Genomic DNA, 141,565 nt, shown 5'->3' on the forward strand with positions numbered 1-141,565 from the left:
TACTATGTTGAATAGCAGTGGTGATAGTGGACATCCCTGCCGCATTCCTGACCTTAGGGGGAAAGCTCTCAGTTTTTCCCCATTGAGAATGATATTTGCTGTAGGTTTTTCATAGATGGTTTTTATGATATTGAGGTATGTACCCTCTATGCCTATACTCTGAAGAGTTTTGATCAAGAAAGGATGCTGTACTTTGTCAAATGCTTTTTCTGCATCTATTGAGAGGATCATATGGTTCTTGTTCTTTCTTTTGTTAAGGTATTGTATCACGTTGATTGATTTGCGGATGTTGAACCAACCTTGCAGCCCAGGGATAAATCCCACTTGGTCGTGGTGAATAATCCTTTTAATGTACTGTTGGATCCTATTGGCTAGTATTTTGGTGAGAATTTTTGCAACCATGTTCATCAGGGATATTGGTCTGTAATTCTCCTTTTTGATGGGGTCTTTGTCTGGTTTGGGGATCAAGGTAATGGTGGCCTCATAAAATGAGTTTGGAAGTTTTCTTTCCATTTCTATTTTTTGGAACAGTTTCAGAAGAATAGGTATTAATTCTTCTTGAAATGTTTGGTAGAATTCCCCTGGGAAGCCATCTGACCCAGGGCTTTTGTTTGTTGGGAGATTTTTGATGACTGCTTCAATTTCCTTAGTGGCTATAGGTCTGTTCAGGTTTTCTATTTCTTCCTGGTTCAGTTTTGGTAGTTGATACATCTCTAGGAATGCATCCATTTCTCCCAGGTTATCTAATTTGCTGGCATAGAGTTGCTCATAGTATGTTCTTATAATTGTTTGTATTTCTTTGGTGTTGGTTGTGATCTCTCCTCTTTCATTCATGATTTTGTTGATTTGGGTCCTCTCTCTTTTCTTTTTGATAAGTTTGGCCAGGGGTTTATCCATCTTGTTAATTCTTTAAAAGAACCAGCTCCTAGTTTCGTTGATCTGTTCTACTGTTCTTTTAGTTTCTATTTCATTGATTTCTGCTCTGATCTTTATTATTTCTCTTCTCCTGCTGGGTTTAGGCTTTATTTGCTGTTCTTTCTCCAGCTCCTTTAGGTGTAGGGTTAGGTTGTGTACTTGAGACCTTTCTTGTTTCTTGAGAAAGGCTTGTATTGCTATATACTTTCCTCTTAGGACTGCCTTTGCTGCATCCCAAAGATTTTGAATAGTTGTGTTTTCATTTTCATTGGTTTCCATGAATTTTTTAAATTCTTCTTTAATTTCCTGGTTGACCCATTCATTCTTTAGTAGGATGCTCTTTAGCCTCCATGTATTTGAGTTCTTTCCAACTTTCCTCTTGTCATTGAGTTCTAGTTTCAAAGCACTGTGGTCTGAAAATAGGCACGGAATGATCCCAATCTTTTGGTACCAGTTGAGACCTGATTTATGACCTAGGATGTGATCAATTCTGGAGAATGTTCCATGGGCACTAGAGAAGAATGTGTATTCCATTGCTTTGGGATGGAATGTTCTGAATATGTCTGTGAAGTCCATTTGGTCCAGTGTGTCATTTAAAGTCTTTATTTCCTTGTTGATCTTTTGCTTAGATGATCTGTGCATTTCAGTGAGGGGGGTGTTAAAGTCCCCCACTATTATTGTATTGTTGTCGATGTGTTTCTTTGCTTTTGTTATTAATTGCCTTATATAATTGGCTGCTCCCATGTTAGGGGCATAGATACTTACAATTGTTAGATCTTCTTGTTGGATAGACCCTTTAAGTAGGATATAGTGTCCTTCCTCATCTCTTATTACAGTCTTTGGTTTAAAACCTAATTTGTCTGATATAAGGATTGCCACCCCAGCTTTCTTTTGGTGTCCATTAGCATGGTAAATGGTTTTCCACCCCCTCACTTTCAATCTGGGGCTGTCTTTGGGTCTAAAATGAGTCTCTTGCAGGCAGCATATCGATGGGTCTTGTTTTTTAATCCAATCTGATATCCTGTGTCTTTTGATTGGGGCATTTAGCCCATTTACATTCAGGGTAACTATTGAAAGATAGGAGTTTAGTGCCATTGTATTGCCTGTAAGGTGACTGTTACTGTATATTGTCTGTGTTCCTTTCTGGTCTATGTTGCTTTTAGGCTCTCTCTTTGCTTAGAGGACCCCTTTCAATATTTCTTGTAGGGCTGGTTTCGTGTTTGCAAATTCCTTTAGTTTTTGTTTGTCCTGGAAGCTTTTTCTCTCTCCTTCTATTTTCAGTGACAGCCTAGCTGGATATAGTATTCTTGGCTGCATATTTTTCTCATTTAGTGCTCTGAATATATCCTGCCAGTCCTTTCTGGCCTGCCAGGTCTCTGTGGATAAGTCTGTTGCCAATCTAATGTTTCTACCATTGTAGGTTACATATCTCTTCTCCTGAGCTGCTTTCAGGATTTTCTCTTTGTTTCTGAGACTCATAAGTTTTACTATTAGATGTCGGGGTGTTGACCTATTTTTATTGATTTTGAGAGGGGTTCTCTGTGCCTCCTGGATTTTGATGCCTGTTTCCTTCCCCAAATTAGGGAAGTTCTTTGCTATAATTTGCTCCAGTATACCTTCTGCCCCTCTCTCTCTTTCTTCTTCTTCTGGGATCCCAATTATTCTAATGTTGTTCCGTCTTATGGTATCGCTTATCTCTCGAATTCTGCCCTCGTGATCCAGTAGTTGTTTATCTCTCTTTTCTCAGCTTCTTTATTTTCCATCATTTGGTCTTCTATATCACTGATTCTCTCTTCTGCCTCATTTATCCTAGCAGTTAGCACCCCCATATTTGATTGCACCTCATTAATAGCCTTTTTGATTTCAACTTGGTTAGATTTTAGTTCTTTTACTTCTCCAGAAAGGGTTTCTCTAATAACTTCCATGCTTTCTTCAAGCCCAGCTAGTATTAAAGTGATGATTCTGAACTCTAGATCCGACATCGTACTAATGTCTGTATTGAGTAGGTCCCTGGCTGTCGGTACTACCTCTTGTTCTTTTTGTTGAGGTGATTTTTTCCGTCTTGTCATTTTGTCCACAGGAGAATAGATTAATGAGAGAACAAAATGCTAACAGGGTAACAGCGTCCCCAGAAAATATACTCTAAACAAATCAGAAAAGACCTGAAGCAGGGGGAAAAGAAAGAGAAAGAAAGAAGAAAGACTAGTCTTGATCACAAACTAAGGTTGGTCTTGTTAGATTGGATCTGATTATTTATATAGATGCAACAAGAGTGGTAATTTACCATACAGTCTTCTTAAGTTTGCTTTGCTGGAGGTTTTTTGGAGGAATCTCAGATTTGATTTTTAAAATACTTGTTAATTAACTGGACTGTTTAGTTCATCTGTTTTCAACCTGATTGGATTTTTAAATTTTGAGGTTTATGAGTGTGTGTCTTAAACTTCATTTAGGTGCAATAAATAGATACAACTTGAAGAACTTGATAAGGCAACACACAAATTCTTGAAAGAAACCAATGAATTTTCTGGGTTTTTTGTTTTTAGTTTTTTTCTTGAGAGGCCTAGGAATATCACCCTCTCTCTGGCTGAAGCTCTGTCATTATAGACTAAGAAGAACCTGTCCAAGTTCATTGTTAGGAAGGGGAAAACAAGGTTTCAGAAACAGTGCTCAGTAAATAGAAATGATTAGAGCCTACCTTGGCATACAGTGAACATATAGATGATACTGATTCTAGAGAAGGGAAGGTTTGGGACTGAGAATATGAGTTTCTCAGAAGGCAGGTCTAGGATTAGGACTCTTTGTCCCAGGAATTTCAGTCTTGGACTTGGTTGCTGCATCTTGCAGCCTGTCTGTCCTTCATGTATTTTATAAGGCCTGCCAGTAGGAACTAGGAGCCCGGGATCTGAGGCCAGTACTCAAGAGTTTTGTGGAGAAATTCTAGGGTGAATGTATTGCTGGGCCAAAGGAGATTTAAGAGAGTTTTTCCAGACCTGGGGCCTGCCTTGGCTGCCACAGACATCTAGGAGTAGCAGGAATATCTTCAGTCTTTATTGTGTGGTACTGGTTTGTTTACTCAGGCCTTTTAAAATCTTGCTAGGAAAACTTCCCTTGAAGACCTTCCAGTCCTTGCCTGTGAAAAGTATCATGGTTCTTTGAAGTCACATGCTTCTGAACCATATTTCCACTTCTTTTTTTTTTTATTTTTATTTTTTTTATTTTTTATATTTCCACTTCTTATTTGTCCAACCTGTTCTCCCTGTTTCATTCCTCTTGCTTCACAGTATTACAATAAAAATGTGTTCCTAATTGTAGACCTAAGAGAATGGCAGTGTAAGTGGGGAGGCATTCCCACACTTTCCCCAGGTGCTAGGAGGGAATTTGATTTTACGTATGCTGTGGTCCTTGGGAAGAGATGGTAGCTCATCTTTCTATCACCGTCACTGCGTGAATCGGGCATGCCAGTTCTCTATAAGCTTAAATCTCCTTGTCTGGGGAATGGGGAGGAGCATTATCTCCTGGCTATCCAGTGGTGCAGAGGAAGGCGTGAGGTAAGAACTAAGAACTTGGAATCTAAGGAACAGTCCTGAAATCTTGCCTGACATTAACCTGAGTTAACACTGATGGCTGATCCTGCCACTCCATAGCATATTCTCAAAAAGAAAGATTTATATTTACAAGGTAAATTTCTTATTTCTTCTATCTCCTGTTTCTAGAATTAGCACGCTGAGACCTACTAGAAGGAACTTAAAAGTTAATGAAAGACTGCCTTTTTTTTCTTTGCTTTTTTTTTTTTTTTTTTTTAAGATTTTATATATTTGACAGAGAGAGACACAGTGAGAGAAGGATCACAAGCAGGGGGAGTGGGAGAGGGAGAAGCAGGCCCGTGGCTGAGCAGAGAGCCCGATGCGGGGCTCGATCCCAGAAGGCAGATGCTTAACGACTGAGCCACCCAGGTGCCCCTTTTCTTTGCTTTTTATAAAACTTCTTACAAAATCATTTTAGATATACAGAAAGTTGCAAAAGTATACGTCCTGTGTAGGCTCCATCCAGTTTCCCCCAATGGTTATATTTTATGTAACTATAGTATAATATCAAAACCAGAAAATTGGCATTTGTACACTATGTATGTATAGTTTTGTATATGCCATTTCCACATGCTGATTTGGGCGAATACCACAATCGAGATACAAAGCTCATCTGCCTTTTTCTTTCTACTTTTTCAGAGTCTTCTTATGTTGCTATATATACATATATCGCCAGGGTTTTTAGTATTTAGTGAGAATACTAAATACTAGGGAGAAGTGGGTCTATTCCATCTTGATCCAGAACCAGAAACCTGACAAAGGGCTTTTAAATGGCCATTTCTCCTCTAATAACGTAAATCTGATCATGTCTCAACTCTCCTTAAAAACCTCTTCTTTGGGGCACCTGGGTAGCTCAGTTCGTTAAGCATCTGACTCTCGATTTCAGCTCAGGTCATGATCTCAGGGTCGTGAGAGCAGGCCCTGCATCAGGCTCTGCACTGAGCTTGGATCCTCCTTAGGATTCTCTCTCTCCCTTTCCCTCTTCCCCCCACCTCAAAAACAAACAAACATAAAACCTCCTTGTCATATCCTGTCCAAAGGATAAAATCCCAAGCCCTTAACATGGACTTTTTAAGGCTCTTTCGGTATCTTAAAACCAGTAATAAGAGTCCTATGTCTGCAACTCTACACTTAGAGCATGCATTTTCCAGCTACATGGATTTCACATGCACCACTTCTTAAATATACCTTGCTTTGTCAGGCTCCTTGTTGAGCACACACTAGGGCGTGTGCACTCCGCTGCTCCCGTCTCCTCCTCTCTACTTGGCAGGCACCGAGCTATATACTTCAGTTCTGCTTCTTATATTACCTACTGTGAAGCCTTTCAAGACTTTCCCAGTTATCTGATCCCTTCTCGGTGCCACCATAGCAGAATGAACATAATTCTACAAGCTATTTCTTGCTTGAATTCATTTATTCTACTGGAGCTCTTTGAGGTGGAATTATGTCCCTGTGCATCTGTCCCATTCCACTGTACATTCTTTGAGGTTCGGGCCGGCACCTGTCGTATTTCTCAATGTATCCCTAGCACCTAATGCTGTGCCTGGCATACAGTTGACACTTAACACGTGTTTATGAAATGAATAGATGAATGAATTGTTACTTTCAGATACTAGAGCAACTGAAAATTGTCCTCAGCTGGTACAACGAGGCTGCCTGAGGCTAGCGCACTTTTTTCATTACCGTATCTTCTTTTTTATTTCTGCCCAGAACCAACAAAATGACTTCAGGAGACTAATAATTTAACCACTTCCCCAATCTGCTCTCAGGTTATCCTCATAGATATTTGCTGCCATCACTGGTTGACTGTTTGAGAGCAGGGCTGCCTCCTTGCTTGGCTGATAGTGGTCTCCAAAGCCCATTCTTCAGGCCAGTATGAACCATCAGTCCTGCCTTGAACAGATTGAAGCCCTTACTTTTGACCAGTTATATCAAGACTAGGACTTTCTTTGTCTTTCATTGAAACAAAATCCTTTGGGATACATGGTCACTTTGCTTATCTATCTTTTGACTGTTGGCTGGAAGCAGTTTAGTAGCAATTCTTAGGGAAATGTCAGCATCTGACATATTTGAAATAATAATAGATTCTTTCATTTTTTTAGACACTTTACTCAACCCATACATCCATCCTTGTCAACCCCAAATTATTCAACATGTGTTATCATGATGTTTACAATAACTTCAGTGAGTAAAGTCATATATACATAGATACCCACATACAAACATTCACACACATACATGTATACACATGCAGGATATTAAGGATATACAGGTCAAACCTATTCTGCTATATTCATTGGCACTTTTTAAGGACCCTGATCTTGACCCCTATATTTTATTACCATTTATAATGGCCATTGGTGTCCATCCATTGTAGTCAGTATCTCGTGCATATATAATAATTGCTCCACTTACAAAATCTACTTAATATGGCCAAGCACTTTTAAAAAAAAAAGATTGATTGATTGATTGATTTTAGAGAAAGAGAGCACGAGCAGAAGGGGCAGAGGGAGAGGGAGAAAGAATCTCCAAGCAGACTCCATGCCCAGGGCAGAGCCCAAACAGGCAGCAGGCGGTGGGGGGGGCTGGATCTCACCATCCTGAGCCGAAACCAAGAGTTGGGCACTTAACCGGCTGTGTCACCCAGGCTCCCCCCGCTTTTTTAGAGAGGGTTGGGGGAGGGGCAAAGGGAGAGGGAGAGAGAGAATCTGACGCAGGCTGTACGCCTGGCACGACCTGAGCCGAAATCGAGAGTCAGGCACTTAACTGACTGAGCCACCTCACGTGCCCCTGGCCAGGCACTTTTTATATGCATTATTTTTTATTCTTATAGCTACCCTGCAAGGGCAGATGTTATTACCCACATTTTACAGACAGAGGACCTGAGATTCAGAGAAGTAGTAGTATCTGAGCCAGGATTCACTCTGCCTCAAAGCCCATGTTCTTTTCACTACGACACTCAGCATCTTAATAAAAAAGCCTAATATGAAATCGAATCTTTAAAAAGTTGAAGAATCTCTATTTCCTCTAAGATCCCAACTCCTCCCCCATTAATCGAGGGTCGGGTTCTTGATTCTGTCACAAAAAATATGCCAACCTCTGTTCAGTAAGACGGAAGTGGGAGGAGGGAGAGGTGTTCAGAGAATATTGCTTGTGTGTGTGGTGGGATTTTGGAGTTCTGTTGCCTAATGGCTTATTCTCATGGCACTTGTTCTCTAGCCTTTGGGTCCCTGGGTCCCTTGGAAAAAAATAGGGAGGACACTGTTACCATATCTAAAGGGGTCTATACAGATCACTGGCTACCCAGAAAGTCCTGTGGGTGATCAGTGAACCAGTAGGAACTAGGAACTCCTACCTAGCAGTAGGAACTGGCATTTGATAGGCAAAAAGGTCATTAACCTTCAGCTCCTGTCCCACAAGTGTCTGATACTAAAACATAGCCAGCATTTTTGACAAATGATAGGGCTATCCACAGCAAGAACTGAAGATGTTTTCCTTTAGTCTTAGATTCAGTAACTCGTCCCTTCCCTCCTTATTTCCTTTGGATACTACTGTCCACACCCTGCAGGGTCAGAGGAGTGTATATAAGGGGTGCCGGATAACAGGAAGGTGAGTCAAGAGTCAAGAGCTTGTGTAGGTGAGTGAAAGGAGTATCTGAGCCATAACATCCTCTTTGTCACTCTCCCAAGCTGCAGGAAGCAAAGAGATTGCCCAGCTCACCCCCAGGAGCAAGTAAGGAATGTTGGTAAGAGTGTTCCGGTTGCCATCCTGGCCCCTGAACAGGGATATATGGCTGGAATTCACAGGAAGTAACTGGAACAAGTCAAAGACTATGTCAGGACTGGCCCTGCTCCCAGCTGCTTGTTGGCACTCCACAAATAATTGCCATACCACCAGGAGGGCGTACTGTTAAGGTCTCTCTGAGAGTTCCAGCCCCGGACAAGCAGGGTCCCCTAAGAGGCACAAACGCAATGTCTCCAGAGGGACATGTGAAACGAGCAGTCATAGGTCTTATTCCTCGACTTCTTGCTGTCAGAAATAGACAGACAGATGTCTCACGCTACTGAAGTCTGGGTAGCCCCTCTGGAGCCCTGGAGATGGCTCCTTCCATTCCTCCAGTACTGTCCATGTCCCCCTCCCCGCTAGCACCAAGTAACATCAGTGGCTTTCTTGGTTCATTGGTATTTCAACTTTATCCTTCCCTTTAGCACCTGAGAAACAAGTAGCTGTCTTCCTGGGGATATCAGCTGATTATTCTAGTTTGTTTTCTATTCCTTCACCTGCTGACTTTCAGGCTTCCTGTCTATTGGGTGTTACTGACCCGGAACTGGTCCATCATACATTCTGGGACAGCAGGTATCTCCTGGGATTGTCCCAAGTAAACCAGGACATAGACTCACTCTTCCCAGACGGGTTATGCCCATCTCACTGACTTGTAAGAATGAAATGAATGGACATCTCGGCACAGTGAGTGGTCGAATTGAGGATTAAGCTAGCTGCTGTTTGCTGGGCTCTTCCTTCGGCATGTGACCTCCCTGTACCGCACCTAATCCAGCCCTGGCTCCGTCCTTCCATCTCTTTCCTTCTTTCCTCTCTCCCTTTACCTCCTGTCCCCTGCTTGTTGTTGTCTTCATCTCTGCCACCAGACCTCTGCCCCCTGACTGCCCGGCGTTTACGGGGTTTCACAACTCTGCTTATCCTCCTTATGCTTGATTCCAGGCCTGGGAACAGCCAAGCCCATTATTCTGGGCCCCGACCTGTTTGGCGGAGTTGTTGCTCCATTTCTCTGACCTTGCACGGAGGCCCTGAGCACTCCTAGGAGTTAGGGGCAGGGTGGTGGTAGGGCTGAAACCAATTTGCACAGGCACATTCCTATTTTATGTTCTATTCACAGCTTTATTCTCCAGGTGAATGCTTCTTGTCTAGCCCTGTCTAGTTCACCCTTGGGTTCATATCCAAAGATCTCACAATATCTTCTTTTTATAGGAGGAAACACCCTGGAAGTCTTCAGGCTCGAGGCCTGAGGAATACTTTTTTTTTTTTTTTAAAGATTTTATTTATTTATTTGAGAGAGAGAGAATGAGAGACAAAGAGCATGAGAGGGAGGAGGGTCAGAGGGAGAAGCAGACTCCCTGCCGAGCAGGGAGCCCGATGCGGGACTCGATCCCGGGACTCCAGGATCATGACCTGAGCCGAAGGCAGTCGCTTAACCAACTGAGCCACCCAGGTGCCCCCTGAGGAATACTTTTAAGGGCACAGACTTCTGTGCTCCTTCCCTGCTGCCTGGCTGCTCGCCTCCAGAAGGGAGAGCAGGATTGGCTGTAAGATTGTCCCGCAAGAGTAGATGGGGGGCCAGTCTCCCTGGGGAGGGGGAGTGGTAGAGTCCTGTCTGGCTCAATACATAGCCTGGAATCGGATTGGGACAGGAAGCCGCAGGTGGGCCTGAGAGATATGTTTGGGTCAATACTGTAATGCCCTGAAAAACCTCCTGTGCTCTGAGGGTGCACCTGCACTCAGATCAGTGTAATGGGGGGACCACCAGGTGTCATGTCAGTACTGCCCCCCCCCCCCGCGTGCCTCAGTTTCCCGGTGTGTCTACCAGGAGCCACTCCTTCTCGGGACAGAGGGGCGCTGCAGGAACCAGCTGCGGGGCCGACGGAAGGTCACAGAGAGCTGACAGTCTGGGCTCGCAGCTTTCGGTACCCAGGCGGGAAGTGAGCAAAAGTGCAAAGCGGGAGGAGCCCCTAGAAGCTCCGAGGGCCGCCAGTCCCTAGCGGCGAGGCCGAGCCCAAGAAAATGCAAGTGCCAGAGGTTGGCGGGTCGGTTTGCGACAGGTCCGACCCTGAGGGCCTTCAGATGCAAGGGGGCGGGGGCTCCTGGCGACTGGCCGCCGAGCCGGGGCGGGCCGGGCCGCGGGGCATTTAAACCTGGCGGACTGCCAGAGAGGGACACGCGCCCGGCTCCGCGCCCTCCGTCGGCCACCGGCTCCGCGCCCTCCGTCGGCCACCCTCTCCGCTTCGGATACGGGCCGGGCGCGATGCGGTCTTCCTTGGCTCCGGGTGTTTGCTTCCTGCTCGCCTTCTCCAGGGACAGCTGGTGAGCGGGGCTGGGGAAGGGGGGCGCTCGGGGCTCCGGAGCAGCTCCCCCCGGGCCCCGGAGCGCCGGGGGCAGGGAGCGCCGGCGGCCGGGCCGGGGTGGGGGGTGGGGCAGCGGAGCGGGGGGGGAGGGGGACGAGCCGGGTGCCGCTGGACAGGCCGCCTCACGCGCCCCACCGAACCCGGGCTTGCATGCTGGGCAACCGGTGGGGTGGCGGAGTGTCCCTTTTGTTCCCTCCTACTCCTTGGATAAGACAGAGGCCAGAACTCAGGGGTCCTGGGACCTCACCTAGAGGGGGTCCGGGGCCCCGAGGGCCATACCTCTCAGATCAGAGCCGCAGCTGCTCGTCGGCTGAACCGTCCCCCCACCAAGGAGTGCCCGGGCTCCTGCAGTAGCCTTCCTCCTGACCACGCTGGGCTGTGCGGTGCGGTGGAGGGCTTTCAGCTCCCTCTCCATCACAGGCCACACACTGGAGCAGTTTGCTTGGTCTACACAGTGTTTTTTGAACATTGTGTTAGTTGCCATCATTTACAAACTGTAAAATTTAACGTAAATAGCCAGATCCCTGGCTTCTCTTGAAAAACAGTTTAGCAACACCAGGCCTAAATTCCCAAATTATATTACTAGGGGTTGAGGATCACCTTTAGATAGGGTGGGTGCTCCTAAGATGACCAACTTATTGGTTTTAAGACAGAAAATCCTACATACCCAACCCCCTCCGTGCTGGGCAAATTGGAATGGTTGATCACCCACAGTGCTTGCCAATTGGTGACCGCCCTCACTCGCTTCCAGCCTTCTTCACTCATTTACATTACTTATTTGATCCTTCTTGAGTTTAGGCCTGTTAAAATGTTTTTCATTAAAAGATGAAATCATGACTCTGATAGGATATAAAAACGAACATGTGTTAAAGATTTTATTTTACTTATAATGAGAGAGGCAGAAAATGTTATGATCAGTTAAAAAGTCCAGGAAGGGGGGAAGAGGGAGTTACTTTTTAATGGGCACAGGGTTTCAGCTTGGGAAGATGGAAAGTTCTGGGGATGGATGGTGGGGATGGTTGCACGACAACGCAAAGGTACTTCATGCCACTTCAAAATGGTAAATTTTATGTTATGTATATTTTACCACAATTAAAAAAGAATCTGAAGAACTTGCCCATTTGTAAATCAGGAATATTGAGACAAAACTGGTTTTTCCACAGGTTGGGAGGAAAGACTATTAACTTGAGACTGTCATTTCATACACATAGTTTGTATGACTTATCAGTTACCTACCACTTCAAAGAATTATAAAAGCCCAAAGTCAAGGAAAGGCTAAAATCTGATAAGTGGAGGGGTGTCCTCTAGACAATGCACAGTTTCCCAGGGAAACATTTTTTTCCCTAAAGTCTCCCCTGCTTTGATCAAAAATAGTTGCAAAGATTATTCTTGATCACAAAATAAGGCCGGTCTCATTAGATTTGATCTGATTCTGGGCGCCTGGGTGGCTCAGTTGGTTAAGCGACTGCTTTCGGCTCAGGTCATGATCCTGGAGTCCCTGGATCGAGTCCCGCATCGGGCTCCCGGCTCGGCAGGGAGCCTGCTTCTCCCTCTGACCCTCCCCCCTCTCATGTGCTCTCTCTCTCTCATTCTCTCTGTCTCAAATGAATAAATAAAATCTTTAAAAAAAAAAAAAGATTTGATCTGATTCTGTATATAGGTACAGCAAGAGTGTCAATCTACAGTACAGGCCTTGCTGAGTTGCTTTGCTGGAAGTTTTCATAAGAAATCTTAGATTGGACTTTTAAAAGCCTTTATTTATTATTATTTATTATTTACTGTTTTGAGATTAGGAAGCCACGACACTGGTTTTCACACTAGGTTTTACGGCTGTACCTATAAATGTGGACAAATTCCTCTTTTCTTGAAGTCCCCCAAATATCCTAATTATCCTGGGCCTGTCGGGGAATGACCTTCCTATTTGCCTATAAGGGAGCACAGTGAGCCAGTTTTCTTGGGAGGGTTTTATTAGTATTGGCTCCACGCAGTCACCTTAGTTCCTTAAAAGGGGCTGGCTATATCTGATTAAAGGATCATCAATGTCAAATATGACATTCCACATAAGGCCTTGGTTATATAATCAATTTTTCTAATTACATCCGTGTTTAAAAAAAAAAAAAAGGACAGGACACCTGGGTGGCTTAGTCGGTTGAGCATCTGACTCTTGATTTCAGCTCAGGTCTTGATCTCAGGGACGTGAGATGGAGCCCCACACTGGGCTCCACACTGGGCATGGAGCCTACTTCAAAAACAACAACGAAAGGACAGTTTCTTATTGAACTTTTACTAATAGCCATATTGTTATGAAAAGCGGGAAGACTCAACAAAAGTTTCTGAATTTGGGGGGTGGGGCTGTCTGGTAGGGAGAATAAGATATTTGTTAAGTGTTTCGTTTTAGTTTACAAAAACAGAGTCTACTAAATCCTTATGGATTATTCACCGCTGAAGAAGAAATGGAAAGGGCTTCCTTATTTCCAGAAAACCGAACACTATAATATCAACAATACTCCAAACATAAATGACAGCCATCCCTCATCAGTTCACTTAGGCCTATGTGATTCTTATTCCCCTGAATCTTGGGTTAGCAATCTCATAAATCTGTCTGCTTCTTCACTAGAGTTCTGGAAATCCTGACTCAATGCACTGGTATGTTCTTAAAGATGTGTAAGCAATGCCATGGGAAGCCTGTCCCCAAGACTGAATGCCTGGTACAGTGCTTTTCTGAGATAGTTCTCGATTGGTAAAGATAAAACCTTTGGTCTATAGCTGACTGCAGAGCCTTTAGGAAGCATCAGAATGAAAAAACTGTAAGTGACAGAGATACTTTTCCAAAGTGAACAACCTGATGAGAATTCATGACAAGAATAATGTGGCTAACCAGGAAATGTGGTTGTTCCTGAGCTATGCAAAACAAAATCAAGCCAATTAAAAATCTAGACAACATCTACAAACATAGTAAGGTAAATGCAAAGAAGATGGTGAACATTACATCTTGATTTATAAAAATGGATGAACACAATTTGTAAGGAGAAAAAAATCTTGAGATATTTAAAAATCCTGAGGTATAATTTATATAATATACCAAGGACATACCAAGAATATCAACTCAGGAGATTCAGTAAGTCTGGAGTATGTCCTACACATGTGTATTTTATGTATTTAAGTAACCTCCACACCCAGCGTGGGGCTCAAACTCCCAACCTCGAGATCAAGAGTCACACACTCTTCCTACTGAGCCAGCCAGGTGCCCCTACACCTCTGTATTTTAATAAAACTCCCTAGGAAATCTGATGTACATCACGAGTTGAAAACCACTGACCTAGAAGGTGTTCGATTCAAATTAAAGAAGTAAGGTACCTGCAGCCCAGGTAACATTTTAAATCAGAACTGAAATTGTGACTGGTCGCCCTGTATTGTTATCATCAGACAGAGCACCTCCGGGGCGCTGATTCCTGGGAGCAGATCATGGACCCAGAGGGCACTGAGAAATCTGGAGGAACTGCTCATGTAGCATACAATTTGTGAAATATTTATGTAAATAATAACATTTTACCTTTAGAAATTTAACCTAGACGAGGCTGAGTGTCTCTTCTGATTTCACAATTATTTCCATGCAGTTGGTCAATAGCAACATATCAAATAAAACTAATTATTTGCAGCACCTCTCTTTTTAAAAAGTGAAAAAACAAATTTTCCAGGGGCCCTCTTGGACATCTCATTGATAATTCTAGGTATAAAAGATGTCCAGAAAGTTTTATTTTATTTTGCATTTAGGACTTGATTTTGGGAAGGCAAAAATTCAAAAGTTATTAGGACATTTGTATGCTTATCATGCGTGCCTAAGAAACTGTTCTTGTCTACCCATTTGAAAGTGACGATAGTTCATTAAAAAATAAACATGGAAGGTAACATTGTAAAGAAACTTAGCTGTTTCCTAAAAATGTTTGTTTTAAAAAGTATGGAAAATTTTTCTGTAAGACACCAGATTTTTGCGATCTAGGCAGATTACCCACGAGGTAAAAGAATAACATTTTACAAGCTCTCTTTAGGAGCAGACCAATAACCAACATTCAAGAAAATTTTGTCACTTTTACAGAGAGAAAACCAAACTCTACTCTCACATCGATATATTTGATACTAAAGGAACCACAGCCTCTTTTTGAAAATAATATGAATAAATGAAAACTGAACCAGATTTGGACAAAACTTTAACATAATTATTTATTTTCAGACTCATTATTTGCACATACTATCATCCAAAGCAAATCAAATTCTCTTTTCACAAGCCTTTTATAAATTTATCCATTCAGGTTTTGTCCTTTATTGTCCTCTTTCTTATTCTGGAATGACCAGTCATTTTACTTTAGGATAAAACTTCTCTTTTTCTCTTCTTAATAATAATAAAAAAATCTCATCACTGTGTATGCCAAATTGTACGTGTCTGCCACTATTATTCCTAATAGAGTTTCATTCATATATATTAATTGTACCCTTTAACCAGAGTAACTTCTCTTTTAGAGAAAATAGGGTTGGGGAGGGTAGGTAATTAGAAACAGCCTGTCCCATACCAGCATTTTAGAAGAGCTCATGGATACACCTGACACAGCTTTCCACAACCACACATGTCATTTAAAGGATGACGCACACTTTTTTTTTTTAAACATTTTATTTATTTGACAGAGAGAGAGAGACAGCCAGAGGGAACATAAGCAGGGGGAGCGGGAGAGGGAGAAGCAGGCTCCCCGCTGAGCAGGGAGCCCAATGTGGGCCTCCATCCCAGGACCCCGGGATCATGACCTGAGCTGAAGGCAGACACTTAACGACTGAGCCACCCAGGCGCCCCTGACGCATACTTTTTAAAGTATCACTCCAATTATGTACTGTGTTCTCCAACATCTCTCAGATTTAAGACAGATCTGGATTGAAACCCTCTCACCACTGTATGCCTTGTGCAGTTAACTTCTCTAAGCTTCGGTTTCCCCATCGGTGAAAATTAGGTGGGTTCTGGAGGATAAACACGATATGAGAACATTCTTGACTTCCCGTGGCTGATGAAGGGCCCTCAGTAAGTGTCCTTTTCCTTCTTTCCTGCTGGGTGTAGGTCTGGACTCCTATCAAACACTAAACATTTAATGTGGTGCCTACTGTAGGCACATTATTATTTTGAACTCTGGGCTCATAGTAATGATTAAGACCTGGTCCTACCTTCTTGGAGCTAAGGATCAATCTCTTCTCAAACTTACTGCTTCCATGTGTCCCCAAGGAGGGTATTTAAGCAGAATTGAAGAAAGCAGATCTAGCTAGACCTTCCTGGGCTAGGACACCGGAGGCTGGATTCCTTGTGTGGCGAGCGGGGGATACTAGGGATGCCTACCTCACAAGATTGCGTGAGCCTTACGTGAGGTACAACGTGTAAAGTACTTTGACCAGGGCCAGGCTCATACTAAGCACTGACTAGACCTGAATTATTGACTATCCTTCTCCTCGCTGTTTCTACTACTCTGTGCCAGACATTGTGGATTAGTCATGATTTGTTTCCCCGCCTCACAAATGGGTGTAATGAGGCACAGAGAAGTTTCGTGGCTTGTCCAGCCCTGCCTAGTTAGTGCACGGCTGAGCCGGAATTTGCATCCAGATTAGTCCGACTCCCAGGCCCGGGGGTCTTGCTGCTCTCCTCCTGCTGAGAGTGTGGGAGGGGAGAGATCACGGGGCCGGCTGGCCTCACACAAGTCCCTCGATCCCTTTGAGGCTTCAGATGGAAGTAACGGTGTGCCTACACCACAGGGTTATGGTGAAATTAAATGAGAAGCTGTGGGACGCACTTGGCCCAGTGCCTAGCTTAGTCAGTCCTTGGTCACCACTAAGCGCTTGTGCATTTCCATGGTCGGAGGGATGGATCCAACCTCGAGAGGAGGAAAAGGCCGCCTTAGCTCGGTGGCTCTGCTCTGCTGGGGACTGACACCATGTAGCTGCAGCTGGCAGGGGCCCAGGGTGTGGAAGGAGCGGTCCCTGGAGACCAGCCTGAGAGAGACAGGCGGCCGGGAGTGTGCGAACGAAAGTCAGAGCCCCAGAGGTTTCTGCCCAGGCAGGTGTTTGTCCTGCCCCTCCTCCTCTGTGTCGGGATGGGGTGGGGAGCTCCTTCATGGCCTGAGAGTGCCCCAAGCCCGGGCCCAGGCCGGTGCCTGCCTTCTGGCCTCGCGTCTGCGAGGGCACGTCTGGGGGCAGCTGGGAACGTGGGCCCCTGGCCAGAGATGACTGTGGCCGGTGCTTACGGGGCTGGGGCCGTTTCCTGGGGCCCCGTGAGGGAGAGGCGCTCAGGACAAGGAGGAGAGGAGCCTGTGGGAGGAGGGACCAGCTGGATGAGCAGGAATCCGGGGGGAGGAAGGCTTTGGGCAGGCAGAAAGGCGGGGGCTGTGATCTCCCACATCACTGTTGGTTCCCCATGCCCTAATCTTCCCCTGTGAGGTGGAAAGGCCAAGGCTGCCGACTGGCTGCCACCAGAACAAATGGCTCTCGTTCCAGAGTTTCCAAGGGCTCCCACTGCCAGATCCGAGCGCCCACCCTCAGCAGACACAGAAGACCTTCAAATGCAGCCCCAGACCCTGCCATTCGCCCGATGCTTCCTCACCCACTCCATCTCACTCAACCCTCTCACACTCTTGCGTGCAGGACCTGATTATTTATTTATTCTTTCTTTATTTAAAAGAACATCAAACTGAGGCTCAGAGAGTTCAACAACTTGCCCAAGGCCATGGTCAGCGGCAGGACTCAGCCTCTTTTGGTCTCAGTCTGACGTTATTTTCCCTGTTCTGCGGGGGCCTCCGATGCCGCCTGAGTAGCTTTGTGTTGTCTGGCTTTCCTGGTAACTGCGAAGAAGTGCTTGGTAAGGGCCACAGAAAGGGCTCCTTACCGTGAGCTGTGGCCGTGAGGGGCTGCTCTGGGAAGGACTGGAGATCCGGGAGGAGAAACTGGGGGACACGTTATTGTCCCTGCCCCCACCCCCCAGGGTCAGAGCTGGTCACAGAGCACATGACCCTGTGGCGTCCCCTCCCCCGCCCTCATGATTGATGCCCTCGCCCCAGCCACCTTCTGCTTCCTCTTCCTCCCTGCCGTTTCCTCTTTCCCTTCTTGCAGAGCAGACTCAGACATCCTTTGGCTTTGCGGAGGGTATCTGACTTAGGGCCCGGGGTGGGTCTGGAATGATCGATGTGGTTGGCCAAGGCCTTACTTCTTCCATTCAAACTGTACCGACTGAGTGCTGAGGTCAGAGTGGAACCACCCCAAAGTAACAACAGGATGGAGGTCAGACACCAGGGGCAGAGTCTCTGAAGGCCACGATCCCCCACGTGACTGTCCCTGAGTTGGTGTGTGTGTTGGGGGCGGGGGGCAGTGCAGCTGCTGTCCTCTGGGCCTCCGGCTCATGCCTCGTACCCCGGATCCTTCACGCTCAGGGGCAGGGGTGCATGAGGGCGAGGCATGGGGCTAGGCCTCGCGAGGCTCTCGAGAGGAGTCTCAGAGAGACTCTCTGCCATCCTCAGCGCATTTCCATCTGTGCTGTTTGCATAGCGTCGACCACCCCTTCCAAACCCTTCCAACTCTCAGACTCTTCCAGAGGTTTCCAATTGCCTAAACAAAACATCACGCTGTAGCTGAAAGCCATGTCTTTCCATTCTGTCTGAGCACTCGGGGTTCCCTTACAGAGCTTCCTTCTCCAAGCTCTCCTCTTTCCTAAAAGTGATCATGATCTTCTCTACTCATTTCTCCTATAAAGTCCTGGGCTTCTTGTGCCTACCGGCCAATCACTCCCTTTGCTGGAAAGGATCTTGGGACCAAGCTCTGAGTCAAGCTGATCTCTCTGAGCAAGCTCCTGAGTCCCAGCTGGAGGAAAGGGAACAAGTAGAGGATTGCTTGGGCTGACTTTCTGCCCCAGGAGGGCTTTGGGCCCTCCCAGACGTGGCCTGCCCCTGCCCCATCCTGATGCTGAAGGCCTGGCTCCAGGCTCAGCCCTGTGGCGTCCGTTCCAGGCTGGCCGCTCCCCGACCGGGGTGTCTCCCAGGGGCAGTGGAGGGTTTGGGAGGGGCTGGGGTGGTGGCACTCTCGCCATTGGCCTGGTTCTTACTGTTCCCAGCCTCCATCCTTTACAATCTGCGGAGTCCCAGAATAGGCACGTCCGAGGACAGGCCACCAAGTCCCATTTCCTCAGGGCAAGCGCCCAGCTCACGGGCAGCCACAGCCAGTCTGCCACCTGGCTACCTGAGCAGCCTAGGCATCTACCAGCAGCCCCTGACTGAGGCCCGGGGACGTAGGGGATGGCTGATGAGGGCGCTTAAGTCCCCGCTGGCCTGACCGGGGGTGGGGAGGGTCGCAGTGTGGCTACAAAGCAAGGAAGCAGGCCCTGGGGCTGACTGGGTAGCTGCCGGGGCTCGGGGGCTGCTCTCCACCTCCTCAGGCCGAAGCCCCGCTCCTGTGCTGTTTCTTGTGGTTTGGGGTTGTTGTGCTGGCTGTAGTAGGTCCTGAGGGGTTTTTGTTTGTTTTTAACCTGTCGCTGCTTTGGGACACACTGATCCTTGTCCTTACCTCCGAAGAAGTCCCAGTGCCGAGTCTGGACGGCCTGCTAGCAGTTAAGAGATAGCTAGTTCGCCTCTATCTAACTTGGTTACTGGGCTGGGGGAGGGGAGGATTCTAAGAAGTGCCACTGTCTGCTAACAAAGATTTGGAGGGTCACGGGGCAGCCGGCCTCACCTGGAGCCGTCGGGGGGCCTCATCGTCCCTGGCCTGCCAGCCCAGCCTGGCCCAGCACCCCGGCAGCCATGCCTCCCCACACAGCCCCCCGGGGCCCGCTGTGTAGATGGTCCCTACTCCCTTCCTGGGGCCTCTTGATTCTGAAGAAAGGGCTCATGAGAAAGGAAGTGAAACCTGTGGTTCCACACGCCCAGGAGCCCCTCAGCTGTCTTTCCTGCGAGAGACTCTGAGTCTGGCAGCCCTTGATCAGCTTAGCTCAGCCCTCCACCTGATCAGTGGCCCCAGGCCCCTTTGAACGGTGGCACCTTGGCCGCCTTCTCAGAATAGCTGCCGAGGTGGAATGGGATGGAAAGAGGACTGCAGAATGGGAAGTGGATCGGACCAACAGGAGGCCTGGCTCCGAGGATGCTCTGCCCAGCGAGCCATGGGACTCTGAGCTCCTCCCTGAGCCTCCCTGGAGTCCAGGGAGGAAGTCCGTGAGCGCACTGATGCCAGGCCTGACATGTTTGAGGACCTCCTGCCCCCCCTACACCCCACTCCCCCCAGAATCATGACTCTTCTGTTCTCTTGGGTGTCAGGTTTTCTACTGGAGGTTGGGGTCAGAGCTGGGGGAAAGGGCAGGCCGGGCCCCTGGAGGAGGGCAGGGCTGGAATCTCACAGGTCAGGATATTAGTGTGGGCCCCTGCTGATCCTCCTTATCTGCTCTCCAGGGAGCATCTGGGCAGGCCACAGCAGGCCAGAGTCTCTGCTCCATCCCACTGCAGGCTCAGCAATGGAATCGAGGTGGGGAGTGCGTGTGGGAGGAGCAGGGTGGCTGGGAACAGGGTTAGACTGCTGGTTGCGGAGAGAGGGGAGTCAGAGAACCCAGGTAGGAGGCTCAAGTCCAGGGTGAAGGAAGAAGCGGCCGGGGAGCCCAACCTAAATCCAGGCTCTTCTGAAATCCCCCTGTATTTCACAAGCGGTAACCTTCATGGCACATTTGGGGGAAGTGAGTTTGGGGTTTGGAGGCAGATCCCTAAAGAGGGCAGAGTGAGCTCCCATGCCTGTCCCTTAGGTTCATGGAGCTGAGGGATAGAAAGGGCTTCAGGGCCCCTCCTACCCTTCCCCATCCTTCTCTATGAGATCTCGAATAACCCAAGGCTCTGGATCTTTCCTAATGCCTTCCCCTTTCTCCTGGGTTGTGGGTCCATTCTGAGGTCTGTCGTCCATGTACTTCCTGGCTGCTGGCTGCTGACTCAGCTCAGCTGATGCTCTGCTGGGGAAGCAAACACTGACTCAGGAGGACATCGAGCCCCATCCCCCAGATCCTCGGAGAAGGGCAGGGGCCGGGCGTGGGGTAGACACTTGCGTGGTGCCTCGCTGAACTGTTCTTTCCATCCCAGACCGGTCCTTGGGATGAGAAGCGGGGGAAGGAGAGGGCACATGTGATGTGTGAGCCACAGATGGAAAGAATGATCCTTCTGTCCGGTGGGATGGACCAGACTGGGCCCGGGGACGAGGATGTGGATTCTGGTACGGGCTTTTCCACCGTTGCTACATTCCCAACGCTGTCTGGGCTCTGCTCCCCGCTAGGCTGCAGCAGCTGCTATACCGGGTGTGTTCAAGGCTTAAGAGGAGCAGTGCGCTCCCTCTAGAGACAGACCCGTCCGCCACGGCAGCCTCCCACCTGCTCCCACCATTTCTGGAAGTTTAAAAACAATTCTACTTGGCTGCTACCCTGTCTCAGCAGTATACACAGGCACACACAGGGGTGTCCTGACCTTCGTGAGGTCATAGGACAGTAGAGGTGACGGGAGGTGACAAGAGTGGTCGGGGGGACAGAGGGCGGGCATAATTTGTGTTGTCTAGGGGGCTGGTGCTGGGCCAGCTCTGCTGGAAGGCCTCAGGCGTTGGGGACCAGAGAGAGAGGGCTCTCTGCACCCTGGCCTCTGGGCATCTGTTCCCACACTCCCCTTGGCCTCTGTCCCAAGGAACTTGTGTCTGGTGGGGACCCTGAGCTGGAGCGTCGGTGGTGCTGAGGCCCTGGGGTTGCCAGAGAGGGCCCCGTGGGATACTTTGCCTGAGCTTCCAGCTGAGGCCCGCTTCCTGCTAACCCAGACAGCTGCCTCTCCCTGCAGGTTCCGAGGCTTCATCCTGCTGCTGACCTTCTTCATCTATACCTGTTATCACATGTCCAGGAAGCCCATCAGTGTCGTCAAGGTGAGGCTGGCCTGGCGGTAAGGAAGAATGCAGGAGATGCTGGGCCCCCCCCAGAAATAAACTCTAGTAGAATGGTCTGGAACTTAATCCCTAACCGTAGTCACGGAGACAACGTCTTCACATGGCCGACTTCAGTAGTTGTTCTTTTAGTAGTTGTTCTTCCTAGAGAGCTTTCCCTGGGTGCTCCTTTTGACAGCAATGTTGCTGGCTGTGGGTGGAACAGGAGGGCAGGGACCCTGGGCCCTACGGGCTCTGCTCAGACTCTCCTTGGCCTTCACCGAGGGTCTGACGCGGCCACTCGCCCCATAGCCAGTTCCTGCAGGGGGAGATGCCAGAGGAAGGAGCGGGGTGGTGCTGGTGTGGCTGGGGAGGGAGACTGTCTGCTCGTCTCTGGGCTGAGTGGGCTCTGGCTCTGGGAGGTGACCCCTGACCTGTGCACCCTCTTGCCTCTTCAGAGCCGTCTGCACCAGAACTGCTCGGAGCTGGTCAAGCCCATCAACGACAGCTACAGCCTCAACGACACGACGTGGTGTGACTGGGCTCCATTTGGTAGGAACGGCGCAAGATGCTCTTCCCCACTGGCCATCTTCCCGCCCCGGGAAGAGGCTGTCCGGGGCCAGAAAGGGCTTCTTGCGGGGCAGCCAAGCACCAGCTCTCTGTCTCTCCCATCTGTTGTCAGATAAGAACAACTACAAGGAGTTACTGGGGGCCGTGGACAACGCCTTCCTTGTGGCCTACGCCATCGGCATGTTCATCAGGTAAGGGACAGGCCGAGCCTGCGACTGCCCCAGAGTGGGGGGGTCCAGAGCTGATGGCTCCCCCAGGCGGATAGGAGGCCAAGACGTGGGCACACACCACCAGCCCCTGGCCATTCTCCTTTCCTTCCCACGGTCACCCGGCCTACTCCTTCACCTGGCAGATCCCGTTTTTAGTAGCTTCTTTTCCTGGAAAGCCTTTCCCTGGATGCTCCCTCTGAGGTTATTCTCGCAGATGGCAGTGGCCGTGGTATGGCTGGAGTATGGGTTTTTTTCTGAACTGGGATCCTTCATGGGTGGCCCTGGACACAGACATGGCTAGGAAAAGCCCCATTCTCTCCTGGGCCTAAATTAGCCCAGCAAACATGGCTTTGACGCAGCAAGCCTGCTGTCTTTGCCAGGAACCAAAGGTGAAGAAGGTAGGGGACTTCCTTCCAGCGGCTCACAGCCTAGCGGAGGTGCCCGATTCATCAACAGCTGCTTCCGCACCAGTGTGGTAGCTCAGGGACAGAGGATGGCAGTGCCACACTCACTCAGCCGAGGGGCACGCCAAGGGACCGAGGGGGGAAGAAGGAGGGAGAGTTCAGTCTCAGAGTGCTGAGCTGCATGCGTTTGGGGGGCATCCAAGTTAAGATGTCCAGAAGGCATCTGGGTGTGATCCCGCAGGGGGAGAGATGGCGGGGGGGGGGAAGATGCCGGGTTGGAGCTACGTAACATGTAGGTGGTGGTTGAAGCCATAGAATTGATGCCAGGGACCGCGCCCCAGGGAAAGTCAGTGAGAAGGAGCGGTCAGCCAAGGGCAGGGGGTGAGGAGGCCAAGGAGAGAACATTTCAAGGAGCATGTTCATCAGTGGCAACTAAGGCAGGGAGGTCCAGTGAGTGGGGACCCAAGGGCCCCCCCGGCAGGTGGCAGACAGCACAGGGGTCATCGGTGGTCCCCGGGGCCAGGGCTGGCTCAGTGGTGTGGTCGGGGAGGAAGCAGGTGGCCGAGCTGAGGAGCGCAGCTGGTGATTAACCACAGGTCCAACTCTCTTCTCCAGCGGGATTTTTGGGGAGCGGCTCCCCCTCCGTTACTACCTTTCAGCTGGAATGCTGCTCAGTGGCCTTTTCACCTCGCTCTTTGGCCTAGGATATTTCTGGAACATCCACATGCTCTGGTACTTTGTGCTCATCCAGGTACGAGAGGTCTTGCACTCAGATCGCTGCTCCGTCATGGGAAGGATTGCGGAGGCCCCTAGTCCTTCCCAGCTACCCCCTGGTCATGGCAGATTTGGGTGGTGAATAACAGATTTGGGCGGTGAATAACCCCTTCCCAGCCCAGTGCTCCTCTCTTAAGCTTTGGGGTCCTTCTTCCCACTTCTCACCATCATGCAGATCACACATTTGTTTGTTCGGTAAGTTTGCCCGAGAGCCTCGGTCTCCGCAGGAAAGGGTCTTGGGCCAGAGGAGAAATCCACCTGTGGCAGTGTGTGTGTGTGTGTGTGTGTGTGTGTGTGTGAAGGGGGTGCTCGTAGTGTGGGCTGTGGAGGGCCCCACAGCCCGGGAGGGGGCAGAGGGAGTTTGCGGCATGGCCCAGGGCTGTCCCATTTACGTCCAGTCTCCCTACAGATCTGTAACGGACTTGTCCAGACCACAGGCTGGCCCTCCGTGGTGACCTGCGTTGGCAACTGGTTCGGGAAGGGAAAGTGAGTGTGGGGAGGGAGGAGGAGCGGGAGGTACCCCAGGAGGGCTGCTGTGGGGAGTGAGGAGGTCACTCATGGCCCCTAGTGTGATTTCAGGGTGAAAGGTTAGAAACTTGTGTCCGTCTTGCCGACTTTCACGTTTAGTTAAATGTTTTAGTAACTGAAAAGCATTACTGATTTTCTCATGGATAAGGTTTTAGTCCACAAAACAGCCCACCTTAGTTACACTTTCTCCTCATAATCGACGCATTTCCATTTTGCATGAAGGCAAAAATGAAGCCTCTAAAACTGTATTATTATTATTATTATTTTATACTTGACTGGCTTTTGGGTAAAAAGAAAAAAAAGTTGCTTTTGAGCAGGGTTTCTCCAGCTCAGCCCTACTGGACATTTGGGGCCGGATCATTCTTTGCTGTGGGGCAATCTTACCCATGGCAGGATGTTTAGCAGCATCTACCCTCTAGATGCTGGTAGGGTACCCGGAGCTGGGACAGTTAAAAATCTCCAGGCACTACCCATGTCCCGTGGAGGCAGGGTGGCCATGGTTGAGGACCAGCAAGTGCTGTAGAGTAGCAGCCATGGGAAAAGAGGGAGGAGAGGGGTGGGGGCTGGATGTCCCCGGGGTGGGGAGAGCTCCATCTGGAAGGCCTCTGTGAGCTGGCTCCAGTTGCTGGACTGGGGGCACAGGGCCCCAGGCCTTGCAGTCACTTGCTTGGCACCAGGCAAGCCCTCCCCCACCTCCCTGACTGGTTGTCTTTGGGCTTTGCAGGCTGGAGGCAGCCAGCTTTTTGCACTTGGCCAGCGTGGTTGTGATGAACCCTGTGCTTCTCTTTTGACTTTCTTTTACTCTTCTCCCCTTTCCTTCCCTGTCCTGCCTCCCTCCCCTCCAGGCGGGGGCTCATCATGGGCATCTGGAACTCACACACATCCGTGGGCAACATCCTGGGCTCCCTGATCGCTGGCGTGTGGGTGAACGAGCAGTGGGGCCTGTCGTTTGTGGTCCCAGGCGTCCTCACTGCTGCCATGGGTGTCTTCACTTTCCTCTTTCTCATCGAATGTGAGTGGCCCCCTCCCTCCCCACAGGGCTCAGCACTGAGCCTGCCCCTCTCCTCTCGGGGCCTGGGAGAAGGCAGCTGGTTCTAGCAGAGGATTACCGGTGTGGGTGGCCTGGCACAAAGAGCCCCTCTGGGCCTCAGTTGTCTCGTCTGTGAAAGAAGAACAGCCTCTACTTGCTAGGGTGGGTTAAGCGCCCGGGGAGCTGTGCACTTGGCCCCTGGTTGCCTGGCCCGTGGTGTGCTCAGCAAGTGCTGGTTCTGAAGTGTGAGCCGGGGATGGGGCGGGTGACAGGACGCTCCTCCCCCGCTGTCCTCTTCGCGTTCCCTGAGGGCCTTGGGACACAGCTCAGCCCGCTAGTGTGGCCACTTGGGAGCCAGAGAATGAAGGTCCGCAAGGCAGTTAGTGACACCGGGCCTAGAACCTTCTTAGGAGTTTGGTTTTTTTGCAGACCCAGAAGATGTGGACTGCACGACTCCTCAGCACCACACAAGTGTGAGCCCCCCCAGCCCGCCCCCTGCCCTGCTCCTCCATCCGCAGGGGCAGGTCCCAGAGAGGACTAGGGAGTTGGGGGAGGGGCCCGTGCGCCCACAGTTACCCCACAGGCTCAATGCCAGGCCGTTGGGTTGGCTCCCCGATTGCCTGATCGGGCCTGGCAGGACGTTCGTTCGGTCCCGGAGCGGGGCGCGTACCTCCCCCAGCTTAGGAGCCTCTACCTCCCACGTGGGTTATCCCCCAGCTGGTGGGCGGTGTACTTGGCTGTGCCCACAGCCAGGGCTCCTCTCTGTCCAGGATGGGCTGGACGAGAACCAGGACAGCCCTGCGGACCGTGGGAACGGTCCCTGCATTAACAAGGAGAGCAGTCCGGAGAGTGCGGCCAGGCACTCCAAGGAGCCAAGGGCTCAGCCTGCCGCCATCAGCTTCCTCGGGGCGCTCCGGATCCCGGTGAGAAGGAATGGAGGGGAGCGAGAGGCTCTCTAGATGTCCCTGATGGATGTCAGGAGATGCTCAGGGGGATCTGTGGCTTCCAGAATTTCTTTATACGAGGTGCTTAGGGTGAGTTGCCAACCTGGGGAGGGTAGCATGGGAGGCTTGTCCTGACGCAGCATTGCTTTGACTGAGATGGAGATGTACTTGAGGTGGCTTTGCACGGTAGGTGGTGGTGGTGCTGGGGCGGCCGAGCCAGTCCCGGGGCTAGCCCTGGCCAAGCATGTCTTGTGTGCCTCTCGTCACACCCTCTGTCGTGCTCTCCAGGGTGTGGTCGAGTTCTCCTTGTGCCTGCTCTTTGCCAAGCTGGTCAGCTACACCTTCCTTTACTGGCTGCCCCTCTACATCTTCAATGTGGGTAAGAGCAAGGGGCAGAAGAGGGGGGACGGGGTCTCAGAGGAGGCCAAGGCCCTCTCTGATGGGGAGAGGAAATCTGTCATGTGATGCGCGTGACTCCAGAACATAGTCAGGATGTCTGCGGAACCTCTCCTAGGGCAAAGGGAGACTTTATTTATTTATTTAGTTTCAGTCGGAAGGTAGACCTTGTACACCACCTCATAGACCCTGAGTCCAGCCACCTTTCTTCCCTTGGACCAGAGCTGGGGGTTAGGAACCCAAAGTTGTGTTCTGTCATCCTTCCTAACTTCTTCTCCAGCCCTGAGTGTAGGAGCACCCACCCCCACCTGCTTGGCTCATCGTAGATGGGAGGGACTGGATGGTGCAGGGACAGATTTGCCTTTGAAAGCCTCCCGCACCCCCAGGAAGAGGGCCTGGTGAGGTACCCCCCTGCCTGAAGCCTGGTGGTGAACACCGCTCTCATCTCCCCAGGGGCTGCCAGGAGCCTCCTGGGATTGATGCCTGGTGCCTGGGTCAGCGGCAGCACCCTCCTTCTGGGCCCACTCTCCCCGCCTCTGCCCTCAGAGCTCTGCCGGGGCCCAGGGCCTCCACCCCCCAGGGTGGCAAGGCCAAATCCCAGCCCATAACTTGCCCAACAGCCTCGTCACAGGGCCTCTCTAAAGATAGAGGGAGTGCACCAGAGCAGCTCTGTGGACACTGGGACTCTGTTTTGTGGCCTTGGTGCCGACTTCACAGTGAGTCAACCTTGAGGGTTAGGCTACAGGTCCAGCTTCTGGACCCTCCTTTATCCAATCCTGAGGTCCCCACTTGCCTGTGAGTCTCCTTCCTGGCTCTGTTTATTAGCGGAGACATCACACGGGTGTGGAGGCTCCTGGGGGAGGCGGGCCAGGAGCTCAGGAGCAGAGCACGAAGGGGGCTGGCTGAGCTGCGGCTCAGCAAGGGCAGTGGTGCCCCCGGGGCCAAAGTGGCCCAGTGGGACAGGGTTCTCCCGGGCCAGACCCCAGTGCTTTCAGGGGAAGCCTTTTCTGAGAGGTCAGAGCCAACCTGCAAGGGGAGAAGGATGGGGTGGAGGGGCAGAAAGGGTGTCCTGCCTCAGACTGCTGCAAATTTACTTGTGACCCTGGCCAATGACTTCCCATGGGTCCGCACTCCTTCCTCTGACACTGGAGGCAGTGGGACTGGGTCAGGTGCTCCGCAGGGCTTTTTCTGGCCGTGGCACTCCACGACGTTTGCTCCGAGCCCTCAGGTCTGACCACATGTTTGTGTTTTCCACAGCTCACTTTAGTGCCAAACAGGCCGGGGACCTGTCTACCCTCTTCGATGTTGGTGGCATCATGGGTGAGGCCCTGCCGTATTCTGCCCTGGGCAGTATTCCCCCTTTCTCTTGTGGGGGTGCAGAAGGAAGGGACGGGTCCAATGTGACATGACCTGGGTAGGTGGCATCAGAGAAAAAAGGGCTCCTGCCCAACTAAGAAAGTTGACCGTCCTGTTTGATCTTCCCATAAAGCAGTGGGTGCGGGGAGGGCTTCACAGGGAGAAGCTCTGCTGGTTCCGGATGCCCATGCCTGGGTGAGTGGGGTGGGGGGCAAAGTTTGGGGTGCCGCGCTAGCGGGAGGCCATGGTCACACCTGGAGCAGCTGGGTTGTGTTCCAGGCGGCATCATGGCAGGGCTCATCTCGGACTACACCAACGGCAGGGCCACCACCTGCTGCGTCATGCTGATCTTGGCCGCCCCCATGGTGCGTATAACCTCAGGAGCGAAGCGCGCATGCTCGCACGTACCTGCTGAAATGTGTGCGCACCTGGGCGTTTATGCACACGCCTGTCTCTCTGTGTGCGTGTACATCCGTGGGCACGCTGGGGGAGGAGAAGCCTGGGGCGGCACAGGAAAGAGATTCAGACCGAGAATTTTGGAAAGGGGTTAGCAAGGATTTGGTCTTGGTGGAGAAGGGGGAGGCCAGCTGCTAAACTTTCTGGCCCAGGAAAGAATAAAAAATTAAGGTTAGATAGGACAGAAGCCTTTTTGAGAAATAGGAAACAATAGCTTCCCACATCTTAGACCCTCCATCCCATCCCGGGGAATATTAAAGACCAAGAGGTCTGGGTTTGAGAAGGAAAAGGAGTAAGGTGGCCTCTGGGGTTCCTTGGCAGGAGAGGGTGTGCCAGACTTCTGGGCTCCAGTCTAACCCAGGCAGCCCATGGGGAGGCCTGGGTGTGACTCTGCCTCTCTGTTTTCCTCTCTCAGATGTTCCTGTATAACTACATTGGCCAGAACGGGATTACCAACTCCGTAGGTGAGGGGGTGGCCGCAGGTCCGGCCAGCATACAGGAAGAGCGTTGCCTTGGGGGCCCCAGGAAGCTGGCTTGGGGGCGTTGGTGGGAGGCACAGGGAAGTGGAGTCTCTCAGCCTCACGCCTGGGGCTCTCACCTGCTTTGGGGCTGGGGCTCTCACCTGCTTTGGGGCTGGGGCTGGAGGTGGCCCCCTCATCCCTAACCAGCTGTCTCTGTCACTGCCTCAGTAATGCTGATCGTCTGTGGGGCCCTGGTCAACGGCCCTTACGCGCTCATCACCACTGCGGTCTCTGCTGACCTGGTAAGCGGGCTGCCTCCCTGGGGCTGGGCATGACTCTGGGGGCTTGGTCAGGGCCTGGGGTCTCCAGGTCCAATACCCCACATTCCTACCCCCTCCCTGGTGCACAGAGATCCTGGTATAGGAGATCCTCAAAGTCCTTCAGAATCCGCCATCGCCCCCCACCCCCTTTCCTCTCAACTCCAAGGCCCAGTTGCTGCCTTGCCCCGAGTTAGTCCCACTCCCAGTCCTGGTGCTACCTCTGCAGTTGGCCTCTCCACCCCGTTCTCTCTCCCCAGGGAACTCACAAGAGCCTGAAGGGCAACTCAAAGGCACTCTCCACTGTCACGGCCATCATCGACGGCACTGGGTCCATAGGTCTGTGACTCTAGCTTCTGGCCCCTGGCAGCTGAGCCCTGAGCCTTGTCTTGAGCACACTTCTCGGAATGCCGCCCTCGGGTGGGCAGGGAGCTTAGGGCCCCTTGTCGGGTGCCCTTCTCTGACATTGTGTTCTGCGCAGGTGCTGCTCTGGGGCCTCTGCTAGCCGGGCTGATTTCCCCCACAGGCTGGAACAATGTCTTCTACATGCTCATCTCTGCCGACATTCTGGCCTGCTTGGTATGAGTTCTTGGGGGTACACAGATGGGTATTGGTGGGGGTGAATGTCCTGTCCTGCCAGGCTGGAAACTTGGAGGTCCAAAGCATTGGCCATGAGGGTATATGGGACAATGAGATCAGCTGCCCGACACTCAGAATCCCTTTCCTCCCATGGGTCACCCCCTGCCACATGAAACTGTGTGCCCACGACCTTCCTTCCTGCCAGCCCCCCCACCCCCAGTCACCTAGCACTGGGGACTAACCGTGTGGTCAAGGCTAATGTCGCCCTCCCCTCCCTCTGTGCCTCGGACACAGCTCCTCTGCCGGTTGGTGTACAAAGAGCTCCTAGCCTGGAAGTCATCCCTGAGCAGAGACAGAGGGTGAGTCCAGTCCTCCAGACAGCTGTGGCCTCATCTCCCCAACCTCACCTCTTATGGAGTGAAAAACAGTGCTCACTTCTCCGCACTCAGTCTGAGCCCACCTGCAGCCCGGACTGGGGCCAGACCCTGGAGGTGCTCCCTGCACCCCTACCCCCAGCCCCACTAATGTGTCCTCTGTTGTCCCCGTGTGTCTCCGTAGCTCTAGTCTGGCCCTAACCCACCCGCGGTAGTATTTTCCTCAAGTCCCATGACTTTGTGAGTATTTTCTTCAAGTTGGTGGCTAATGTGCCCTTAGAGTGGGGCCTGCATGCAAATCCTCTCACCTCCAGTGTGATTTTTTCCAACTTCCTCTTGTTCCTTGGGGGCCAGCTCCGAAGACTCTCCACCTGAGCAGAGCATGGTGCTTGGGAAGTGTTTCCTAAGGAGCCTGAGCTGCCACAGAGCTTGGCAGACTCTTCTCCTTAGGGGGAGTGGTAGGGCTTTGGCTGTACCCCTAGGATGGAGGCAGGATCCAGGGAAATCGTTTTCCCTCTGAACTCAGACTCTGAGCCCTACGTGCCTCCTAAAGTTCAGAAGCCAAGATCATCTGGCCCTTCTGCCTGGGGTGTACAGAAAAAAGCAACAACCAATCAAAGCCTCTGGGATAAAACTCAAATCAAGCCTCGGTGGCTGGCCTGGTGTGTTCTCTGTCTGTTGCCCAGCGGTGGTGGGTATGGGAGCTGCACAGATATAGGGTCATGGCCGAGGCAGAGCCAGCAAGAGGCTGGGCTGTGTGCTGGTGCTGAGGGGAATGTTCTCTCTGGCCGTTCTGGCTCTCCTTCTGAGCAGGAGGTTCTGGCTAATGAGGAGCTGGCCGGAGCCGTGGACCTGGTCCTGGATGGCGAATGTGTGGAAAGAGCCCCTGGGGTCATGGTGACCAGCACAACATCCGGGGAAGCTCTTCCCCTGAAGGATGGCGTCTTCCAGGTTCAGGGGCAGCAACACTGAGAGCAGGAGGCATGAGCAGCGTCTATCATGCCTGCCCTGGAGGAGGGAGCAGGGGGACTGGTGCTGCCCACCTGCCTTCCTGGGCCCGGCCTGAGGGGACGCTGGGAGGGGGAGAAAAGCAGCAGGAAGTGGTGGTGGGGGGAATATTTAGTCAGCATCTGCTCCGTGCCTGGAATTGAGTCTGCCTTCAGACGCTGCCTCTTACCTCTCAGCAACCATGAGAGGTCAGTTCTGTCATCTAGAGATGACAGAACAGAGGCTCAGAACTCAGGGAATGTGCCTAAGGCCTCCAGCAGAGCCTAAATTTGAACCCAGGTGTGTGGGGGCTTGCTTTTCTCTGGAATCCTGCCACCCTGAGCTGGGCTGCCTCTGAGGAAGGCCGGTGTGTGGGGAGCGGAGGAATTTGCTAGCGCAGGGGGAGCGCTGGGCCTAGAACCCGAAATCCCCGGCCGATCCTGACTTCTTGGCTCGCTTTCATTAATAAGACCGTGGGCATATCCTCTGAGCCCCGACATGCTTATGTGTATAACATGGGGGTGCTCATCCCTAAGCACCCGACAAGGTGATCTGAGGCTGAGGACGGGATGGGATCTGTGATCCCACTTGGTCAGACTATCAGATGGGGCACCAACATTGCAAGGTTTTCATTATCATCCTGGCTTACTATTTGCTGCTGATGGGGAAGAAGGGAGCCCTAATGACAAAGACCAGGGATGAGAGGCAATTAGTAAGGGACCCTACGAACCTGCCTTGCCTATTCCTCCACTGGGGCAGGAGCTTATGAACCTGTCTGTGTCTGACTTTCTCTTTGCTTGCCTCTCTCCCCTCCTGCAGGTATAAAGAGATATGAAGTCCTGATTCGAAGAGAAGCATGGAGGGCCCCAGCTGATGCCCAAAGTGCTCCCTCCTGCCCCCTCACTGGGGGCAAGACAATGGAACCGGCCACAGACGGGCTGACAGGACCGCAGAGGGGCTGGGAGGTTCTCAGCGGGAAGGGGCCTGCCAGCATGAGGGATGCAGGACTCACGGCCCTGAGCTCTGGAAGTGCAAGCAGAAGGGTTGGGGATCAGAGCTGAGTGGTGTCTCCAGCTTGGTAAGGGAAGGATATGCTCAGACTCTTGCTTGTTCAGATTCCAAGACAGAAGGCAGGGGCCTGACATGGGCCAAGGCCCGGCAAAGGTGTGTCTCTCCTTCCCATGTGGAAAGTGAACCTCAGTGATCGGCCTGTCCCTGTCCATGGATTTCTGACCCTGTTTCAGAGCCGCCCATCCTCGCTTCCTTCCTTTGTCCACGAGCCAGTTCTCTCGTGTATTTCCCCATGTTGGAACCCCTTCTACCCTGCATTGGATCCTCTTTCTGACTCCTGACCCGAGCCAATTAAAGTGTTGTTGCTGAATCCTCCGGGGCCAGGGAGAGGCAAGGGAGGTGCCGAGGGGCGGGTAGTTAGGGAGGTATGGCTCTTGGGCCTGGGGCTGGGCCTCCCCGGAGCGTGAGGGCCTCCCTGGCCCCAGTCTCGTCGTCCCAGTCCTCCGTGTCCCCAGGGAAGGAGCACATGTCCGGACAGTGCCGGGAGTGGGGCAGGCCTGACTGAAGCCACTGGTGCCGGTGACGACCGAGGGCTCCCCGCACGCGAGCCCTGCTCTGGGAACGGAGTGGACGGCGGGCCCGGAAGAAGCACAGGGCCCAGGGTGATGAGACTAGCACGAAGGCGGGCTGCTGGTTCGTTCAGGCCCGTGTGACCCGGGCAGTGGCCCGAGCTCTCTGCGGCCCCCCGCCCCCTCGCGCGCGTGTTCCGGCCGTCCCGCTCCCGGCCCCCCGGCGCCCGCACTGCGGCACGCCGGGCCAGCTCTTGGCTTTGCTCGCGGACCTCCGACGCCGCCCGTCGGCGCAGTACAGATGCCTTCGGCCCGCCGCGCCCGCGCTCGTCCTCGTCGGGGCTTGGCGGGCCGCCCGGGTTGTCGGGGTGTCGGGGTCCCTGAGCAATGCTCGCGACCCCGCGGGCGGTACAGCTGTGGCGTTGGCCAGGGCAACACTGACACAGTGCACACTGCCCTGTGACAAACTGGGACGCCTCCAACTGCCTGACGCTCACTCCCTGGGGCTCTGAAAGCAGGAGACGGTCCGGGACCTCTAGGTCCTCAGCCCCCCGCCCCGGGCCGGTGCTACAGGGCAAGGCCTCACAGACCGCTTTCTCCGAGGCTTCTTTCAGAGCAGAGGCGTCGGCGCGCCTGGCGGAGGGAAGCCACTAGGTGGCGCCATCACCCCCCGGCCGAGCCCGGCGTGGGCCCGCGCACTCCTCCCGCGTCCCGGCGGGGACACGCGAGCAGAGGGCGCTCCGTTGTTCACCAACTTTCCGTTTCGGGCCAGGGTGGGAAGCCTGGGAGACTCCGTCGCCTCCCCGCTGGCGACCGCGGAGCCTGGTGCTCGCCTAGAAGCCGGTCCTGACGCGAGCCCGGAGGACGGGCGCGAAGGGACACGCGTCAGGGTCCAGCACGCTGCCCGCGCCTGCGGCGCTTGTCTGGGAAAGGCGGAAGATGGGCAGACGGACACCCTTCGGAACAGTTCGGGGCAACACTGGAGACGGTGACTGGAGCCGAGAGGCTTCCCCGTGCGCCGGTCCCGCCTGAAGGGCGAGGGGCGGCCAGGAGGGCGGTCCCAGGGCCGCGGGGGGAGGAAGGACGAATGGGACTCGGGCAGGCGGCTAGTTTGATAAGGTAGGAGGGCGCCTGCGAGCGGGAGGACGTTGAAAGGAAGGCTGAGCGAGCCCCTCCAAGGGCAGCGTGGGGCCCGGAGGAGCGGCGGGCCGTGCCGCTCGCGCCCGGCGCGGGGGGTCAGTGGGCCCTGGGTGCGCAGAAGGCGTGCGGAGCTCGGCGCCTGGTCTCGGCAACGAGGAGGGGGGCTGTGGGCGGGAGTGCGGGGGAGATGGCAAAGGCGGAGGAACCCCGGCCCCGAGATGTGCCCCGCCGCAAGGCCTCCCAGGCCCCAGGTTCCCTGCCCGACCTCGGCTCTGGGCACCGACTGTTCCCCGGAAGCCTGCTACCTGCCTTCTCTCTGGGCCTCAGCACTCACTTGGGGCTAATGCAGGAGCATTACGTTAATTAGTTATTCATTTAATTTAACTTCACATTTGGTCTCAATTAAGCTTTAAGTGTTCTTCCTTATAGATGTTACAATAGCACTTGTAATTAAAAAGCAGTAACTCTTTGCATTTCTCCTTTAGAAAGCCATTGGGAGGCTGGGGTGGTGTGCGGTTGGGGGGGGGGTAGAAGGGGCGCAGGGAGGAAAGAGGTAATGAAAAGATAGGGAACTCTTGGCACTCTGAGGCTTTCAGCGAGACTGAAGTTGAGGGGAAGGAGGCTCAGCACAGCATGGGCACCGGAGAGTGCTCCTGGAGATAGAGGGGCAGGCCTCCTATAGAAAGCCAGGAGGTGGGAGAGGACAGAAACTGGAGGGTGGAAGGAAGCAAGCCTTAGACCCGGAGGGTGGGGCCGTAGATTCTATGGGGGGCAGAGTAACACTCCCTCCCCCCAAAGATGCCCACATTCGAATTCCCAGGACCCGTGAATATGCTACCTGCAGATGTGATGAAGGACCATGAGATGGGGAGACTATCCTGGACGGTCAGTGTGAGCCCAGTGTGTCCACAAGGCCCCTTATAAATCAAAGAGGGCAGCAAGAGTGTCAGTGGTCAGATTAGAAGGTGGGGCTCTGAAGACAGAAGGGTACACTGGCCCAGGATTGTGGACAGTCCCTGGAAACTAGAAAAAGAAAGGAAATGCGATTCTCCCCTAGAGCCTCCAAAACCTGTATATGAGCCTCGTGAAACCTACTGCAGATTTCTCACCTCCAAAACTGTAAGATAAGAAATCCCTATTATTCTAAACCACTGAGTTGGTGGTACTTTGTTACTACAGCAATAGGAAGTCATAACCTGTTCCCCAGTGTCAACCTGAGGCAACATCAATATGAAGACAGAAAAACCAAAGAAATCCCCAAAGATTAAAAGAAAACATGGAGGGAATGGCTATGTAGCATTTAGGTTTGGGGTTAACGCTGCCTCTATGACTACCCCAAGTTCTCTGAGGACACTGCCTGGCACATCCTTTACAGTACCCAACATGGTGTGATGAAAACCAGAAAAAGAAACTTTCTCATTCTGTTTGTGGCGTTGGTCCCTGATTTTGATCCCTACTGTCCTTTCTTAGGTCCCAGAAACTGAGATGTGAGGGTTTGTGTTGGGGTGGGGCTGGGCACTGGAAACTTTTTTTTTTTTGAGTAAACAGCGACCACCAATAATGATTTGTTAGAAACAGAGACCAAGAAACAAATACATTCTTGGTCTGTGACTTTGGTTCTTCCATTGGCACCTCTGAAAAACGAACCCAAGTATCAAACATTCCAGGTGGACGGCGCTTAAGAGAGAGACAGCTGGGTATGTCCTTGAAAACTCAGCTATGGGCTCCTCCACACTCTCAGCCAGCGAGGAGCCAAAGTCCAACAGGCCAAGACCCACCAAAAGCACAGGGTGGATGAGTGCAGTTGTCTCTGAGGTCCCATGTGGCTTTTAACTGCTTTGTCTCAGACTCTTGCCCAATCCCGATTCTGGGTTTTCCACTAGACTCAGCTGCTGCTTTTTGGTATTTCTATCAACTGGATTTGTGTTGCTTGACCTTGGTCCCTCGTTTTTCTTTCTTTTTATTTTATGGAGCAACAATATAATATAAAGTACATAAAAGCTTAGACTGGAGCCAAACCACCTGACTTCAAACACTGACTCCTATTTAACCCTGAGCTAAGTGACTTCAAGCAAATCACCTCGCCACTCTGTACCCCTCCCCCATCCATGAAGTGGGGATACTCAGAGCACCCACTTCATAGGGTTGCTTATGAGGATTACTTAATATTTACAAAGCATTTAGAAAAATGCTTAGAACATGTTTGGTAAATATAAAAACTGTGATTTCAGCCTGTGAGGAATAGAATAGTTCCAAATATTGGGGTGGAAATAGAGATTAAAGATTGGACCCTATGAACTACAAAATCCCTTCCAACCCTGAGTTCCTGTGAGGATGATTCCCACATCTGGAAACTTGTTCCTATGTAACAACAGCCAAATACTTGAAGGTTTAAGCCAAGAAGTTATGATAAAATATTGGTTATTTGTACTCTAGATGCCAATCAAAAATTCGGTAATGAAAGTTTTACCTTTTTAAAGACATGGGTTAGGGAAAGGACGGGGACCAATAGCTACAAAATAGTATTAACCAATATAGAAATAAGGAGTTGTTTGCGAGCCAAACATGATCTTTAAATTATCTGAGGAGTGAGAGGTCAGGAATCCTGATGTCAGGTTTGAGCCCCACTATTAACGCGGGGAAACTTCTAAAATCCCTTCCGCTCTCTCTCTGCCTGTTTCTCTTCCATAAAATAATTGCAGCAGGTTTCTTTACACTTTGAAAAAAAAAACAAAGTAAAATAAAAATGCTGCAACTGCAGCAGCAGTGGGATAGAGTTGATAGAAGAGTTGATGTCTTAGAGAGCAGAACGAGAAATGGCTTGCCGTCTGTTAGGGTGACATGAACGGCTGCACATGCAGTACAAAGCACGAACGAATGGTTAGGCATTTCCTAGGACCTGAACGTTGGTACAATAATTTTGATGAATTTTTAGATTAAATAGCTGATACTGCGTATCAGTAAAGAATGTCAGCTTTACTTCCATTTTTATAAATGAGAAATTCAAGGAACTTGTCAAAAAATTACCTAGTTAAGTGTGTTTTGCGGGCTTGAGGGACTGACTGAAATAGAACACGCAGTGCCACCTAGTGAACTGGACCAATGTCTGCGTCGTGGGGTAGTGGTGTCCTGCTAATTTAGCTTTCGTCAGGATACAATTTTAAGAGGCTCTGAAATCACCTGTTTTTCATGTAGAACTCCTGATTTACTCTCCCTCTCCACCTTATAAACGGTGGGGATCACCAGTCTCTCTGCTACAGGATCCCCCCTGGGTAAGGTACAATGAAGCACCCCCTGCTTGAAGGACATTGACCAAAGAATGATGAATGGGACACTCAGATGACCTCTAAGCCCTCTCTCCAGGAAGGCGGTGAGCCCAAGGGGTGCCAATTCAGTCACTGTAGGCGGGCCCCATGTAGAGCTCTCAGTGAGCATCATGTTTTAGCCTTCTACTTCTTACCCCACTCCTGTGGGGGGTTTTATTGGGTTGGCCATGACTGCTTTGAGTATGAAGGCAGAGAGTAATCTATCAGTCATTTCCCCACAGCTGGTAAAATACACTTTGTACAAAGTATATTTTTTGCCCTTACCACACCAACCTGCCATTTATATCTGTGGAAAACACACACACATGCGCGCATGTGTTAGAAACCCATGGTGTGCTAGTTTCCAACCTTAACACATATTTCTCCACGTAAGTAGTCACCCAAAACTTCATAGCTATTATCCATTGATCTCATAGTTGGACACCTTTGTTGGGGAATAAAAAAGATGGATTCAAGGTCAGAACCTACAACTTCTCCCAGATTTGCTTTGTCAGCAAGTCTCTCAGGAGGTGACACATGGCAGCCTATGCTGATTAGGAGTCCAGGCTCCACTCGGGCTGGCTCAACGTCTGCACAGAGATTCACAGCTATCTGGAAGCTTCAGAGCAAGTGTCCCCAGAGAGGAGCACATAGCCTGACTGCCGCCTTGCCCCACTTCCCTCTGCGTGTCTGCATTCTTCTTTCTCCCCTCCAATCTACTTGGAGGGATGTTTCTTCTTTCTTTTCTCACCTGTGGGCTCGAGGCCAGATGAAGAGACCATTTCCTTTGAATTGTTCTGTGACAAAGCCTTATCTGCAAAGGTTTTCCAAACCCGGTAAGACAGAGACAGTTCAAGTGCAGAAATAAATACACCTGGCCCTCACCAGTCCATGACTCCCCCCGAGTCACCCGTTCTCTCCTCTTTTAATTTAGAGCTTAGCCCCCACTGGGGTATCATCTCTACCCTGACAACAGGATCTGGGAGAGAAAGTGAAGGAGACATGGCCCTGACTTCCTCAAGCTCTAAATCAAAGCTCCACAAAGCTCAGTGGGTTTTCTTTCTGGTCCGAGACAGACCCCGGAGCCTGCTACCCCTGGGTGTGCACGCTGGCTGTTATGTGATGCCTAGGCAAGTCAGTTCATCTCTTTGAGCCTTACTTTTTTCTACTTTAAAACCGGATGATAATAAATATATTGTTGTAAAATTTAAAGACATTGAATTACAAGGGAACTAGTCTACTGCTGGCCCATAGCACATGCCCAAAGGCCTCTTTCCAACTTGTTTCCTTGTTCTTAATTTTAAGCCAGAAGATCCTTCTTCATTTAGTTCTAGGGAGTCAGGAGGAGACTTCCAAAGTGGAACCAGCCCAGAGACCCTCCATTTAATAATAAATTTCGGTTGATGTGGGATCTCAGACAGGTATAAAGTTGTATCTAATCCTGGGAATGTATATTCCTCATCAGCTTTGGAGAAAGGGCTACAAAGCTAAAAAGAAATGATCATAACCCAAAATGGACTCTACAATAATTAAATAAGGCACATGAAGGCTACCAAATTCTGAAAGAGAAAGAAGCCAGAGATCTATAGCAGCAAGACAAAAACCAACACTCCCATACCCTTCCAATTTCAAACAAATTTGAAATATAGAATATAGACTGGGAAAGCTGTGGCCAAGAGTCTGAAGTGAAAGTGAGTCCTTGGGTTGTTTATTGCTTTATTAGAGCAGAGGGAAGGGACACTGATTGCTTGTATAGATTCTGTGGCACCACATACACACTGGTCAACAACCAACACCTGGGTAAGTCTTCCAACTCATCACATTTAAATAAACTTTTGAACTTGGAGTGCCTTTCCTTTCCTAATGATCCCACCCTTGCAACTAAGAATCTTGTGTATTATCGAAAGGATGAGATTCTTCCATCTCCTGGACCGCAGAAGCCAAATTGCTCCTTTTCCCAAAATCCACTTACTGATGTCTTGATTGAAAATCTACCGGAAGCCGATCACTGTTACTATTTCCCTTTCAAAACAGATAGAAAACCTGAGGAACAAGTGCAAAGAAGACCGCAACATCCCTCTGAAGATGGTGAGAATCATCTCCGCAGGGCCATTTTTGCAACCCCATTTCCGGAAGCCAAGATTCAAGGGATTTGTCCTAGTTGTGAATGGATATTTCTCTGATCTTAAGGCATAAAGGCTGTCAAAACAAGGCTCTGAATAGTACCTTTCTGCTCACCAGTGACATAAAAAGTGAAGGACAGAACAGGGTCTTGGTTTTCCTGAACAGTGCTCAGTAGGACCGCAGTGGTTTGGCATAGATTGGCTCTAGGATATGATGAATGAGAACCAAAAAGAGGCTTCCAAGGAAGACAGCAGTGAGGAAAGCCAGCAGGACATAGCGGCCAATGAAAAAGGAATCCACAATCTGTAGAGAGAAACATCAAAAATGAAATTACGATCACTTCAGCTTGTGCTCATCTGAAATCTTTCATGAGTGGGCCCAGAGTCTGTTTGTATTTGTGACTTCCAGTAATATCCTGCTCTGAGTCTCTTCTGTAAACGGCTAGGAAAGAACCTTTTCTTGACTTCCTGCGCCGGAAATACAAGATAAAGAAAAAATTAATGAAGTACAGGGGGAAAACGGCTCAATTTAGGAGGAGGTTCACAAACACTGTGAAGACCTTGGATGAGCTCTTTTATGTTCTGACATCAGTTATCTGAAAGAGTTCATGAGAAGCTTGTTTGCTTGGTCTTAGAAAAGCTCATTTTTGTTGTTAACTTTTTTATTATGGAGAATTTTAAACACATATAGAAAGATAATAGTATAATAACCCCCATATATCCAAGATCAAGCCCCCAAATCATCAACCCATTGCTGATTCAGGAGGGTTCCTTTTCAGAATGGAAAGGTGATTCTTTAAAACTTCCATCAGAAGAGTCCTGAACCCTAACATTCATAATCCAGCGCTCCAAGGCTTGGGCTAAATGGCCATTTGCCTGAGACACTATAAAATGTTGAAAGGATAGACAACGTGCCCCAAATCATCCAGCTGGCTGCCTGGCAACCAGTCATACTTGGAGCCCCAAAGCTGTTGGTCTTTGCTGACAAAACCTACACTTAGAGTTGGCTCTACCCACCTGGCTACTGTCCGCTTCCAGAGCTCTACTCTCCCCAGATCCAAATGGCGGTGCTTAAATCAGGGCAGGAAAAAGTAAATTAATCTGATGGACCTAATGGAGCAGGAACATGAACCAAGTGGCAGGGTGAGTTCAGAACTTCCCAAAGGAAAGGGAACCCAAAATACCTGAGAGGCAATTGTGGTAGACAGAATATGTCTATCCCAAATGTCCACACCCTAACCTCCAGAAATGGTGAATATGTTAGATTACATGGCAAAGGAGAAATAGGGTTGTAAATGGAATTGAGATTGCTAATTGCCTGACCTTTAAAATAGGGAGATTAGCCTGGATTATCCAATCCAGGTGGGCCCAGTGTAATCACAAGGGTCCTTAAACCTGGAAGAGGGAGGCGGAAGAGAAGGTCAAGGAAGAGATGGACAGAATGCAAGTAGAGTCATCGAGATGTTACCTCGCTGGCTCTGAAGATGGAGCATTGGGGCCGCTAGCCAAGGGCGGCCTCTAGAAGCTGGGCAGACAAAGAAACAAATTCTTCTCCAGAACCTCCAGGAAGGAATGCAGCCCTGCCAACCCCTGACTCTAGCCCAGGGAGCCTGCATTTGGACTTCTAACTCACAGAACTGAAAGAAAATCCATCTGTGTTGTAAGGCACGAAGCCGGTGGTGATTTGTTACAGCAGCAACAGGAGGCTAATACTGTGGCATGACACAGAGGACCTGCCAAGTCCTCACACTGCTCTGATCGCTGAGGTCCAAAGATACCAAGAAGAAAACGGCTGCTCCAGAGATTACCCCAACAGCCAACTTACAACAAAGGTCAGTTTGATAAAACAGCTTTAACATAACTTTGACCTTGGCTCTGGTACCGAACAAGTCTCTCGCGGGCTACATGTTTGCTCGTTTGACACGTTTCACTTTTTAATTAGCCGATTAGCAGGCCTTTGGTGCAGAAGGCCCAGGTCATGTATTATTGATACAGTCTCAAGCCAGGCTGCTGCAGGGGCCAGTTCTCAAAACCTGAAAATGAGAACACCGGTTCTGCAGGCCACGCTGACGGACATATTTTGCTCAAACCTCCTTCTTCTCTCCTGGGTCTGCAACTCATAGGACAGAGGATAGAGGGATTGAATTCAAAACAGTGTTTGCTCTGTGCCCTTCTCCCAGTATTCACATCCATAGCCATCCAGAAATACGGCCCTTCACCACTCACTCCCTCTCCGACGGGGAAACGGAGGTGGGAGTCTATTCCTGGCCCCCACACTTGGTACTTGCACCGACAGAGTGGTTTTCAAATGCTGACAAAACTGCCTGACACGTATGGAAATGATTCCTTACATGTGTGTGGCATTATGTCCTGTGGACTTTTCAGAACGAATTTCCTCCCTTTTGCCGTGATTAGTCCTAGACAGAGTTAGAAACGTGTGCGAGTTTTAGTTCGGAAGTTGTATAATTTTGTGTACTGTGGTCTAGTGTTGAGGCTCACCCATGAACTCTCTGTGATGGCCCCCAATATTCTGACGAGTCCCCAGCAATGAAGGTTTGCAGACAGACTTCAGCTGGAATCCTTGCTCTGACTCTTCCCATAAATGTATGACCCTGGGCAATTTACTTAACCTCTTACAGCCTCAGTGTCCTTGGGGATAATAATAGCACCTACTTTATACCGTTTAGGGTTGTCTTAGGTTTAAGTGAGATAAGGCAAACAAGGTGCTTAGCAAACAACCTCACACACAGTAATCCCTTAAAAAATGCTAGACAGGTGCCTGGGTGGCTCAGTCGGTTCGGACGGCTGTCATTGCTGCATTCAGCTGTCTCAACAACCTCTGCTTCCCATAGAAATGCTCTTTCTCCACCTATCTTCTCTATGGAAAGTACTCTCTTCACCGCACACGTGGAGGAACCAAACACACGGAGATGGACAAGCATGTCGTTCAGCACACCCAAGGCACCGCATACGCTTTGGCTGGGATCTGAGTTTCTGCACCCAGACTACCGGGATGGGGACACTTGCATTTCAGGGCCAGGCCCCGTTCCTATTCCGAACTCATTTCCTCTTCTCCAGCCCCACAGTGTCAGGTGGCTTTTGGACACACTGCTTGTGCAGCTCGGTGCCCAGGGGGGATGCCCTCAAATCAGGCAACTAACTGCCCCGTGGTGTTGCATGTGGGAATCAGAATGAGATTCTTGTCCTAGGTGAAAGGACAAGGGAATGTAAAGCTCCCTCTGAGCTTTCCCCACCCTCGTGTTAATTTTACGCTTCTAACATATTTCGGCCAACCTGACATTGGGAGAACAGCTCAGACCAAGGGAGACAAGAGTTATGACGCAGGAGGCAAAATAAAGCCAATAGTTTTACCTTCATTTCAACCTCTGGGGCTGGGACTTCACTGGCTCGAGGGAAGAGCAGCAGAACTGATGTGATGATCAGAGCACCGAGGAACACAAAAACGACAGAGAACCTGGGGTCAAAAGACAGAATGTTATGAGCACGGTTTACGGATTCCTCTCTCATCAGTTAGGCCTGGAGAGGCTCTCCCCTGGAGCCAATATTCTAAGTTCCAGTCTCTTAACAGGGCCCAGAGCCCTGCTGCTCACACTATCCAGGGAATTTAGAAATGCTCTCCCCTTCAGCCCAGAGCCCTTCTTCCTAGACAGGTCCCCAACTGGATGCATTCCTGTTGATTCCTGGTAATTCCAAATTCCTAAGAATGGGAATGGGTACTTTTTATTTTGTCTCTGTGCATTTGTAATCATGAAAAATCTAATCGGCCCTTCCCTCTTCTTAACTTCTTTGTCTGTCTTTAGCTGGAAGACTCTGGTAAATCACGTAGCTCGCCGCTTCATCCCGACACTGTCTGGCCAGAGCGCAACTCTGCGGCCATCGGCGCGTCTGCAGTGTCCCCAGGCCCAGGTTAGAGCCTCAGGGACTGGACCAAGCATGTGCCCTAAGTCTGAACAATTCTGAAACACACACATACACGCCCAAGAAATTCAACAGGCAGCGAACACGCATTTCCTTTTTGTTGCTTCTGTCCCCCCTCCCGCCACCCCCCCCCCGTCACCTCCACAGTGAGAGCTGGAAAATACCACTTGCTTTCTCCTCTGCGTCAGAGCATAAATAACACAGTCAGTGCTTATGATACCAGGTTAAAATGCAACTCATTCAAACTGCCAGTAATTACAAAAATGATCTTCTGGATTCTAAATGTTTAATGAGCATCAGCGGTTTCACTTCTAACTGCTTTTACCTTGGACTGCCAGCTGGAGAGGAGGCCTTACCTGGCTAGCCCGGAGGCTCTGGATAGCAGCGCACACAGCAGCAGCACCAACACCCAGAGCAGGGCTAAGATGAACACGCCGGCCCCCACCCCGAGCACGGTGCCAGCCATCTGCAGGGAGACAAAGCGTGAGCGCTGCACCCCACTCAGCCCCGGGGCCCCCCGGGGAACCATGCACCCCCTGACTTCTGCACCAGTTCTGCCTGTCTTCCTCCCGCTCCCGGCTTGTGTGAGGGTCTGCAGACAAATGCAAATACAAATACAGAAAGTCTGAACTCAGTCTGATGAACTTCTGATGATTGGTGTGATAGGAGGATTAATTGGTACAGGTCTTTGGGGAAGTCCAGTCCCTTCATAGGAATTAGAAAATTAAAACCCTGGAGCGCCTGGGTGGCTCAGTTGGTTAAGCATCTGCCTTCGTCTCAGGTCATGATTGAGTCCCGCATCGGGCTCCCTGCTCAGCGGGAAGCCTGCTTCTCCCTCTCCCACTCCCCCTGCTTGTGCTCTCTCGCTAGCTCTCTGACAGATAAATGAATAAAATCTTGAATGAATGGAAGGAAAGTGGGAAGGAAGAGGAAGGAAGGAAAGAAGGAAGGAAGGAGGGAGGGAGGGGAGGGAGGGAGGGAGGGAGGGGAGGGAGGGAGGCAGGAAAGAAACTTAAAACCCCAAGCCTTTGTTTTAGGTGAGGACAGAGAGGTTGCTTTCTGCTCTGTGTGGATCACTTCAAATCTGCTGAGTTCTAGTTTGGCTTTCCCGACCTGCAGCAGCAAGCTGAACTCTCTCCTGACAGAAATGCTAATGGAGGGCTGTGAAGGCACGAGGAGCCAAGCGCTATGGAGCCCATGGGGACACTGAGGCTCTCAGGGTAAGTCTGTGGTGTGAGCTTTGACTCCCCGGATGATCACAAGACAGAAATGTCCCCCTCTATTGTTGAGTTTTTCTTCACGAAAGGAAGCAAACTCCTAAGTCCTTGCAGAAGATGAGGACGATGAAGAAGAAAGGAGCCACCACTCTATTTGAGCTTTCACGGTGTGCTAAGTACCTTACAAACACGTTTCATTTAATCATGGCAACAGGCCTCTGAGGTAGGTCTTATTACAGCCGTGTCACAGAAGACATAACTGAGGTGTAATGCGAAGGGCTATGTATTAACAAACCGGTGGCTTACAGTAGAACAGCATTCTCTCACAGTTCTGGAGGCCAGAAATCTGAAATCAAGGTGCCAGCCAGGCCGAGCTTCCTCCAAAGGCTCTAGGAGAGAATGCTTCCAGGCTCTTCTAGTGTCTGGAGGGCCCAGCATTGTCTTCCTCCTCTGTCTCTTATGAGGACACTTGTAGTGGATTTAGGGTCCACCCAAAGAATTTGGTCTGATGTCTTCTCAAGATCCTTAATTATGTCTGCAAAGACCCTTCTTCCACATAAGGTCACATTCACGGGTTCCAGGGATTAGGATGTGGGCAGAGTCTTTTTGGGGGCCACCATTTGACCCACCCCACTGAGTCTAGAGCACCCCCCCCCGGTTTTCCCCTTTAGTATCAGAGACAAATCTTAAGCAAATAAATTCCTCCTCGATGGTTTTCTTTACCCCGATGGTTTAAATACCACAAAAATTATTATCTATGACAAGTTCTGTTATAAAGGCATTGGAAAGATTGGAAAGGACGCCCTGGGCATAAACTGCCAAACAAACAAACAAACAAACATTTATTCAATCAAAAACTATTCTGTGCCACAGTCTGGGGATCACAAGGGTAAATAAGACATATCTTCTGACAGAAGCTGCAGGCCCACTGGAGAACACTGTCACGTAAACAACTATCCACGCCACACTCTGATAAGCAAAGTACAAAGTGGGACAAAGTGGGACCTGAGGTAGTGCAAAGGGAGAAGGGCTTCACCGAGGAGATGACTTCCCACAGGCCCAGATGGGAAAGAATCAGTGTGGCAAGATGACAGGCAGGGGGAGGGGTGGGCCAAGAGAGGAGTGGCAGCAGATGGGCTGGGCTCTCACTTGCCTCTCTAACCTAACAGGGGCGCATCCCCTCCCCCCAATTTAGAGCGCACAGTATCACCTCAGTAACTCTAAACTGCCAAGTGTTTCCCTACCTCTGGGTCCTTGTACTTGCTGTTTCCACTGCCTGGAATTAACCCACAGCCCCCAGTGAACCTTCCACTATTTGCAGGGCTGGCTTCTCCTCATCTGTCTGATCTCAGCTTTAAATGTGACCTCCTCAGAAAGGTCTTCCCTGATGGCTCTGGCTAACGTAACCCCAATTACTCTCCCTCACTCCTTATTTCCTTCAGGGTACATTTCACAAACTATAGTTCACATTTTTACTTACTATTTACAGGTTTACCTTCTATGTCTCCAACCAGTATAGCAAACTCTATGAGGGCAGAGATTTTTATATCTTGCTCACCACGGTATCCCCAGTTGTTAGCACAGACATTATAAGCAAGAAATATTCATTTGATGAATAAATGAAGCAGTGCTAACAAGTCCATAGAAATCAAGTGAAGGGCTGATAGGATCATATTTAGCTTTAGAAAGAGGACTGTAACTTCTGGTCAATATGCTGGACAGACCTAACAAGGGAAGTACCTCACATGTAATGAATGTTATGATAGTGAACACATAGAAATGCTTAGTAAAAGCGAGCAAAAAGAATTCAATACACAGCGGAGCTCGGAAGCAATAAAGGAAAATCCTTAAGTACCATAAATGAAAGCATAATTCAAAATCTGAGTGGTAAGCAGGAGCTGAGCCCAAAGGTCTATAGGGGTACTGAAACCAGCTGCAGACCTTTGGAGTGGTCCCTCCTGGACAGATGAGGTCTCAGACCCATGATACAGAGAACCAGAACTGAGAACAAGGCATAAAGATTAGCCCAGAAAGGGCCCACCTGTCTTTGAAATAGGGACTAAAACATTTGCTGCTGACTTTGTTGGAACAAAGTTGGCCGAGTACCTCAGGCCATGAGTGAAAAAAGACTAACCCAAGAGAAATCTGAATCTCAATCCGACACCACATGCAAGTGTGGGGTTCAAATCATACTACCAAAGTGGTATGGGAATCTCGAGAAGTAAGATTCACATAAAACCAGTCTAAAAGTGAGAAACTTGTAGGATCCCGGCAGAGACAACTGAAACCTCTCTGTAGGGATGCCACACAAGTCAGCATGCAAGGCTCTCACCAAGTTGGGTACAAAATAAAAATATTTTTACACAAAGACTGAAATGGAGTTCACCTGTCACTGCTGTACTTGAGCAAGAATGAAAATGAACCAAGAAAGAAGGCATGAGATGTAAAGAGGAATGGTAAGAAAAATACTGGGTAATATTGATAGTAAAGATTTCTGAAATGATAAGAAGGCCTAATTGTTTGAGGAGTTAAAAACAAGGAAGAACAACAGCAACACATTTATGGATATGTCTCCTCAGGCAAGGGAACCAAAAGCAAAAATAAACTATGAGGATTACACCGAAATAAAAAGCTTTTGAACAAAGGAAACTATCAATAAAACATACAGGCAACCTAGTGAATGGGAAAAGATATTTGCAAATGATATATCCCATAAGGGGTTAATACCTAAAATACATAAAGAACTTCTATAATTCAACACCAAAAAACAATCTAATGAAAAAATGGGTAGATGACCTGAATAAACATTTTTCCAAAGACATCCAGATGGCCAAGAGACACAGGAAAAGATGCTCAACATCACTCATCATCAGGGAAATGCAAATCAAAACCACAATGATATATTACATCACACTAGTCAGAATGGCTAGACAAGAAAAAAAAAACAAGAAATAATAAGGGTTAGTGAGGATGTGGAGAAAAAGGAACCCTCATACACTACTGGTGGAACGTAAATTGGTACAACCACTTGGAAAACAGTATGGAGGTTCCTCAAAAAATTAAAAATAGAAATACCCTATGATTCAATAATTCCACTACTGGAAATTTACCCAAAGAAAATGGAAACACTAATTTGAGCAGCCCTATGTTTACTGAAGCATTATTTACACTAGCCAAGATATGGAAGCAACCTAAGTGTCCATGGATAGAAGAATGGATAAAGATCTGGCTGGCACACACACATATACACACATGGAATATTACTCAGCCATAAAAAAGAATGAAATCTTGCCATTTGCGACAACATGGATGGACCTAGAGAGTATTATGCTAAGTGAAATAAGTCAGTCAGAGAAAGACAAATACCATATGATTTCACTATATGTGCAATTTCAGAAACAAAACAAGTGAACAAACAAAAGGCCAGACTCTTAAATACAGAGAACAAATTGGTGGTTGCCTTAGAGGAAGGTATGAGGAGTACAGGTGAAATAGATGAAGGGGATTAAAAGGTACAAACTTCCAGTTATAAAATCAGTAAGTCACGGAGATTCAATATGATGTACACCTGAAACTAATATAACACTGTATGTCAATTACACTTCAATAATAAAAAAATAAAAACAAAGAAGAGCTAAAGTATTTGTTAACAGTTACATGGAAGATGAGAAAGAACAGTTCCAAGTGAAATCATTGGTTATTACTTTGCACTGGAGGAGATGAAAGTTAATGATTACCTGTAGGCTTTGTTAAGCTAAATCTGCATGTTAAAAACACACAGGTAAACACCAAATAAAAGAAACAGGGTAGGGCGCCTGGGTGGCTCAGTTGGTTAAGCGACTGCCTTCGGCTCAGGTCATGATCCTGGAGTCCCAGGATCGAGTCCTGCATCGGGCTTCCTGCTCAGCAGGGAGTCTGCTTCTCCCTCTGACCCTACCCCCCTCTCATGTGCTCTCTCTCTCTCTCTCAAATAAATAAAATCTTTAAAAAAAAAAAAGAAAGAAAAGAAACAGGGTAAGTAACCTTCACACTAATAGAGTGAAAAAAATAAAGGAAGAAGGCAGAAGGTAGGAGGGGAAAGAAACAAAAAGCAAGGAAAACAGAAAATACAAAATAAGATTGTAAAATAAATCCAAATATAACAGTAATCATAGTAAACACACACAGATTATGCTTCAAGATCCCTTGCACAACAATGTGAATATCCTAAGAATACTTAACCAAACACTTAAACATGGTTAAGATGGTAAATTTTAGGTGTGGGGTTTTTTTTTTTTTTTAAACCCCAATTAAAAAAAACACCTAAACCAAACAAAATAAAATCTGGTGAAGCAATATTAGTATCAAACAAAATAGAATGGAAAGCTTTGAAAGGTATTAAGAGTTATATTCAGGCTCTCTGCTCCTCCCCGTTCGACAGGTAGCCGCATCTTCTGGTGCAGTGCCAGCCGCATCCCCGAGACACGATGGTGAAGGTCGGAGTGAACGGATTTGGCTGTATTGGGCGCCTGGTCACCAGGGCTGCACTCTGGCAAAGTGGATATTGTCGCCATCAGTGACCCCTTCATTGACCTCAACTACATGGTCTACATGTTCCAGTATGATTCCACCCATGGTAAATTCCACTGCACAGTCAAGGCTGAGAACAGGAAGCTTGTCATCAATGGAAAGTCCATCTCCATCTTCCAGGAGCGAGATCCCACCAACATCAAATGGGGTGATGCTGGTGCTGAGTATGTTGTGGAGTCCACTGGGGTCTTCACCACCATGGAGAAAGCTGGGGCTCACTTGAAGGGCGGGGCCAAGAGGGTCATCATCTCTGCTCCCTCTGCCGATGCCCCCATGTTCGTGATGGGTGTGAACCATAAGAAGTATGACAACTCTCTCAAGATTGTCAGCAATGCCTCCTGCACCACCAACTGCTTGGCCCCTCTGGCCAAGGTCATCCATGACAACTTTGGCATCGTGGAGGGACTCATGACCACCGTCCACGCCATTACTGCCACCCAGAAGACCGTGGATGGCCCCTCTGGGAAGCTGTGGCGCGACGGCCGAGGGGCTGCCCAGAACATCATCCCTGCTTCCACTGGCGCTGCCAAGGCTGTGGGCAAGATCATCCCTGAGCTGAATGGGAAGCTCACTGGCATGGCCTTCCGTGTCCCCACCCCCAATGTGTCCGTCGTGGATCTGACCTGCCGCCTGGAGAAAGCTGCCAAATACGACGACATCAAGAAGGTGGTGAAGCAGGCATCAGAAGGCCCCCTCAAGGGCATCCTGGGGTACACTGAGGACCAGGTTGTCTCCTGCGACTTTAACAGCGACACCCACTCCTCCACGTTCGATGCCGGGGCTGGCATTGCTCTCAACGACCACTTTGTCAAGCTCATGTCCTGGTATGACAATGAATTCGGCTACAGCAACCGGGTGGTGGACCTTATGGTCCACATGGCCTCCAAGGAGTAAGAGCCCCCTGGACCACCAGCCCCAGCGAGAGCAAGAGGAAGAGAGAGGCCCTCAGCTGCTGGGGAGTCCCTGCCCCAACTTACCCCCAAAACACTGAGAATCTCCCGACCTCCTCCGTTTCCATCCCAGACCCCCTGAAGAAGGGGAGGGGCTTGGGGACCCCTACCTTGTCATGTACCATCAATAAAGTATACTGTACCCAGCCAAAAAAAAAAAAAAAAAAAAAGAGTTATATTCACAAAAAGAAAAACTTAACAAAAAAATACAACTCAGGACAAAAATGAACCCAAGACAAACCTTTAAAATATACAAGTCAAAAGGAATCACTGCAATAAATGGACAAACCCACAAATTTAGTGGAGATTTTAATATACCTCTCTCAGAAACTTAGAAGTGGGTATATGAATGGCCAATAAGTATGTGAAAGGTGTGTAAGATTTTTACAGCAAAAATTGTTAAACTTTATTCAAAGGTATTTTTAAAAATATTTTATTTATTTATCTATCTATCTATCTATCTATCTGTCTGTCTATTAGAGAACTTGTGGTGGGGGTGGGGAGAGGGACAAAGAGACTCTGTGCTGAGTGAGGAGCTCAAGACAGGGCTCGATCTCATGACCCTGAGATCATGACCTGAGCCAAAATCAAGAGTCGGACGCTCAACCGACTGAGCCACCCAGGCGCCCCCAAAGGTATTTTTTTTTAAAAGGCCTGAAAAGAATAACAAAACAGACCTGAGTAGAAAAATAACCGACATTCCTGGATGGGATGGTTCAATATTAAAAGATCTCAGTATCAATTCAATGCAATTCTAACCAAAATCTCAAATTTTTGTGGAGCTCATGGAACTTGAAAACGTATCCTAAATTCATATGTAAGAGCAAAAGCCCAAGAATAGTGAAAACAATTTTGAGAACTAGGATGGAGACTTGCCTTTCTTGTTACCAACTGCCGTAAGACACATTATAAAACCAAGGTAATTAAAACAGTGTGATATGGCATAAAGACACATGGATCAGTGGAATAAAACAGAGAGCCCAGAAACAGATCCCTGCATTTATAAGAACTTGGTACAGGACAGAGTTGGTTCTGATTCAGCAGGTAAAGGATTTCATCGATGGTGTTGGGACAAACGATCATCCAATCAGAAAAAGGTAATACTCGACCTCTACTTTATGTCATATACAAGCCAATTTTAAATGGAAAGTAATTCATAATAAAACAGCATATGTTTAAATATACAAATGTTCAGGCTGACTACACTAGAATACATAATGAAGTACAGCAGTCAGATGCTTGCGCCTAAACTTAGAATCACCATGAGCGCAAAAGCTACAAACGTGGGCTCATGCAGGTGTGCTGTATGGTAACTCAAATACCACGAGCTGGGCTGCCTTCAGCTATGTGATTTTCTCAAGTGATGAACAACTCTTGTTAAAGTTCCAAAACACAAGTAAGTATAATTTCCCCTTCATTTACATTTGCATTGCATTCCTGGAAATTTTACTATGTCAAACTGTGCCAAAAGAGACATTATGTTTATATGAAAAATGGAGTTAGGTTCTAGGCTGAGATTAGAAATGAGTATCCTGTGGGACACTCGAAAATGGTACAGGATGCAGGACAACTCTTCACTGCAGAATATCTAGCATCCCCAGCCCTGCTCCGTAAACCCCGGTAGTGCCTCCAAATCACAATAATAACCAAATGTGCTCTCACAAATCCCAAAATGACCAATAGGGCGGTACCATCCCCTTGGAGAACCAGTGCTCTAGAAAAACTCTTGCATAAAGAGATGTGTACAAGGATGTTCATTGCAGTTTTTTTTCGAAATAGCAAAACATCTGAAAAAACCTAAGTGTCCACCAATAAGGGAATGGATGCAATATTATATACTCATAATGAACACTTAGAATGAACTTGACTATCTGTATTGATATGAATGTTATCTCGAAAACAATGTTGAGTGATAAAAGCAAATTACCAAATGAAGCCCACAGTATGATACTACTATTTTCAAAATTTAAGAAGTAGTAAAAGTAACCAACTGTGCCACTCAGTGGTGCAAAGTAAGCATTTGATTCTTGGTTTCAGCTCAGGTCACGATCTCAGGGTCATGAGATAGAGCTCTGCGTAGGGCTCTCGCTCAGCGTGGAGTCTGCTTAAGCTTCTCTCTCCCTCTTCCTCTGCCCCACTCCCTGTCCTGCACTCTCTCACACGTGCTCTCTCTCAAATAAATAAATCTTAAAAAAAGTAATATATTGTTTATGAAGTACATATATACTGTACAAATATAAATACATGGGCATGAATGATGCACCATTTCAAAAGAGTGTTTGCCTCTTGGGAGAGAAGAAGGAAGGCAAATGGGGCCAGAAAAGAGAACAAAAGGGATCTCAATTAAATGTGATGTTTTATTTACTTAAAAGAAAAAACGTAAGCAGATGTGCCAAAATGTTAGTTTGTTAATCTAGTTAGTAGAGCATAGGTATCTGTTATACTACCCAGTGTAATATTCTCTATTTATGAAATTCTTGAGAGAATTCTTAATTTTTAAAGAGGTAGGCTGGTGGCTCAGTGCCTATGAGTCGAGATCAGAGACCAGACTGGTGACCAGTAGGGGACTCTGGATAAGGGATGATGAGTGTCTGGACTCCTGTCTTAGCTGTGGAAATGCAAAGGAGAAAAGGGAAAAGGTGTTAGAGATGACTCGGGTTTCCTGCTTGGTTGACTGAGCTGATAGTACTACCCTAGCAAGATAACTAGTTAAGTTTAATTGCTGTTTTGGATAAATTATAAAAATAACCTGTAAAACTTGGACCAACTCTAATGCCTAGAATACAGGGCAAGTGGTGGTTGAAGGTGGTACCGTTAGAAACATGGCCTTTCAATCCCCTATGGAATAATAAAGGTTCATGAGACACTGGGAGTCCGTATATGGCATGGCTTTAAAGTAATGAGATAAATACCCCCAAGCTCTTATAAGAATACAGTTCATCACTTTATAACCAAACTGTGTACATTTTCTGGTTAAGCATGGAAAGGAAAGCCTGGATATAGTATAGAGTGCTGCTGTGGAAAAGAAGTGAACATCTGGTCATTTTATCTTGTTAATTCTGTGTGGGAATAATACTTGTGATTATTTCCCATACTGTAATAGCAAATTACTGAGTAAATATGATTAAAAAATTAAAACAGTGGTGCTTTGGATTCATGTCCAGGACTTTTTCAAACCTTCTTTGAGAACAGATGGTTTAGCCAACCTGGTTTCCTGAGTAAGTCCATTTACTTAACTCTCTGGCATTTAAAGCAGGTAGACTGGAGTCAGAAAAAAATAATGTCTCAATTTGAACACCCTGTTTAGTAGCTGACAACCAGAGCAACTCCAGGGCCAATCTTCTCCCTCTGTGCTCCTGCTGTGAGGTCTTTCTGTGGAAAGAGATTGTCCAAAACTTTTAGAGGTCTGTATAGTGAGTGCACTGCTCATTCATTTACTGTTGGTTCTACATACCCTTTCTCACAGCTCTCAGAGAAAACAGAGAGAGAGGCATACATTAAGGTGCCTGACTCCTGCACATACAGCCTAATAGCTGAAAAATATACTGCTCGCCATGACTGTCGATCATGTGTGAGAATACTAATGGCCATTACAGGATGTCTTACAGTCCAGTACAAATGTGGATTCCATGGAGCGTAAGTTGGCCCTAGCGCTGCTGCTGGTGGGAGCTAGATATCTCACCCATTCCTACATTTTCAGAGTCAAAGGCCTTGAAGGCAGCAGAAAACAGCGATTACAGGAATGAATGGCCCTTCTTCAGGATTCCTTTCCACTTTCCTTTATAACCGTTCCAAACCTTCAAATATAATGGGGGGGGCGGGGGTCACACATTTATTTTTCTACAGTAAACATTTCACTACGGTTTGAATTTTAATGTATCAGGATAATGCTTCTACCTCTGTAATTAAGTAAAATGCAAGCCTGGGAAAAATCGCGGAGCTACCTAAATGCCATCGATGTGGCATTATCTCTTAACTCAATGAGAGAAAAGGTGGGGGGGATCAGGGGATCCAGACACGTCCTTCCACCCTTTTTCCTGGGCGGTGTGTGGACCGTCTGTAAGCTATCTCGCCAGGGCTCTCCGGACAGCAGCAGCACGCGCTGGAGTCAACACCCCAGGAACTAGGGCTCTAGCGTCTCTCCCAAGCCCTGCGGCTCGTTCAAACCGGCCGCAGGAAAACGTCGCCCCAGGTCTCAACTTCAGACTGTTCGTCAGGCGACCTCCCAGTAGTTGGAGAGATTAAGGTCTCGGTCATAAGGTATTTGAACCAGACACTGACATTTCCCTTTCTTAGGAGCACGACAAAGAAAGCATCCCCTCTTTCTCAGCCCCAATTAAGTATTTATTGGCCGCCGGGCCTTGGGTCCAGATCGGCGGTAAGGGTGATGCGAAGGTCCGCGCACAGCCAGCCGCCCACGCGGTCTTCCAGCCTCAGCCCCAGCCTCGGCCATTCTCCCTTCGCAGCCGCCCCCCGCTTTCCTCGCCTCCCCCTCACCTGGCTCTCCCTCTCCCAGGTCCCCTACTCACATCTCACCGTCCGGCCCGTTCCAGCCCACAGAGGCTTCGGTCTACTTACGACGAATCACAAGTGGGCTTTCATCCAGGCGATTCCATATTCGCTAATCAGCGCTGCTCTTTCAACACCCAGCTTCTTTCTCATTTGCTTACGTCCGCAGCGCCTCCAGGCATCGCCAGGCGTGGTGGGTGGGCACGTCGCACTTCGTTACGCCCTCCGATTGGTCGGTGCTATTGGTCCCGAGACCGGCCTCAAGTTCGATTGGATCGAGGCAGTCCGGGCTCCGCCTCCCGTCCCACCTCGTTGTCAATCACACCATCTCTTAGGTAACCCCCAGAACCATTGGTCAGTCTAGCGTGGGGGCGGGTTGTTAGGCGGGAGAGAGCTGCTCTCCCGGCCTCCCTCGCTGTTACTATGGAGACCGTACAGCCAGGTTGTGAAGCGGAGGAAGGCAACCCCTTCCCCTCGTCTCGAAGTCCGGAGATTTGTACAGCAGTCTAGACGTTAATCTCTGTTTCGGAGTTTGATAGACGTCTCAGTCCCCGACCCACTGGTTTGGGTGGGCGGCGGGACTCTGGGGGCAAGTCAGATTAGGCCTCGGAGAGCTGGGGTCAGGCCCTGTCATTAAGGGTCCCTAAAACCTCCCCTCCCCGGACGGAACCGAGTCCGAAGCACAAGTTGTATGTACCAGCATCATATTTTCATTTATCCTTACCTCGCCGTACTTTATTTGGAGTTGTTCTTGTGCTAGCCTTAGGAAGTAGACTATGGCAAGGATCATTCTTCTCATGGGACAGACTGAGGAAGCGAGGCCAGGGTCAATCGAGTAAATCTGTAGCCGCGCCTCCAGGCAGCTGGAACTGGTCCATGCTTTAGCAGACTGCTCTTACCTAACTGCAAACTAAAACTCGCCGTGATTTTGTTCCAAAGCTATGTATGGCCCGTTAGACCAAAACATCCATAAATCAGGCCAACCAGTGGAAACAGGACGGAGGACTCATGCTCCACGGCTGAATCAGGAAGGGAAAACAGGCAACACTCAAAACAAACAATACCAAATTTGAGAACTGCAGTACTTGAACTTTTGACCTTAGACATCATTCTGAAACATCATGAAGCAATCTCTTCAGTCCTGGAACATTGAAGCTCTGATGTAGGGAATTCAGCTCCTGCATCATAGCTTTATGAGTAAAATGGAAGAAGATGGTTGAATTCCATTGAATGTAAGTCTCAAATTTACTTTCAAGGTTTCATTTGTAGTCATATGTCCTAACCACTATTTCTTAGGTGTTTAACAAGTGAACCACTTGGCCCAATGCGGAGCTCTGAGGTTAAGAAAGCCATTAGTTTGATTAATTCATTTCATTGGAATTGAGTGTTAACTGTAGCTAAGCACTGGTAGGGACTATGAGGATACAAAAAATACCATGTGATTCCTGCCCTCCTTAATAAGCTGTGGTTTGTTACTGCCAACAGCATATGAAACAATTAGGAAACACTTTAAGGCAAGATATAACGTGAGCCAAACTTAATTGCCCCCATAATAATAATAATACTTCATATTTGCAGAGCATTTTGTAGGTTTAAGAGCACTTCTTCACTCATATTCTTTGGGGGAAATAGTGTTTTGGCTGGAGTTAATTGGGGGTCTTCGTGGTATAGCTAGCATGAATGCTGAGCCCTGGAATATGGGTAGGAATGGAAAAGGTGGAACAGAGATGGAAGGGAATCCAGGGAAAAAAATAGTTTGAACGAAGAGATTGAGACAAGAATGAGCACTGAGTATCTGGGGAATAATGTGGAGACTGGTCTAAGCCAGAGTGGAGACAAATAATGGAAAATAACACTGTTTAGACCAACTGGTCAGTTCTGAGTTCTTAATGTTTGGGGGAGAAAGTATTCCAAAGTTCGAGATTGGAAAAGTTAACCTTCTTATACTTCAAATGATCAAGCTGACTTTAGTTAAATTATAAATTAAGAATAAGGTATAACCGAGAAGGCACTTCAGACCTCTTACATCTTCCCGAATGGATATAACATTTTAGGTTTCCTCTCACATCAAGGGACCCTCCCCGCTAGCCCCACCTCTATCTCATCCCTTAACTGGGAGGAGGTATTAGTTTTCTGATTAAATAATGATATTCTACCCTCTCATTGAAATTGAGAGAAGTGCTATCACCATAGCGCTCCATCTTTTGCCATCTCTTAATCAAAGTTCACTCTAGAGAAGACTGATTACTTGACTATCCAATCTTTCTCCTTTTAAAAATTGTCTCCTCTGTCAAGTGTTATATAGTGCCTCTCCACGTTCCTCCAAATCTCTGCTGTATACGTACAGCTAATATTGTACTTGTAGAATGTACTTAGGCACCATGTATGTATGCATATCATTTGTTTAATTACAATTTTATTTTCTCCTAAACAAACCAAAAACTTCAAGCAATAACAGTACAAACCAGTGCCCAGTTGCCTCTTTCTTTAATGTGTAAAATCATTTGTTATGCTGTCTGATAGAGAGGTAGGGTAGCAAAAAGACTATGGCAAGGAGTAAGGAGTGATTTCAGGAGAAGGCATAAAATTTTCATGTTTATTTTATAGTAAAAACTTTCTCTGCCAGAGAGTCCTAAATTTTTTTTATATAAATTTTCTCTTGTGTGATTATTTGACCATTTCTGTAGGTCTGAAAATATACCCAACACTTAAGTGATTGTTGGTTATTAACTGAGACTAAAAAGCTACCATTGTTCTATTCTGCTAATTGGGAAACTGGGTAAACAAAAATTTCACCCAGTACAATTGTCACTTGTTGAACCCAAGTTACTGGCTTTCTAAGATCATTCAGAATTACCACCATGATGTTCCAGGTCATAATATTTACCTGATGCTGTAGACCAGGGGTCAGCAAACTACAGTCTGGGAGCCTCTTCTGGCCTGCCATCTATTTTTTGTATGACCGGCAAGCTAAGAATGAATTTTACATTTTTAAATGGTTGGGGAAAAAACAAAAGAAGAAAACTGTGAAAACTATAGGAAACTCAAGTCTCAGTATAAATAAAGTTTTGCTGGAACACAGGTGTGCGAGCAGTTTGTCTATGGCTGCTTTCACTTTACAACATCAGAGCTGAGTAGTTAATACAGAGACTATATGGCCCCTAAGCCTGAAATATTTACTGCTGGGCCATTAAGAAAAAGCTTTGAGCCTTACTATCTTAGAAGTCTCTAATGATGGGCACCTGGGTGGCTCAGTCAGCTAAGCATCTGCCTTCGGCTCAGGTCATGATCCCAGGGTCCTGGGATGGAGCCCCCATATCAGGCTCCCTGCTCAGTGGAGAGTTTGCTTCCCCCCTCCCTCTGCCCCTGCTCATGATCTATCGCTCTCAAATAAATAAATAAAAACTTTTTTTTTTTTTAAAGAGGTCTCTAATGAATCAGGTCCCATGGAATGTTGGAACCAAAACAGACTTTGGAAATCATGTCAATAAAAAACAAAACAAAAACTAACATTGATAGAGATAAATTATTTCTTGCCTAAAACCACATAGTCTGTGGACAGAGCTGGTATTAGAATCCTGGTTCCTCTGGTCCAAGGTTTCCTTCATCCATGCTGTGTCTTTTCTCATATAGAGCTTATCTTACTTAGGATGGGATAGGTGTTGTATAATCTGGAGGCAAGGAGAATTCATCAGATCTTTCCTAATTCTGATCCCCTGACAAATACAGTGCACAATAATCAGTTGATGGATCCTTGGACTTGCATTATTTCAGCCAATATGAGTTGTCTTCTGTTTTTCCTTTTTTTTTTTTTTTTCTCATTTCTCAAAGGTATATGACCATGATGAAAACTTTCTCCTTCTACATTCTTTTTCTCTTTTAAAAAAATCTCTTTTCCTCCTTCAACAAAGGAATTCAGAGGTGACTGAGTCTCTATTCCAGTCTAAGTTTCTTCAGGGAGATGAGGATGATTAGGAAGCCATAGGATGCACAGTTACTACTCTGGAGTCCATGGATGGGCCATATGTGCAGAGAAGGGAGGGAGAGTGTCCACAGACCGCCTTGAATGGTAAGGCTTAGTGGGTGTGTGCATATGTAGGCTTTTCTGAGGAGAGTATCCATAGCTTTCTTCAGATTTTTAAGAGTCCATGACCCCAAGAAGATTCAGAATTATAGGTATATAAAAAAGAGATGTGTCTGTGGGAGAAAACTGCTCAGATATGTGGCAGGGGAGACTGATTTGGGTTCCCAGGTCTCTGAGACCTCAGCTGATATGAGGGAAGAACTCTCTGCCCACTTACCGCAGCCCACCCAAGTTTTTTACCTTCTCTGCCAGTCATAGAGGTGATAAAAATTCATCAGATTCACATAGCGGTTGAACTCCGATGGTGATGAAATCCCAGTATAATTCTCTCCAAAGAATGTTCTGATTAACAGAAACTGCAGAGGAACTAATTTTATGAAAATAGCAAATGGGATTGTTTTAGCCGAAGCAAGCTGGGAGAGCGGGTGCTGAAGCCGAGCGAAAGATGCAAACAGCCCCATTGTGCAGAGCTGACAGCTCCAATCTGGCCGTTTATTAAACGTCTTTCCGTTGTAAATTATTGAGCCTGGGTTCTGGGAGATGAGGGAGCTGACAGGATAAGACAATAGGATAGAAAGCAAACCTGCACAGCTTCCTTCAGCATTATCGCAGCATTGTGTCTTATGAAAGCCTCTGCTTCCCCTGGTTTGGGGAAGGGGGCGAGTTCCCTCTTTGGTGGGCCTCCGAAACGGATGAGACAAGTAACAGGCTTTTGATTTCTGAAGTATTTGTCCATTCTTAACAAGTCAGAATGTCCTTCAGAGAAAATTCAACCTGTTGGCTCAACAACTGAGAGCCAGGTATTTTGTCTATTTTCCAAAAGGACTGCTTCGCTCACACAAAGAAGAACCAAATTACATGTTTTAGTCTACTCAGCCGCCAAAAGATTGAGTCCATTTGGCTTAGTTGAGAGCTGGGAAGGTTTTTCATGCTGGAAGGAGTTCTAAGGTCTATTCCTTAAGCTGAAGAACAGGAAAAGGCTGGTTGGCAGAGGAGCAGTTGAATTCGGATTATGCTAGTAATCATTTGAAAAGCCAGAGTTCTGGAAACTAGGAGAGAAGCTGGGCCAGGGGGCAAGAGGCTCCATTGCCTGGTCAGGCACTGTCTACTCATTGGCTCAAGGCAAGTGATCATATGTCTTTAGTATGGATGCCTAAGTGTAGGGCCATTCATTCATGGGCTCATTCGTTTGACAAATATTTATACTGAGTATCACTGGATGCCTTGCCCTATTCCAGACTGTGGGGGTAAAGAATGAACAAAAAAGTCCCTGCTCTCATGGAACTTACATTCTAGTGGGAGAAGCCAGATAATCAACAAATAAATATGTGAAACACCTGTGGGTTTCAAGTGCTATGAAGAAGAAAAGCAGGATAAAGGAGTAGAGAATAATGAGGGGCATGTAGATTGAGGGGTGTTATTTGACACAGGGTCATGAAGGAAGACCTCTTTCCTGAGGTAACATCTTAGCAGTGGCCTAAAGGAAGTGAGAGAGTGAAGAGCCAAGGGCCCAGCAGGCAAAAGGCCCTTTGAGGTGAGGTCTGTAGGCATTGTCCAAGAAGAGCAAAGGAAGCCAGTGTGGCTGGAGCGGGGGGGGGGGGGGGGGGGCACAGGGGGCCTGGTAGGCCTTGAGCTTTTCTCTGAGTGACATGGGAAACCATTTGGAAGCTTTTTGAGCAGAGGAGTGACTGGATTTGACTTGCCAAGATCAACCACAGAATGAGCATGCCAAATACAGTTCGTAAAACCTATGGTCAGAATGGGGCCTGATTCCCATAAGACCAAGCCCTTAAGTAGCTTTTGGTGATTCCTCCCCAGAATGTGGGGTGCGAAGGCTCATTTCATGTCTCCTCATATCCAGTGGGGGTGGGATTTCTTTGTTCTTTGTAAAATGGCATCTGCTCCTGGAGAGCGCCAAGGGTGATGATAAGGTGCAGTTTAATGTCCCTTTGTTCTCCTACAGACTGGGAGGAGGATATAAAGCCTCAAACAGCAGGAGGATCTGTTACCACTGTTGCCACTGGCCCCAGCCTCTGGGTTCACGGTCTAGGCGTTCTTTTCTGCAGAGCTGACATAAAGCGATCAACCAGCAAGAGAAGGATTCCGTGAGTTCTGATTTCCCCAATTCTTGTGAAGGAGAGGCCGGCAGCCTGAGAGACACATACCAGGCAGCTGCAGGGAGGATATATATGGCAAAACTCAGCTGGAGCCTATATAGGAACATTTGGTGGGTGGGAGAAGGAAACTCGCCATGCTTTGTGGGGAAGTGTGAGAGTATTAGAAGAACCATGGGGTTTCTGGATTAGCAGATGTCTTGAGGCATTGTTACAGCCCATGACAGGCCTGATCCCCATGCTTCCTTACAAGATGTGAAGTTCACTGTGCCGGAGAAGCAGCTGAAAAATGCTCCCATTCAGCTGAGGTCACACCAGTAAGCACTCAGTCGGTTCCATCAGGGCATTTCGGAAGAGGGTCAAGCTGAGCTTGTAGGTAGTGTAGAAATCACTGTTCTTGGGCTCTGAATGAGAGGAGATGGCTAGAATGGAGCGATTTTAAAATATGGACACAAATCTTATTTGAGCTCCCAGCTACTCAAATTGAAAGGCTTTTTATAGGTTGGTGCTGTGTTCTGGGATTGAAAGACCTCATACTTAGGAAGGAGATCTAAGAGGTAAAACAGGTTTAGGAATATAACTCTCTCAGGAGCACACAAATACCTAGGTACGGCTTGAGCTTGAGAGGGTAGTCTTATAAATATTCCAGCTTGAGAAGGTAGTCTCATAAATATTCCACATTTTTTTATGGCAAGGAGCCCTTTCCACAAGGAGGAAAAGAAGCCTTGAGGATTTCAGTTTTTGGATTTTCTGCCCCTGAACCATGTTTTGCTAACCTTTGGGGCACTTGCCAAACTATCCTCGATAGAAAATACTAACATGAGTTTGTTACACAAACTCAGAGGCCCTGAAGGCAGTAGATGTGATTTAAGTTAATCTAATAAAAAAAATGATGATAAATAGAATTGGTTCTTTGGTTGCTTTGCCAACATATTTCGCTGGTTGAGATAGGAGAGTCAGGGAGCATGTAAGTGGGGGACAAGGAGAAGAAACGAAGGGAGTGACAAAGAACAGAGGCTTGAGGAATGAAGACAGTGAAGCCAGATTCCTTAAAGAAAAAGAAAGCACGAAGTGTGTAATTATTTAGGTGGTCTATGGTTGAGAAGGATGGCCATTCTCTGAATTGGTCATTTCTCCGAACCCTCATTTCTGGAGATGATTGCCCATTTAGTAAATTCTAGATTCTGCCTGACCCCTTTCTTGGTTGTGTTTTGACCTAAGGAATAAAGGCCTTCAAAAACTGAACATCTGCCATCCATCAGGCAGTGTTCTAGAAATGGGAGGTACAGAGACAGTCTTTTTTTTTTTTTTCTTCAAATTTTTCATATTCTACTGTTTGAGACAAACAAGAAAAAAACACTCTGTAATAAAGGCCGCATCAGAGGGAATCTGCTTCCTGAGTACAGGGCAGGAAATAGAGGAGTCAGGGAAGGTTGACTCTGGAACAGGGTCTTTATGGATGACTGGAAATTAGCCACAGAGGATAAGAGGGAAAGGGTTCTAGGCCTAAGGACCAGCACATGCAAATATTTAGTGGTATGAGAGAGAATAACAAATAGGGGACAGGTGAGGAGTTCAGAGTGTCTGTGATATGGATTGTTCTGGGTCTGAAGGCATGGGAGGTGGGTAAGGGCAGAAGATGAAGAGAGGGAGGTCATTGGGATCTGTGTCATGAAGGGCTTGCATGACATGATGAGGAATTTAAAGATTTTTATTTATTTGAGAGAGAGAGCGAGCCGGGGGAGGGCAGAGGGAGAGGGACAAACAGACTCCCCGCTGGGCAGGGAGCCCAATGCAGGGCTAGATCCCAGGACCCTGAGATCATGACCTGAGCCAAAGGCAGATGCTTAACCGACTGAGCCGTCCAGGCGCCCCAACATGATGAGGAATTTAGACATTATCCCGCAGATTCTGATGAGCCACTGAGAGATTTCACAAGGGAAGGTATTTATATTTTGTATATATAAACAATCTCTTCTGTAAGTCTCTTACAGATACCTACCTAGTTATCTGGCCTCTGCTGGAATCTGTTCAGGGTTAGAGAGCTCTCATCCTCCCAAAGCTACCCACTTGATTGTTGGACGGCTGTAAATCTTACAAAGGTCTTTCTTACACTGAGCCAAACCCCGCCTCCTCATAATTCGTACTCACTGTGTCTAGCTTTGCCATTTGTAGCAACATATAACAGGCACTTTTAAAATATTTGAAGATATCAATGAAGCCTTCCCTTAGTTTTTAGCTTTCCAAGTTAAGCACACACAGAGTTCCCTTGTTCTTGATTTACTTTACCGTATCTAGACTCCTTTACCATCTGTTCACAGCGATCTGGATGAACTGTGGTTTGTTTGTTTGTTTATTTTTAGTCTGGACTTGAACCGAGGCTTATTAAAGCATCTTTTAGAATCTGGTGCTAGAATTCCTCATAATACATCACATAAGCTTGGAGCAGAGTGACGTTATTCCTGCTTCTTTTGAGCAGGACACTCCACAACCATCAGGGACTCGTGTCCTTAGATTGTCACTGGTCACATCTCACAGTCTGCTTTCAAAGCTTATGATTAACTGAAGCTTCTTACTCTTCCGCACATTTATTACTGCCAAGTGACATCTCCACCCTACTCGGTATGTGCAATTTATTTTCGAAATCTAAATAAAGGACTTTACATTTACTTCAATTTTATCTTGTTAGTTTTCCAGACTACTAGATTCCAGCCTATTAGGTTTATTTTTAAAGTCTTGATTCTTTTCCCTGTGATATTAGTGGGTCTCCTTGCACATTTGATAAACATTCTTTGTATGTTAATTTGGATCATTATTAAAAGTGTTGTCTAGCATAAAGCTTGGCAGCATTGGAAACCTCCTTCTTGTCTGTGTATGTGTTCAGACAGCTTCAGTTTTGCCTAATGACCCATTTTACAGCATTATTCATAATGATAACTTTGAAGATATATGTGTTTGGCAGTGACTCCCATTCAAATCAATAAATGTTTATTGTTGACCCCCTATCCGCTAGGTTCTGTGTTAGGTGCTGAGGACACAAAAATGATCAAGACATCATTCTTGTCTTAAAAGAGCTCACAGTTTAGCAGAGGTGATAACCATATATATACTAGCTCCAAATTAATGTGTGTATAATTAAATATGCATTACCCCTAATTTGTATTAGGGGTATATTTGTTTTTCAATGTAAAATATAACAGGTTTTGTATATATTATATCATAATCCACATTAGCAGTATAAGCAAAGTTTACAGAGGACCTGGAGCAAGGGAAGATTACTTCTTCATGGGGAAAAAAGGAGAAAGGAAGTCTTCACCAAAGAAGTGACATTAACTGGGCCTTGAAAGATATGCAAGATTTTTGTGAGATGAATAGAGCATGGAGATGGGAGATATTCTGAGTGAAGAAACGGGATAAGCCAACCATGGAAGAATACATGTCTTCATTCCTTCATGGTTCAAGAAGAGCAAATATCCTAATGTGGGTGGAGTGCCGGGTTCAAGGCTAGGAGTGATGGGAAACAAGGTGGGAGAGTGTGAAGGGCCTCAACCACCATGTTAAAGAGTTTGGGCTTCATTCTGTAGCCAACTCAGAGGTCTTTAAGCAAGAGGAATCAGTGGCATGATCTGATTTATCAACTTCATAACTCTACTGTACAGGGAAATGAGTTCATTTGGGCAAAACTTAGTGAATCTGTGTCGGTCTTGGTAGTAACTGACTAAGCATCTGTTTAATAAGCACCTCAATCAAATAAATAAAAAAATAAATAAAAATTAATTAATTAATTAAAAAAAAGTAAGTACCTCAATCTTTCTTTTGCTCCTACTTCTTTAGCTTCTACGCATTTCCTGACTGCTGCTTTGACCTTTGGCCTCTTGCCTTTTTTTCTCCTTAGGCATTTGTGTTCTGCATTCTGTTGGTTTATTTGTTCACCCACAGCCTGCTCTGACCTTTACTATTTAATGTGTCCTCTGGCTGTGGCTTCTGAGTCCCAGCCATTCCCTGACCCTCAGAGCTGGCCTTGTCTTCATTTTGGATTACTCACCTGCTTTCATTTCCCTGGGGGCTCCAGTGACCTCTGTGTGTTCTGTTCCATCTTGGTCTAACCTAGGTCTCATCCTTTGCACTACCATCTTTATCTCAGTTCTTCTATTCTAGCTCCCCGACCTGCAAGTTGTACCTGTTCGTCCACTGTGGTTTCCATTCTGATGATAAAATGTAATCTTTCCTTTCTAGAAGCTATATGGTGCTGTTGAAGAGACCAGACTAACACATAAGAAACTATATAAATTACAATTGGTTGACTAATTGGATATATGAACTAGAGGTGTATGAGTTTAGAGAAAAGACTGAACTGGGAAATTCAAGAACCTTGGGAGGAGTAGTCCTTTCTAGTCAACTCCTTTTTTAAAAAGGTTTGGATATTTGAGACACAAATCTTTCTTTGGAAGGAGGGGAAATGTAGGGCGGAACTTCCTCTGGACTTCCCTATGATTGGCTCCAAAGCTGCCTATCTTAGAGGAGCTACCTTGTCTGTGCCATCTAGTGGTGGTTGCCACCAGAAGCCTTACCCGCCTCAAGGAAAGAGCAATTTAACGCCATTTCCAACTTAAGCACCATATCTACAGGGCGTGAAATTAGTTCCAGCAAGCAGCAAATTTGCTGCTAATAAAAATATTTAGCGATTCACTTGTCTTTAAATCAGCAGCAGAATATTCTTTTACTTGCATCAATGCTTGTTTCTTCCAATTCTAATATTTGATAATCAAGCTCGTGTTGTTTAGCTAAAGCTGTGATATAGCAAGTTCTTCAGCTCTGCAAAAATTTGGGTTTCCCGAGAAGGAATTTTTATCTCTCTCTTTTGGTCAGAAATAGGCCTAGATGTTCGTTGGGTCATGGAGATAGAACACTCTCACTAGGCTGGGGGGTCTAGGAAATAAGTTTTCATTTTCTTCTGTGTACCAGTATCAGCCCCCGAGTTGTTGCACTTGGAGAATGTGGGATGCTAAGAGAGGATGCGATTTCCATTTCATGTTTAGACACAGCTTTACTCTGTCTTGGTGCCAAATGCATTTTAATTTCTTTTCTGTCTCCTTTAGCCTCTATCTACTTCAGAGTGACGGTAATCTCAATGGTGAAGAGATGCTGTAAGATATTAAAACTTCATTTATTTATTCAACAAATATTGGCTGGGCACCTACCATATCCATTCCTGGCTCTAGGTCCTTCTTTGGATCGGAAGTGTTTCAAGAGCCTCCATGATAGCTAGGTGAGAGGCTGATGTGGCAGGTGACACCTTTTCTCCAGCCAGGTCACTGGGATGGGGGGGTCTCATAGACTCCTCTATTTTTCTTTTCCTTATGGAGCTCCTAGAAGAAACAAAGAACAGCAGACATTCTATCTCTCAGCACTCAGTTGGCCTAAAGGTCTAAACAGATCACTTCGAAGTCCAAATAATTTAAAGAGTGTAGGGCACCATGGGGACTCTGTCTTCTGCCCCAGAGGAGCCCTGGCTGGATCATCTTCCTTTAGCTCCTGGTAGAAAGCAGTTTTGATTATCCTGACAGGAAGTCAAGATGTGAACAGCTTCAGACATGCACCACTATATCCTTCTCAGAAATCAGCCAACACGAGATGCTGATGAAAGCAGGCCTCTTGGTTAAGAGAGGGACCCGAGCAGGCCTGGTAATGCCGAAGATGAAATAAACCAGCTAGCTAACACTAACTTTAGTGCTGGAGCTACTGGAGGGGGTAGATCAGAGAAAGGAAATGAGAGCAGGGAATGAACTTGGCAGTGGCCAAGGGACTAACATCGAGGTTCGGGAAGGGGAGAAGCCCTCTGTGTATAGCCACCAGAGGTGCAGAGGTTTAGGGATCAGAGCTTCGGGGCTCTATCCTCGGCCTTTTTTCTCAGGTACCTGACTCTGAGAAAGCTCCTTCTCCTCCTTAATGTTGGAGGGTGGGTGCAGGGAAGAACAGATGAATTTTATTCCCTGTCCCAGATCCTCTTACTACAGCATGAGAAGGTTGGACTGGTGACTCTTGTAAAGGGCGGAGAGACACTTACCAGAGGGATACTATGATGAAAATCTGGATTTCTGGAGAGCACAACAGTACGATGCATTTAAGTTAGACAAAGCAAGGCTTTTCTAATGGCAAGGGATATAAGACCAGATTAAGTGGCTCCACTTGCCCTGAATGAGATTTGTAACCCCCCACCATGCTCAAATCTCAAAATCCCAAGTATTTGTTACTCAGTGAGGCTCAACTGAAGGTCCTAGTGTTTAAATCTTGATTTTATCTTAGCTACAGAGTGAATAGGAATCGTCAGATGTGAATTGTTGGGGAAATACAAAAAGTGATTAGAAGAATAAGCTCTATCTAATAAGTACTTAAGCAACAACCAGAATCACGACCAGGGGGAAAAAACCCTAAATAAGTTAGTAATGAAAATAGAAATAGAAACATTCTCCAGTCCTGGACCTGCCTTTCCCCTATGTCAATATGTAATCGAGAGACTTTCTGGGAGTGAGTGTACAAGGAAAACAGTGACTCAGAGGATGTGGATTGAATGTTGGTAAGGGCCGCTAGGTTGGGGGAGCGGGGAACATGGACCAGATAATGGAGCCATGAGAAGAACTGGAGAGAAAGGAGGAAGCTGGCAGATGGGAGGCCTGGAGTTTTCTGTGAGTCCCTTGACCTAGAGGCAGAGGTGACAGAGGCTGGCGAGAGGAATGATGGGGTTGGAGCAGGGATGCGGTCTTTCTCTGCCTGGTATCCTGGTCCCTTGGCCCCCTCCTAGCTGCTTCTCATCTCAGCATCCTTCAGGTAAGCTGTTTGCAACCCCACTTCCCATTGCAGCAGCCTCGCCCCTGCCATCCGTCTACCACAGGCAGGAGGTCCCAAGCCTACAGCCCTCTTGTTGTCAAGAGCCAGAGCTGGGTCAAAGGTCAGACCCGTTCTGAGGATGGATTAATGATGCTTGAAAGTGTCTAATCCCTCATCTGTTTCTTGGATATTTTTCATAACAGCATCAATCATAGGCCAGTCATTAGATTTCCATGAGTTCTCCTTAAATTAATGCACATACATGGTAAAAATTTAGCAGTGCTTCTGCTAAGTCCTGATGAACACAACCCTAGGAGGTTGATAATTCCAAACCTAGGCTGAGCAGAGCATATGATCAGGGATTAATAGTCAAAAAGGCCTTGATATATAGAATGAATAATGCTCAGAGGCACTCAATCACTCTGTAATCTCAGAAAGAGGGGCATGGCTAACATGCTGGTTCACAAAAAGACTGGCCATCTGCAGAATTTCTAAAGGGTTAGGTCGCTGATCTCATTCAGAGCAGTTATTGCAGAGGTCATACCTCAAATGCTTGACTTCTCTCTAAGGAAATCTTAACCACCTTTCTAGCCCTTAGCACTTAGGATTTAGATTGTTGAACTCAAGACTGAGTCCTGCGTATTAAAGGGAAGAGATACATATGGTGCAGAGCTGTCAAAAGAAACACCTTTGCTAGGATATCCATGTTCCAGAAGTGGGAGGTCGTTGGAAGAGTGTCAAATGAGAAATGGAATTGATTTTAGAGGTCCCCTAAAGGCATGGAATCCTGGTAAGAATAGATACTTGTGTTAAACTGCCTGGCTTTAAATCCTTTCTCTACCTGTACTCGCTGTGTGACTTTGGGTAAGTTACTTAATGCCTCTGTGTTTTTGTTTCCTCAGTGGAAAGCCAGAGAAAAGGTACCTATTTCAAAGATTTGTTTAAGGTAATAAATGTTAGATATTTATACCTTTAGCAATGGATTCATGACAAATGTTTGTAAAGCCCTTCGAAATGAGACATTCTACTTATGTGAGCTCTCTCTGCTTAGTGTAACTAGAAAACTTCAAAAAGCCATACCAACTGGATTCAGATTTATGTTATTTAAGGTTGGGTTGGCCTTGGGACTGCTGAGCAATCCTCCTACACATTTCTTGTTGACTGCTTAGTGAAATTGCCTCAATAGTTGTTCTAAAGCAAGGTTTCTCAATCTTGGTACAATTAACATTTGGGACAGCATCATTCTTTGTTGTGGGGAGCTGGCCTGTGTTTAGCAGCATCCTGACCTCCACAAAATGCCACTAGATGCCAGTGGCACCTCCTCCCCCACTGTGACAGCAAAAAAAAAAAAATGGCTTCAGACATTACTAAAGGTCTTCCGGGGGCGGGGATGGGAGCGAGGGTCGCAGGCAAAATTATTCCTGGCCTAGAACCACTGTTCCAAAGCTTTTCTGGCTTCTTCCAGCTTGCAAACCACCCCCCACCTCCCACCACAGGTACCTACTTTCATTTGATGGTTTATGGCTCCTGGTTTCCTTAGAAAGAGATCACCCAATCTAGGGTTTTTCAATGTCCCTTTCTTCCCTTTTAAAATTGATCTGGATATCCCCCCGCCCCCATCCTTTTCTCTTCTCCTTTAGTCTGGACTTGTCCTCTTTTTCACAACTAATTGTTGCACTCATATCCTTTTTTTATTATTTTTAAATATTTTATTTATTTTTTGACAGAGTAAGACAGCAAGAGAGGGAACACAAGCAAGGGGAGTGGGAGAGGGAGAAGCAGGCTTCCCGCCAAGCAGGGAGCCCGATGCAGGACTCGATCCCAGGACCCTGGGATCATGACCAGAGCCAAAGGCAGATGCTTAATGACTGAGCCACCCAGGCGCCCCTCATGTCCTTTTTTAAAGTCCGTCCAGGTACTCTGGCTCTCACTTCCATCAGCCATTGCTCTTCTCAGCTCCGTTAACCATTGTCACTGCCTGGCCTTCCCCTCTGTCTAGATGCCAGCTCTAGGACTCCTTTTTTTCCTTCAAACATCTTTAAAGACTTAGTTGTCCTCACAAAGCCACCAGCCTTTTTTTTTTTTTTTTTTTCATTTAAATCATCATGTTCTCTGAAAAAAACAAAAAACCACAACTAATATTTGTGGAGCCCTTACTAAGTGCGAGGCGCTGTCAGGTAGGATCCACTCCCCCAGCCCCCACATCACTTCTCACACCCCGCACTGTGGCTGTCCCCCTCCACGCCAGGGCAGTGATTTTCCTGGTGATCACCTAACTGCCCCATCCAAAGGCCTTTTCTTGGTCTTCAGTTCTTTACTTCTCTAAGTACCTTAACACTGTTGTTGGCCATCCCTTGGTTAACTATTTCCTCCCTTGGATTAATTTCTCCGGGCTTTGATTTGATTAGCTGAACATCAGCGGAATTAATTTAAGTGATTTCTGACACCCAGAATCTCATACATTTGAGATGCTCTCAGCTTCTGTTTGCCACACAGCTGCAGTCAGAATGCTGTGCCCCAGAAGCCACAGAGGTGCACCAAAGGGGGTGCGGCCAAAGGGACCCCACTGCCCAGAACACAGCAGAGGCCACGTTTATTTGCCTTTCAAGCAGCTAACCTGGCAGTTAACTTTCTCCAACTTTGCTTTTTCCCCAAGCACGGCCATTATGGCAACCCAGGCTTAAAACCATGGGATGATTTTGTTCGTTTCTTGTTGGCTTTAGGCTTCCCTTCCCCTTGCCCTCCACGTTTACTGGGTCCTCAGCCCAGCTTCCACATCCTCCAAATCCATCCCCGCCAGCCACTACTCTAACTCAAGGCCTGATGACCTTTCTGAAATTAAATTTCTCTTCCTGTATCTAGTCTGTATTTTCGAAACAGCATTATGCTGCTAATGCTTCATTCCACCTCCCCAACTTTGCCAACATCGTTGTCTTCTTCCTCTGGCAGATGTTAACTCTCTAACACATTCCAACACAAAAATACCCACTTCTCCCTCGAACCTCCTAATTTAGTTACTAGATAATTTTGGGTTAAATTGGCATTCAGTATTTATAGTATTATGACTGTGGAAACATTGCACCTAAGCTCTGCCATGTGCTCTGATTACATTTCCTTTCTTTCTTTCTTTTTTTTTTTTTTTTACATTTCCTTTCTTGTATGTATTATTTTTTTTAGTTAATATTGGTGTTTTAAAAATTTGCCTAGTTTGATATGTGTCTGTCACCAACTCTGCTCCCAAATTTTCTAGAACTATAAATTCCTTCCAGTCTGGCCATGGGTGTCTTTATCAGTTCCATAGCAGTTCACTTTCATTTTATTTTTCCTGAGATTTGCCACCCAGATCATCTCTCTTCCTGCTCCAATCTGGACAGGCCAGTCTTAAGGCCCCGTGGCACTTTGCATCAACATTTTGGGAATTCCTTTCGTTCCTCGCCTGTGTGAGCTTCTGAATTCCCCGTCTCGTGTCTTCCTCTTTCCTAGTTTACTGTCTATTTTGATGATATTCATCTCTTCTCTAAGCCTTCACAGAAAGGATTTACAGGAAAAATTTTTTATTACTTGAATTTTTGAAAATGTTTTTGTTCAACTCTGACTCATAATTTGTCAAGATATGGAAGTATTAGTTAAAAGCCACTTTTCCTCCTAGTTTGTTTATTATTTTTTAAGTAAGGTCCACACCCAACATGGGGCTTGAACTCAAGACCCTGAGACCCTGAGAGCAAGAGTCACATGCTCTACTGACTCAGCCAGCCAGGCGCCTCTCAAAAATTTAAAGACCTGTGCTACCACCTCTTTTATATCTTGGCCTGTTTTTAAAAAGTCCAATGCCATTCTGATTCCTATTCCTTTGTCTTCAACCTTTTTTCCTCTCTGGAAGTTTAAAGGATTCTTTCTTGCTCGCTCTCTCTCCCTCTCTCCCTCCCATTCCCTCTCCCCCACCTTCCCTCCTTCCTTCTCTCCCCTTAATATATCAGCTTTATTGAGATATAATTCATATATCATATAATTCACTAATTTAAAGTGTACAATCTGTGGTTTTTAGTATATTTACAGAGATGTGCAACCATCACAACAATCAATTTTAAAACATTTGATTATCCCCCAAAGAAACTGACCTTGTACCCAGTCTGAACTCCCCCTCAAACCACCTCCACTCCAGCCCTAGGCCACCTCCAATCTACATCTGTCTCTATGGAGTTGTCTCTTCTGGACATTTCATAGAAACAGAAGCACCCAGTATGTGGTCTTTTGTGACTGGCTTCTTGTACTTAGCACAACCTTGTCAAGGTTCCTCCATGTTGTAGCATGTCGTAATACTCATTCCTTTGTATTGCCAAATCATATTCTGCTGTATGAATATACCACATAGATATTTGGGTTGTTTACACTTTTTGGCCATTATGAATAATGCTTCCATGAATAGGGTTTAGTTTTTATCCCTGATCTTCTGCCATTTCACAGTGACAAGCCTTGGTGCCACTTTGTCGTTTGTAGTGCTGGGCACCCGTAGACCCTGTCAGCCTAGGCAACTGCGGGCTTTAGTTCTGGGAAATACTCTAATATTATTTCTCTGGTGATTCTTCACCTCAATTCTCTGTCTTCTCTCCTTCTGGAATTCCTATTAGTTAGATTGGGGACCTTCTAGATTGATCCTCAAATGTACTTCCCCCTTTCCTTCTATTTTCCATTTTGTTTTCTGTTTCGTTCTATTTTCAGTGAAAGCTTCCCAGCCCTCTTCCAGCTTTTCTGTTTAGTGTTTTATTTGGGATATTTTATTTCAGTGTGAAAAAGCTCTTTCCCACTCTCTGTTCTCTTCCATGGCATCCTCTTGGTTTTTTTTTTTATGAATACAGTGTCATCCCTTGCTTCTCTTAAGTTTTAGTTATTCTATTTTTGAAGTTTTCTTTTCTTTCTGCATTGCCTGTTTCCTTAAAATTCCTTTATTTTGGTTGTTTGGTATTTTGTGTTAGAGATTTCACTAGAATTTTCAGTAGTTATTGCCTGGCATTAGTGTTTAAAATGATGCCCTAAGTCTCAGGTAGAGATTGTGTATGTGTGTGTATGTGTGTGTGTGGGGGGGGGTACTTAGTCTTGGTGACTAATGGGCCTTATAGCAGAGTGATTAGTCAGGGTTCTGGCCATTTGTTTGGGGGCCCCCAAATCTCAGTGTGATTAGTCTTCTCTTGAGCTGGTAAGTTTCCCAAGAAACAAACTCTCTAGTCTTCTGCCTGAGGAAGTGAGTATGAGCCTGGCTGCTGGCATTCTAGGAGCCTAGCCAGGGAAGGGAACCACGGGATCGCACCATTCAGTGTGTAATCCTTCCCTTAACTGCTCTGGTTTCAGAATTGTACCTCATTATTTAGCTGTGACTATTGTCCCTCATGTGGACCTCCTCCAATACAGTCTCTCTAGGGATGTCCTGTCATCTCCTGGGGATTTGGGGGTGGGGGGTGTTGGGCAGCTACAGCCTCATTTCCAGCCTCAGCCAGGTCCTTGGCCTAAACAGAAACCTGGTGCTTCCAGTTCCAAGTCAGACTTTGTTGACACCTCCAGTCTGCTGTTGTCTCCTCTTCCATATCTTCCATAGTCTTTGTCTTTGTGGATTCATGTCCTTTTTATTCATGCAGTCATTTTAGTTGCATTTTATGAGGGAGTACAGATAACAAGCATGCCTAATCCACCATGTTTAACCAGAGTCCTAATTGCTTTTGATTGAGCTATTCTATCAGCCTCATGCTCATCTATTTTAAGTTTGTTTCTACTTGACCCAATCTATACGTTTCTACCAGATTAATCTTTCTAAAGCATGGCTCTAATTATATAACTCCTCAGTTAAAAATCCTTCACTGCTTCCTCATTTTACTGTAGAACCTTAATGTTAGAAAAGACTTTACAAGCTCCCTGCTCCCTGCTTGATGCACAAATCTTCTGTCCACAGTGATTAGTCACTGGGCCTCTGCCAGAGCTTCTCCAGTGAAGAGGTCCTTACTCTTCCCCAGGTCATCTCTTCTATTGTGGCAGAAGTCTGTTTGTTAGAAACTCCTTTCCTATCTATATAGAACTGAAATACCACTCCTGAAACTTCAAGTTATTGACCCGAATTCTGACCTGTGGATCCTCAAATTAAAAGCCTAATCTCTCTTGCACATGATAGCACTTTATATAATTGAATTATTGCTGCCATGTGCCCCCAGATCTTCTCTTACTCTAGCTAAAAATCCCTAACTCCTTTGACCATTTCTTATCTAACATTGCCTGTTGAATAATATCCCAAATGCCAGAGTCCTGCACTGAGGACCTTCTGTGACATGACTCCGACCCTGTTTCGATGTCATCTCTCATCTCCTACTTTGGCCACACACACTGGGCACACAACTTGCCTTTTCTCTTCTCGCCTCCTGGTCTTTACCTGGGATACCCTTCTTTTTTTGTTGAAATCATTTCCATCCAAAGATTACGGCTGGTTCACACCAAACTGTTAAAGTAGTTAGTTTAGTTAGTTTTGGGGTTAGTTTGGGTGATGGAAGGAGATGGGTAACAGGATGGGAATCTTGATTTCTTATTTCATGCAGTTTTTTTTTTTTTTAAGATTTTATTTATTTATTCATGAGAGATAGAGAGAGAGAGAGGCAGAGGCAGAGGGAGAAGCAGGCTCCCCGCGGAGCAGGGAGCCCAATGCGGGACTCGATCCCAGGACCCTGGGATCATGACCTGAGCTGAAGGCAGACGCTTAACTGACTGAGCCACCCAGGCGTCCCTCATGCAGTTTTTTTAGAAAGCAGTAGGAATATTGATCATCTTTTAAAAATGTTATTCAGTGTATTGAATGCCTTACCCTGTATTCACATATATTAAATACATTAAAATTAATTTTTAAAGTATAGTAACAAATTCTATCCATAAGTTGCAAGCTGTTTCAAAAGTTATGTGGCTCAGGAAACCTTTGATTCTTCCTTCTAATGTGACTTTCTCTGCTCTGAACAATTTGAGCATTTGGGGGTAGCGCTTTTTATTGCCCTTACCATGTTACATTCCTCATCATCAATACTAGTGTGCAAATCTTACCTTTTTACCAGACCGTGAGCTCTTAGACACCAAGGATTGCATCTTACTCATTTTGGAAGTCCCTGCCTTCTGAACATACTTACATGCTACATAGTAGGAGCTCAGTACCATTTTATGGAAAAGGTAGGTTGGTGAATTTGAATTATAATTTACTTATGCTCCTTTAAACATAGTTCTCTATTTTTCTTTGAGTGGGAAGAGAGAGAACTCTGAGCATTTCAGCCTCTGGTCAGCCTCTGAGTGGCCTTCCTGAACATTCCACAGCCTCTTCCCAGGGCACATATTTTCCAAGACAAGCACAATTGCATCAGTTTTGCTCTCTTTGGAGCCTTATCTGCTTCAGTGTCTGCATGTGTGACACTAACCCAGAGACCCATCTAGACGCTGAAAGGGTGAAAGGACTGGAGATGGGGGAGAGGGGTATGGAGAGGAGACGGGCTGGGTCAAGGCCCAAGGAAGGGAACAAGTTTCTGTTACAGAAAAATATCAAGCAGGAGAGCTGGAGGAGGGGAGAGGCAGGCAAGCTGGGGAGTAGAAGCCAGAGCAAGATGCCCAAGTCATTGTGGCATCTGGCTCAGAGGCAGATGAAGCTGCTTCCCCAGATGTAAGTAACCCCCTCCCCACAAGTGCCATAAAGATCTCTTGCTCCATCTGGTGCTGGAGTGAATGGAAAGCATAGAATCTATATCTCTGTCAGATCTTGGGCCCTTCCATGCCTGAGATGGAAACACATTCTCTGTCTCTGTCTGTCTCTCCCTCCCCCCACCCCACCACACTCCTTTACTTCCTCCTTCCCTTGCTGGGTGGGATGTATCTCTTATAGCTCCTTGCAGCAAGGATGGACCTGGGCCAGGGGGGTTCCTGGCTTCCAGATTCTTGAGGTTCCCCCTAGTTGCAAGGGTAAGAAAACATCAGTCCTCGCCCATTTACCTCCCTTGCTTTTTCTGAGTCCTTTCCTTGCTCGTCACTGGCCTGCCAGCAGAAGAGTCACTGGGGTCTGGTTACAGAGAAATGTGAACAAAGGAAGGGGCAGCTGGTGTACTGTCCACAGACAGGTGGTATGTTTTCAGTTTTTTGTCTTGTATTGTGGACTTTTGGGTGCGCGTAAGTTATGTGGTATGCTGTCGTCACTAGTCCTGGGAGACCGCACGTTGACTCACTGAATTCTTATTTGCCCCTTCTGTTCCCCATCCCCATATCTCTTCCCTTTTCCACAGTAACTGCTCCCACTCTTGATTATTTCACATATTCCTTAGATAGGGCTCTCTGGAAGGAAGCACATTCTGAAATGGGGGCTCGCGTGCAGGTTCATTCAGGAGTGCTTTCAGGAGACAGACCCAGAAAGAAGTGAGGACCGTAGTATGGGACCGAAGGTGAAGCTGATCCCCACTGTGCTTGCCACCAGGGACTCAGCTGAGACTATGGAAGCTCTGGACCTGGCATGACCCTTTAGAGTTTTCCCAAACAAAGCAGGACAGCCTTTTAAAATTTTTTTTAATTTAATTTTTTAAATTTATTTAAGTGGGCTCCGTGCCCAGCATGGAGCCCAACAGGGGGCTTGAACTCACAACCCTGAGATCAAGACCTGAGCTGAGAGCTTAACTGACCGAGCCGCCCAGGTGCCCCTGGAGGGTCAAGCCTTTTATATCCTTGCATCAGCCAGCCACTGGCCACTTCCCCTAGAAGGGGCATAGCTTTAGGTGAGGCAGTTCCCCTGAGGGATGCAGCCTTGAGCCTGAGCACTAATACTCCCAGCAGTTGGGGGGTGGGTGCTTTGGCCCTGAAGAGGGGTATGGGTGGAGCACCCCAATATCCAGGGTAATGTGTATCCTTCTAACGCACCTTCCATAAGTTTATCCACATGCACAGATATCCTTGAAACATAAGTGGTATTGCTTGGTGTCTTTTAAAAACATACATAAATTATATTGTGCTATAAATCTGTCCTCCCCCCAACCCTGCCCCCATGCCAACTCTGTTTTGGAGACCTACCCGTGTTGCTTTAAGTGGATCTATTTCATTCCTTCTCACCACTGCATGGTGTTTTGTCATTTGTAGTTACCATATCTACCCTTCTGTTCCCTTGCTGGTGGATACCCAGATTGCCATCAGTGCTTTGCTTCTGCCAGCAGCAAGATGATGGACATTCTGTGCTTCTGCGTGAGATTTTTTCCAGGGTGTATGTCCCCACAGTGCCAGTGCTGGGTCATAGGCTCTGTGCATTCTTTACTTCGATAAGCCCCACCAAATTGCTCTCTAAGAGAGCTAGACCAGTTTTTACATTTATCAGCCCTCCTGTTTCTCCACCTCCTTGTCAGCACTTGGTATTATCAGACTTCCTATTTTTTGCTAATTTACCCTATGTGAAATGGCATTTTTTTGTGTGTTTTTCATATTATTTGTGAAATTAAGTCTCACCTAAAAGACTTTCTGCCTACTTACCTACTTTGTTCATTTTTCTGTTGTTTCTTCTTTTTTTCTTACTAATTTGTTGGGATTCCCTAAGCATTTGTTAGTGCAAATGTCTTCTTCCAGGCATTGCCCATCTATGTGTTAACTCAATTGATGGTATACTTCACCGAATAGAAATCTTTAATTTTGATATAAAATCCATCCATTTTTCTCCTTATGGTGTTGCTTTTGAATCTTGTTTACAAAATCTTTTCCCACCTCTAGGTCACACTATATGATCATGTATTTTCTTCTATTATTTATGATTTTACTTTTCACATTTAGGGATTGAATCTATATACAGTTTATTTTCTTATTCAGTAATGAGATAGAGATTCAAATTTATTTTACCATTTATGAAATCAGTCATCTTTTTACCCTTTGATTTATGATGGCAGATTTATCACCTCTAAGTTTTTGTGCACACGTAAGCCTGCTTCTAGACCCGCTCTTCCATCCCACCAGCCTGTTTCTTTCTGTGCCAGTACCACACTGTTTTAATAATGCTGGCTCTGTGATATTTCTCAGTTTCTAGTGTTAAGTGTTTCTTCTTATTGCTTTTTAAAAAAAGCCATCTTAGCATTAGTGGATTTTTAGTCTTCCTCATAAATTTTAGAATGTTTGACAGATGTTCTTCCACCCCTGTCTCCCCAGCCAAATCTATTGAGATTTTGATTGGGAGGGATTCAATTTGCAGGTTAATTTAGGGAGCATTGACATTGTTTAGAGTTAAGTCATCCTTTCTGGAGTGTGATAGATTCCTGCACTTATTCAGGTCTTTTATGTTCTTCAAAAGGGTTTAAAAATTTTCTCCAAGTCTTACATACTCCTTTTTAAACTAGTTCTCAGATACTTAATTTTTTGTAAATGGTATCCTATTGTATGTTTAATTTTTAATTTGTTTTTACTTATAAAAAGGAATTGTGTTTTATTTTCTATTGGTAAAACAGTTGATAATTCATGTGCTAAGGGGTAAAATACCAAAAAAACCCCAAAACAAAACAAAACAAACAAAAAAACAAACAAAAAAACCCCACCAAACAATATTGGAGCAGCCTCCTACATTTTGGTGTCAAATCCTGATTCTGAAAATGCTACTGCAGTGCGGGAACTACTAGAATCTAAATTCTCTACTACGATGTCACTAATATGTATTTGCATCTACCTTCCAAAAAATGTACATGCTGAGTTGGCGCCAACAGGCACCCAGCCCCCTCTACCTCTGTTTCCTCTCCTTCAGAGATCAGTGCCTGGAACTTCTGACTGATCTGATCTGACAGTGCCTAGACTTTCCTTAGGTGGGTCCAACCTTGACTGCAATATTGCTGATTGGAAAGTTGGGTGAAGGCCAGCACAGGAAAAATTGACAACTCTCTTCCCCAGACACCATTAAGTAATATTGTTTCTGTCTCATTTCCCAGACGAAGTCAGAAGGGGATCCCAGAAGGCAAGAGGACAAAGAAAGCAGAGCTGGGCATGGGTAGAATGGCCAGGTCTGTGAACACCATTATGGAACACAGATGGACAAACAGTCTGCGGTGTCAACAAGCTAGGCAAGGTACCCGCAGGCCCCATGCGTGCTCCCTCTTCTCTCTCCTTCCTTCTCTTCCATGGAGCCTTCTTAGGTTAATCATAATGGAAACGACAACTCTTTTAAGCTCATGGAGTTAAGCAGGCAAATCCAAGAACTACCCATCTCATATTAGACTGCTTACCCTTTCTTAGGATGCTATGGGAAAATGCTTTCCACAATGCTTTGAGCAATACTTTTTTTAAAAATAGTTATTTCAGGGGCGCCTGGGTGGCTCAGTCGTTAAGCGTCTGCCTTCGGCTCAGGTCATGATCTCAACGGTCCTGGGATCGAGCCCCCCCTCTGCATTGGGCTCCCTGCTCAGTGGGGAGCCTGCTTCTCCCTCTCCCACTCCCCCCTGCTTGTGTTCCATCTCTGTGTCTCTCTCTGTCAAATAAATAAATAAAATCTTAAAAAAAAAAACAAAACAGTTATTCCACATTCATTAGCTCATTTGATCCTCAGAGCACCCCTGAGAAAGCAAAAAGGTACATAGATAACTCCTGTTTTAGAGCTCAAACGGAGTCATACTGGCCCAAGTTGCCCCGTGGATTATGTCAGGATCAGGCCCCAGAGCACTGACTTTTTAGGCCAAAGTTTTTCCACTCTATCATTGGTCCTCATGTTTGATTAATGTCCACTCTTTTTCAAAGAAGAAAAATATTCTCTCAGACATCTAATTTGGACCTGAATTATTTATATGATAATATAACCTCAAAGGTACAAACAAAAAATAAGCATGACTTTCCTGTTTATAGTTTTTTTACAACTAAGAATGAATTAAATGCTAACAAAATTCTAAAATGAAAAAAAATTTTAAGTCAATAATATTAGCCCAATTTGAACCATAATGTCATTTTTCTGAGGCTGAATTGCTGCTGTAGGGAAGAGCGTGTAGCGCTGACTGCTTAGTTATGGGTTCTTTTTTACACAGTTCACCTAGTGCTGGGGGCCCACTGTTCTGGATTCTGATCTCTGTGAAGCCTTGGTTTGTTGAAAGCACCATGGCGCCATCTGGCCTTCACTTGCCTTCGTTTAAGTATTGGGTCTGCCCTTGCAAAGTTGATTCCTTCATAAAGAGAGGCAATTAGTAAATCTTATTAAACCCTCTTATTGAATCCAGTGTGCACCATGGTGGAATTAACTCTTTGCATGATATAATCACGTGATCCTCATGGACAGAATTAATCATTTCTAGATTTGGGGGGTCTTTAAAAAACCGACCAGATATTCCTCTTTGGGGAGGAGGTATGAAGAGGAAAATAAATACTGAAGAATTCAATTTTGCTCTGTGAAGGCCCTGTCTCTGACAAGTAGTTAATCTATTTGTTGACTCCATGAAAGGAGAATATCCAGCAGGGAGAAAATTAAAAAACACTCAGCACCAGTTGCTGCCCTGATGAATCTCATCCAATTATTTAACAGGACACTGCTGGGTATGCTTTTTTATTATTATTGTTTTAATTTTATTTTATTCTCTATTGCTTATTACACCATTGTAAAACTTTTTTGGATTAAAAAAAAGAAGAAGAAGAACGCTCCTTTGAGTTTGTCCTTTTTCATTTGGCAACCACTGATTTTTTTTTTTTTTTTTTGCTTCTATGTTCATAACTGAGTTCAAAATTAATGTAGGGTTATTATTGATTTACATATTTATTTATTTTCCTCCTGGAATGTAGCATCTGAGAGGTTAGTTTCTGAAAATCAAAAGTATCAGTTGCACTAGGAGACTTTTAGGTTAGATCAGAAAAATAGCGTAGAATTGTGTAAACTGTAAAGTACTTGGAAAAAGTGTTTGTTCAGTCTTCTTTTGCTGAGAGTGTCCCTTTTTTTCAACATGAAGGACGGGGGCCAGTGGAGGAAATTCTTCCTTATCAGTTTAGATTTAGCTAACCTCTGGGATTCCAGTGGGTGCAGAAGAGAGATTCCCTTGCTTGCATCTTGCCCTGATTCTGGTTCTATCTTAAAGTCACTGGTAGAGATAAGAGGATTTGATCTTTCTCTCCACTTAGCCCAGGGCCTTTGAAAATGACCATGCTTTTCACAAGCCCATCCATAACTGGAACGTGCTAGTCTGACTCTGGAATGGTTAAGGTTCTCTGGCATGTTTTAGCTCTAGGAAGATTTTGACCTTGTGATAATGCCTTGTGGCCACCACTCCAACCCCTCCGTCTCCAGGGAGCCGTGGCAGATGGAACACAGGACCACCAGTCAAATTTGAATTTAGGATAAACAATGGGTGATTTTTAGTATGAGTATGTACCAGATATTACAGGAGATATACTGTGGTTCTTTTTCCCCACTCTCCTCTGCCACACATGCCCAGGGTTTGATTGTCCCTCTCACTCCCTTTGCCCTTTGCCCTTCTATCCTATAGCAATCTTGGATTCCTTACTTTTTTCAGTGTCCTGACCTCTAGCTGGGAAGCCAGGCTCTCCTCTGCTCAGGACAGCTGCTAACATTCCCTGGCCGAGGCAAGGGTGCAAGTGGAGGCCCTGGCCCAGCACCCCCTCCCCCATTCCTGTCACAGGCACTGTTCTGCACTGTGAGGAGCCTTGAGGCTGGTGTCCCCACTCCCCAGGTCTGTCCACACCCTCTGTGTGGGGGCATACCCCCCACTGCACTCCCACCCTTGCCCAAACAGCCACCCTGGCCTGGCCTGGGTACCTGGAGTATGACCTAGAAGGGGGAGCAAGGCTCTTGCCTTGCGCCCCTAGGGAGGATGCCCTTGAGGAGAGCCAGTGCGGGCTCTTCTGAAGCCCAGGATCAGCAGAAGCCTGACTGACGATGGGTCTCAGGGCAATACTGTCCCTGCCACGATTCTGGAGGGCTTGTGTGGTCATCTTCTCGGCCTTGTGGCACGTACTTGCTGGATTTCTTCATCCTGCTGCAGGAGCTGTTATGAAGGCCAAGGTGTCTGACTGTTTATCCTTGCTCCTGCATGCATCCCTGCCCCTCCTTGCCACCCCACCACTGTCTCCTTTCTCTGTCTCCGCTGCAGGATTTAGGTTCTCTTTCCCTTGCACAAATGGGACTGCATCTGGGTGGGCGGTGGGAAGTCCCCAAAATTCGTTTAACAAAATCTTGACTGCTAATAGTTTTAATTCAGTGCATTATTGGGGTGAGGAGCGGGGCAGGTAGGATGGAGAAGGGGCGGGGGGGGGGGAGTTTTGTCATTTTTGGAGAGAATTTAGCCAGTTTTTTCTTCCCCTTCCCCCTCCATTCCCTGCTTTGGGCTGAATTCAGCTAGTTATTTTCCAATTTGGTTGTGTGTGTAGACACACCCACAGCTTCTTTGAGTCCTCTCCTTTCCTCTTAATAGACAAACTACTGCCAGGCTTCCAGCCTCTCTCTCCATGGTGACCAAGCCCCTCATTTCCATTTCCTCTCAGCCTCCATGTCCCCTGCCCCCCAGCCCCTCCTCGAGGGAAGCCTGGCTGTTTCCTTTCTCTGGTTCTACTCTGCTCCTCTTTTCTCCTCCCTTCTCCTGGTGATTCCTCCCTACTCTCAAGGAACAAACAGCAGCATGTCCTTGGCTTCTTCCTTTCCTCCTGTATCTGCCCTCTTCCTTCCTTTTGCCGCTTTACTCTCGCGACGCCCAAACCTTTGCTTTTCTCAGCTCTTCCAACACCTTCCTTCTAGTGTCCCCTCGAGTTCCCTTTCCTGCTCCAGCCTCTAAGGATGTAGAGGTGCAGAGAAGCGAGGCAAAGGAAGAGGGGCCCTCGTTCCTTGGTCTCTGGGATCTGCTCTGGGATTTCCCTTGGGGCGAGATGAGGCTGCAGCTCCACCTCCCTGCCCATCTCCCACTCCCACTGCCAGGGTGGCCCAGGCCCTCAGAAGTCTGCACAACAGTCCTGGAATCTGCTGCTGCTGGAACCTTCCCTGATGCCCTGGTCAGTCCTTCTCTACTGGCAGGTTTCGTGTGCAGGTGAGCAGGACCAAGTTAGAGAGCTGGCCCCCACACCTTGTCTGCCTTTGGGGGCCCAGCTCATCCCCCACACCTAGGTCACACTGACAGGTTTTAGGCACAGGTATAGGACAGGTAGAGGTCTCACTGAAATTCCCTCTGCCCCGAGGCCTTCCTACTCTCATCAGTGATACCTCGCGACTGTTCACTGTCGCAGGGCACCAGCCCCTCACACACGATTCCAATTTCACAGATAGGGAAACTGAGTTTCGGAGAAATTAAACATATTACTCAACATTTGAACGAAGAAGCACCCCCATGAAGCTGGGACAAGAACCCAGCTCATCATACTCCTAGCTCCTTAGGCCTTCTTTTCTTCAGTGGTCTGTGAAAGGGAGCCGGGAAGGGGGGAAGGCTGCACATTGTAGCATGAGGCAGAGGTGTTAATAGGAGGGGCGAGTAGCAGTTTTCTCCCCTCTGCCACCGCCCCTCATGTCCAATTTACATTGTTATACAACGCCAATTTGTACTGGTCTTGTTAATGCTTCTTTATAGATGTTTTCGTTATGTCTGCCCCATATGTACGTCTGATTTTTTTTCTTGGACTCTGAGTTTCTTGTGGGCACTTTCTGCTGCACGACTCCCCCCACCCCCACTCCGGGGAGGCGGGGGCAGCACAGGCCTCCGGCTCAAGATCCCTAGTGTGTCTGACTCAGGGCCCTGCCAGGGGCGTGGGAAAACAATACTAACCCCGCCTACACTGGGGCAGGTAGCAACCCAACTTCTCACTTTCCCATCTTCCTGTTATACCCCAGCCAGGCTTCCCAGCCCGCTCGTTAGCCTCTGTGAGAAATTAAAGTCCCAATAATCAAATCAACCCTTGTAAATCCCCTAGAAGCAGCTCCAGAGCACCAAGGAGCCAGCAAACCCCAGACCCAAAGCCATGTCAAATTTCATAGATATAATTTAAGTAGGGATCAAAAACCACACTAACCTAGTAACTGAGGCTGCTCAAAATGCAGTTTATAGTCCATCTGCCTCTCTGCTTCAGGGAGTCTGTATTAAATTTATTGCAAAGTAAAACAAATAAACCCAGGCAAAGGCAGGATGGAAATCTGCATAGTCGTCAGAGAATTAGCAGCCCTCTCGGGTTAGGAAGGCTGCTTCTCAATTTGCATCTCTAAGGAGTTGTGACTGGGCTGGGGGCTGGGAGGCTCGGGCAGGATCGGGACTCGCGGCAGGCCTGTCCCCTGCCGGCAGATTGTTGAACTGCAGCCCTGTGACCTCCGAGGTGGACGTGCGCAGGCGCTCCTTGGGGCCCATTCTCTCTGAGAAGAGAATCAGAAGCTGAAATAAATGTTGGGGAGGTGTGGCGTTGGGAGAGCGGGTAGCAGAGAGACGAGAGGGAGGGATACCATGAGGAAGACATCCTTACTTCTAACCGTAAGACTTGGGGGTGGGGAAGCCGGGAACTTGAGAGGGGTTGAGGGTGGTGGAGGTAGAGATTTAGAGTTTTCTCTTCAGTTGTACAAACCAGAAACCACGGTGACTTTCTTGACTCCTCTCCATCTTCTTTTCCATTTGCCTGGCTCCCCACAACCCATGAATCACAAAGCCCAGAAAACTGGGGTGGAGGTGGGGCGGGGGTGGTTCTTGCAAGGTACTGTTGGCCGTTGACTGGTTGTTGGAACCCCAGTAAAGCTGTGCCTCAGTTTCAGAGCTGCGATTAGGGCTGGGCCGCACTCCCAGGGCCTTGAAAGGAAATGCTCCCTTACGGTTTGCCTCACTCCAGGCCTGGCCATGCTCAGCTAGCTGCCTGTGGATGAATGGGGTGGGACCAGATGACCTCTAAGGCTCCTTTCAGTGTGAATATTATCTAATTCCATGACTCTGTGTCCCAGAATGTGGGGATCTGCGACATACTTTCCAGGGAAGCTCCAAGGAACCAGCCACTTGCCTAGGATATTCCCATTATCTTTCATGACTGGCTCACATGGCATCTTCTTCAAAGTGATGACCCACCTGTTTTAGCCAGAGATAGGCGGTCCTCCTTTTAATACATTATAGGTAGATGGGCATATATTGATAGATATATATAATCACACCGTAATAATTTGTTGTATTTATTTATATATCAACTCCATCCCCTCGAATGTCCTTGAAAGTCCTTGAGCTCCATAGATGAGGGCACGGGGAAGGCGCTGGTAAGGTTCATGGTCATTCTCAGTACTTACCTGCTCCTCTTTCCCTACTTTCCCAGCCCAGTGCCTGAAACAGAATAGGTTCTGAATAAGCATTTGTTCAATGACTGAGACAATGAGTAAACAAATCAATAAAGTGGCACAAAATGACGAAGGTTTGGTTGTACGGTTTACTCAGAAACCTGAGTGTGACCCCAACTTCCTGCTTCTCTCCATCTCTCTCCCTTATTCCTCAACTACTCCACAATAGTTCTATCTAGCCTACTTCCTGAGTCACTCTCAAAGCCAGCAGCTGCTTCTCCATTCCTTCAAGAGGTTATGAGCATAGGTTCTGGAATCAGCAACAGCCCCAGCACTTCAACTAGCCATGAGAACCTAGCTGACCCCAGTTTCTCCATCTGTTTTTTTTCCCAAAAAACAATAGAGCATAGTAGTAGTTAAAAGTATGGACATCCAAGCTACACTGTGCTGGTTTTAATCCTGGCTTCTTCATTTAGCTGAGTGGCCCTGGGCAAGTGTCTTAATCTCTCTGTGCTCAGTTTCCTTTTCCATAAACTGGAGTTAACAGAATCTATTTCAGAGGGTTGTTGTGAGGATTAAATAAAAGCTGCTGATACACAGAAAGCCCTTAAAACAGTGCCTGGTATGTGGTTGGCATTAGCTAACTCAACAAGCACTAGCAATTATTAACAAAAAGCAAAGGAATTTCGCAGAACTGAAGGCAAACACCTGAAGAAGAGGCTGTCCCAGAAGATGCTTCGAAAGGCAAGGAGGAAGCTTAGGGATGAAAAAGCAAAGCATTTCCACAAGGGACCTACACAAACACACAAAGAAGGACTTCACTGGTTAGGGAGGCAAGAAAAGCAGACTACTTCTTTGTGCCTGCAGAAATCAAGCTGGTATTTTTTCCAGCAGAATCGGAACTATCAATGGGGTGAACCCAAAGTTTCAAAAGGTGTGGCAGCTCCTTGGCCTTTGAAATCTTCAGAGACATGTTTGCTTCTGAAACCTCCCCCACCTGGCTCCCCTTACCTCCTCAGCCCCACTCTTGCTATCCTCTTCCTCTGACACTTTGGGCTCCATCCACAAGGAAGTGTGTTTGGCTCCCCCAACTGAACTCACTCCTCTTACCTGCAGGTCTTCACACATGTGAGCATCCTGTCCTGGGAACTCCCCTCTACCTCCCGCCTTTCCCCTGCTAGTTCTCCTGACCTTTTAGGGGTCAGGTTCTCTGGGAAACCTTCCTCATCCCCTAGACTGGGCAAAGCACCTCAACCTGAGCTCCATAGCACCGTGCCTTTCCCTTCCCCCCAATGTATTAGTCTGTTCCAGCTGCTATAACAAAATACCACAGACTAGGTCACTTAAATAACAGAAACTCATTTTCTTACAGTCCTGGAGGCTGGCAAGTCCAAGATCAAGGTGTCAGCAGGGTTGGTTTCTGGTGCAGTGTCTCTTCCTGGCTTGCAGATGGCAACCTTCTCACAGCATCCTCACATGGCCTCCTATCTGTGTGTGCATGGAGAGAGAGAGAGAGAGAGAGAAAGATCTGGTGTCTCTTCCTCTTCTTAGAAGGACGCCAGTCCTGTCAGACTATAAGCTTTAAGGAGACACAATTCAGTCTGTAACACTCCATTAGACTGTAAGTTCCATGAGGGCAGGGCCTTATCTACTGTTTATTTATATATTTCTTAGCTTAGCCCTCACCCCATGTCCTTGTGATTCTCTGTAATGTCTATAGGACCTATTCATCGCAAGCACTCAATAAATGTTTGTTGAGTGAATGAATGAAAGAATTTGTCAGTTACTGGTAATGACAGTCGGAGCTTTAGAAACATAGACATTCAGGGGCGCCTGGGTGGCTCAGTCGGTTAAGCATCTGCCTTCGGCTCAGGTCATGATCCCAGGGTCCTGGGGATCAGGTCATGATCCAAGGGTCTTTGGATCGAGCCCCACATTGGGCTCTCTGCTCAGCGGGGAGTCTGTTTCTCCCTCTTCCTCTGCCCCTCCGCCCACTTGTGCTCTCTCTCAAATAATAAATAAAATCGTTAAGAAAGAAAGAAAGAAAGAAACAAACATAGACATTCAGGTATGGTCTAGTTGAGACCTCAGCAGGAAGATCCCTGCTAGTTAGTGGCAGGATGAGGACTAGAAGTGGATTCTCCATAGTCCCGTCTACTCTGAGTCCAGTATTCTTTTCACCTGGAAAAAGAATTGTCAAAGAGCTTTGTAAAACTGGTGATTCTTTTTTTTTTTTTTTTTTAAGATTTTATTTATTTGACAGGGAGAGACAGCCAGAGAGAGAACACAAGCAGGGTAAGTGGGAGAGAGAGAAGCAGGCCTCCCACCGAGCAGGGAGCCCTATGCAGGGCTCGATCCCAGGACCCTGGGATCATGACCTGAGCCAAAGGCAGACGCCTAACGACTGAGCCACCCAGGCGCCCCAAAACTGGTGATTCTTTTTAAATCCTTGCCTGGAGTTTGAAAGAAAAGGTCTTTGGTCTTTCACTGACAAGCAGAAATTCTCCTTCACTTTGTCTCTCCTGCCACGTTGGCAGGCTTCCTCTTGTCCTGGTAATATGTTAAGAGCATTTGAAATACTTTTCTTCCTTCCCCTTTGTCTGGTCAGGGGCAGCAGAACTTGGTCTGGGTTTGGCCAGGGGCTTCCTTACCACAGGTTTTGATTCTAAACCGACAACCCAGGGTGTGTGGCTATTTGGATTCCTGCTTCTCTGCTAATGGATTTTGTTAACAGTTTGTCATTTGCTTATGCAAATCTACCTCTTTCTGCATTAAAATGAACCCAATTATAAAGTAAAATTTCACAATTAAACCACTTAGTGAAGGACATTAAGCAACCAGAAGGAATTGATTTGTAAAAATTTCAGCGATAATTACAAAATGTTTCTGAAATGTGACTAAGTTCTAGGTTTTTCTTTAAACAAACATATGTACGTGCACATTTTCATATATATACTGCACAGACACATGCACATATTTTCACACACCTGGTTTCCATCTTCTCACCATGGGACTTGTTCTTGCTCCTTCTCTGGGTCTAAATTTTCCCCAAATAGAGGAAATTCCACCAGCCATCAGATCATGTCTGCAAAGTTCTTGGAAACCTTCCAAAAGAAATGGCCACTGGGCTGAGGAACGTGGGGTGGGCAGGAAAACAGAAGAAGGTGTAATGGTTTTAATAAAGTCTCTTTGGCACCTTGGTGACTGATTGATATATTTTGGCATTTGCTTTCCAGCTCTGATGTAATCAATAGCAATTATAGACTGAGGAGCAGGAAAGGGTGAGGATGTGGGATGGGACAATATTGATTGCTTTTTACAGGAAAGAGCCTGGCATGGTGACTGCAGTGCTCAGGCCACTAGAAACTGGACCTCACTGTATGAGGGAGAGGTTATCTTTCCTTATATTCATCCAGGCAAGGGGGCAGGGAGTCCAGAAACTTGGAGATGGATAAGGATCAATGAGGAAGCCAGTCACACTCACTTTCCTCATGGCACCCGTGATCAGAGGGTGGAAGCCACAGTCTCCCAGGCTGGCACAGGGAACGGGTGGGAAGGGTCTTTATGGATGAGGGGGTGATGATATGCTTATGGTTCTAGGCTACAACTATATCCAAGAATGAATCCAACTCACCTGGTAGCATGCTGCCCCCTCAAGGCAATATAATATAGAGGGGTCTTTAGAACAGACTCTGGGGACTGATTGCCTGGGTTCAAAGCCTAGCCCTGCCACTCAGCATGTGACCCTGGACAGGTTAATTAACCTTTCTGGACCTTGATTCCCCCATCAGTAAAATGGTGATGATAACAGAACCCCTTTCCTACGATTGCTGATAGTTATAAGTTAATATATGTAAAGAGCTCAGAATAGTCCTGGCATTCAATAAATGATATGTACATGCTGTTATTATCTGGTGGTGGTGGATACCTGAGTTGACATCCCCAATATCTGGGTGGAAACTTAAGAGTACAAGTTTCTCTAATCAAACAGGGTCATCACATTTGCCTTCTGCTGTTGAGAAGGCAGGGCTTAGGACCCACCATCTGTTAAATAATTCTCTTAGTACATCATTCTCTTAGTACATTAGCTACAGGATTTCTCAGCCCTTTTTAGATTAATTTTTTTTCTAAAAGCTTTAAAAAATAATCGAGACCAGCTCCAGCTGCAGAGGAATAGGGCTACATTGGATGGGTAATGATAGCTTCAGTGCTCAAGAAGTCCAACCAAGGCCCATATTTATTCATTCAACAAACACCAAACTCTCACTATGTGTGAGACAGTTTCTACTTATGTGATGATTGCCATTTGTGAACCAGAACTCAGTGTGGGTACATTCAGATGTGTAATCACCCCTCTGCAATGTCGTGATAAGTAGCTTTTGTGTAATGGATATCCCTCTGTCTAGAACAATGTGCTCAAAATAGAAAATGGTTTGTTTTAAAGAAAACATTTGCCACTTAACATTTTTGTTGAAAACACATTCATTTTTGAAGTACAGTTTTATTTTCTCTTATTGTCATCATTGAATTTTCAGTGTTTTGAAATTCATTTTAGCGTGTGATGTGACTTTGGGGCTTCTTTTCTTCTCAGTTGTACAACTGGCTACCATAACTACTAGAAGTCGGCTGATTGGCAAGCAGTTACTCAGGGACCCAGGTTGAAGTGTTCTATGAGAGACTCCTGAAAGGTTAGGACTGGAAAAGACCCTAGAGATCCTCTACTTCATCTCCTTCATTTTAAAGATGAGCCCAGAGAGGTGTAATGACTTTCAGAGTCTGAACCCGAGTCTCTTGGTTCTAAGCTCGGTGCTATTCCACGTACCCTGAGTTTGTTGGAGATACCCTCCCAGCTCTATGTTAGGCTCTTTTTGTTTTTTTAGGTCCTTTCCAAATCTCTTTCTGTCCTCAGGTTGTATATTGGGCTAAGTTATTATTTGACAATTCAGTTTAAGTCAATGAAGATGCCCTGAATACTACTTGGTGCCAAGCATCGTGCTAGGTCCAGTATACAGGAATAAGAAGTGGATCCCAACAGGGAGATTGCAGTAGATGGTATTATGGCACCCAATTATTTGCTGCCTCTCCCTGTGACAGGAATATGCTTATCTGTGCCACTGACATCAGACTTCATCATGTGACTTACTTTGGCCAATGAAAATGAAGCAGGAGTGTTATGTCACTTTTGAGCAGAGGCTTTCAGGAACATTTTGTGGTCCCACACATATTTTCTCTTTTCTGTCTGCCAGGAGAATGGCATGTCCAGAATAAGACTCACATAAAGAGAAGATAGGAAGTAGAGCCAGAGCCACAGCCAACATATAACATGATGAGAGATAAACCTTTATGTGGTGAGTGACTGAGATTTTGTTGTTTATCCTGCAGCATAACTAGCACAAGCTGCTGACTATAGAGAGGATCACAGAGTAGCTGGAGCAACAGCTAATTTCCAACTAAATCACGGGGTTTTGGATGTTTTGCTGGATATAGACACAGATGATTCAGAAGTAGGCCCAAAGAGGAAAGAAGTAACTCTTCAGAGAGGAGACATCAGGAAGGACTTTTGAGAAGAGGTGATAGCTTAGGAGAGTTTTAAAAGTTGAAGGGAAGTTCACCTTGTTAGGGGTTTGGGAAGTTTGTTTATTCTAATCAGAGAGACCAGCATGCTCAGATATGAAATATGATATGTTTGAGAATCGCCTGTAATGTCCACAACTGTAGGTCAGGATCAGATTTCTTAATCTTTGAAACCTATTTACCACTCACCACCATGTCACGTCTCCAAAGGGGAGATAGACAGACACTCACATAAAAATGCATCCTTTATTTCAGCCAGAACTTTGGCTCCAAATTATTATCTGATCTTATATCATAAGAAGCTAAGCTGGACTGTATGTGAGCCATAGAGACTCTTTTTCAAAAGTTTAATTTTCAATTTAATCAAATAATACTTATACACAGTTTGGTATTTTTTGCCTCAGCCCTTCACATTCCCAAGTCCCCGACCCAAGTCAGTCAACTTCAACTCCTTCAGCTCATTTCTCATTCGTAAATGTTGCCATATTTTTAAATACTATACTTACACTGTTATTTCTTGATTTACCAATTTTAGAAATTGTATATTGACTCTCTGCCTTGGTGGATGAGACCTTAGTTTCTCTCACACCTTTTCCCCCCAGTGCCGTCCCTGCACTTCCCCTCCTTTTGTCTCTCCAACATAAACTTTGTTTTGTTACATTGATATTTAGTGTTTATATACTAATGACTATGCAAATATTATTTACTCTTGAGTCAAGTGGTACACTGTGATCATATATTCTCTTTTGTACAATTCTTTGTTTTTCCTGGAGTTAATCATTGCCTCCTTTTTAATTGACCTGATGCCCAAATGTACTTATAATTAATTTTTTTTCAAATGGTTCAACAACTCAACTGCACGCCTGTTAATACCATGTTGCACACATTCAAACCCATCTGTTCCATTTTTCCCTTTACAGTTATCCCTCCAAGAACCTTCTGTTTTTCTGCTCCAATCTGGATTGGCTGCTCTTAGAATTGGAATACTGCATACTGTTATTCAGAGGCTTCCCTTTACCATCATTCTAAATAGTTCCTTTACTGCCTTCTTATGTTGGAGTCCCTATTTCCTGAATTCCCTGACTTTGTTATTACATTATCATCAAACTAAATTGCTAAATTCCATTCTTTTCTCTTTTTTTAAAGATTTTATTTTTAAGTAATCTCTACACCTGATGTGGGACTCGAACTTACAATCCCGGGATCAAGAGTCTAATGCTGAGCAAGCCTGGCACCCCTCTCCAATAACTTCTTAAGTATGAGTACTTTAGAGGTAATTGTCTTGAGTCATTGACTACCTGAAAATATCTCTATACTACTCTGATGTGTGATTGATAATTTATTTGGGTATAGAATTCTAGATTAAAAAATACTTTCAGAATTTGGAAGGCCTTTCTCTGTTATCTTTTAACATCTGATGCTGCTTTTGGAGAAGTTTAATATTCTCATTCTTGTTTTCTTTATCTGGTTCTTTTTCTCCTTAGAAAATTGCAGGAACTTTTATTTATCCCTCACGATTTAAAATCACAATAACTGGCTACCTTAGTGCAATAGGCAGCATGTCAGTCTTATAAAATCACAATGATGATGATGGTAGGCTTTGGTAGATATTTTTTTTCATTCTTTGTGCTGGGCTAATTATTTCTCTCTTGTTAGTCATCTCTCTCTTTTGTTTCCTTCTTTGGAAGTCTTCCTCAACTTTGCTAAATCTTATGAGTTGTTTTTTTTTTTTTTAAGTTAATTATACTTTTAATTTCAGAGAGGCTTTTTTCATTTATTTTTCCCTTTTTTATTGTAATCCTTTCTTGTTTTATGAATATAAGCTTTCCTCTTATCTTCTTGAATTGATGTTATTGCTCTTTTTTGAACCTTTTTATTCCTCCTTGCAAAATCTCTATGACCTCAGATCTTCTTTTTTTCCTGTTTATTTCAGTCTCCCTTTATCAAGTTCGAGTCTTTTTTTAAGTATCTGCTGATTCTTGACTGCTTATTTATATTTAAGGAAGAGACACTGAAAGTTGATTTTGGAAGATTGTTATGTAAGTGGCAGAGTTTGTCAACTAGTGGGCTTCACAGAGGGTGACCAGGTGGAAAGTGAGTCTTTTATTGAGGGAACTTCAAATATCAGTAACTGGAGTTCTCTTGGAGTTGTTCAGTTCTTCAAAGAAGAATCTTCCAATCTACTGGTTGGTGGTGACGAGGAGTATCCAGCAAGGCCAGAGAAAGGACTAATGGTCAGAGTTCAGCATGCAGATCTCCCCTTAATTCATTCACCCTCCACCACACTTGGTGTTCCCAAGTCCAATATTCTTATTCAGTTCCTCCAAAGGAAAAAAAAAAAGTCTCATTTATTGGAGGACAAAGGAGTATGGCTGACAGGCTGGGTGGGGAGAGTGGGGATCCCTTTTATAAACAGACTTCCTACCAATGCCCCCTGTCCAGCCACGTATCTGGCCTCAGGGCCGTGAGACTTAGTGCCTCTGAGGGCTGAATATTTCGGGGCTCTGCAGAGTGGATCAGCCCCCACTACAGGCCCTTGGCTTGTGATTTCCTCTTTCTTTTGAGCCAGTACCACTCTTCCCTCGTTTTGTTTAAAAACTGTGAAATAGGGGTGCCTGGGTGGCTCAGTAGGTTAAGCGGCTGCCTTTGGCTCAGGTCATGATCCCAGGGTCCTGGGATCAAGCCCCGCATTGCGCTCCCTGCTCAGCGAGAGCCTGCTTCTCCCTCTCCCTCTGCCTGCCGCTCTGCCTCCTTGTGCTCTCTCTCTGTCTCTCTGTCCAATAAATAAATAAAAATCTTTTAAAAAAAAAAACAACCCAAAACTGCGAAACACTTTAACCCACTGTTTTTTTCCTCTTTCATTCTTGTCCTTGGTTAATACCTTTATCATTTCTAGAAGTTGGATTGGTGATCCACAGACTTCTGTGGGGTGATAGCCACTAAGCTCTAGAAGACAGGTAGGTAACTGGGTGTCATTTTGGGTCTCACAGTTCCCTGGGCTCTCCTCAGTTTCCCTTATAGGCTCCTCTGCTTTGTGTTGTCCCTTAAATATTGGTGTTCCTCAAGCTTCTGCCCCACAGAGATCCATCCTGTTAGCATAAGCTGAAGATTAGGGGCAGGTCCAAGGTCAGTTCTGTGGCCACATTCTCTGAGCCCACATCCTAGTTTTGGCTCCTGAACTAGAGAGGAGGAAGCAGAGAACACAGAGAAGCAGTTTGCCAACTGCTCAAGGACCCTGGGCCTCACCTCCTTTGGTCCTATCTCAATGGTTGTCTGGCCTTAAAATGGTTTTCCCTGACCCCAAACAGGAGGGACTCCTAGTCTGGCCCAATTATACCAGCCTCATGGGAAGGCAGAGATGTAGGGAACACCCCCTTTTCCTGGTCCACGTCTGTCACTCATTCCAAAATTGGTCAGGCACCATTCTAGGTGCTGGAATTATACTTATGAGTAAAGCAGACTGGATCCTACCTGGATCTCATAATCTAGTCCTAGGAAAGATATCAATAACAGCCAAAGAAACATACTGCACTGCATAGTATAGACACCCCGTTGGGTCACTGCTGAGCTCTTGTTTCTTAGGCCTGGAGCGGGAAGGGTAAAGGAGGTCATAGGTGAGGCAGGGAGCTCTTGAGTAGATGGCCAGCACACGTGACACCATTTCACGCCTCCACAGCATTTTGTACATGTTTCCACCTACATTGACTTTCATCTCTTGTCATTTTGGCAAATTCTATTCTGTTCTTTAAAACTGTTCAGTAATCCCTTCCTCAGCAAAATCTTCCTGACCCACCCATCCAGCATTAGCCACACGCTGCGCTGTGCCCCTCCCTCCCGTATATAGTCAACAGCTTCCTGAGTTGGCTAACTGCTTCAGGAGCTGAAGGCACAATGTGAGTGAGACCCTGTGAGCAGCATGTGGGGAAGCACTAACATGAGCTGAGTCCCAGCTCGCCCACATATTACCTTTGGCCTTGGGCAAGTGAATTAACCTTTCTGAGCCTCAATCTTCTTATCCGTAAAATGAGGATAATAAAATATACCATGAAGTGTTATGGTGGATGTGCAGTGACCCGAAAGTGCCTAACGGGAGTCTCTCATTGGCACTCAAATGTTGATTCCTTCCCTTTCTCCTTTCAAGGAGCTTCCAGTCTAAGGAGGGGAGAATGACAGGCAAATCAATAGATGCAGCGATTTGTCACAGGTGCTGTGACAAAGGATTTTGAACTACGTGTCATTCATTTAGGAGACTGCTTCTCTGTGTCTCCAGCTATACTGGGAGCCCCTTGAGAGGAGGGCCACATGATTCTGTGCCCCCACCACCAAGCACAGTGCCTGACATACACTAGCTGTTCCATACGAGTTTCAGTAAATGAAATGGGAATAGCTCCTGCCTCTATCTGATTCCGGTTTGATCACAGTTAGAGCTAATGCCCAGCATTGCCTTTTCTTTTTCTTTTTTTTTTTTTTAAACCCCCAGCTGTTCTTTTGTCAAAGAAGGGGAAATTATAGTTTATCAGCCATCTGGGACAAAAATCTTCTCTCTTCACTAGAGACTAATTTTTCTAAACCTTATCAAAGTTTGAGACAGGAGCACCCCACCCCTCTTGGATGGTGGGAATGAGTGGACACCAGAGATGAGGGACAACTCGTCCGGTATCCCCCTGTGGGACTGGCCTCCCTCAGCCTCCTTCTCTCTGAGCATGCAGACGTGCAGACCTCCACCAGCTTATCCATCCTCTTCAAATGAGTCTGTCTCCCAAGAACCAAACATTTTCTCTCCCTGGCCCTGACTTGAAATGAAACGACTTAGCCTACAGACAGTTTTATGGTCCCTCGCCTTCCATTCCTCTTGTTGAGCCCTCACACGGGTGAGAGCCCAGCCCAGGCTCTGATTTATACAGCTCTCCCAGGCCCCTGTTGGATTCGGAGTCTGGAACAATAAGACAGGGCTATCCATCACCCCTCTGCTCAGATCTCCCTGGACTCATTGGGAAGGAAGGAGGGGTGGGTGGCAGTGAAGACAGCCTCAGGGGTCCTGCCCAGAGAGCATTTGTCACATTGATCAAATGTGCAAGGCGGGAGTGGGGTAGGGGAGTGGAGGCTTTTTATCTCACCCAAGCCTACCCTGTAGACATCGGGGATAGAGTAGAGTAGGGACAGGGGTAAGAACACACATGGGGGAGGTTTGGGAAAGGAATTTGAGCTCAGCAGTCTGACAGATGCCGCCCCCACCTGCTCCAACTCCGAGTGCAGCAACCACTGGTCTGACTATATTTGATCATCACCAGCTTCTCCATTCTCTTTGTGCCACGTGGTGCCCCAGCACCTGGTACAGTCCCTGGCATGTAGTAGGTGTGCAACAAAGATACGTTTGCTGCTTGACTAAGCCTCCCTCTCCTCCTTACTCACCTACCAGATCTCAGGATCAAGGGCCATTCAAAGAAGTCCTTGCACACATACGCATGCTGTTTCTGTGCTTCTGTGGAGGTGTGGCTGTGCATCCTACAGGAACATCTGTGATGAGTGTGTGTGTCCATGTATGCTGTACACATGTCCACGTGGGTCCATGTATGAGTAAGAACTTTCTGAGAGTCAGGGTTCTTAAATTCCAGACTGGGTGACCCAAGGGAAACCATGACTCTGTGAAGAATTTAATTATTTATGCCTGGGGCCTGGAATAGGTGCCACTCTGCCAGGGGAAAAGGAAATGAATGGGTGGGGTAACCTCCCCAAAGACCCTCTGTGCTTTTTTTTTTTTTCCTTTATTTGACAGAGAGAGAGAGAGCACAAGCAGGGGGAGCAGCAGAGGGAGAGAGAGAAGCAAGCTCCCCACTAATCAGGGAGCACAATGTGGGACTTGATCCCAGGACCCTGGGATCATGACCTGAGCCGAAGGCAGATGCTTAACCGACTGAGTCACCCAGGTGCCCCCCTTCTGTGCTTTCTGATCCTTGGTCAGCCAGAGCAGAAAGGAGGCTATTACATGGTTATCATCTGTAAACAACTTGAAATAGTCCTTGCTCCCAGGAACCCTACCCTTTGGACTTGGGGATCATTTCCTAGGAAACAAACTGTGGTGGGGGTAGGGGCCAGAGGTTTGAGATCAGGTCTCCCTCTGCCACTGTGCAGAGGGAATCCTACAATGCATCATACATACCAGCTCAGGCAGCATGCAAAGACCCTAGGGAGAGCATTTGGGTTATCAGGAAATTAAAGGCTTTGTTCAAAGCCAGGAAAAGAAAAGCCAATGCCCAAATCTAGGAGTTGAAGAAAAGAGAATTCAAGGGCTGTGGCGCGCCGTTGTGGCTTTGTTGTGTCTTTTGGTTTTAGTGCTGCTGAAGCAATAACACGTAATGGTCTGAGCGTTGCTGCCTCCCTGCGCCTGGGAAGTTGGATGACCTGAGGAGAAGCCAAGGGTGGCTAATGAGTCATTAAGAGTCTTTATCAAATTAGGATTATAATCCATCTCAACATGCAGAGGAAAATGTTTCAAATTATCTACTTTCTTAATTGCAACTCAAAGATTTGGCAGGAAATTATCATGAGAGATAACGTCTGGAAATTGACGGATTGTGCTGCTGTGTGCCCAAGCTTCCATGACTGCAGTAGCTGGAGAATGCATGCACACAGACTTACATGATACTTGTAGATACAAACACCCCATGCTGGTTCAGACAGACAGATACACACATGCACACAGACACACATAGCTATGTCTGAGCACAATAGATCAAGCCATCAGCATTTATTAGGCAATTCACATAGGCTGAGGTTGCTACCAAGTGCTTGGAGATTGGGAAGGTAAGACAGATATATTTAATCCTTGCCTTTAAGAAGTTCCAAATCTGGTTGGGGAGCTAATGCATACATTTTTGAAATTTAACAACATGTACAAAGCAGCATTCAAGTGCATACTACTATAGTGGAAATGTGAGCCCACAAAATTCAAAAGGATATAGGACCTGAGTGTCCTGAATTAAGTGGAGTTTCTGGAATGGATGAGTTTTGACCTGAGTGTTGACATTTCCACTGTGCATTGTGATCGCAGCCAATGGAGATGCAGGCAGAAGACATGTTGAGTCTGTCAAGAGGACCTGTGGCCAAGAAGTGACACAGCGTGTTTGCAAAATCGCCAGGGAAGGGTGGAGCTTGATGACAAACCTTGGTTTGGTTAGACAAGGCAAGCTGACTCTCATTTGCCCCATTAAGGCAGGAGAGATTTGAGCTTGACCTTACCCTTCCCCCTCCTGCCCAGTCTCAGTTTCTCTGCCTGTAGAACAGTGTGATCTGAAGACAGGGTTAGGCTTTCCTACATCTCCCTTGGTTGCTGAAAACCTGAGATCTCTGAGTTCAGGGATTGTGCTTTACTCATCTCTCTAGCCCAAGGACCTGGCAGGTGCCCGGCCAGCCTCGATGCTGGATGGGAGTCCATGAGCTCATACATTTCTTAGAGGCTATCAGTGTATGCACGCTGAATGAGTGAACCAGAGAATGGTTCCTGGAGGCAGCCTGCCTGAGTCCACACACTGTTACTTCGTGAAAGCTTCCTCCCCTTATCTCAGCCTCATGGTGACATCATGGGAATGTGATTAGGCAGTGCATCTTGAGCGCTTAGCTTGGAGTCTGGCACTGAGCAAATCATCAATACATATTAGCTATTATTATTGTTGGTACTTTGTTTTGTTCTTCCTTGCTAAGCAAGCCATGCTCCCCATACTGGGTATGTTGGGTATCTTGTTCCTTCATTTGGTCACTCTTTCTTACCCTCCCCCTGCAATGTGGTAAGGACTGGCTTCTGCTGGCGATGTGGCCTCACCCCTTTCCAGGGTTGTTGCTTGGTTCTCTGAGCCCTGCAGTCTGGCTGCTGTAAGTCTGGCTGCCAGAATGAAGTTGGGAGCGTGGCCATGCAAAATCCTCAGCTCAGGGAAGCTTAAGAGGACAGAGCATCAGAGGCAACAAATGCTGGTAGAGTTCATCCCTGGAGACAGGGAGGAGATGGTTCAGTGTATGAGCAGAAGGAGGCAGGGCAGTCCTGTGCGAGGGGGTGATGGTGAGGTGGTAAGAACGGGAATAGAGCCAAGGGAGAGCACGGTGATGGCAGGGGTGACAACTGTGAAGGTGATGAGGTGGCTGAAGGAGATGGGGGACCAGGGTTTAGTACAGGTCTTCAAGGAGAAGAGGTCTTTGTTTTGGAGAGAGTAGACATTTCAAAACTCCACAGAACCCTGTGGGTGGAGGAGGGGTGGTCCTAGCACCTTCCACAATCTGAGGGAGGAGGCGCCGAATGTCCTGCTGGCCTCCCCTCACTCCATCACCCCTCGGCCAGTCCCGCATGCCGGGAAGCAGAGTGGATTGAAGAGCTGGTGAGCCAGAGTGATACATTTATCATGTGATAAATGGTAATGATTTCAGCATCCAACATAGTTTATACCAAGACAAAAAACAAAGCCCAGAGGAGAGGCTTCAATAACAATAGAATGCAAGTCACATAGTAATTTAAAATTTTTTGGCAGTCCCATTAAAAAAGGTAAAAGGAACAGGTGAAAAGATTTTTAATAGCCTATTTTAACTTAATTCAATGTATCCAAAGTATTATCAACTCAACATCTAATACATATAAAATAATTATTAATGAAATATTTTACATTCTTTTTTTTTTTTCACTAAGTCTTCTAAATCCATGATTACACTCATGGCATGTCTCAGTTTGATCCAGCTGCACTTCAAGTGCTTAGCTACTTGTGGCTAGTGGCCACTGTGTGTTGGTCGGCACAGGTTTATACCTTCCTTTCTCAAATTTCTGTGGCCAAACTCTTGGGATGCCATTTCCCACAAGTGGCTCTTTTTGGAAATCATCATAGCATTTTACAGTCTAAATATTCTCTTTCTCAGTATTCTTCTTTCTCAGTTTCATCAAACTGGCTGTAATACTGCCCACCCCTTGCTAGAAACTGGAAAAAGCTGCAGAATCACTTAAAACTCTTCTCTTTCCTTTCCTGCTTCCCACAGAGCCTCTCATCTGGCATTAGGGCTGGGTAGCTCCCTTGAGAGAGAGAAAGAGAGTGGGGGGGTGGGCAGTGCTTGAAGAAACTTCCAATATGTACATCACTACCATAAGAAAGATGGGTTTTTTTTGAAAGGCTTTGGGGACTATGTTATTCCCATATTAGAGAAGCTGGTTAGAGACAAGACCCAATTAATTGCCTATCATGTGCCTAGAGGACGGGTTGGATTCCCCATGTTCCAGAGGGTGGGAGTGAAATGGGGAAGCAGAAAGGCTCTCTCAGGGTCAAAAAAAGTGAATCAGATATAGGCAAGGAGCCTAGACAGCCCAACTACCAGCTCAGAGCAGAATCCTGGAGCCCCACCTTTCAGGAGATGCATTTTCACATTGTGCAGGCCCCCCAGCCGGTCTCTAAGAGGTGTGCCCTGATGCATTTCATCAGGAACAGAATCTTCCTCGCTTGGCCCTACCCGCCCCTCCCCACCCCCCAATACCACAGTCCCTCAAGGTTTCAGGGTCAGGAAGGAGGCCTTAGGAGAAGAGTAAGCACCCCCTTCCTCCCTTTCCTTGCTCCCATTATCTGTGTTTCCAGGCCTCAGAGCCTGTCACAGCATTCTCAGTAAACAATATCTCCCTTCCTCAGGCCAGTTAAATAAGCACTATAATAAAGGCGCAGGCAAGTGCTGCCGAGGCCCTGGGTAAGGGCTATTAAATCTAATGGCTCCATTTGTTAGAGGGCCTCCCATGTGCCGGGGACTGTGCTGAGCTCTGCCTTCATTATTTTATCTAATCTCCATGGGCTCGTGAGCTGGATACTATTATCATCCTCATTTCATAAAAGCAGAAGCTGAGACTTGGAGAGTCTCCGTGACTTCCCAGAAACGTGGCTATCTTGTGACAGGGTAGAGATTCGAGCCAGGTCCGTGTGACTCCAAAGCTGGTGTTCTGTGCCGGGGGCTGGGGGTGGGGGTCAAAGAAGTTTTGAAAAGAGGTGGTGTTTCAGCTAAGTCTTAACAGCCCATGGGATTTGGGTGGATAGGGAGAGAGGGAATTAAAAGTCAAGGCTGATGTGCTATGGTGAGTGCTGTGAATTGTGCAAGACTGTTGAATCACAGATCTGTACCTCTGAAACAAATAATGCAATATATGTTAAGAAAAAAAAAAAAAAAGATAGCAGGAGGGGAAGAATGAAGGGAGGGAAAATCGGAGGGGGAGACGAACTATGAGAGATGATGGACTCTGAAAAACAAACTGAGGGTTCTAGAGGGGAGGGGGGTGGGAGGATGGGTTAGCCTGGTGATGGGTATTAAAGAGGGCACGTTCTGCATGGTGCACTGGGTGTTATGCACAAACAATGAATCATGGAACACTGCATCAAAAACTAATGATGTAATGTATGGTGATTAACATTACAATAAAAAAATTTAAAAAAAAAAGTCAAGGCTGAGAGAAGAGCGTGAGCAAGTGCAGGGAGGGCTGGAGAGCACCGATTGTCCTGGCCTTCATGAGGGCTGGCTGGCATGGAAGTGTCCAAAGCTCTCCATTGCAGTGGGGGTTTTTCTTTTTAATTAATAAGCTTTATTTTTTTAGAGCAATTTTTGGTTCACAGCAAAATGAACAGAAAGTACAGAGATTTCCCATGTACTTCCTGTCCCCCTTTCCCTGCACCATGCACAGCCTCCCCCACTATCCCCCACCAGTGCGGGATATTTTTTATAATGGACAAACCTATATTGACTCATCATTACCCATAGTTCATAGTTTACATGAGGGTTCACTCCTGGTGCTGTACATCCTGTGGATTTGGACAAATGTATAAGGACATGTATCCACCATTATAGTATCATACAGAGTACTTCACTGCCCTACAAACCTTCTGTGCTCTGCCTTTTCACCCCTCCCCTGCCCCACACCCTGGCAACCACTGATCCTTTTACTGTCTCCATGGTTTTGCTTTTTATGGAATGTCACATAGTTGGAATCATACATTATATAGCCTTTCCACATTGACTTCTTTCACTGAGTGATATGCATTTAAAGTTCCACCATGTCTTCTCATGGCTTAGTCGCTCATTTCTTTTTAGTGCTGAATAATATTCCATTGTCTGAAAGTACCATAGTTTATTTATCCATTCACCTACTGAAGGACATCCTGGTTGCTTCCAAGATTTGGTAATTATGAATAAAGCTGCTGTAAACATCTGTGTGTAGGTTTTTGTGTGGGCTTTATAAGTTTTAAATTCATTTGGGTGACTACTAAGGAGTACAATTGCTGGATCATATGTTAAGAGTATGCTAAGTTTTATAAGAAACTGCTACAATGTCTTCCAAAGTAGCTATATCATTTTGTATTCCCGCCAGCAATGAATGAGAATTTCTGCTGCTCCACGTTGTCACCAACATTGGGTGTTGTCGGTGTTTTGGATTTTGACCATTCTAATAAGCGGTATGATACCTTATTGCTTTATTTTGTAATTCCCTAATGACAAATGATGCTGAGCATCTTTTTATATGCTTACTTGCTGTCTCTATATCTTTGGTGAGTTGTCTGTTCAGATCTTTTGCCCATTTTTTAATTAGGTTGTTCATTTATTTAATGTTGAATTTTACGAGTTCTTTATATTTTTTTTTTGATAACAGCCTTTATCAGATGTGTCTTGTAAATATTTTTTCCCATTCTGCAATTGTCTTCTCATTCTTTTCATGCAGCAGCTTTTAAAACAGATTCCTAGGCCCTTATCCAGATCAACTTTCTGCAGGAATGGAACCAGGAACCCAGAACTATAAAGAAGTTCCACAAAGGTTCTTAGGCAGGAAGTCCGTGGACTAACACTAGGAACCACTGATGGTGGTGTTGGGGAGGTATAGTCAGGGATATAGGAGATTAGCCTGAAAGATAGATCAGGGCTGGATAAGGAGGTAGAACTTGAATGCCATGCTAAGGAATGTGGCATTCAAGTCCCTTCTTTTTATTTTAAGTCCCAATAAACAATTTTAGGCTAAATCTTTTTTTTTTTTCTAAAGATTTTATTTATTTGACACACAGAGAGAGAGAGCACAAGCAGGAGGAAAGGCAGAGGCAGAGGGAGAAGCAGGCTCTCCACTGAGCAAGGGTCCCGATGCGGGGCTTGATCCCAGGACCCAGAGATCATGACCTGAGCTGAAGGCAGACGCTTAACCCACTGAGCCACCCAGGCACCACTTTTTTAGGCTAAATCTTATAGGAGCTGGTTTCTTGAGGGGACACCAAAGTGTGATCCAACCTTTGTTTTAGGAAGAACACTGGTGATAGTATATAGGAAGTATTGGGGATATTGGTGGCATTAGACCCAGTTAGGGAATCATCAAAATATTCATATTCCAGGTGACTGGTTTTAAGTCCCTCAGCTGGGCTGGGGCAATGATGGAGAAAAAAGTTCCATTCAGGGGCGCCTGGGTGGCTCAGTTGGTTAAGCAACTGCCTTCGGCTCAGGTCATGATCCTGGAGTCCCAGGATCGAGTCCCGCATCGGGCTCCCTGCTCAGCGAGGGGTCTCCTTCTCCCTCTCCCGTTCCCCCCTCTTGTGCTCTGTCTCTAAAATAAATAAATAAAATCTTTAAAAAAAAAAAAAAGTTCCATTCAATTCAACTCAACAAGTATTTCTTTAATGTTTTCAGGACTAAGCACTATACCGAGGTTCTAAGGATTCTAAGATGAAATAGATATTGTCCCCATCCTCAGAGAACTCACAATCAAGATTCACCAAAAATAATTAAGTTGAGAATAGAGGGAACTGGTGTGTGGAACTAAATTTTGTCTCCCCCCCCACCCCGCACCCACACACAAATTCACATGTTGAAGCTCTTACTCCCAACGTGACTGTGTTTGGAGATAGGGGCTTTAAGGAGGTAATGAAAGTTACATGAAGTCAGAAGAGGGGGTCCCTAATCCAGTAGGAATGGTGCACTTATAAGAAGAGAAAGACATCAGAAATTGCGCTCTCCCTCTGGTACACACAGAGGAAAGGCCATGTAAGGACACAGCAAGAAAGTCCCATCGCAAGCCAGGAGGAGAGGTCTCACCAGGAACCAATCCTCCTGGCACCTTGATCTTGGATTTCCAGTTTCCAGAACTGTGAGAAAATAAACGTCTGTTGTTCAGGCCACCTGCCCTGTGGTACTTTGTTACGGTGGCCTGAGCAGACTAATACAGACAAGTTTAAATTTTATTCACAGGCTGATAATGACAGGACTCAGTTAGGCCATTGATTGTAGATGTCCACAGCTCAGAGGGGACAATCTGGGCTGGTATGAATTGCTTATCCTAAAGACAAATCAGGAGCAGACAGAGTGAGAAAAGGGCCCAGAACCGAGCCATAAGAACAGCAACATTTAAGAGTGATGACTGGGATTGGGAGGAGCTCCTGTTTGCTCACAATGTTGATGTGTTGGTGACTTACATGACATGTGTGCCCCTCTCCACCCTCTTCATCCTCAGAAGGATGATGGGGGAGAGACTGTAGAGTATGTGAAGTGCATTCTATAGACTTAATTTCTGCTCTGTCCCTTCTCTACTCGCTGCCAGAGCCAACATTTAGATATGGAACTCCTGGAATTTGACATGTTGTTGATTCATGTGTTCAGTAAGTGTTCACTAGCTTGTGTCGTCTGTCGGATTCTTGTATTATTATCATTTAATGTTTTATGTAGTGGTGCTTTGCCTTCTTCAGCTAGAACGAAAGCTCCTTGAGGACAGGAACTGTAACTTGAACTTCTTTGCTTCTGCTCTTTATCCTCAGCTGGGGCACACAGCTGAGCTTCCAGTGGGTGCAGGACAAATGTTTGCTTTGAATGATTATGGGAACGATGGTTACATTTAGGTAATCATTTTTTAAGCCTTTGCAAATTACAAATGTAGTTAAAGCCAGATACATTTATTTTAAATTACAATGTACAGTTTAAGGCATCAAAAGGGTATTAGTAGGAATCACGGTATTTTAAAAGACTCCAAAAATTAATAGCTCATGGCAATGGATCTCCTGTATCAGGAAAGAGTTGGGCACAGAACTAGATTTAAAAAATGAGGGGTGTGACAAGTGTGAATCAGTGATGCATGGCTGTTGCCTACAGTACTATTTTTGGCTCACTGACACCTCTCTGATGGGGTTAAGTATTTACGGTCAGCCTGATTCTCCCCTCTGACTCTGCAGGCTACAGCAACTCACTGGGCGCCCGAGAGAAAGAGAGAAAACCTTCCCTCCAGGGCTCCCAGGCAGGGGCAAATGGATCTCCCCTCCCCCTCCTGTATCTGAAGAGGGCTTCCCTCTGAGAGTTTATGGCAGCCTGACCTCCAGCCTCTGGGTTGGAGAATCGAGAGCCGCTTCTGTACTACATAAAAAGGGCAAGTGCATTCATTATTATTATATTATTATACAATGTATAATATATAATAGCAATTATGCTGTCAGCAGCCAGAGTCTCTGACCACAGATCAGAGGCTGGGGTGACATAAATCCACCTAGTGAAGTCTTTGGAGGTTCCACATGAAGGTGAGAGGATTCAACTCCATCTATAAAAGGGACTCTCAGTGAAGACTTTCTTCCACAAGGAACTTTGGAGTTTGAATCTGGGAGGGACTGGGGAGATCTGGACAAAGAGTATTTAGTGTATCTGGGATATGATGCAGAAAAGGTCTCAACCGCCTCTTCTGAGCCCTGGAATGCTAATAGCTCTCATCCTGGCTCAGGATGGAGGCAGATGAGGAGTGACCCAGAGGCCTGCCAAGAGTGAAGGGGGAGCCTTCAACTTCTTGGGTCAGATTCTTTACTGAAAACCTGGTCTGCTTGGGTTTCACTTTCTGCTTTCCTTGCTTACATCAGTGTCTTTGTCTAGGCTTTATCCAGGCCCCCTGCCTGCTCTGGGGTCAGAGGATCAATCGCTGCCTGACTGTGGCTGAACCGGCTCCTCTATGGGGAGCAAGGAGCAAAAGTCAAGGGGGAAGGGGTTCTCTTTTCCCTTTATGCAGAGGGCCATGTGCTAAGTTGTGGAAGCAAGCAAGCCTGCATCTGTAGGTGGCTGGGTGCCTATGCCTGGCACTTAGTAGGACTGTAATCTTTTTGGAATGAAAGAAAGCACATGTATGACAATGCAAGCTTGCACTGGTCTTCTTAGACGGCGCCAGTGTGAATTTCTTCCGTGAAGTAGAAGGAAGCCACCCTAGCCGGCCCAGGCTGAAACAGCCCAGCTGGTCACTCCCTTTATATTACACCACCCCGACCCTCAGAACTCTGGGACTTTTTAGAATGAAAATAGCAATGGCTTAGAGTAGGCTTGCCAGGCATTTGCAAAGAAGTGATTTACTAACAAGGCCTCTACACCCTTTTATCTCTCCCTCTGCCCCACCCCGTTACAGTCTCCCCCTCGGTGAGCCAAACGCCCCAGGAAGCCCACAGCAGAAAAAGCTCTTGAGAATAGGAATAACTAACCAGAGTGTCATCTGAGCACCTTTTCTGGGGCCAGGGTAATGAGAATTATTCAAATGCAATCATAAAAATGAGGCCATCAGGCAGGAATGGGGTGGGGGTGCGGGGGGAGGAGTGGTGGTGGAGGGAAGGATTCCTCTCCAGCTTTAAGTTTCATGATTTCGGGGGAGTTCTCTCGGGGTGCACGGAAAATTCCCCCTCCTCGCCATCCCCTGAGCCCAGGAGGTCGTGCCAGTTGGCCTCGGTGGTTTGCAGAGAGGACGCGGCGTGGGGGGTGGGGGGGCGGGGGCGGGGGCAGTGTCCCCAGTCTGGAGGGCGTCCGCCGCGTCCCTCGGCCAGCGGCGGGCTAGCAGTGCGCGGCTTCCTCTCCAGCGCCGTTCGGCCTCCCGCCAGCAGGAGCGGGCCCGCGCCGACGTCTCCGAAAAGCCTCCAGTAGAGGGAGACACTCCAGCTGCGGCTCCGACTTGGAAGCGCCGGGCCGGGAGTGGGTGGGGGCGAGGGGGGTGGGGAGAGAGGGGGGAGTGGGGCGAGGGGAGGTGGGGGGGGGGGGGCTCCGGGGGGCGGGTCCCTGTGCCGCTGACGTCCCGAGCAGTGCTGGGAAGTATAGGCTGTGTTGTCACGCCGGTGTCAGTCTGATGAAGATTGGCATCAGGTAAGCTGTCATTCATTTCCATGTCAGAGACGCTTTTGCAGGCGGCGGCGGCGGCGCGACGGCGGCTGCTGCTGCTGCGGGCGGCTGCCTCAGAGCGCGTGTGTTTTATTCCAGTCCCCAAGCCAGAGTATTATTCATTGCGACAGGGCAAGGAGGAGAGAGGGAGAGAGGGAGGCAGCAGGGAGGAGAGAGAGGGAGGCAGCAGGGAGGAGGGAGGCAGGGAGCAGAGAGGGACGGCGGGAGCGTGCAGAGAGAAGCTGGGGAAGCGCCGGGAGAGCGCGGAGCGAAGCAGCGCGAGCGGCGCCGAGGCCCGGGAAGGAGGCGGCCGGAGCCGTGCGGCCCGCCCGAGCCCCGGCCCGGCCCGGCCCGCGCGCAGCCCCGCCGCCGCCGCCGCCTCCTCGCCCCGCTCGGGCCCGTGGCCGGGCGCGCATTGTCCGCGGGTGCGAGGAGAGGGGCTGCGGACTCGGACAGCCGCGGGCCCGAGACACCGTGGCGGGCGGGCGGGCGGGCGGGGAGCCGTGCGCCGCGAGAGCCGGGGGGCCAGAGAGTAGGGACCGGCGCGCGGGCCGGAGCCCGGGGACAGGCAGCTCGGGGCTGGGCGCTCCGCGGGCGAGGCTGGGAACCGCGGGCCGTCTCCACCTTCGCCTGCTCCCGGCTTCGGGCGCCCTTTGGGCCGGCGCTTGGTCGGCGCCACCGGCCGGGAGCTGCCTTACGGGCGGCTGCGAGCGGGAGCAGCCCCAGCCTCGGGCCGTGTGACCGGAGTGGAGGAGCCGCGGCCGCGCGTCCCGCCCGGCCTGGGGAAACAGGGCGAGTGGGGTTTTGCCCGCGGATCGGTGGGGACGGCGCAACTCGAGCTGTGGTTCAGGGCAATCGGGCTCCCAGGGGCCACGCTCAGGGACTCTCGCCCCTGGAGGAGCGATTTGTAGGGTAACTGGCTTTCGGCGGATCGTTGGGAGTCTTTGGCGAGGTCGGGGAGGCGTAGGGGCCCAGGGCGAGGTTTGGGAATAAGGAGCCCTCCTGGCCTGAGAACTAGGACACGAGTTCGTAAAAGGGGGGACGGAAAGCGCCCAACAGCCGTGAGCTGAGGGGGATGGGGAAGAGTCCCGAGTCTGCCGCGCAAAGTTTGCGTTTCTTTCGGGTTGGGCGAGCGGGGTTCCCCTGACTCCCGAACCCGAGGAAGAAACGAGCGAAGCGGGCAATTCTTTCCGAGGGCTCTGGGCGAGAGAGACCGAGGTTCCTGAACGGTGGGGACACGGGCTAGGAATGGCAGTGGGGCGGGGGGTGGCCGGTGGTGGTGCAGCAGCCCTGAATCAGGGCTGGACTTCAGGGCCACGCTAGAGTTGGGTTGTAGGATTCAGGCTGTTTTCAGAAGCGGGACTGAAGAGGGGCTGCTGAGTAGCTTAGGGATCGGATCTACACCCCCGGCTAGAGCAGGGGGCTGGAGGTAGGAGTTGGGGGCCTGGGCTTACATCTGAGGCTGGACTCGGCGGAACTGGTGGCGTTTTTAGTATTTTGCCACGGGATCACGGCTTTTTATTGGGATGAAGCTATTGAAATTTGGGGGAGGGTCGCGCGAGCGGGTCCCCATGCTCCGTGGGTGGAAAAACGTTTAGGCAGGCGATGAAAGTAGTTGATCCGGGCCATGGCAGGCGAGCCCCGAATTTCTGCTGCTTCTCCCCGAAAGCGGATCTGGAGCAGAGGACTTCAGGCGCGCAGGACCCGGTCCTAGGAGAAAGATTCCTGGAAGCGGACAAATCGAAGGGACGTTCTGGGTGAAGCGACAGGGCAGCCTCACAGGGCTCGAAGTGGATCCGAGGACCGACCCTGGCGGCTCTGCGGGTTCTGGAAGCCACTTGGGGGGCTGCGGGCGCAGAGCGGCGGGCGGGTGCGGGTGGCCCGCAGGGACCGCGGCCTGCGCGGGGGGCGCTAGCTGCGAGGTGCCGCATCGCGCCCGGGGAGTCCGGGCTGCGGCCGAGGGCAAGGCGGGCTCGAACTCCGGCGTCCTGGCCGGAGCCGCGGGCTCTAGACCCGCAGGCGCTGCGGGTGCTTCCTTCCCCCCCGCGCAGCGGGGAAGCCCACACGCCGGGCGGCCTGTGTGTTCAGCCTGGGAAACGGGGGCACTCTGGGTCTTCTGCCCTCACCCCACTTGCCTCGGGGACTTCTCCAGCGTGTTGACTTTTCGGTTATCGAGTGCTCTCCAACTGGTGGAAGCCAAAAGCTTCACATTTTAGGCAGATCTAGGCGACCCTCCCCTCCCCAAAGCTGAGGAAATGATGGTATTCAAACACACGATATATTACGCAAAGCCCTAGCCCCTAGCCCTCTCGCTTACCCTGCCATTCCGGCCTTCCAGAGGCCTCAGGGCCTTAGGGAGAGGGAAGGGGGCCTCCTCCCGTCTCTGGACTCGTGATCTCCCACTCGAGCTGCACCCGGCAACCCCACTCTATACCCGCATGGCTCAGGCCTAGCTCGGGCGGTGGGAGAGAAGTCCGAACCGGGGAGGGAGGCCAACTAGGGAAGCGAAGTGTGTAAGGGGCTGTGCGAAAGGAAGATCTGAAATTTCCTTTTTGCAGTCTTGAGCCCACAGTCCCAGCCTTCCGCACCCCTCGCTCAGGCAGCCAGACGGCGCTGCGGGGACTCAGAAAACGCGGGACCCACGAGTGGCCGCAGCGGCCTCGGGCCTCGGGCCTTGCGACTGCCCCGCGGGCAGCGAAGCTCCGAGGCTGGTTTTTTGTTTTTTTTGTTTTTTTTTTTTTTGCAGGCCTGGAATTCGTGAGCTCTCCCGCCGGGAGCCAGAGGGCGGGAGGGAGCCATGACCCCACGGAGACTCCCCAGTCACCGCCTCCCCTTTGTGAGCGCGAAAGGCATGAAAGCCCAGAGAAAGAGAAGCTGCTCAGAATAAGGGGCAGGGGGTTACCGGCCAGTGCTCACAGTAAAATGCCTCGTGCAAATTGCACTGAAGTGTACCCAACTTGAGACTGGCTGTTTTATGATCCTTTCTGGGAGTTTACTGCTCCATGCTTTTAAGTCTATAGATTGCTTTAAGTTAATGAAAGTGCTGCTTTCGAAAGGGGCTTTTATTGTGCGGCAGTGGCTGGGGTCCCCTTTACTATTCCAAAATGGGCCTGTTTAAAAAGAGGGAGGCTCCTGGAGTTCCCACGTGGACAGAGCTTGGGGAAGGGTGCCATGTGACAATGAGGATTAAGAAAAAATCGTCCCAAGTAATTCAGAAAGACGAGTTTACTTCTTTTCCCAGTGCAGGGTCACCTGTGCCTTCTGATACCGCCTTTTGGACTTCCACTGAGCCTGACTTTAAGTGCTGCCTGGTGCCTCCCCCTTACACCCTGTCTCAACACTGCTTTATGTAGGCCTGACCCTGTTCAATTAAACTCAAACTGGATTTCAGGATTTCAACTGGCTGCCAATTCAAACTGCAACGAAAATATTTACTTGGGGCCCAGGGTGGGGGGGCGAGGGGGGGCTTTGCCTTGCATTTAGTAAGACAAATGTGTTAAAATGTCAGGGAGAAAGGCTGGGAACCTTGAGAAGAAACATGGAAGGCTATTTTTCAGCGCTTTCCCCTTTTTCAATCTATTTGGCATAAAAGGTGAGAGGACAAGGTTTTTGACTAGGTCCTAACACAGAAACTGCAGTGGGGCTGGGCTGTGGCTTTGACCACATGTCATAACCATTTAAACTGTGGTTAGTTGTTCAAAGCTCAAAGCTTCTCCAAGCTGGGTTTCATTAACTCTACACCAGTTGCCTGGAAGTTCAGTAGCAATAAATTGTATAAACACATTTGAAGTAAGTTAGTGATGAAATAAGGAGAATTACTGTCTTGTGAGTGGAGAATCCTGAATTCATGGAGTTTTAACTTAACTGGAAACATACCTCCTCTCCCTTGGCCTTGATGTTTATGGGTGCACCAGAGTGTGTGTTAAATTTCTGTCTGCCATGTCCATCTTCAGCCTGGGACTGTAACTCATTAGGGACCAAGGCATGCCTAGAAAGCAAAAAGGCTGGCTTTTTAAAGGGGGCTCTATTAGCCTGGTTTAGAAACCAAACCAAACCCATCAACCTGACTTCCTTACCCTGGGTGAATGCAACATAAACAGCAGCAGAGCAGGCCAAATTAGATTTTTAAACGTTAGCGGCTTAATAATACTGTGTTGTTAGCAATTGAATTTGTTTTTATTAAAAAAACAACCTATAAAATTTATAGGCTTCCAACATGTTGCAAGATTTCCTTGCTATTTATTTAGTGCCCCCCCCGAAATTCTATCTCCAATTTCAGACTTTTGTTCCTGATTTATTTAATTTAAAGCACATTTTCTAAATTAGTTCAAGGAAGGTGAGAAATGCTGTTATAAGTTTTCCTTTTTCCTATGCTGTGTGGCACAAGGACTGTGATGCTGTAAGATATATATAAATGTGTGATGTAACTGCTGGAGGTGACGGCATGTGAAGCCAAGTGTCTGGATCAAACAAAATGCAGATCAGAGTATGGAGAGGGCGAAGCGATGCCACGGAGGAAAAGCAGAGGAAGTTATACGGAAAATGAAATCATCGTGAGCCACCGTCAGCCTTGGTTCTAGCCAACACACCATGCTTTGTATAAAAACACTTCACATGCGATCTGTGACTTATTGAAGATTGAATATATTGAGAAGCAGAATTTAGAGGGAGTAACTGCCCTGGCTGGGCTCTGGTCAGGATGCATGGCCGGGCTTGTTGCGATGGGGATCTGCTAATTTAATTAAATCTAATACCTGGTGGGAAAGGGAGGAAGGAGATAATAAAGGTTGGCAGGTCAGCATGCTGAGCTAGTGTTTAAGCTGAAACTGGGGGGCCTGGTGGTTTTATGCTCTGTTACTGTCTGGCTACATGACTGCAGCGGGTCACCTAGCTTCTGGATCTCGGTTTCTTCATCTGTGAAGTGGAATGTATCGAACGAGTCCCTCATTAGGCTACCGAGGGGCGAATCTTGCATGACTCCCTGACTCTTGCTCTGGGTGCGCTCTAAATAATAAAGGAAATGAAGAGAGGCTTCTGAGCAGCAGAGTCACATTCTTCCCTGTGTTTTCTTTCCCTGCCTGATCCAGAGCCTTTCTTTCCCCACAACTCCCAGGAGTTCTGAGACTGGGGGCGAAGGGGCTGAAGGCCTGCCTTTCTTTATATCCTGGAATTTGAAAACCCCATTGCGATCCCCAAATCCCCCTGCAATTTATCAGGAGGGGCAGTTAAGTTGGGGGAACCAGCGGTGCTTCTCCCCGGTGGTGCCACCAGGAAGAGCTTCCAAGCATCTGATAAACGCAGAATCTGACTTATCAGAAATTCAGCCCCTTCCCTTTGTGCCAGCGGAAAGAAGAGGCCTGAGCCTGGACTGGTGTGTGACATCTGGTTGGGCTGGGGGGATGGGCACTGGTCCGGAGCTAGCCGCAGCTTGAACCTCACTTAGCAGTCTCCATGCTAGCAGATCAAAGCAGGTTCTGGGCCAGAAAGCCCAAGAAGTTACACCCGGCACTTACACAAAAGTGTATCAGCACTTGGAGTCTCCTCCTGTTCCCATGCCTGGTATTTCAGTGCTAGCCCTGATACTGGAGACGTGGCTCCAGTGGAATGCTTGCCTTTAATTCTCCCTCGTCCATGGGGACATCTTGGGGGTAATTTTTTCCTCCACATATCCTCCTCCAGCGGTCTTGAGCAACATCTTAGTCTCTGTTCTGATCGGGGGTGAGAGTGGGGAGATGCAGAGTGGAGGTAGAAGGAGCAACGGTTTTGCTAAGGGAATGCATACGAGTTGGAAGGTACATTCCTTCTCCCAGAGCTTTTTCTCCTTCCAGATCCCCCAGGAGTAAGGGAGAAGCAAGCCCTCGGGCAGCTTGGGAAGAGCTCTCTGCTGCAAATGTGCTGTCTTCAGGGGGATCTGCTGTTTGGCTTGGATGCCTCACTGCAGGCCCTGCCTGACTGGGTTTCTAATTACAAGAAGGCCATTTCTACTAAGACCTATCTCACTAAAAACACATCCCTGTGTGTAATAAGAAACCCTAAACCAGGCAGGATATTTTAAAACTGAAGCAACGAAGATTAGATTAAGTCTCCACCAAACAGCTTCGTTCTCATATTATTTTTGGCTGGAATGTGGAGAAAAGCAGCTGGCCCTGGGGCCTGGAGCAGGATCTTTTGGGGGTTCGGATGGGGCTGGAGTGGGTGGTGGAACTGGTAGTTTCTCTGCTTAATAGGAATGTGACCAATTTCAGTACAGCTCAGGCAAAGTGGCAGAGGCACCCAGTGTGGATGAGGGAGCCCTCCCGGGGTTGGCAGAGGCCAGATCCACCTGGGCCAGAGAGTGGCCTCAGAATCAGCAGATCACAGAGCACCGAGAACACTTTTAAATCCCCCCGCCTCATTAAGATCTAGTCTTTTGTGTTCAGCTCATGCTTCCACTCCCAGTCCTATCCCAGGCCTAGTAAACCCACCCATCCTCCACATGGCCTTTGGAGGAACTTTAATATATTGGGTACTTCTCTGGTTGGAGAGAAGGAACAAATCAGTGTCCAAGATTCCTAGAAATAGAGCCTAGGAACCTGACTTCACAAGCCCTTTTCCTGTCCTGCCGGGGAGAGGCGGCATGGTCTTCATTCATTCCTTTGTTCCTTCGTCCAGCAAATAGTTATAGCCTGTCTCCTGTATGTAGGCCTGGTACGGTTCTAGGCTTTGAGGCTACAAGCAGCAACACCAAACAGGACAAAAGCATGTAGCCACGAAATCCCTGTCTTCTAGGAACTTGCCGGCTGTGGACAGAGTACCGAGCATGGGCTTAGCCTCAGATAAAACTGCCCCCAGAGCCTAACTCTGCTAGTTTCTAATTGTAAGAATTTAGACACTAGCTTTTCCACCCGTAAAGGGAGAAATAAAAAAGGATAACGCTCAAAGAATTGCGGAGAGAGCATTTGTAAAGTACCTAGCAGTGTCTGGCATACAGCAGAGGCTCAATCAGGTTCCTTTCCCTCCCCATGTTATTTTGGACGGGGGATCCAGTTGGTGGATTACCCAGCTTCCCCGTTCCCCTTGTTTTTCGCTCCCCCGGGGACATGGCCTGAGGCCTTTCACAGGTCACTGGCACCATCAACAATCGTTGAACAGCCAGTCACACTGTGGCCTGGTGCTGCCCCGCTGTGTGCTGACCCCAGCCAGGGCCGTGGTAGATGTAGACACACAGACCCTGTCCTCAGGCAGTGTGCGGTTTGCGGGTGGACAGACTCAACCTGGAAACACGCAAGAGATGACACACAGATGCACAGAGGTGCCATGAAAATGGGTACGAATCAACTGTTAGAGTAAAGGAAGCATGAGTGGGATGGGATGCCACTAAGTAGTGAGGACAGCGTGGAGGTGAGCTCTCAGCAGGGTCAGTGCAGGGGTGGGGGTGAGCTCTGGCCAAGCAAGGCTGGAGGGGGAGGAGTGGAACTTGAGACCCTCCAGGTCACAGGGCTCATAGGGATTGCTGGGGGCCAACCTGAACTAGAGTGCGGAGGTCAGCCCCTCCCTAGCATGTCAGGGGGCCAAGGGGGCCACCACAGCCTCCAGAGTACCACCTAGGCCTCCCTGGATTGGTGACTGAGGGATTTCTGAGAGGACTTTTCCCGTTGACTTCTCAGTGGGTAGAACTTAGGCTAACGACTCAGTACATGAAGCAAACCGACTAATTCCATTCCTGACTACAGCACAACTCTCTTACCCACCATCCCTGCTTTTCCTAAGCTAAGAGAGCAGAGATTATAGGCCCACACCTGGGCCTCTCAGGGCCCATGAAGCTGGCCCACATCAGAGTGGTTGGGATGGGGGTGAGAATAACAGTTTGAACTGGGAGTTGGAGGATGGTGGATTCTGCTCTAGACCTGGCCCCTGCCTGGCTGTGTGACCTTCAACAAGTGGCTGACCTCTGGGTGTCAGTTTCCTCACTTATCCAATGAGGAGCTTGACCTTGCTCTCAGAGGGCCCCTTCAGCCTGAAGTTCCATGATTCTCTGTGTCCTCCTTCCTTCAATGACTAGGCAGTCATTGAAACCAGCATTGCTACCACCAAGGGGCAAGAGCACCGGGAGGGCTTGTCCCCTGGGTTGCCCTTGTGTTGTTGGGTCTCAAGACAGCAGAAGGCGTTGGCTTTGACTTGCCCGATGGCCTTCCTGGGCAAATGGATGGGTCCTAGCAATAGCGGTTGGCTCCACGAGGGCAGCTTTTCAGTCTGAAGACTCACTGGCCTCTTCATCAAGGGTGACGTTTGCCTCTGTTGTTGAGATGGGTGTGCAGTTGAGAGAAGGAACACAAGCTTTGGAGTCAGATTCTGGGTTCTGACCCTGGCTCTACTACTACTGAGCTGGGTATCCTTGGGTATCTCACTTAAGCTCTCTGAGCCTGTTTTTTTGGAGATATAGTTAGGATAATAATAATACAGAGCCTACAGGAGTGCTATGAAAACTCTGGAATAGAGTATCTAAAAATGCTAGGCACATGGTAAGCTCATGGTGCACATTAATTTTCTTTCCTAATAAAGCCCATCCTCAGGCGCTCTCTCATTTGATCCTCTCAGCTTCGTGAAGCAGGTGGAATGGGTGTTGCTATATTGTTTGACAGGTGAGAGGAGCTGGGGCTCAGAGAGTGGCTACAGTGGGGGTTCCAGGAAGGGGTGGTGGATGTCTCTACCTGTTCACATTAAATAGGGTGACCCAGGTCTACCTTTTACAACAACGCTCCTTTCTTTAGTCTTTTGGAGACAAAGCAAGCGCCTTGCTGAGCTCTGAGTGCTGCTTGGCCCCGAGGTCCACCTATTCCTCTCCTGAGAATCTCTTTAAAGGAACCAGCAGAACCCCTCTTCTCCGTTACCCATACCTTTGTTTGGCCAACTCTAGGGAGAGCTACCGGCTGTTATGGAAACCAACACCTAGAAGACAATCCATATTTTTACTTTTAGAAGCCTTCAGTTGCAGGTGGGGCTGGGCTGGCCTGCACAAGGGGTGGAGGTAGATTTAAGGGCGGGGAGGTGTAGTAATGGCGGTGGGTGGGGCTGGCAGACTGTAGTGCAGCCCAAGCTGTAAGCCCCCCGGGAGCCTGGGGTGAGGAGAATGGAGGCTCATACCCATGGTCCTCTGACTTGCAATCCCGACAGACACCAAGGGACATTGAGCCCATTAGTGGTGGGGCCTGCTAACTCTGTTTAGGTGTGGGGTGGGCATAGTTTTCCTGATTCCAGGGTAGCACTGTGGGTCTATGGTAGAACGGGGGGCGGGGGTGAGCCCCACCCCAGAGGTTCATCTGTTTTTGCTCTGACAGCCCATTGTCATTGAGTGATACTCTGTACCCAGGTCTGTGTTAAGCCTTGGGAGTATAGGATTGTTTCTGCCCTTTCTCAGGTGAGGCCATACTCTGTGTGAATTGTGGTTCTAGTTCCAGGTCAGAGGCTGAGAGAGGCCCAGAGAGGCTCCTGGGTATGCCCAGGGCCCTGTGGTGACAGGTGCTTGTTCTCACTTCTGAGCCCTCCCTGGTGATTCATCGGTCTGTCAGCAAGCATGGCCTGAGCCCGCTATTTAATGCATGCCCAGTAGCATGCTGTGTTGGAATCAAGGCCTTTTTCTCTAGGAGCTATACGATCTTACTGCAGAGCCCAGACAAATTCACGTCAGGCTGGAGATAAACTGTGTGACCTTTGACATGTCTCTTAACCGTCTTTGGCTCTTAGCATCTCATTTTATACAATGAGGAAGTTACACGAGATTGTCTTTAAGGCCCCTTCTGGGTCTACTATTTATGACTCTATGGCCTATAAATGCTAAAATGTGTGATCCAGACCCCTGGGCACCATGTGTCTGGAGAAGGTGGTGGGACTCCAAGGGATATTTAGCCCATTATTGGTGGGACCTGTCTAACTCTGATTAGGTGAGGGAAATGGAAAAATGTAGCTGTAACAGCAGTTGGGCCTCACCTATTTGGATGTGGGGGCTGGAAGAGCTCCTGCTGGCGGGCCTTCTGAGTTTTCTAGTCTCCAGGGGGACCACAGGGACAGAAATCAAGCAGGAGAGCCCAGGGATATGGGAGCTCAAGTCTGCTGCTCTCCTGTGGCCTGTGTTTACATGGTGGTCTTGCCCTGCTGCCACGTTGGGCGCCCCTCTCCCATGCCCTCTCTCAGCTCTGGGAGGAGAGACCAGACTCACAGTGGGGCAGTAGTCCCCTGGGGCACTCCTCACTTGTGTTTAATCTGGAGGAAAGCTAAGGAGCTGGATGGGATTCCCCAGCCTTCCCTGGAGGCTGTTCCCAGGGAAAGTGACTTGCTCCTTGCAGTGGCATAGCTCTCATTGGAAAGGTACCCCAATACATTAGAGCCTTTTGGTGGCAATGAGATAGGGACGGCTACCTCCTGCTAACTTCCAGATTGCTAGGAAGGCCGCTTTCCAAACTGGACATCTGTTCTCCTAGAATACTTTTCGAAGTCATCTCTATTGGCTGTGGAAGGGGAGATGGAAGGAGAACTTTGTTCCCAGGCTGTACTCTGGGGAGTGCCATTAGCTGTTGTCAAGGAAGAAGGGAACTTCCCTGGCATTCTTTTGCACAGAATCGTGGTGCCAGCGTCCCTGCCAGAGCATGGTGGAACTGGACTCTTCCAGGGAGGAAGGAGATGGCTGCTGCAGCTAACTTATAGATCAAGGGAAGAGAAGGATTTTTCCTAAACGCTGTGATTTTGGGGTACTTGTGCAAGGCCACAGACTGGGGGCTCCTTTACCACGTGCTGGGAGCTCTCACCTTTTTATCTAGTCATCACCATGGACCTGAGAAAGAAAGCAAGGCTCAGGGTGGGTTAAGAGAGAGAATCTGCTCAAGGTCACAGAGCTGGTTCGGTGTCATTCTGGATCGGCAATCTTTCCAGCCCAGCATGCTGCCTGCTCTAGGGAGTTGCATGTTTCTGGGGTAGTTGCTAGATTCCTGGCTGCTTTCTTTCTCCATCTCCCTCCCTCCCCAGCCCCCCTGCTCCAGGTCATGCGTAATTGATGTAAGATCTAGGGCTCTGGCCCTGATAGGTCATGGGTGATGTGATTGTGGTGTCCCGAGGCAGGACAGTGCAGAACAAGCCAAATGCTGGGTTTGAGCCTTGACTCAGCCATGTTTACTGTGTGTCCTTAAAAGCTGGCCCCACTTTCCTCGTCAGCAAAGTGGTGGTGATAATGCATCCTGTCAGGGCTGTGGAGAGGACCAAATGAGTTAATGTACGTGGATGTGTTATGCCCGTTATATAAACATAGACGAAAGCGCCTACACAGTGCCTCACATGTAATATGTGGGGGAGAAAATTGGTTGGCAAAGATTCTATGTTTCTTATTAGTTTAAAGTGGAGCATTCACACAAATATACACATCCTCTCAGACTCACTCACAGAGTGATGACAACCGTGTTTACGTAATCAAAAAGCGGGCAGGATGGCCCGCCACGCTACCCCATGGCCAGGGCATGAACCCTCTTGGGGGGTTTCCAGAGTCTGGCAGAGGGTCGACAAACCTGAATTCCGTGCCTACTGTGTGTCATTGGTTGTTCTCACTTACGCTTCCCTATCTAACCCAGTGCAGGGGCCATCTAGGGGCTGGTGTGGGGGGACTGGCCTCGGCCAGGTCCCATCAGCCTGAACCCAGGTCTTCATCTGATAGATTTTTTATTGAGCACCTTCTACATGCCAGTCCCTGCAGAGGTCCTGCGGATACGACCGTGAACTAGCCCAGTCCGTGGGGGAGGTGGGCATTGGAGTTCCGTAGGTTATTACTGAAACCATGGTAAGAGCTATAGAGAAGTCTGGGAAGGCACAAGAACATAAACAGGGAGTGTAACCTACGCTGGGGGTCTTGGAGGGCAGACTTGCATTTCATCTCTCAGATGAGGCCCTTTCTAGGGGAAGAGTTGGCCAAGCCCTCCATCCCTGGGGGCTCATTTTCCATCCTGGCAAGGGCAGAACAAGGTGAGAGAAAGACAGTGGGCATCAGAAAAATCCAGCTGGGGAGTTTTGCTCCCATCTGAGTTTCCCATCCAGGTTGCATCACAGAGCCGAGGAGATGCCATTCCCACATACTCCCTAGCCCCCAACCCGCCATCATGCTCCTTAAGAGAGTAGCTTTCAGGAGAAGCCTTTAGAAAACAACAGGCATCCGTTCCCTCTTCTTCCTGAAGCCCTGGCTAGGGCCTTGATAGTATCTGGGGGTACCTGGTGATGTTCACATGGATGGCTTACCTGAGTCTGATTTCTGGAAAGTCCTCATGGATAGCAGCTGTGAGCTGGGGAGATGGTATTTATTGGAAGATCTGACCCTCTTTCTATACAGGGGATGGAGTCAACTTCTTGACATTGTTTCCTTGGTGCATTGGTACAGCCATGTCATCCTTTCAGAAGCACTGGGGACAATTTGTGACAGTTTTTCAGTCTGGTACTTTGTGGGGGGTGGGGTAGGGAGGAGAGGAAGGAGGGGGTGGCCAGAGAGATGAATGAACTTAAGTTGCTAGGGATGTAAATCCAGTTATTACATAAAAAGAGGCTTTCAAGGGAATAGCTGATGGTGCCGAGTGGCTCCTTGGGTGAGGTTTGGTCCTCCCCTGGGGCTGGCAAAAGGGATTTCCTTCAGGATCAGACAGTTAAGAGTTATAGCCCAGCTTTTGCTCCTTTCTGGATGTATGATCTTGGGCAATTTCCTAACCTCTTTGAGCCTTAGTTTCTTCCCTTTTGTGAAATGGGGGAAACAATGGCTCTTTGCAGGGGATTAAATGAGACCACACAGCAGAGAGCCTGGTCTAGTCCCTGGCCTCGAGAAGGTACTCAGTGTGTGTGAGTTCCTTTCCTGTCACTTCCTTCTCTCTCCCCCACAGTGCTGGACATCAAGAAGACCAAAGTAGCCCTTTTAGGAAGGAGGAGGGAGTGGGTACAGGAAGACCGTGGGCCTCTCTGGGGAGCACAGCTAGAATGGCCATTTGAGGACATGACAGGCTGGAGACATCGATGTCAGAGCCTGGCTTGGTTTCCCTGAAGGCAGGGGAGGCAGTGTTCTGGGTCTCCTGGAAGAACCAGGACCGCAGAGGTGATCTCAAGGAGGGCCGTGGCAGAGAGTCAGTGAAACAAGGTATTGGAGACACGGGTAAAGGAAAAGAAGGGAGGGAGGAAATGAACATTTCTGAAGTGTCTGCAGTGTGCTTGGCATTGAGCTAAGTACTTTAGTACCCATTGTTTCAATTCTACGAAATTAGAAGCATAGAATCTTAAGTTATGAAATCTCAGAACTGGAACGGACGTCTGTCTATTCCACCCTCTGTATTTTATATATGGAGAATTGAAGCTCAGAGAGAGTCAGAAGCTTGCCTAAGGTCACACAGAAAATCAGTGGCAGAGCTGAATCTGAAAGGTCAGGGTAGTTGGGACAGAGCAGAAAGAGCATAGAACTTGGAACCAGAAAGACTAGGTGTGACTACAGACACACTTCCAGAAACTTACTTCCTTCCTGCGCCTCAGTTCTCTTAGCTGTCAGATGGAAGAGTAATCCTCCACCCTAGTGGTGGCCGGGACAAGGAAATGAGGTAACCTGTGTAAAGCATCAGGTCCTTCCTCTTCCAGCCCTGGCCCCGCTCCATGTGGCTTAAGGCTCTGGCCACATCCACAGGGCGAGCCCTGAGCACCTCATGCCCCCAGGGTGCTCAATGAACAGAGGGCCCGGGACATTTAGTTATTCTTCAGGTATTTACTGGATGCCTCGAATGTGTGCCAGGCACTGTTCTGGTGCCTGGAATAGAAAGCTGAACAAAACCAGACATACCCTCAGTCCTGATAGAGTTCACAGTTGGATGGAGTAGAGAGGCCTTAAAAAAAAAAAAAAAAAATCATATAAATAAACATGAGAATACAAGTGTAATAAGAACTCTGAGGGGGAAGAACATGAAACCCTGAGAACATTTAACAGGAAGGGTTTATTTAGAGAGAGTAGGGAAGTGTCTGTCTGAGGAGTGATGTTTGAGCTGAGGCCTGAAGGGACAGTAGGATATCAGTGAAGAAAGGTGTGAGGGGATATTGTGGCTATTCTATCTGTAAGGCCCTGGGGAGAGAAGGGATTGAGAGAGAGCAAGGGGAACCTTGGGAGGGTTTGAGAAGGAATACAAGGAGTCTGACTGTGGACCAGCCTGCAGCTTCAGGAGAGGTGGGAGAACCCAGGCTGAGATTCTGGAATGGAGACCAGGCTCAAGTCTGGCTATAGGCCTGGAGAGAGAAAAAGATTATCTCGAGGCCTCAGTTTCTTTGCTCCAAATGAAAGTAATAGAAGTAAAATCATAAATAGATTCCACGTCCGTGGTGGAGAAGAGGGAGGTAAAAATGAACAAACAAACAAGGTCCTTGGCCTTCACCATATGAGTGAACAGTGTCAAATTCATTTCTGTTAAAGCTTCAATGATTTGGATTCATAATTGAATAAAAGCCAAAGTCCTTACAATGGCTGAATCTCCACCTCCCCAATTAACTCCTGTGGCTGTCTCCCTCACCCATCTCCTGCAGCCACACTGACCCCAGACCTCCCTGTGGGGCCTGGAACAAGTCAGGCATGCTGCTACCTCAGGGCCTTTGCACTTGCTGCTCCCTCTGCCTGGAACGCTCTTTCCCCACATATCTGCCTGGCTTGCTCCCTTGATTTCTCCAGGTTTCCACTCCGATGTCATCCTCTCAGGGAGGGCCTTCCTGAGGACCCTACCTAAAATGAAATCCCTTTTCTCCTATCCCTGGCTCTCCCTACTCCCTTTTATTTTTCTCCAGTACTGATCATATTTTATCTCTTTTTTTCCACTCCTATAATCCAGAAGAACACTTGCATACAATGAAAGCCCAGTCAATGTTTGTGGAAGGAATGACTGAATGAGGAGAGCTGGTTGCTTGTGAAATCAGCTGTTAGGTTCATATAAGAATGCTTTTTCCCCTCCTCTGAAATGGAGACATGGGATGTCAGAATTGGAAAGAACTCAGTAACTGGTCTTTGAACAACTGTCTCATTTAACCACTGAGGAAACAGAAGCCCAGAGAGGTTAAGGGGCTTATGAAAGGTCACACAACACAGAACTCAGATGGGAACCGAGGCCTCTGAGGTTCACTCCAGGATCTTTCTACAAGGTTTTGGCTTTTCTGCATGACATAGCTCCTGGGGAAGGAGGGGTTTGCTCTGTGGGTCCCCAACTTCCAGGGGGGTGGCGTGTCCAGAGGCCTCGGGCTTCCTTGAATTCTCTTCCTGGGGCCTCATTCCAAGATCTGTGTTGCTGCTGTACTTCTCACTGTGAGGCACTTTGGCGCCATCCTTGGGGGTGTTAGTAAAGATGGCTGTCGCCCACTGACAGGCAGACATATTTCTCTCCCCAATTCTAGGAAGTGACATGAAGGACCTGTCAGTCTTCTGTGAAGGTCAAGCCACAGGAAATGATTATACAGCTCTTACTTGGTGGGAATCTGCTTAACATGGGGAATAGTGCAAAGATGTATCAGTTTCTGGTCCTGCATTCCAGGAACTTCTAGTCCAGCAAGCATGACAATATTTTATTAACATCAGTATTAATATTAAAATAATCATAATAGCAAACATTCATTGAGCAGTGACTATGTACCAGCCATTGTTCATCTGTACTTTATGCCTTATAACTCACTTAACTTTCACACTCTTTGAGGTGGATGCTTGCATCTTTCACATTTGAGTAATCTGCGGCACAGAGAGGAAAAGTCACCTGTTTTGAGTTACCCAGCTAATCGTGAGCAGGCCAGGATTTGAACCCAGGCAGCCTCTCACCAGTGCTCACCCTCTTATTCATTAAGTTAAATAATAGGTAGCCCAAGACCAGAATGCAAGACACATCATGAAGCAGAATGCAAGACATACGGGCCACAGTAGTCCTTGACTACTATGGCTTCCTGGTGAAGGTGCTGCCTGAATTAGAAGAGGTGTGTTTGGATAGCTAGAGAGAGGCTTTGCCCGTTGGGTTTTCCATCTTCATGCCTGGTGAAGGTCTTGTCACGGGGCAAGTCCTCTTCTCCCTTGGTGCATGCATACACTTGGAGAAGACAGACCCGAGTGAGACCCTCTACCAGCTGCCCAGTGAGGGCTGGAAGGAGGGCCTGGCCCAGTCTGACCTCCCTCCCCATGGAAACAGTTCCCCATGGGCTTGCGTTAAGGGGATTCTGCCTAGATTCCTGGTAAGGAGCCTCCTGAGCAAGACTCTCAGGATCCAGGCTTCTTAAATGTTTGGGGGGAACCTCTGAGAAGATCCTCTAAATGGTCTTCAAAATTGTGGCTATTGTATCTGTAAAATGGGCCAGTAATCCCCTACTGTGGGGTCGTTGTGAATATTTGATGGAGGTAGTGCCTCAAAAGAATCTGGCCCAATTGGTTTCAGTTACCAAGTCCCTCTTCTCTTCTGTCCGCTCTCCTCAAGCCCCAGCTCAGCCCAGACTGGCTTCTCCTGGTCTTAGCCTGGAGCTGGGATGCAGAGAGGAGAGGTTTCTCTGTATGACCTGGCCCTTTGGGGCTATGTTGGAGGACGGGCCTAAAGCTACTCTTCTATTCAGAGTAGGAGTCATTCTGAAAACGTATTTGCTTTCTTTGGAACCACAAAGCACAAGGGAACCTTGGTTATAGGATGATCAACCATCTCAGTTTGCCCAGGACAGTTTTAATGTAAAAGTCTCTTGTCCAGTCCCGGGCAACCCCACAGAAGTTGGTCACCCAATGAGTCAGTTGGGAGGGAGAGCATGGGTACAGCTGAGGCTCCTGTACCCACTAAAAGCTGCCCCATTGCTCCCTCCATTTGGCTTCTGAATCTCCCAGTGACAGTCAGAAATCAATGGAGGGCTTAGTTGAAAGGTAAAAGGCTTTGGCTTCAGACAGACCAGAATTCAAATCCCACATCTGCTGGGTACTTTGACTTTGGCCAAATCTCAGTGTCCTCACTTGTAGAAATGGGGACTTAAATAACTACATTATGGTGCCGTGTTGGGACGGGGCACCCGGCACGTGATAGGTATAACAGGCGAAGCTATCTGAGCCTTTACTTTTATTCCCAGTGCTGGGGATGGGATGGTAAGAAGGAGCTGCTTCCTTTCCCTCACAGAGGCTGGGCTGGGCCTCCCCGGCTTTTCCAAGTCCGCTGCACTAAGCCTGCTCCACGGCAGCATCCTGGCCTACCAGCAGCCCCTCCTTGGGGGGTTTTGTGGGGAGAGAGATGGACACAGGTGACCTGCTGTTGTCCCTGCCCTTTGAGGCTGGGCTGGTGGCTCAACTCCAGGGCACTTTTAATATTTCTCTTCCTCTTTCCCTGACTCCTTTGATTTTTCAGGAAAATAGGAAGGCTCATTGGAATCAATAAACCTTGCAGGAGGATGTTGGGGAGCCTCTAGTCTAATTTGGCCTCCTCTCAGATGAGGACCTAGGGCCCGGGGTGGTCATGACTCATCTGAGATTTGACCAATGGTTAGGACCCAGAGGGCCTCCTGGCCAAATAGGCTGCGGAATTCTTTAAGCGCTAAAGGATAAGGTACACGAAGGCAGCTTGCACCAAGTCTGTTTTCTTGAAAGTGGACTGTCTGCTCTGTGGATCATTGGTGACACAGCTTAGATTCCTGGCCAGCTACCCTCTACCACTGCAGCCTACTCCTGGGCCTCCTTTCTCTTAATGGAGGGAGAGCTGTGCTCATGGGGCATTGACTTTTTTTTTTAATTAATTTTTTTACATTGACTCCTTTTAATGGTCAAATGAAACTAAGAAGATAGACACCATTTCCAAAGACATACTAAAATTCACACAAAAAAGAGGTGTTTCCTTCAGATTAACTATTTTCCTGATTAGCCACAGTAGTTGACCTTAATGAGTGGGGGGGCATCAGCAGATTTCATTCACTCAATGAATGGAGTGTTCATTAAGTGCCAATGTGGGCAGGGAACAGTTTCATCCAGAGCAGGGAGTATGAATGGGCTATTACTTTGAGCTGAATGTGTTCTGTTTCCTGTGGGGTTTTCCTCTGTTGCAAATGGATCCTCCATTTGCCTCAAATATATTTTCAATTTATTTAGCACCCACTGTGTGCTAGCCACCATGGAAGAAGACAAAAGATGATAAGATTTGGCCTCTACGTGAAGGAGCTTACAGTTTGAGTGGGGGAGATAAGCATGAAAACATGGGAAGTTCAGTTATTTCGGAGGAGTTACATAGCAGTATGTAAGAGTGGTTCATGACAAGAGATATTACAGGTCAGGAGGATTCATTACCAAATGAGAGATACTACTAAGAGTGAGGCTCTCAGAGGAAAGAGAGATCAAGTAGGCTGTGGGGATTGGGAGAGATGTCATGGAAGAGGTGGGTGTGCCAAACCCTTGACACTTACTACCTGATAGTAGGCTTGGAATGTGGGTATAACTGTTCCCATTTTCACATATGGCACAAGTTCAAGAAACACAGCTGATTAAGTTTGGATCAGAACCCAGGTCCCTCTGCCTCTAAACTTTTTCCATTAGAAATCCTGTCTCCCATGAGCTGGGCTTTGAAGTTTGAGTAGGATAGGATTGAATAGGCAGATAGAGGGAAGCCTTAAACAAGGGCGTGTGTGTAGGAAGATAATAAGCAAAGACCCCCAGGGCACCAGAGCCAGCCAGCACCGAGGGAGGAAAGGCTCCTGGTGGAGTAAGAGAGCCTCTGGAACTTTGCCCATGCTGACTCCTCTTCCCTGCTTTCTCTCCAGAACCTCTCCTCCCCACACTCAGGAGCAACCTATTGCTTTTGCTGGCTTTGAGTTGGAGGCTGGCTAGGCTGGCATCTTCCAAGAAGACCTAATAAATCCCTAGTGATCATAGTAATGATAGCAACACCAACCATCTCACACCTATATAATGCTTTTCCATTTACACAGCACCTTCGCTTGAAACCCAAAACAAACCACAAAGAAAGACATCCTAATGGTTGAGCACAGTCCAGGGCTGCAGGCCATGGCTGCTCAGACTTCAGAAGGCAGGCCAAGTACAAGTTCCTCAGGCAGGTTACTCACTGTTAATCATTGTGTGTGCTCAATAAACAGTTGTTAAGTGGTTGCATTTTAGGGGAGCCCCACTCCATTTGTGGCTACCTGATTCCAGCACCCCTGCAGAAAGCAAGCAGCATCCCTGGTCCTTCCCTCCTGGAGTTTGTACCTCAGTCTGAGTAGTCTGTTGAAAAGCCTATGTGCATTTTTAGCTACTGAGTTCAAGGTTGAAAGAAATCTGGGTTTTTCCCCTTTGGTTAGGCTCTTTGGGTTCAATTTAATTTTCTATGAGAAATTAAATATATCATATATATGATAAAATTTGCCATTTTAACCATTTTTAGGTATACACTTCAGCGACATTCACGGTGTAATAAAAACTTTTTAATCTATCTATCTCCAAAACTTTTTTATCACCCCAAACAGAAACTTTCTACCCATTAAGCAATGACTCCCAATTCTGGCCTCCCTTCAGCCCCTGGTAACCTCTAACCTACTTTCTGTTTCTACAAATTTGCCTGTTCTAGATATTTCATATAAATGAGATCATAATATATTTATTCATTTGTGTCTGGCTATTTCACTTAACATAATGTGTTTAGGGTTCATCTATACTGTAGCATGTATAAGAATCTCATTCCTTTTTATGGCTGAATAATAGCCCATTGTATATGTATACCACATTCTGTTTATCTCTTCCTCTGTGATGGACACTTGTGTTGTTTCCACTTTCCAACTATTGTGAATAATGCTGCAATAAATATTGGTACAAGTATCTGTTGGCGTCCCTGTTTTCAGTTCTTTTGGTTATATATGTAGGAGTGGAATTGCTAGGTCATATGGTAATTCAATGTTTAACTTTTTGAGGAATTACCAACTGTTTTCCACACCATTTTAAGTTCCTACCAGCAAAGCACAAGGGTTCCAATTTCTCTACACCCTTGCTAACACTCATTTTCTGTTTTTGTTTTTGTTTGTTTGTAGTCAATCTAGTAGGTATAAGGTGGTATCTCATTGTGGTTTTGATTTGCATTTCCCTAATCACTCATGATAAGACTTTTTGTGTGCTTACTGGCCATTTGTATATTTCCTTAGAGAAATGTCTATTCAAGTACTTTGCTTATTTTTAAATTGATTTGTCTTTTTGTTGTTGAGTTTTAGGAGTTCTTTATATATCCTGGATATTTAACCCTTATCAGACACATGATTTGCAAATACTTTCTACCATTCTGTAGGTTGTCTTTTCACTCTGTTGATAACGTTCCTTGATGGACAAAATTTTAAAAATTTCAGTGAAGTCCAATTTATATATTTTTCTTTTATTACTTATAGTATTGGTGATATATCTAAGAATCATTGCCAAATCCAAGGTTTTATCCCTATTTTTTTTGAAGAGCTTTATGGATTTAGCTCTTATATTTAGGTTGTTGATCCTTTTGAGTTAATTTTTGTATGTGGTGTGAGGTGGGGGTCCAACTTCATTCTTTTGCATGTAGAAATCTAGTTCTCCTTGCACCATTTGTTAAAGATACTATTCTTTCCCCATTGAATGGACTTGGCACTCTGTCAAAATCAATTAACCATAGATATACAGGGTTATTTCTGGGCTCTTGATTCTATTCCATTGGTCTGTATGCCAAATCTTATGCCAGTAGCACACTGTTTTGATTACTATAGACTTGCGGTAAATTTTGGAGTTGGGAAGTATGAGCTTTCCAACATTGCTCCTCTCTTTCAGGATTGTTTTGGATATTCAGGGCTTTCTATATGAATTTGAGGAAAAGGCTGTTGGAATTTTCATAGGATTAGTTTTGGATGGCATAGACCTCTTAACAATATTATCTCTTCCTATCCATGAACATGGAATGTCTTTCCATTTATTTAGGTCCTCTTTAATTTCTTTCAGCAACATTTTTCAGTTTTCAGTGTAAAAGTCTTTCACCTTTTTGATTATATATATTCCGAGGCATTTTATTAGATGCTATTTCTTAATGTCCTTTTCAGATTGTTCACTGCTCGTGTATAGAAACACAACTGATATTTGCATGCGATCATGTACCCTACAACTTTGCTGAATTTATTAGTTCTAGTAGCTTTCTTGTAGATTCTTCGGGGTTTTCTATATATAAGGTCATGTCATCTACAAATAGAAAATATTTTACTTCTTCCTTCTAATTTGAATACCTTTTATTTATTTTTCTTGGGTAATTTCTTTGACTAGAACTTCCAGTCAATGCTGAATAGCAGTGGTAAAAGTGGGCATCTTGTCTTATTCCTGATCTTAGGGAGAACGATTTAAGACTTTCATCACTGCTTATGATGTTAGCTATCTACCGCCCTTTAGATGATGGGCTACTCTTAGAGCCCTGTGTTGGGTGAGGATGGGGGCAACCACCTGCTTTATTATCCAACAAATAGATTTCTCCTGAAGGAGAATATCTTAGTCTGTTTGGGCTACTGTAACAAATTACTATAGACTGGGTAGCTTATAAACAGCAAAAATTTATTTCTCATAGTTCTGGAGGCTGGGAAGTCCAAGATCAAGGTGCAAGCAGATTCGGTGTCTGTTGAGGGACCACATACTGGTTCACAGGTTGTCAACTTCTTGTTAGAATCTCACATGGCAAAAGAGGTGAGGGAGCTCTCTGGGGTCTCTTCTATAAGGGCACTAATTCCATTCATGAGGTCTCCACCTTTGTGACCTAATCACCTCCCAAAAGGCCCTGCCTTCTGGTACCATCACATTGGGGATTAGGATTTCCACATATGAATTTTGGGGACACATAAACGTTCAGTCTATAGCAGAGCATCATATATGGAGTCATGTTGAGAGAAAATACCCACTAATTAGAAAATACCAATTTCATGTCAGCACTAATCACACTGTTAAAATGTCAGTTGAACTAAAACTCAAACATTTGTTAAGTTCCCACTATATTGCACACACTTTTATTACTTCATTTAATCTTGCAACAGCCATTGGAGACAGGCTCTCTGTTATAACCACTTCCATTTTAGAGGTGACAAAACGAATGCTAAGGGGGTGAGGTGGTTCATACAGCTGGTAGGTGTTCAAAGGAAGTTTGGTATAGTGGCAAGTTTCCTGATTTGTACATTGTCTTCATGTTTTCTGTCCAGTAATTCTCAAGGGTAGAGAGTGAGCACTGCCCTTCTTTGTGCAGTGTATCAGAACCTCCCTGTGGGTTGAAGGGTTGGGGAAGGCTTTCTCAAAGGCACCACCACTCCTCAGTCTGTTCTGATAACTTACTCAGGGGTACCCTGTCCCTGGTAGGGATCCACTGCTGCAAGGATCCAGTGTGACTGACAGGGGCTTGCCGTCACTCACAGGTGTGTGTGTGTAGTGGAGAAAAGGTTGAGAGCCACTGCAAACCATAGCATCATCCTTCTTTTGTGATGTTGGTGCTGCCAAATCAGCTAAAGGGACTTGTGGAGCTGCTTCTATCAGAAGGTTCCAAGAGGGAACTCTGTCTGAGGATTGGTAGCGAATTCTTCTCAAGAAGTGTTGGGCCAGGCAACTTTGCCCTACCCCAAAACCTTATACTGTTAACTCAGCAGTAATCAACACTCTTGGGGAGATTAGCTTTATCACGTAACTGTAGCCACAGGTACCTGGATAATTCATAGCCAATGGTTAGTTTCTGCCTCAAATTTCTGGGTCACTGGGGCTTTTTAAGATCCCATTCTGGACAGTGTTATGGGACCTGACTAGTGGGCCTGTATGTCTGCCGCAGAAGTGTAGGCAAGAGCCATGGAGTCGAGTCCCGATGGCATGGGGCTGCACCTGTGGGAAAAGCCTAGGTTTTCTGAGTCCTGGTGTTGGGTGCTAATCCTCAGCTTGGATAAGACACAACAGAAATTGCTGTTAATGTTCTAACTGGGATTCCTGCACACAAGAGTCCATATTCACCCAGGGTAGGGGAAGGTTGCATTTTTGCTCTCTTGGTTTTTTTAGCCCGAATTTCCTCTTTCTTTTGGCCTCATTTTCTGTGTGAAGGTATGGTTGAATTTAATTCCCTGCCCCTTCTCTCCTGTGTGGAGGAGGATTTGCTGAGAGTCCTCTGCCAGGGTTGGCCATTTTGGTGCCCCATTTATGTTTTCAGCACACATCAGAATCATCGGTTCACCAGACATCCCTGGGCTGTAGATGGCCATGTGGACAGACCCTACCAAGAGGTATGTCTATTGAAATTCTGAAAACATACATATAAATAAACAGAACCAAGGGGCGGGGGAGGGGTAGCCTTGCCTCTTATTGCCCCAACAATCAGCCCTCTTTAGATGAAATTCAGCAAGTCTTTATTGTCTCAGTTCAGCTTAGCAAATGTCTGTGTGGTGATTCAGGTAAGATGCAGCTCTTGTCTTCAAAGAATTCAAACTCTGCTTGGCCACTCAATTGCAGCAAACTCCTTTCATCCCTTATTTCTCTATCATTCTATGCCCCTTCCTTCTGCCATCCTCCCACCTGTCCCTGTCACCTCCCATATTTTTCCTGTCCCGCAGGCTTGAAACCTTGGTGTCCACCTCACCTTTCCTCTTCTTCATTCTCTGCTCCATCGAGCAACTATACATCCCAGTTTGCCTGGGACAGTCCTGGCTTAAGTCTGCTGTCCCCGTGTAATTGTAATGGCTACCTTTGCACTCTCCAAAGTGTCCAAGTTCGGGCAATAAATAAATGGTCAGTCAGTCTATAACCTTTTAGAGACTAAGGCTGTCTCCTCCCGTCCTTCTCCATTCCTGGCATGTCACTGCCTTGTTACCGCCACCACCCGGGTCCAGACTCCTATACCTCCTGCCTGGATTACTGCAATTCCCTTCTCCCTGCCTTCCTTACTTCCCATGCCTCTCATTTTGCAACCCATTCGGCAAATCATTGCCTGATGAATTCTCTCAAAACACAGTTCTCTGCTGCTCACTTCATTGGTTCCTTGCTGCTTGCAGGATAACAATTCAAACATCTTAGTCTGGCACTTGAAACCCTTTGCGGCTCAGCCTCTGCTTTTTTTCTACAGGAATCTCATTTCCTCTCTAATTCGGTTGACGCACTGTCCCGACCCTGCCCTGCCCTGCCCTGACCACCGTTGCTCAGGAAGGTCCGCTTACCTGGCCGTTCCCACAGATGCAAATCCCGTGCGTGTGCGTGTCCTTCAAGCCCAGTGTCAACTCCCGCCTCTTAGGTACAGCATTCTGAGACCAGCCCACCGCTCAGCACCCTCTCCTCCTCTGAACTCCTCGGCCTAGAGCAATTATTGCCTGCACAATCCATTTGGCGTCTAATCATGTACCGCCTCATGACTTTTCACGTATTGCTAGCTTGAGCTTGAGCTGAGAGTATTTGCTGTAATTTCACTTTTCATTCTCAGAGGTCTCTCTTCTCCATCCAAGTGAAGGTTCCTTGAGGACAGGAGCTGTGCCTTATCCTTCTTTTTATTCCTGATGGCACCGAGTGCCTAGTAGGGGTCACATAAAAGACTTCTCAGAAAACCTCAGTAGGTATTCATTTAAGAATGCTGGGACGGGGGGAGACCCTTCTAATCATGTAGTTCAAACTCCTATTTTATGGATGCACCCAAAAATGAAGACAAGAGAAGTCAGAACTTGCTCAGGGGGACGCGGCTAATGCAAGTGGCAGGGCTGGGCTGCAAATCCTGTCATTGAGGCCCCGGGGGACTTTCCCCATCACCAGGCTACTTTCTGTGTGTTGATTTTATTTTGTGACTGGATCACAACCATTTTCAGGTTTAAGCGGGGATTTAGAAAGCAGAGGGAAAGAAGGTAAGCAAGCCAGGAGGGCATGGCCTCAGTGAAGTCCCAGAAATGGTTAACTTGCTTGGCATAATCTTGGGTGGGGGGTAGCAATTAGGTCACGATAGGTCCTCTGTAAGTGAGTCGTGAGGAGGCGCGGGTCAGGGAGGATCTCCAGTCCTATGATTTTGGGTTGTAAAATTTCTGTCACAGCCGAGCCACCTGTCCACACCTCAGGCCATTGTCTCAGCTCTCTACCCGCTGTTCAGAAGTTATGGAGTGTGTGTGTGTGTGTGTGTGTGCAGGAGGTGTGGGTGGGGAAGGCTGGAAGAGGACATCGGGATGGGGAAGTGCCTGCTTGGAGGCAGCTGGGGCACATTTGCTTTGGGCTAGAAAGAAACCCGACTGCAGTGGTATTGAAAAGTGCCACCAGTAATGCTGTTATATATAGCTTTCAACTTTAATAAGGTGTTGCAAAAACTATGAAAATACATATAACTAAAAACACATTTCACTGGAAGCTTGATCTCGAATCCCTTTCTACTGCTCCTGTGTGGTGCTTCGTGCTGTCAGCAGAGCTGTTAAAACACAATAGAAAGTGGGTAATTGTGCATTATATGGCTTTTGTTTTCCGTTGTGAAATATTGACATCCGAAAAGAAAGTGGGATTATGGAGGTGGAGGGCACCGGGGAAGAGACGTGAGAAGGGAGGCCAGGGGATGAGGACAGAGGGTGGGAGAGTAGGCACCTGGCTGCTTCTATTGCAGCGGCTCTCTCCGAGTCTTGGCTTTTCTAGCCATAAACCTGGACAAGTTCACGCAGCTCACCGGTATGAAGAGGCTCTGAGTTGATAATCAGGGTTAGCAGAGGTCTCTGGGGTCCTGACATAATGTGCGAGGCCAGAGCAGGGGCCACGGCTAAAGAATGTGTCTGTAGGAAGTTTGGGGAGATAAAGGGCAAATGAAGTCAGGAAAGAGGTGCTGGAATTGTTTCGAGGGGAAAGCCAGACCAGTGTGTGTGCCCACGTGCTGCTGGGGGGGATCCTTAAATGATGTCCTTTCACCTGATGCCCAGACGCCCGGCAGGAGCTGAGTCCGGAGAAGCTGGAGACTTGCAAATGTGCCCTCTGCCTAGGGCACGCTTGTTCCTTCCACAAGTAACAAAAGCCATAAAAGAATAATAGCTGCTCTTTATTGAGTGCTATGTGGCAGGTGCTTCATGTACATTTCCTTACTTGATTCTTACAACAGCCCCACTTTCTGGAGGGAACTGAGGCCAGGTCGGAGCCAGAACTCTCTGCCATGGCTCCCAAGTCTCCAGCCGTCCTTGTTTCCAAGGACCACAGGGAGAGAAGGACACTGGGGAAGCACAAAGGAAAGCCACAGCCGGCAGGTCTGGTTTGCGTCGGGGGGAGGAATCAGCATTGGCTGGCAGGGAAAGGAGCTGTGAGCTGAGCTAACTTGGTGGCAGCCCTGCCCCGGGGGGGCCTCAGAGGCACCGGGATCATCAGGGCCAGTCCTCTGTCTCCATACAGGTAACTCGCTTACCTTCAGGGTAACTTCTGCGGGCTGTGCGGCATTGCGGGGTCTGCCATTGGGTTTGAGGGACGACGTGTCTCTCTAGATAGATTACATTTGGTTTGCTCAGAAGGCATTTATGGCTTTATAAAGCTCTTAAATTGGCTCTTTTCCCCCCTCAAAACATTTCTTCAAGCTTACAAGGCCCGTTTTAGAATAGCAATTACCAGCTCCAATATCCCCCAGCAAACTCACGCTGTGCTGTTGTGTATAAACTGCTCGGGACATTTGTAACGCTGCCACACAGTGTATCTGCGCGGCCGCAAGCCCCGTCTGCACCCGGGAACGCCGCAGAGCCCTTCCTCGGCTCTAATTTATGGGCCACATAAAACTCTGTGAAGTTGCCCTGCATCTTTCCGAGGCAAAGTTGAGGTTTTTTACTGTTTCAAGCTGCTAATTTTTACCATTTAAGGCCAGCCTTCTGTCCCTGCCAGTGTGCGTGTGTGCATACAAGTTGGCCACTTTAATTTATGTGCCTCTTTCTCTCCCTGTGATGCTCATAACTTACAAATGTGTCCGGAGTATACAGCCAGTTCTCCTCCTTACGGGAGGTTGGGCTGCTTTGTCCTGGGCTGCGATTCCCCCGGACCCTGGTCCACAGCCGCTGGTTCAGACCAGAGGGGGTGGGGGGGGGGGTGGAGGGGGGTTGGGGGGCCGGGGTGGGAAGCCTGGTGCAGAGACTGACACCGGCCTGGGGACTGGAGCTGGCAGCAATTCGCCCAGCGAACCTGGCCCGGCGTCCTTTCCCGTGAGGCCAGGGGCTTCATGAGGGCAGCACCGTGGGGTGTACAGAGTAGGAGGTTCAGAGCGAGGGATGAGGATTTAAGGCTGAAATGGAGAACATTCCCGATGTGCTAGCTTGGGCAAGCCCCTCACCTTTCGGAGCCTCGGTTTCCTCATTGGCGGGCTGGGGGTAGGATTATAAATTATAAATTCCTCACCAGGGTGTTACGAGTATCACGTATGCCGACGACCATGAAGGGCCTTCATAAGCGAAGGCAATATCCGACCGCGGGTTGGTAGCTATTCCAAGCTCTAAGCTGCTGGCAGGGGCCCCCGAGGAGGGGAACGGCCAAGAGCAATGTGATGTGTCAGGGCTTTCCGAAGTCAAGTTGAAGTGCCTCCACTGAGCCCTAAGTGGAGAGCCGCTGTGTAATGCAGGCCAGGAGGTGGGGGCTCTGCACACTCAGCTCCCCCTTTCCCTCCAGGGTCCTCTGACCCCTTGATAAGAGCATCTCGGCCCCCCTTTCCTGCCCCCCAGGCCAGCTTCCACCCCTAATCTTTCTTGGGAGCAATAATCCTCTCCTGGTCTTTGTGGATGCTTCTCATCAGGAGATAACACGGGCAGGTTTTTCTAGCAATCTCCTAAGAAGGCTGTTATTCGGCAGGTTGTAGGGGGCTCGAGGCAGAGAGGCTTGTAGCTCCTGGATTCATGTCCTCACAGGAGGGTCCTTACCACGCAGCAGAGAACTCGGCCCTCTTGCCCTCCCCCTCACCTCACTGGGTTGAGATTATACTGGCAGACAGAACGGGGATGTTCAGCTCCTCCTCAGCGTTTTGGTGGGCCCCTAAATCAGAAGACCCCAAATCCCACTCTTCCTTCAGTGTCCCCCGAGGCCTCCTTCCTCCTAAGTGCTTGTGCTGGAATGCTCCCACTTGGATATTTTACCAAGTAATGCAAACTCCATGAGTTTAAAACAGGCTAATTCAACACCTTTTTAGTGAAGGGAGAGATGCCGTCACCTATTGATCATCTCCTATATGCCAAGCAGTGGGCAAGGTGCTTGGTATGCTTCAGATCATTTAGTTTTCACTACAAACTCTACTACTAATAATAACTAAAATGCATCCAGCAAGCATTTACTACATGCCAGGCATTGTTCTGAGCTTTGTGTGTGTGTGTGTGTGTGTGTGTGAATTCAATCCTCACAACACTTCTGTGACATTGGTACTATTGTTACCCTCTTTTTTTTTTTTTTTTTTAAGATTTTATTTATTTGAGGGCGCCTGGGTGGCTCAGTTGGTTAAGCGACTGCCTTCTGCTCAGGTCATGATCCTGGAGTTCGGGATCGAGTCCCACGTCGGGCTCCCTGCTCAGCAGGGAGTCTGCCTCTCTCTCTGACCCTCCCCCCTCTCATGCTCTCTCTCTCTCTCTATCTCATTCTCTCTCTCAAATAAATAAATAAAATCTTTAAAAAAAAAAAGAATAAAAAAAGATTTTATTTATTTGAGAGAGACAATGAGAGAGAGAGAGAGAGAGCATGGGGGGGTAGGGTCAGAGGGAGAAGCAGACTTCCCGGCTGAGCAGAGAGCCCGATGCAGAACTTGATCCTGGGACTCAAGGATCATGACCTGAGCTGAAGGCAGTCACCTAACCAACTGAGCCACCCAGGTGCCCTGTTGTTAACCCTCTTATATTATAGAGGATAAAACTGCAGCACAGAGAGGTTAAGGAACTTGCCCAAGGTCACACAGCTAGTAATTCTGGAAGAAGGGATCAGTACCCCGAGAGTCTGGTTCTGAGCCTAAACTCCTAGCCACCACACAAGAAATATTGCCTCATCAAGAAAGATGCTTCTTGGGCGCCTGGGTGGCTCAGTTGGTTAAGCGACTGCCTTCGGCTCAGGTCATGATCCTGGAGTCCCGGGATCGAGTCCCACATTGGGCTCCCTGCTCGGCGGGGAGCCTGCTTCTCCCTCTGACCCACCCCCATCTCGTGCTCTCTCTCTCTGTCTCATTCTCTCTCAAGTAAATAAATAAAATCTTAAAAAAAAAAAAAAAGAAAGATGCTTCTTGTTACCCCATTTCATAGGTGTAGAAACTGATTGTCAGACAGTTTGAATAACTTCCTCATTAATACCTAACTAGGAAGAGGCAGAGCCATAATCTGAACCTTGGTTGTTCTGGCTCCAAAGTCTATGGTCTTTCTGTTATATCCTCTATCCTCTTGCATACTGGTTTAAGGCACAGGTTCAAGACATGTGCTTTTCCTACCTTCAAGTCATAATATTATGAGCAGGTGAGCAATAGCATAAGACTGAAGTTTTTTTAAGAAGATGAGGATGGTTTGGAGCTGAGCAGGCTGGGAAGCAGGAGGAAAGGGAAGGACTTTACAGAGGTGGGGCAGTGACAGGAGAGCAGGTGAGGTCCAGGTTAGGGTAGAGGGGATGGAAAAGAGCCATTCTGAAGAGCTGATAGAATCTGGTGATTGACAAGATATTGGAAGTCCACCTTAGGGTAGAATCTCCAGCCTAAAGACTCAGTGGATTGACATACTATGCATGAGAATGAAAGCAAAGTTCTTGTGGGACTGGAGTCTCCTTTTTAAAATGCTGACATTGAGGTGCCATGGAAACATCCAGTGGAGGAGTCCTGTGAGCTATGCCTGATCATTTCTCCAACCTCCAAAATGGATTTTGGGTGTTGGGGTTCTTAAAATGTTTGGGTCATGGCCGCCTTAAAAATCTAATTGGAATGATGGGTTCTCTCCTAAGGAAAATATGCCTGCAAGCATGCACACACTAACAGAGGCACAATTCACTGACAGTGACCCAGACTGGAACCCCTAGGACATAGGGACTCCAGGTTAAGAACACTCAGTTTAGGGCCTTCATCCTGGCTGAGAGCATCCAGGCTCTACTACCCTTTGGCTGGGCCACTGGGTCTGGTTGGGAAGCAGGACACTGGGCATTGTGAGTACCTCAGCTCTGTCTCTGGGTTTTGGGTATTGGGCATGTGGGCCCATGCCAAAATCCTTGGAGGGAGGGACTTTTCCATGTCAAAGTATGTACCTGGAAACAGTGTGGGTGGGATTTCTTCTCAGTCTCTGAGCGGACAGGAAGGTGGGCTTGTGTATCCCTATGTGTACCCTAAACTCAGCCTAGAGGTTTGTTCCTTTCATTCATTCATTCCTTCTGCTGCATGCTGAGTGTGCATCAGGGGCTGGGCTAGGCATGGAGCTGGTTATGTCCCTGCCCCCTGAGGATGGTGGCTCAGAATTGGGCCTGAAGCAGGGCCTGAGCCCAGGGGACCCTCTTCTGTCAAACTCGCCTTCTGTCCCCACACACCAGACCCCTGGGCTCTCCCCACACCCTCACTGAGTGTTGTATATTTTCCTCACTGAGAAGCTCCTGTCTGTACTTTGCTAACCAGGCCCGTAGGGGACAAGGGTGGAAGGGTGGCTGTCAGGGAGCGTACTGGGGTTCAGAGGTAGTGCAGGAAGAAGATGGTCATGGGGCAGTGAACTCAAACCTGGGTTCTGATGGCCCCGCTGTAATTTCCCCCATGACCTTGGGCAAGCCATCTCTCCTTTCTGGGCCTGATTTCCTTCATCACCAGAACAAAGGAACTGGATCTGATCACGTCCATGGTCCTATCCATGTTAATTTTCCATGATAGAGCCACTGCTTGCCTCTGTGAAGTAGCCTGGTCACCAGGAAGGATAAAAGATGGCCCTCCTTCGAGCAGGGGCCCTCGCGCTTAATTACTTAGAGAAAAGGACTCTTTTTGAATTACTGCTATGTTGGCATGAAGAAGGTACTTCCCTGGAAACGTTGGCTTTTGCCCTGTTGGGTAAGAATATGGTAGCCACTACTATGTGCTTGTTTAAATTTAAACTAAATAAAACGAGATCACATTAAAAACTAAGTCCTTCAGTCTCACTAGCTGTGTTTAAAGTGTTCAGTAGCCATATCTTCCATCACTGCAGAAAATTCTACTGGAAAATGTTACTATGGGGGGTTATCCCCAGGCAGGCCCCCTGTTTCTCTGAGGGGGATAGAGATCTTGCTTAGTTGGGGAAGGCAGGTGTTTAGAGGAGTTCACTAGTAACACCTGGGGAGACCTTGGTCTTCGTGTAATTCATGACATCTTAGGTGGGAGGGAGATGAAATTTCTCAATTCATTATAGCCACTTTGACCTTCAGAGTCATTTAGTTACTGCCTAGGCTCTGGGGTGGGTGAGCAGCAAATTCAGAGGTTGTTTGTGGTACCCTGTGACTGCCCACATGGATCCTTCCAGTCTCCCCACCAGATCCTGGGGAAGGCACCCAGATCCCTGAGTGGGGATCTCTTTTTCTGGACCCCCATGTGACTGGGGCCCAAGAGCAAATTTCTTCTTATCCACATCTGCATGAGAGAAAAGCCCTGCCCCAGCTTTCCTTGGGAGGGCTCAGCTTCCCTCAAGGCTCCACCAAGTCCTCAGGCTGGGAGAGTTCTTATGCTAGGGACTTCTTAATAATAAATAACTCCACCTCAGAGCCCCTTCCTGCCCAAAGCAGGGAAGAAAGACCTGGGCCAAGGCTCCAATGGGGGCATCTGTAGGGGTGAGCTGGAGAGTCCCTGGGAGAGCACACATCCCCAGGGGTTCTGGTTTCTGTACACTTGGGGTCCATGGGAGAGCTGGGGGTGTTCAGGCAGCAGCTGCCTGTGCACAGAGCTGGGAAGGGGTCATGGTGATCTTGGGGTGACTCATCCTCACTCTCACTCCATGCTGCCCGGCACACAGACTTACTGTAGCCATCTCCCTGGGCCACACCACAGCCGTGGGTTGCAGATTGGAGGCCCCTGGGAAACCTGGCTGTTACCTCCCTACAAAGCACATTAACAGCATATTCCTTGGCCTTGCAGGACCAATGGAAGGCCCTCCAGGGAGGTAGCTGGTTCTTTGTTTAGACCTCAAAGACCTGCCCTTGGGTAGGGAGAAGTTTGGGAGAGACTGAGCCTTCCTGTCTGTGTCTGCCAGCCCCATGGTCAGGCTTAGGCCTTGGTGCCCATCTTCTTGGAGCTTGCGATGGCTCTCAAGGCTACTGGCCAGAAGAGAGATAAGCAGAGAGATGATTGTGCCCTCATATGGAAGAGGTCAAATGTGCCACCATAATTTCTGTAGCAATGTTCTCTCCAAAGAGGACCAAGAGTACGGTCAGGGTCTGGAATCCTATTTGCTCCCATCAGCTTTTTTGATAGGCCAGAAAGGCAAAGGTAGGGATGGGGAGCATATGACACCACAACGCATCAGCCAGCCTTTTCAACCTTGGGTTCCCCCATTTGTTTGGTGGTACCTGAGGGGTAAGAAGGATGGTGGGGGGAGTGGCAGGGAAGAGCCATTCTTTCCTTCAAAACCTGCTTTGGGCTCCACTTCAGTACACGCAGTCTTGCCCTTAGTAGGTGGGTAATTTTAGTGCCCAGGTAAATTTTCCTTGAGTACAGGTGAATTTGGGGGATGGTCTTCACTGTTGAGCAAATTCATCGGTGAAGGTCCATCTCATCTCTACTTCCTTTGAGTTCCTTTGACCTGTAACAGGGGCCAGCTCTCAGATGACCTTTATTTTATTTTTTTATTTTTTTAAAGATTTTATTTATTTATTTGACAGAGAGAGACATAGTGAGAGCAGGAACACAAGCAGGGGGAGTGGGAGAGGGAGCAGCAGGCTTCCCGCGGAGCAGGGAGCCCGATGTGGGACTCGATCCCAGGATGCTGGATCATGACCTGAGCCGAAGGCAGACACCCAACGACTGAGCCACCCAGGTGCCCCTCAGATGACCTTTAGTCCTAACCCTGTAAATCTGACCTCTGGGCTCCTCAGACGCAGACACCCCCCCCACACACACACACACATACACCATTGCTGCTCCTCTTCCCCTCCCCTTTCAGTTGTCCCTTTTTGTTTCTTTGCAGGTCCTACTCTCTCAATGTCTCTTTCTCCTCTTTCTCCTCCTCCGCCTCCTTTCCTTTCTTTCTCCTTCTCATTGGTGGTTGTCAAAGTCTCCATCCCCACCCCATGCCCTGGGCCGTCTGTCTGTTCAGCTGCCCAGCCTAGCTCCTCTGTCCTTCATGACTCACCCATGCATTTCCAAGCAATGCTCCCAGGCTTCTAGTCCACTCTAAAGGGGCTGAAGTGTGTCAGTGGAATGCAGGCTGCTCCCACCTTTGGGTACTCCCTTCTCATCGCAGAACATTCCTTTGTTCTCACCTTCACTCGGGTCCAGGTGCCCCTGCCACCCCCACACACTCATTCAGTACAAATGGAATTTGTTATCCATCCAAGAGAAACCAAATCAGCAAGTTAAGTCAGTTATTGCAAAAGAAAACAGTGTGGTATATTTCACTGTCCCACATCACTGATTTGGGGGCTCCTCGGCTCTTTAAGATCTCCTCTCCTTGCTACTCCTATGTCCTAGATAAGACAGAAGTAACTTCCACTCATAGAGGGAACCCTGGGCTGCTTGAGGTACAGCCCAGTTCCAGCACCCATGGCCGTGAGATTTTGGGCAGTTGGCTTACCTCCTGCGGCTCAGTCTTCCCATCTATAAAATAGGGACATGGCCTCTTCGGGCTGTGTATGAGGAGCGCACCGCGTTATATTGGCATGCAGTGCACAACGTCAGATCCTGGCTGCTGGTCTCACCATCTCTCAGAGGGCAACTGAGGCAAGGCCAGGGGGTCCCACTGCCAAGGCATTCCATTCTCCGCTGTCACAGTCCTTAGTCACGTGAGGAAAAAAGGCAAAGCGATGAGCAGAGATGCTCTTCCAAGGGTTGGAGGCAGGGGAGGGAATAGAACAGACCTGACCGACTCCATGTTTTCCCCTCTCCACTTCGTCTCTGCCTCCCCCATCTGCCCCATCTCACCGAACAGCAGTGGGTTCACCAAGTTGCTCATCCAAAAGCCAGGGATCATCCTTGACTTTGACTTTTTCCTCATTGCCACATAGTCCATCATATGTCCTGTCAGTTCCATCTATTAGATAAGTAAGTCTCTGCCAGACCTCTTGTCCCCAGCCCCCGTGCCACGCCGTTGGCCCAGACCTCTGCCATTGTTTGTGTGGCCCGCAGCAGGACCTCCAGCTGGCTTCCTGCTTCCCCTCGTGCCTCCCCTCTTCTCTACCCTGAAGCCAGAGCCATCTCTCGGAGCCTGTGTTGTCCTTCATCAAGGCAGTCACATATTTACTTGTGTGATTAGAGTTTAATATCTGACTTGCCCATCAGATGTGCTCCAGGAGGTCAAGAACAGTGTCTGGGTTGGTCGCTGCGTCCCCAGTGCCCTTGATAGGTAACGGTCGAGCAGTTGCATGAATGGCTGGCCAGGTAGGCACTTGTGTTCTTGCTCTCTCTTCCAGAGGGAGGCGTGCCCTGCTAGAGGACACTGCACATCTAGGGACTCAGTGAGGCTTTGCTGAGTGCACCGGGGTCTCTGAAGTAGAGGGCCTGACGAGGCTCACTTAACTCAGACCACTGGCCTGAGTTTCTCCTGCTCTCCCCACTCCCCCACAAACCCCCGACTCCATACAAAAAAGTTCTGGAGACGCCCAAAAATTAGGGAAACGTCCAGAAGATAGGGCAAACCTTGTAGAGAGAGGCAGTGCAAGGACCCAGGCCAGGGTCGCTTGAGCAGGCGTCTGTGGGGTGCAGTGTCATTTGCCTACTCGGTCCCTCTCTGAGCTGTGGTGAGGGAGCCGTGGTACCTGTGTGGCTGCCAAGCTAAAGAATATCTGGGAGATTCACTGGAAGAGGAAGTGTGACAGCTGGAAAAATGGTTATTTTTCATCTCCAGGAGAGCCCCAGACTTAGCCACCTTCCCTCTCTCCCATTGTTAATGGCCCAGTGGATGAAATTCCTCCCTTGAAGGTTTTCTTCCAGAGCTTTCTCTTGGGCATGGCTGGCTCCCTTTAAGTTTCTCTCCTGCCGTGTAGGCATTTCCCCCAAGGGGCAGCCTAGCTTGGCTTTAGTTCGGGATTGGGGAAGAGTATGTGTTTGGTGGGTGGTGGGCTCGGCTGGGAGGCTGGGGGTCACGAGCTGCCTTGTGGCTGCTCCGTGGGGTCTGGCGGAGCCCCAGCCTCTGGCTGTGACATACAGCCCCCTTCATGAAACCAGACAGAATTAAGCCTTTTGTTTCCTGTTTGCTAGGCCGGCTTAAAGAAAACACAGAGGGTCCCTGCGGCTGGGG

At 47.7% G+C, this 141,565-nt stretch overlaps 3 protein-coding genes, 1 long non-coding RNA gene and 1 pseudogene across 12 annotated transcripts in view; 4 read left to right on the forward strand and 1 right to left on the reverse strand.

The window, feature by feature from the left end:
- The first annotated feature begins 10,363 nt into the window (after positions 1 to 10,363).
- SLC37A2 (solute carrier family 37 member 2) lies at positions 10,364 to 32,340 on the forward strand. 2 transcript variants are annotated; one of them, XM_035009216.1, is made up of 18 exons: positions 10,364 to 10,595; positions 21,496 to 21,577; positions 22,033 to 22,126; positions 22,257 to 22,335; positions 23,373 to 23,508; positions 23,941 to 24,017; positions 24,905 to 25,071; positions 25,519 to 25,562; positions 25,860 to 26,012; positions 26,322 to 26,412; positions 27,687 to 27,749; positions 28,065 to 28,150; positions 28,657 to 28,705; positions 28,931 to 29,004; positions 29,280 to 29,358; positions 29,501 to 29,598; positions 29,893 to 29,957; positions 31,779 to 32,340. In XM_035009216.1, exons 1-18 carry the CDS (start codon positions 10,537 to 10,539, stop codon positions 31,792 to 31,794), a joined length of 1,512 nt encoding a protein of 503 aa, XP_034865107.1. In that variant the 5' UTR covers positions 10,364 to 10,536; the 3' UTR covers positions 31,795 to 32,340. The 2 variants fall into 2 exon arrangements, with proteins under 2 accessions (XP_034865107.1, XP_034865108.1); XM_035009217.1 differs by lacking the exon at positions 10,364 to 10,595 and adding an exon at positions 20,450 to 20,890.
- Positions 32,341 to 36,911: 4,571 nt separating this feature from the next.
- On the reverse strand, positions 36,912 to 54,466 carry TMEM218 (transmembrane protein 218). Of its 5 annotated transcripts, none has more exons than XM_035009221.1 (5): positions 54,361 to 54,466; positions 43,403 to 43,512; positions 42,480 to 42,582; positions 40,125 to 40,177; positions 39,424 to 39,575 (listed from the first exon to the last, which is right to left on the reverse strand). In XM_035009221.1, the coding sequence occupies exons 2-5, from the start codon at positions 43,510 to 43,512 to the stop codon at positions 39,461 to 39,463; spliced, it is 381 nt and encodes a 126-aa protein (XP_034865112.1). In that variant the 5' UTR covers positions 54,361 to 54,466; the 3' UTR covers positions 39,424 to 39,460. The 5 variants fall into 5 exon arrangements, with proteins under 5 accessions (XP_034865113.1, XP_034865114.1, XP_034865112.1 ...); XM_035009220.1 differs by having other exon boundaries at positions 54,312 to 54,414; XM_035009222.1 differs by lacking the exons at positions 39,424 to 39,575; positions 40,125 to 40,177 and adding an exon at positions 36,912 to 39,411 and having other exon boundaries at positions 54,312 to 54,428.
- On the forward strand, positions 48,664 to 49,952 carry LOC118013363 (annotated as a pseudogene). The gene has a single exon (XR_004679997.1). The product of XR_004679997.1 is annotated as a glyceraldehyde-3-phosphate dehydrogenase-like (transcript).
- Positions 54,467 to 54,662: 196 nt separating the features above from the next.
- Positions 54,663 to 78,464, forward strand: LOC118013365. The gene is made up of 3 exons (XR_004679998.1): positions 54,663 to 55,523; positions 60,339 to 60,480; positions 78,258 to 78,464. It is a non-coding gene; the product is annotated as an uncharacterized LOC118013365 (long non-coding RNA).
- Positions 78,465 to 106,150: 27,686 nt separating this feature from the next.
- Positions 106,151 to 141,565, forward strand: part of PKNOX2 (PBX/knotted 1 homeobox 2) — a 255,822-nt gene continuing 220,407 nt past the window's right edge. Inside the window, exon 1 of one of the 3 annotated variants that reach the window (XM_035009226.1) lies at positions 106,151 to 106,228. The gene's annotated coding sequence lies outside the window, so the exon portion shown is untranslated. Of the gene's footprint in view, positions 106,229 to 127,835; positions 129,476 to 141,565 lie in introns of those variants that run through there. The other 2 variants (XM_035009225.1, XM_035009227.1) reach the window with 2 other exon arrangements.

This window comes from Mirounga leonina, unplaced genomic scaffold, assembly GCF_011800145.1.
Source record: "Mirounga leonina isolate KUSES-001 unplaced genomic scaffold, KU_Mleo_1.0 Mir_153, whole genome shotgun sequence".
In the NCBI taxonomy this organism is placed as follows: Eukaryota; Metazoa; Chordata; class Mammalia; order Carnivora; family Phocidae; genus Mirounga; species Mirounga leonina.

What these genes read in the sequence shown, in the direction of transcription:
- SLC37A2 (XM_035009216.1), top strand. Translation starts at nt 10,537, where the DNA reads ATGCGGTCTTCCTTGGCTCCGGGTGTTTGCTTCCTGCTCGCCTTCTCC. An exon ending in GCCTTCTCCAGGGACAGCTG is followed by an intron (nt 10,596 to 21,495) that starts GTGAGCGGGGCT and finishes CTCTCCCTGCAG; the next exon opens with GTTCCGAGGCTTCATCCTGC. An exon ending in CGACGGCACTGGGTCCATAG is followed by an intron (nt 29,359 to 29,500) that starts GTCTGTGACTCT and finishes TGTTCTGCGCAG; the next exon opens with GTGCTGCTCTGGGGCCTCTG.
- TMEM218 (XM_035009218.1), bottom strand. Translation starts at nt 44,701, where the DNA reads ATGCTGGGCCCTCCAGACACTAGAAGAGCCTGGAAGCATTCTCTCCTA. An exon ending in TGAGAGAATGCTGTTCTACT is followed by an intron (nt 43,513 to 44,569) that starts GTAAGCCACCGG and finishes GTCTCCCTGCAG; the next exon opens with ATGGCTGGCACCGTGCTCGG. An exon ending in CCCCAGAGGTTGAAATGAAG is followed by an intron (nt 39,576 to 42,479) that starts GTAAAACTATTG and finishes TTTCCGGCGCAG; the next exon opens with GAAGTCAAGAAAAGGTTCTT.